Below are 144,179 nucleotides of genomic sequence, written 5' to 3'. Positions count from 1 at the left end.
ATCTTGAACACTTAATAAAATTACCTGTCTGTTGACCCTTTAGCATTATAGTTGCAAAAATCTGTTATAACACTGTTATAACACTGCAGTTTTTGCACCACTTGTATTATTGATAGATATGAAAAGCTTGAAATATACTTTCCTATATTTTGCAATGTTATTCCAGCATGCTTGCTGTAATTTTCATTTTTGAACTCCTCAGTGGAGTTTTTAACTTGTTTTCCTTTTTGAGTAATGGCTTTTGCGAATGTCTCGATGTCTTTGACTCGACCTGAAGTTTTCTTCTTTCTTTTGGCTACAGCTGTTGGAACGGAGCGAAGGGAAGCGGCGACAAATCATCGCGCCTCCAAGTAAAGTCAGATAGACTCATTAGATATCCATCAATCAATACACGAGTTTTCTTTTATGTATATTAAACATGTTTTTTTCTAATCCTCTCTGGTTTTATGAGTAGCTTTTCTGCTAATCAAATTGTTCATGGTTTGCCACAGAAAGGCATCACATCCTCTCTTCTTATCCACTCACGCACGGCTTTAGCTGTTGCCTTGAAGGGACCATCAACCTTGCCCACTTTTCCCATACTCTAGCTGATATGAAGATATAAAGACCTGCAGAAGACACAAACTAGTTATATCATCTTTTGTGATTTTGCTCGAGAAGATATTTTGAGAGCAGCACAAGCTTTTCCTTTTTCTGAGGCTTTCTAGTTCCCTGTGATTCATTTTAAAAGGACCCCTCTATCATTCCATTCAGCCCTGACTGAAGTCAGCTTTGAAAAGGGGCACTTACTGATGTTGCTGTAATTGTGCTTGTATAAAATATTTCTGCACTCTTTCCACCTTTCCACAACAGTTTGATATATGGTTGTAGCGAAAGGCCAAGATCCTCTATGACAAGCGGGAGGCATATTTCTGGAAGCAGAGAGGAAGGCTGCGGGGTGAAGAGGCTACAGCTGTCATTGCTCATCTTAATGGCACGCCGAAATACAGAAACACACATGCACAGCATGCACACACACCTGCACGTATACATGTGGGGTAAATGAGGAAGCTCTGGATGTATGGGTTGGCCCTTCTTACACTTGGATTCACGCGAAACTGTTCTCATACGCACACACTCACACCAAATATGCAGGAAATGAAGATAGGAAGCTTTTGGATGTACACATAAAGACACAAGTACTCTTGTGTGTGAATGCATACTCACCCAGACATTCAAACTGAATCTCATAGACACATTTGTTGGATATGTAGACGCTCTTGCACAACATGAATATGTATTCCTGCACATTAGGGGACAACTACACACCCATGTGCATGGATGGTACATACTGTAAATCACAGAGACACACCTTCACACAGTAAGCATCGCCTGTGACAGATGTTGGCAGCAATGTTGCCAAGAAAAGGAAGAAAAAAAAAGAAGCTCTTTCATTTCTTTTTATTCCCTCTCTATTTTGGCATGCCTATCTCCGTACACAGTGTGGCCATGTCAACGAAGCTGTTTCTTTTTCTCTTCCGGCTCCTCCATGCACATTTCTTTTCTTCCTATGTTATCATCATGAAATTGAAGTCATTTGCGCCGAGGGAGATTAGAGGAGAATCGGGCATAGCGAGGGGGACATCAGCAGAGATGTTTTTGTCAGTAATGAGCTAACTCTTTGTTATGCGTCGGGCTAAGGAGGTCTAATGATGACGTTTGTACCAAGAGGAAGAAACTGAGTCTCCAGAGCCCACACACAAGCCTGAAATCATGGGCTTTGGTGCAACTCTTTACTCTATTCAATTATGCAAATGAGCCCACTGGGCGAGTGTTGGTCGTCACTTTAATGATGACGTGAGTAAACAGACATAGCTTCCTTTTCTTTTAGAATCGCACCCCACCCCCACTGCAAAGCCATATTGCTTATTTTGCACCTGCGAGAAAGTTAATTGCCTTTGCCATTAAAGAAGTATCAACTGTCATGCCACTGACAAAGACTTAAAGGTAAAGGGAAGACTGAGCGATGTGAAGAAAAGAGAGTTGAGAGAGGTTTATTTTTGCCTTCCAGGCTGATGCCTAAGAATCTCCAAAGATGTAATCATGATGTTTTGATGCAGGATGAAGGCTGATCAGCCACTCTAGGCAGAAACTCTTGAGAGATTTTGCTCTGTTCTCCCCAGTGGCCACCGGGTGGCAGAAGAGCACAAGAAACACACCACCTCTTTGAAAAGGCTCAGCTTTAGTCACCAGAGACGGCGGGCAATGGTTTTTTAACAACAATAAAAAAAAAACAAAAAAAAAAAACAACTGGTTATAAACCAAATGAATAGAAGAGAAAATAAGAGAAAAGAAAATAACAGAAAAGAAAAAAAAAGAAAAGAAAGAAAGAAAAACTACCCCATCAGTCCTGAAAAATTAAAGTAAAAGTCAGAGTGAAGAGTGCATATATGGTTTATGATCCCATGTCTGCAGCCTTTACACATCCAAGTGCATCAATAGAGAAGCCTTTATTCATCTTAAGAGCGTCCTTTGTGGGGGGGGAAAAAAAAGTGAGTTGTTAAATTGCAATAATGAGCAAAAATGTTGTCAGAGTAAAGTAAAACTGTTGAGGAATGAGTTAATATAAACCCATAATTCCAAAAGTCCATAATTTACAACCGTAAATCAGAAACAGAAACCGAATTTAGGCACATTTCTATGATTCAGAATATGAAGTAGAAACAGAATCCGTTACAGAAGATGAGTTCAAACAGTTCATACATCTGTGTAAGATGGTTTTCAGAACCACACTCTTCCCTTAGTTTTTTTTTAATTAGAAGATATTTAAGCCATAAATGTATATGTGACGCAAGATGATTGAGTTACTCAATCTAATTATTGCCTTCATGTTTTCAACATGTTTTAAAGTTTGACCTTTTTACATGTTTCCTAAAGTATAACACATCGAAATATTTAAGTAAATATAACTATATTTCAAATGAATGTCAAATGAACTCTTTCTGACCAGAAATAAAACGATTAAATGGCATCAGCATCAGCGGAAACACATGTTCACATGAGAAATAAAACCTCAATCAGCTATTTTAAGGTTTTGCATGTGCAAGTGTTGAAGTAAATAAATAGTGGATTATTAGGTATGACTGATTTGCCTTTATGGTTCTTCATTACAGTGTAGCCAGATAGCTTATCAAAGTGGAGACATTATGCAGAAAACACATATACAAATACTTCCCATACAGTTTTTTAAGTGTTTGTTTCTCTACTGAATGCGCACAAGAGGCCCAGCTGAATGTGACTGAAGACAAATTAACTTGGGAGCCACTGTCACAGCAAAGTCTCCACCCATGCTATTCATTTAAGACTCTGGGAATTAAGACCAAAGTTGTGTCCTTAAAGTGGGAGAGAAAAAATAATTCTTGCTTTGGCATTGGATCCATATTTTTGTTTGCTCCAATTGTCTGTCCACTTGTATTTTTTCCATTTTCCCAGAGGAACAGAATACCAACAGTCGCCACAATTAACGCAGTTTACACTTTCATTTTCAAGTAGTCGAGGATGAAGGCTGCACGTTTCTCCTGCAAAGCATTCCCGTGCAAAGGTAATGCCTTGTTTTTTTCATGTATTTGCAAACGGGGGATTCTGAGTCGCCCAGTGAAACGGTCCTCTTGTTGCTTTAGTGTCAGATCATGCACACAGAACGATCATTTCTAATGTGGAAACAAGCTGAAAACTACTTCTCTCTATCTTCTCCGTGGACAGATATTGAATCTCACACTATTCTTAGCTGGCAAACATGACACCATACCTGCAACCCAAATTTACATTACACTACTAGCTACACGACAACAAAACAAGCTGCCCCTGTCGAACTTCTCCGTCAGAAAAACAACCCACTAGGGAGCAAATACTAAGTGAAAACATGTAAGTACGCCAGACAAAACCGCCCAGGAGAGTGATGGCCATTGTGAGTGTTTATTGGACGCCATCTTCCTTGTGATGTGACAGGGGGGTCCGTGCCTTGTCTCTACAGCGTGCATCTCGCCACACTCAGCAGGAGGCTCGCGCTCTCCTTCTCCCCGGTGCCACTGCCAGCCGTCTCTGCTGAGGTGCTGTGCTAATCATTTAAACAGCCCAATCAAAGGCAATATGATGTTTCACACAAGGGAGAAAAAAGGAGGGGAGGAAAGTGATTATTAGTGTTTGCGAGAGGCAGCCAGAGTGATTGAGCTGAAGGGGGCTTTGATTTTAGGGGCCTCTTGTTGTTTTTCAGAATGGCATTGAGTTTAGCCGCCAGGCTTCAGGAATCCGGTGAGCTGTCAGCTTATGATGAGCTAACTTTTTCTCTCCCTCTTTTTCTTTTTTTTTTACCCTTCTACACCTTATCTGAACAGTTTATTGTACTGAGCCCATTCCAAGTCCAAAATTTTGAAAGGGATAAATTTAGCTTTGTCTTCTAGGATTTTTGCATTCAGAAGTATTTGTTTTTGCTGTTCAGTGTTTGAAAAGAAACCCTAAAATAAATAAAAAAGAGAGAAGTAGAAATCAATTTTTTGACATATAAATAGTTAAAATTCTTAATGTTCAGATTGATTTCTTGTTTGAATATATTCAAATCCAAACCTGGATTAAGAATATTCACACTCATACACACACACACACACACACACACACACACACACACACACACACACAGAGACACAAACACACACTCGGGCAGCACTGCAGAGATGAATCACCTCGGCTTGTCAAGAGGTAGTTTAATAGACACATTTGATGTCACTCAAAGGCGGCTGGTGTTGAAAGGGTTTTGTTAGTATGTTGATATCACCTTCTGTGCATAAAGCTCCACTTAAAACAATAAATAGCAACGAGCGCATCCAAAGCTGCTGCAGTTTAAATTGTATCCCTTTGATATGGGATACCTATTCCTGTTGGTGTTATCTAATGGATTGGATTCCCAAAAGCACTGAAGCCTTCAAATGTAATATTGTATCAGCACATTAGCTGGTTTGCACAGCCTCTATCATTTGTGAGTGTATCTGCAGGGGACGGTGTAACACAGTTGGTCAAAGAACACTGACCACTCAACTCTGCTTACTGTACCTGCCACTTTCCTGAAAAGTGCACTTTACATCTTTACAAAGAAAGACATACCCTATTTTTATTCACGGTCATGTAAATATTAACTCAATACTAACACACTAAGAACTCTGTATTGTACATTTATCTTGCCATGTCTAAATGATTGTGTGGAAGTGTGGGGTAATACCTATGTAAGTAACATCTCTCCTCTGTTTGTGCTACAGAAAAGAGCAGTGAGAGTCATTCACAGGCTCGGCATCAGAGAACCATCAAACAGATTATTTATTTCGGCAGGTTTGTTGAAAATGGCGGATATAGTTGAACTTCAAACTTTAAAAATAATGTTTAAAGCAAAAAAATAGATTGTTACCAGAACAGTTACAACATTTGTTCAGATTGGAGGATGAGGACCACAGACTTAAACTTGATTTCAAACATACTTTTGCAAGGCTAAACATAAAACAAAGGTGTATTTCTGTTACAGGTGTAAAATTATGGCATGGACAAAGCAAGGAACTGAAAAGTTGCACAAGTTTGTATCAGCTTAAGAAAATGTTTAAAAAAGAAAAGATAAGTGCCTACAAAAAAGAAGAAGGAGAAAGAGAAAAAAATAGATAGAAGAGTGGTATTTTTGTTTGTTTTCTTGTTATAAATATGTGTATAGATAGATCGGTGTTCAGTAAGTCAACGTAATTGTATTTACAGAGAGGGGCAGGTATCATAAGTTTGTTTCTTCCTGCTCCTTTTCTTTCATGGTGATAATGTGTACTTCATGGAATTTTGTACAACATTATTAAGAATATATACCATGAATGGAATAAATGAAATGAAATGAAATATAATCCCACTGCAATTTCTTTAACTCACACAAGTCATTCTATATTTCAATTTTCCTTCAGGTTGCCTAAAGTGCTTTTTTTTTTTTTGTATAGTGCAAAATATAAGTAGAAAAATGTCCGTACAGAGAAGACTGAAGCAAATCAGAGTTTCTGTAGTTTCCTATATATAAATGTAAAACACTATCAAGATAATCATACAACCAAAGTGTAATAACAGACATTTTTAGCAACACACCCTGGATGACAGCGACTTTAAGAATTCACATCTGCAGCGTTCATTTCCCCAAGGCAGGTTTCAGCTACCAGAAGGCATCTGGATCAACTTAGGAGCAGCAGCAGCTTTCTTTATGGCCGGTGTTTCCTCTACTCAATCATATGTGATTTGTAAAGTGTCATATGTTGTCTACTTGTTATAGTCACATAAAGCTATATTATAGTCACATACAGAAAACAAAACTTAACTTTTCAGGAAATTTAAAAGAAGACAAATCTATTTACCAAGTGTGAAAGTAAAAAAAAAAAAAAAAAAAAAAGCACCAACAAGCTACATTTTCCACCTTTTCATTATTTATTTAATATATACTAAACCAAAATCCAGAAGTAGTACAAGACTAAGTAAACACTGAACCGTTTTCTTCAAGAAGTGGGAGGCTGACTGACACTGCCCATCAAATCTACCTGATAAAATCATCATTGGGAAGGGTGACTAACTCTGTAAAAGCACATGTTTTTGGTGGTTTGTTGGTCGGAAGCGTTTCTGTTTCTGTTAACACAATGCCGAAAAGGAAAGAAATTAGCATTGGTCTGGAGAAAAGCAACGATTGCAGCTCATGAGACTGAATACGGTAATAAAGACTCTCCAAACAACTCAGGGTCCATCCCTTCACAGTGAGAAAGACAATCTGCTTGTGGAAAATATCCAACACAACTCTCAAACTTCCCAGGAATGGCTGTCCCAGTGAGTTTACCCCGAGGTCAGACCTCAGAGGAATTGCAGAAAATATGTTAAAAGTCCACGACTGTACATGTCAGTGGTTAACAGTAGTTAAGGAACCATGGCTTTTTTTTTTATTTGCACCGTTCTGGAATAACGTCCTTTGAAAAAAGACGAAACCAAAGTGAAAATATCAGCACAACTACCTCATACTGTCAGACGAGGTTGTGGAGGGGTGCAAATGTGGGTTTGATGTGCTGCAACAGGACCCGAACACCAAACACCTACTAACATCACCAGGAACTTCTCTGTTTACCAATGTGTTTTACAGTCATATGTGAGTTCAACTGTCCCACATCTGAAGCTTGGCAGAAAACAGGATGCGGAATCTAAACACATCAGCAAACCCTCAATAAAAGAACCGAAAGAGGAAATAATCAAGGTTTTTGCAAAGGCCAAGTCACAGTACAGACATCAGTCTGAATGTAATGTAGTTGACGGCAGTAGAGCTTCAGTTAGACTTCCACTAACTGAAGTAACATTATAAGAAAAGTAAGCCAATATTCCTCCACAAACATGTGAGGGACTGATATCATACAGATTAAAAAAAATACTCCAAGATTAATCAATTTTCCAATTCTCATTTTCATAGATTTGAGTCCCTAATTATTTACTTTGTTTTTAAAATGCATGATGTGAACATGCACCATTGTATTCCTTCACATTTTTACACTGGATACTCAAGCTGATGTTCTTTGATTGCATTATATAATAATAAAGCTACTGCTTTATTTCTCTTTTAAATTGTGCTTTAACTCATAACCTCAATGTACCATGTTTAGATTTTATAAAGCAGCGTTGCACAATCACTCTTCTTCTGCATTTTACTCAAATCTGCACACGTGGTGTTTGTGTTGTGACCGTCAGTCCAGGGGTGCTTGTGTGTTTGTGCATCCAAGTCCCTGCAGTATATAGCACAGAGACACCTTTTAGATGAAAATTCCCCTTTAAAAAAGAGAAGAGTAAGAAGAGAATCAAAGTTGCTCAGGTTTTCCAAAAATAGAGCTATCGACATACTTTAAAAAGTTATGTTTCACTTGTGGTTTTGGCTCTGTCATGGACTAGAACTTTTTTTGCTCTAGTTTGACCCCCAGTGGGGTTCTTCGATTATTTTATCAGAGCTTAAAGAGGTGCATACTGTACTATCTCTGTGGTCCAAGGTAATACCGTTCAGTCGGGTGGTTCTTTCATGCCTGCAGTTTTCTGTTGTTTACATTTTGTGAGTGTTCAGTATTCGCAGAGCCACGTTTCACAAGTGCATTTACAGTGATGTCGCTTCAGAAAAAGCCTGCTACTTTTTGTATATTATACAGAAATGTGTTCTTTTTACCTAAAATGTCAGAGTAGATCCTATTTGACGTTAACGTGAACCAGCTGCATGTTGATTTAAGCATTTATAGGCACAAAAGCATATATGTATAGCATGTCACCTCCTTGACTTCTATACATCCCTGACTGTTGTACTTTTCTGAAATAGTAGAGGTAAAAAAAACAAGCCACCACAATCCAAGTTTAGCACCACTCGGGGGTTTTGGTTAGCCGTAGTACATCTTTGATTCACATTGAAAAGCACCAATTAAAGTTAAGGCAAATTGTTAGTGTGCGCAACAATTACACAGAATTTGTGCCTGGACTCGTCAGACAGAAAAAAATCCTCTCATTCAGCTCTATAGGGTGTCACAACTGAAATTATACATTGTGCGTCTGAATGTATGTGTTATGTATGTTTATCCTCATGCTAAAGCTGTCATTAGGAAGCATGCAGCGCATGTAGGGCCTTGCATGATAATAGGGTTAGATATTGAGCTCTGTGTGCATGTGCTCTGTGTGGAGCGCGTCTGCGCTCCTCTGATTGTGCTCCACAGCTGCTACAAAGCAAGCGTCATCTCCTACAAAGACCTAAACAGCTCCTGAAGGGCCAGTCAGGCTGCAACTGTTTGTTTTTTTAAGATCTAACTTGTAATTACGTCTGCGTCAGGCTGCACCACGTAGAAAAGACATTTTTGGCTCCGCTTACCAGCCAGTTGTCAAAGGGCGCTCGCTGTCCCTCCTGATTACTATGTGCGCTGTAGTCGTGCCATGGCAGTTCATCCTGTAGAGGAGAACCACCAGGATCTCATTTAAGGAGGAATTGCAAGTGAAGCAACGGCTCTCAATGCATTAGCACCGGCGGAAATTTCACATGACAGATGGAGACTTTGATTTTTCCTCCTTTAAATAGGTATATTAAGGTTGTACTAGAAAAAGTAAGTCCACAATGGTGCACATCTGTGCGAATCACATCAAGTGTAATTTGAAGGCTAGGTTGTCATTTAATGCTATGTTTCTACTTAAACCGTCCAACAATATGACATTGCTTTGCCCGGGTCATGGAGAATTTCTGCTTATGATACAAACCGTATGGAAATGTCCCCCTGCTTACAAAGATGCTCTCTGTGTTCCCTCATTTGGCATTCATAAGCAGTTGTGACGACCTCATCAGTTAGATGGAGCTGACTCCAAGACGGAGACGACAAAACCGCAGACCTCAAAATGAGAGGAGCAGGAAGATGGAGGCTCAACTTCACAGGAGGCGTGCAAACTGAACCAAATTCTCCCTCTGAGTCTACCCCGTCTCTCCTCTTTTCTTCCCTCCACTTTCTTCCCTTTGCTAGTTTAAAGTTGTCCTGGCTTTTATTTTGAGAAATATTAATTTGGTAGAAGAGTGGCGTCGTATCTGAAACAAAACACAAAGAAAGAATAAAGAGAGTGGGAGAGTGGGAAAAGGGGGAAAGAGGAGAGGGGAAAAAAGAGGCGCAATGCGTGCACATTTCTCTCGCTTGACGTTTTGCTGAAGTTTGTACGCCACTTGAGCCTGCCGTTTCCCTCACTAATGATACCAGCGGAGCCTCTCTGGGGAATGGCGTCCGTCGTGCGCCTGGCTTTCACATTTCTAGCACCAGGTATTTTGGGATACGCAAGCGGGGTCTGTGAGGCACATCATTCCAGGAGCTCATCTGGCTCTTTCTCTCTGCCTTGCTTCCTCTCTCCTCTCCTATCGGCTTCACCCCTCTCCTTTTTTTTTTGGTGTTGTTGTTGTACTTCTTGCATACGCAGACATTCTCTGTCTCACTCTATGTTTCTTTTTCTTCTCCCTCTCTTTCTCTTTCTTGCATTTTGATTCAGTAGGGATGATTTCAAGTGTGCAGGGGGGAAAAAAATGCATGCACAGGAGAGGGGAAAATCTTTTTATTAACTTATTCATTGTATGTGAAATCAAGGGGTTATTTTTTCTTTTCCTTTCTCTCCTCTGCTTCCTCTCACTCTTCCTCTTGGTTAAGGCAAATGAATGTTTAAAGAGGTAATTTACTGGGCCCTGGCAGGATCCACATTGTGTATTACACAAACAGGCGGCAACAAAAGGAAATTCTAATCTAGACAGTAACACGCCGGCACAGAGGATTCTCAGTGGGGGGTCTGGATGAATTATACAACAATCTGTGTTCTCGCTCGTCTAATTTAAAGGTCTGTTTTCAAGGCTATCGCCGGTTCTCACTTCAGAGGAGAGACTTAGCCCACTGAGGTCAAACTTATATTGACAAATATCACGAGGCAACGAAGGAGCACCAAAACCACAGATATATATATAAAAAAAAAAAAAGAAGCAAAGGCAAAGAGTTGGGCGAACATGAAGCAGGAAGGGAGAGGGAGACAAGCGTAAAATATTGCTCACCATGAAACACAACAGCCTGGACAAGGCTGGGAGAAACAAAACAGAACTAAACTGTGTGTCTGGGTGTGTCTGCGCGGCTCACGGGGGTCGCTTTCTTACAGATGCACATCAGAAAAGGTTGTCACTTCCAGTCTGCTGTGCGGAGCGGCTTGTTGGCCTTTGCCCTCTGGTTGCCGTAAGCAGCGGTGGGAATACCGTATGCAGTGGTGGACAGTAACGGAGTAAATTTACTTGAGTACTGTACTTAAGTACATATCCAGAGGATTTGTACTTTACTTGAGTATTAGATTTCTTTGGTACTTATTAATCTTACTTGAATACATTTCCAAGACAAATATTTTTACTTTTACTCGAGTAAATTTCTAGGAAGGCTGAAAAGTACTCGTTACTTTCAGGTCTGCTCTTTTTTTTTCTTCCCTAAAATCCTATTGGACACAAGCTGTTTTTGTCGAAGGAGGAGACCTATCACAGTGCACGCTCTCCACTGGGATGTACGTAAAGCGGAAATACGTCAAGCCTCCTCAAAACGATACCGCCAAAGTAGCCTGTGTTTGTCAAGACAGAGCCGCAACAAGTCAAGACAGAGCCGCAACAATGGCTACGCCTGCTTTTTTTGTAAAGCAGTGGTCTCTGAGGGGGATCCAGACTTAGTTGGATGGTGCAGGTTCATTTGGTTTCAGTTCATGATTGTTAATAAACTCATTTCATTCATTTGGTTTGTTTTTGGTGTTTCTGCAGGTTTTATATAACATTGTGGTTCTAAAAGCAGCACATCAGTGCAGCTGGTTTCAAAGAGTTAATTCTCAGAAACAAAAGTTAAAAGATCCTTAAATTAATTTAGAAAAAATATAGTAATTTACTGATGTGGAAAATAAGAACTTTACTCTTACTCTTACTTTTACTTAAAGTACATTTAAAAGCATTTACTTTTGGATACTTAAGTACCTTTAAAAGCAAGTACTTTTCTACTCTTACTCGAGTAATATTTTGACTGAGCTACTTTTACTTGTAACGGAGTAAATTTTGACCAGTAGTATTTGTACTCTTACTCAAGTACTGGGGTCGAGTACTTTGTCCACCTCTGACCGTGTGTGTGCACATTGGTTAAGATGCTGCTTCCAGAAATGGCCTGACGCGTTCTGTGAGTTTGAGTTCCTTACATAACAGCTATCTGATTGTGCCAGGTGCATCACGCTGCTTTTATTTTTAACTTTCACTGATGTAGTTTGAAATAGCTCTAACTGATGTCTGCTGAAATCTTTGAACTCAAACATTCTTGGAAGAACAGCCCCCTGCTGGACACGCGGTTCCTCTCTTTCTCTCCCCTTCAGCCATCTTTATTTTTTTTTTTTTTTTCTTTGTTCCTCTTCCAGATTTCATAAATAGTGTTAGGTGGCGACAAAATAGTCCAGCCACCCACGGTCACCTCTCGCCACCACCGATTTTCTTCATACTTCATAGGAACCACACACACACACACACTAAGCCTGTCCTTCCAGTCCATCATTCCCCTGAACAATGAGCAGGCCACGGCCCCCTCGCCCTTCCCTGTGGCTCACCGCTGGCCTCCTCCTGACAGGATGAGTTTGATCCCTGACCCCCTTCAGCAGACAGCTCAATCAGCTTTTTATGGCACCGGTCATTGTAAAGAAAAGAGAGATCATAGAGATTGTCCCTTGAGAGGGAGAAGACAACATGAGCAGCCTCTTTGGAGTTTCCTTTATCGCTGGAACCCTCTCCTCATCCATAATGTTCGACGTCAAATTAGTCACATTTACACATGTCCTCGTATATTACTCACTTCCTTCTTTTTCACCATGGATGGTCTTCAATGATCCAAAGCCCCTGTGGCTTTTTCCTTCTCTTGCTCTTACCTCCAAACTTATAACCCAAGAATGTGATCTGAAGAATCAGATCTGATTGAGGGAGGTATTTAAAACAAGAGGAACTCTGATGCAAATTCGGCCCCTCTTTCACAGCCAAAGCAGCGAGTGATGTTTGCTCCCTTAACGTCCTCCCTTACGTGCTTCACTGCTGATTTAACCTCCAGGGATGAGCAGCTTAGTGATCACAACGCTCAGAGGAAGTTAGCGGCCTCCGCTCTCCGGAGGCCGTCACTTCCTCTTGATTTCGTCTGTTCTGTCGAGAAAAGAAAAGGAAGGTAAAGATTAAAAAAAAAAAAAAAAAAAAAAGTATAAAATAACACCCCTGCTATGCTGTGTGTGTGTGTGTGTGTGTGGGCTTCAGACAATTCTAAAAGTGCGTCATCAGCACAAAGATAAAACACTCCGGCGCCTGTGTGTGTGTGTGTGTGTGTGTGTGTGTGTGTGTGTGTGTGTGTGTGTGTGTGTGTGTGTGTGTGTGTGTGTGTGTGTGTGTGTGTATGTGAGCGTGCAAGAGTGCAAGTGTGTATTTTAGGCAAGGTGCCTGCCCTGGAGCTAGATAATGTGAACAGAAGCAGATGGGGAAACTTAAATGCACACCCACTAGGGTATAGCAAAGCTGGCACAAAGTGAGAGGAGGTCTTAGAACATCTCCCAGCCCGAGTGGATGCCAGCACCCTCGCTAGCACCGAGACTGGATGACAAAGAGAGTGAGGAAGAGAGCAAGGGAAAAATAGAGAAAATAGAGACTCTGCTATGTGTGTGTGTGTGGGGGTGTGTGTGTGGTGTGTGTGTCTTATGTGTTTTGTGCAGTACCTCCACGTTTTGTTCTGTTTGCATATTTATTCTTTACGAAACTGTCGGTCCACCGTCTCTCTGTTTAGCATCTTTTTCGCGGTAACCTAACAAAAGGCACGTCTGAGTCTGAGAAGACTCTCCTTTATACCGCACATATTTTTTTATTTGTTTAAAAAGGCAAGAAATGAAACAGTAAGAAGAATTAGAAGTTTTAGAGATGTGCGTGAAGGCCAAACAGAAAAGAAATGGAGGAAAAAAAAAATAGTCAAAGCCCAGACTTAAATGTGAATTTTCAGCAGTGTATTATCCTCGCTATTGTGAATAAGCGTCTCTCTTTTTTTTCCCAAGGAGCACGAGTGTTGTCCTGTGTTTGTTTACAGCCCAATAAAATTCTCAAAGGCACATTTCAAAGCTTATATTCATTCGCTTGATTTATCAATGCCAGACTAGATTTCAAAAAGCTCATCATGCAAACACATAAATTACACCACGCACTTGCGTCATTCATGGGGTATTTAACAATCAAATTAAAAAGAAGCCTCCCAAAGAGAAATAAATGCATCATTGTGGATATGTATTTACCAGGGAAACTTGATGGCGAGTTTTAAAATAACAAAAAACACAGTCAAACTTTCTGAAACTTGATTTTTTCTGAAACTTGATGCATATTTTTTATGAAAAGGGATGTTTACTTCTGAAAATGATGCATTCCTTGCTCAATAACCTGTAAATTAGTTTCAACATCCAACATAATAAGTGTGAGTTACAGGGACACTTAGATTTGAATCCATGTGGTCCATTCTTCAGTTCATTTACAGCGTGGGCTTTCATCACACCAGATACCACAATAAGAGCTTGTTGACTCATTGATATTTAGTCAAATCATGACATTCCAAGTCTTAAAAAGGCAGAGGCCTTAAATCTCTCTGACTGCTGCTGTTCAGCAACAACGCGTGAAGCGCGAGTGCCAACCTTTAGTCATGTGCTCTATTTTGCAAAGTATCTAAATCCATTGGGGCCAATCTGTTAGAAATATAAATCAGCTCTGCAGCTCTACATCGGGGTAAAGAAGAGGCCAGAGAGTCCTCCTATATTCACATGCACGTGTTACTAGTCTAGTGTCTAGAGCTGCTGAGGTCACAGGGGGTGTGTAGCTTTATAATGAGGTGAACTTGATCTTCTCAAGGGCTAAAAATGAGCTCACTCATCCCCAGATCCAAGCAATCATAGAAAGTATCAGATGAAATATATCAGAGCTTGTGCTGATTCTACAGTCTGGGGATGCATCAAAATGTCACTTTTTCTGTCGACACGTAAGTGATTAATATATATTTTTTCATGAGTAGACACGATTATGAGCCTTATCAGACTTTTACTACCAGAGTTGGGTTTGAACTTTACAGTTTCTTACATATTTCAGTGAATAAAATTCACCTTAAATATCCAAACGTACAGAGGTAGAATTAATCACTTATTAATAGTTATTGTCTTTGCATCCCAATATAGTTTATAAAGGTTGTACTTGGCATAAAACTGATTTATTAAAGATGGTTAGGGCTCTTCAGTTACTTCATGCTTGCTCTCTGCTGTCCACGAAAGCCTTGAAACACGGCAACGGGACTTCCTTTTTCTTTTGTACAAAAGAAAAAGGAAGTCCCGTTGCCGTGTTTCAAGGTTTTGCAGGTTACCATGACCCGGATTCCTGAGAGTCTACACCAGCATGCTTTCTGTTATCTTCTGGGACTTCCGGAGGCATCTTCCTGTTACAGTAAAACCACCACGGGCCAGAGAGGAGAGCCATACGACGCAGGCTAAGATTTGGCACTGAAAACAAATAAAGAGGCATTTGCTGAAACATTTATGCGATTTAAATTAGTGTTACCCACAGATAAGCGCAAATAAGCTGCATCTTTAGTATCTGAACTTAATATATTGTTTTCTCTCCCTTGATGTGAGTATATATTGTTACCGTCTCGCCTGTAAAGCTACTTTCATTTTGTAAAAACATGGAGTAATAGGATGCCAGAATCATGGTATTTTATAAGAGCTTGATGCCAAAACAGCTTTCATGGCTTCATTAAATGACTGACTGATCTCACAATTCTTCTCCTCATGTATTCTTCTTCTGGCCTGTGATGGGCCAGAGCAGGGGTCTGCAACCCAAAATGTTGAAAGAGCCATATTGGACCAAAAACACAAAAAACGAATATGTCTGGAGCCGCAAAAAATGAAAAATATTGTATAAGCCTTAGAATGAAGGCAACACATGCTTCTTGTATCTATATTAGTTATAACTGGGGGAAGATTTTTTTTTCATTATGCACTTCGAGAAAAAAGTTGAAATGTCGAGAAAAAAGTCGAAATGTCAAGAAAAAAGTCAAAATGTCGAGAAAAAAAAGTCAAAATGTCGAGATTAATGTTGAAGTACAATTTCGAGAAAAAGTCAAAATGTCGAGAAAAAAGTCAAAATGCTGAGAAAAAAGTCGAAATGTCAAGGAAATAGTCAAAATTTCATGAAAAAAGTCGAAATGTCGAGAAAAAAGTCGAAATGTCGAGATTAAAAAGGAAAGGAAAAGGGAAGAAAAAAAGAGAAAAAAAGAAGAAAAAAGAAAAAAAGGGGAAAAAGAAGAAAAAAAGAAAAGAAAAAAAGAAGAAAAAGAGAAAAAGAGAGAAAAAAGGAAAAAAAGAAGAAAAAAGAAGAAAAAAAGGAAGAAAAAAAAAGGTCAAACATTTTTGAAAAAGCTCCAGGGAGCCAATAGGGCAGCGCTAAAGAGCTGCATGCGGCTCTAGAGCCGCGGGTTGCCGACCCCTGGGCCAGAGAGTTATCCATGGTGTACGACACCTTTCACTTCATGACAGCTTGGAAAGACCTCACCTCCCCCAACCCCTTTCCACATACATTGGAGTTATCATCAAAAATAGATGGATGGATTAAGGATTTCTAATTTTCTGCTTCTTAAAAACCAACTCCAAAACCCAATGTAGTTTGTGCAGCAAAACTGTAACTAAATTATTACTCTGCCTGAAATTATGGCAGTTTTATTTGACCCCTCAGGTAAACTTGATTTTCTCTTCTCTCTCTTTTTTTCAAAGTTTCGTTTATCTTTTCACGTTCCACTGTTGATGCAACTCTGAAGCAAGCAGAAAGTGATTTGGTATTTCAACAGTTTCACCGATTGGCAACAGCTGGGGAAAATGACTGAATGCCACTTTAAAGCGTCTAGAATATGTTTGAGTGAGCCTGTCAGAATGACTGTTCTTGAAGAAACTACTAATATGTTCGTGTCTGCGTTTCAACTAGTAATAATCTCATATTGGTTTCCTCTGGAGTTGCCAGTTTTATGACTTCTGATACTTTGAGATTGAAGCTTCCATTGGTTGTGGTTACTAACAGGATCATTTATATGCTTTTTGAGAGGCAGACAGAATGCATTTCTAAAATTAAAGGGGATAGTGCCAGTGGCAAAATAGCTGTTTATAAGAGATAACAAAATTTAAGACTGGCGGTGTTTAAGAAGTTCTTTTAGGCAATTACGGTGGGATAACATCTAGTGGTCAGTTCATTGGATTTTATTTGAGATATTGTATTTTCAGAGGGATAAGAGTACACTGAGTATAGAACAGCTCAGCAGCTGTGAATCCACTGATACAATCAACAGGAGAGAAAGAGAGCGGGTTTATAAAAAAAGACAATATTCTACCTTCTTTTGCAGGGTTTGACTGCACTTATGATGTAAGTGTTTTGTCAGTTTAGCAGTTTTTTTTTTAGGAACCTCTTAGAAATTTAAAGGAAGTGAATCTTTTTGCACATGTTACAGCCACACTATGTTAATCCAACTTAATGCCCTTTAGATTAGGTCTGCAAACTGCTGGTGCCTCTGTGTCTCTAAATGACAAACACTGAGACACACACACACGCGCACACACACACACACACACACACACACACACACACACACACACGCACACACACACACACACATGCATAAACATATTTCAGCCCCCTTGTACAAATGCTCAAATTTGATTGATGAGGAAATAGATGGCAAATTACAGTGTCCATCCTGATGGATGACATCATTTGGCCCAATGTGCTGATCACGTATGCCAAGCCAGAGGCCTGCCCACCTCCCCTTCTCCTCCTCCGCTCCTCTTTGCTTACAATTGATCAGTGGGAATTTTGCACACCCGCACCCTTTGAATTTAATGCATGAGGAAGGAGAGCAGTTGACGTGGCTCTTTACTGCCCATCCCAGTCCCTCATCACCCTCCCTCCTTTGCACCATCCCCATTTATCTTTATCTAGAGGGGGTTCAAGTGATGACAGACCTGGCGGTACTCTGTTTGTTTACCCTCGTATGCAGACAATCATTCTGTGTTAAATGGCCCGCCTGCTTTGAGATGGATTATTGTTTACATGTGTTCAATTATAGGAGGTGTCTAAATGGCAACTTATTCAGGGGGAGACGAAGAAAGATGGGCAGTGATTGTCAGCCCTTGATATCCTCCATCGATGTTTGTTCTCATCATCAAACTGTTGCAAATATTGTCAAGCTTTTCATTTCTAGCCAGTGTGTTTGCCAAAGAATTTAGCAAGAGTCTCTTCAAACAATGAGTGTCAACATTAGAGAAAAAATGCTCAAATGAATTTGTAAAGCCTTGACTTTTGCCACAGCACCTTATATTATGTAAATAAGATTGGAAACGCGTTCATACCGGGGGGTGAAAGTTGCTGTCAAAACTGTTGGCACGGGAGAGCTGCGCGTATTCCTCAATCAAAATTCCAACACGTGTAAGCAGCAATGCCAGGGCCTTGTTCTCCCTGAAGCCTATTTTCTAGAAGCCATCCAAGCGCCACCTAATATTCAAATAGACTGACATGTAAAACAAATGGGATGGGCGAGGGGTGGGAGGGCTGTGGGTGGAGATGACTTGATTGATGGGCCAATGGCACGCAGCGGCAGGCGAGTTTATGAGCCAGAGCAAATCTGAATATTGAGAACGCGGACATCGTGTCACACCGGACATATTAAGAGTTATTTGACAATGCATTATGTTGGAGATCTGTCACGCAAAAAAGATGAGCATGCCATCCCTTGTGGCTGGAAATACAGCCTGCGGTGCAGTGAGGAGTAGATCCCACTTTGTCGATTCTCTGTGGACGAGTCTGACACAACGGGGGCCCGCTGACCGGGGGCCTGCGCACTTTTTCAGAGTTAGTAACTGCCAAAATAAATGATGAAAAAACATCACTATGCATGAACTCCATTGTCAGTGTGTATGTCCAGTTTGTACTCCATTATTTTAAGCTTAACTTAGCGTGCATTTCTTTCAACCATGAAGATGACTCCGGAATTTTAGTCTACACTTGGAGCCAAAAACATAAAAAAGTACATAAGATACCACACAAGCTCACGATGCATGATGACAGAATCCATTCCAATCCAAGGAAAATAGAGGCTTAACATTTTTTTTTTTTTTTATAGACTTCAAATCTCTCTCTAATGCTCTTTGGTTTACTACCAGAGGTGGACAGAGTACTCGACCCCAGTACTTGAGTAAGAGTACAAATACTACTGGTCAAAATTTACTCCGTTACAAGTAAAAGTAGCTCAGTCAAAATATTACTCGAGTAAGAGTAGAAAAGTACTTGCTTTTAAAGGTACTTAAATATCCAAAAGTAAATGCTTTTAAATTTACGTAAGTAAAAGTAAAAGTAAGAGTAAGAGTAAATTTCTTATTTTCCACATCAGTAAATTACTATATTTTTTCTAAATTAATTTAAGGATCTTTTAACTCTTGTTTCTGAGAATTAACTCTTTGAAACCAGCTGCACTGATGTGCTGCTTTTAGAACCACAATGTTATATAAAACCTGCAGAAACACCAAAAACAAATCAAATGAATGGGATCATAAGAGGACAGCAGATGATGCAGAGTTTATTAACAATCATGAACTGAAACCAAATGAACCTGCACCATCCAACTAAGTCTGGATCCCCCTCAAAGACCACTGCTTTACAAAAAAATACATCTCTGCTTTCAATAACTCAATGTTGAAGTCACTTAACTTTACAGGAAGGACATGTACCAGTACAATATAGCAATATAGAGCATAACAAACTGTCTCCCAATGTCAGTCTCTGTGCCTGTCTCCCAATATCCCAATATTCTTCTCCTGACGCAGGCGTAGCCGTTGTTGCGGCTCTGTCTTGACTTGTTGCGGCTCTGTCTTGACAAACGCAGGCTACTTTGGCGGTATCGTTTTGAGGAGGCTTGACGTATTTCCGCTTTACGTACATCCCAGTGGAGAGCGTGCACTGTGATAGGTCTCCTCCTTTGACAAAAACAGCTTGTGTCCAATAGGATTTTAGGGAAGAAGAAAAAAGAGCAGACCTGAAAGTAACGAGTACTTTTCAGCCTTCCTAGAAATTTACTCGAGTAAAAGTAAAAATATTTGTCTTGGAAATGTATTCAAGTAAGAGTAATAAGTACCAAAGAAATCTAATACTCAAGTAAAGTACAAATCCTCTAGATATGTACTTAAGTACAGTACTCAAGTAAATTTACTCCATTACTGTCCACCACTGTTTACTATTCAGCCCAGGTTTTGTGTTTTTCATGTGTGTGAGAGAAAGAGAGAAATACGTGTAAATCTATCACACATCTCCTTGTCTGTGTGTGTGTTTGTGTGTGTGTGTGTGTGTGTGTTTCTTTTCCTTTTTAACCTCGATGTGGTGCATGGAGTCAACATGACAACATGTGCCGTAATAACTCCGAGGTATTAATCTGATATTAATTTAGATGTGAACCATGTTCCTCCAAATGGTGGAGGAAACAAATCATTGGCCCTTTAATAATAATCAATGGCTGATCCCCGACCCACCACCACCAGCCCCAACTTTCCCCGTGCATCATCTGGCGAGCTGCTCGTGTGTGTGTATGGTATACTGTGTGGTGTTTCTGAGTGTACTCTGTAAGCTTGGCTTGTTCCTCTAGGGGTATCTTCCACTGACCCCGACCCCTCTTTCTCTGAGGACAGCCAGCTAAGAACCAAACAACATATCAAAGAGTTGGGGTAGGGGAGGGGGGCACACAGTCAGGCCACTGGGTTTCTGGCAAAATCATCTCAATAAATAAATATCACAAGACACCGCTGGAGGGTAGAGCTTTGATGTGGGGAGGGGGGTTGAGCCCCATTCTCTTTTCTCTCTCGCTCTTTTGCAACCGCTTCTCCTCTGGTGTCTTCACTCACCACCAAAAACCTCACCGCTTGCTCTGACAAAATGGCTCATGCGTGCCCCTCTATACACAACTCAGCAGCAGCCAAACGTTCAGGGGCTTCGGCTTCCAGTTTTCCTCTCTGAGGAGGCGCAAGTTGGAGAACAGCTTTGTTATCAACAGATGCAGGGCACGGGATTGGTTGGGAGCACTTGGCACCGTTAGAGTTCAAGAAAAGCTTTTATTTTTTTTTTCCCTCAGTCTTGAAATTCTCAGGTGAAAAGCAAGTTTACACTTTGAAAAGATGTCTCAGGTTAGTTTTCCATGCACATCATTAGTTAGAGCTACCTTGTGTGATCCTTCTGATTGCTCATCTAAACAACGCGGTATGTCAGTACCCTAGTATGAGTATATGAAAACAATAAAACCACACAGTTCAATCTAACTTATCATTTTCTTTCGTTATGATCCGTAGCAGATGGGGTTTTTTATTACATGAACCAATTAAATTAAAATATTATCATATTTCACGCTGCTTTCATTCTTCAGTCCTTCAAAAAGATAACAATTGAAGAAATTGTCCTGATATAAGTGTCCTAAACTTGCTCCAGTCAAGTAAATTGCAGCACTTCAGGCAACGGTTGCCTCAGTCTGTCGCTAGACACAGCTACGGTACTTTTTTCCAGTGACCCTCAGGGAGGAATCAGTGTCTGCAGTGGAGAAGCACACGCTCTGGATAGTATGAGCTGTTATGCTTTTCCTTTGCAGAAATGTCCCATGCGTCCGTCTGAACTTGAGCACTGAACACCAAACTTGAGCATTGAGAATTTAAAACAGCTGACTACACAAAAATAACATCTCTGGTGCACTTTCCAGCAGAAGATGAGAAAATATGTATAACGTCAAATACAATCTCAAAGTAAATACTCAGGGTAAACAAATCATTGTCAGTTGTTGGTTTGTTTTTGTTTTTTTTTTTTAATGGGGGGGGGGGGTTCAAGGAAAATACAGTATATGAACAGGCTCTGTACACTTCAGGTCAGCATACATTTTTCCTCTCCTACGTTGTTTTTTCTACGATTGTATTTCCATCTGCAACAGTCACCGCATCATTTCTTTTTAGGAAAAATTCGACCCCCCCAAAGCTGAAACTGAACAGTACTGGACACACACATGGGAGAAAGAGGCATCAGATAACACCAATCCTCCATGGTAGTCTGTGCACAATCTCCAAGAGGAAAAGCCAGTTACCATCATAATGGCAGATGTCCAAGAAAGAGCCTCAAGTATGAGGAGTTGGACGGTACCAAGTCTGGACATGGCACATGTTACACACCCACTGGCCAAAACAACTAACTGCTCTCTATGAAGTCTTTGGGGTGCAGATGAGACCCACACAGAGTGGGTAACCTCAAAGCTGGACAGCCCTGATCCCCAGAAGAGAGGAATTACATTAATCTACCACCCAAAATCTGTCTTTGCACAACAGCTCCCGTTGGGCATCAACGTGTCCCGGTTAAGTGGGGACAGAGCAGAGCAGAGCACCAGACAGACAAACAAATCTGTTGACTTGCTGGACTGACTACAAGAAACTATATGATTTAATTGTTCCAGGAATGTATAACATTAGAAGACATTGAAAGCCTTTATCAAAAAAATGAATGGGGACAGTGAAAGACCACTCTTAAGAGGGAAACTCAAGGGCAACTGTGAAAGTCACCATCAAGCAGGACCGGATTTAGCGAGGCGCACTAAGATGGGCAGACTGAAATGTAGGGTGGGTTTTGGGGGTCAAACCCCTGAAATGCATAGAAAACTATGCTATCATCATATCAGTTCATCTATCTTCTCCACAGTATGCTAACCCAATTGCCCTTCCTGACACTACCCTCTGCATTTACCCGGGCTTGGGACCGGTGTTCTGCCAATCCTTGCTACCTGCCGAGAAATGCTACTTTGTCATTTGATGAAGACGGGACACATACTGGATTGCACTTCGTTTAAGGCTAAACATTTGCAGTGGAAAGCAATGTAAACTTAAGGCAGCATGGACTGAATGTCTTGCATGCCGGGATGGAGACGCCTCTCTCCATCCCGGTACGGCGGGTACGGCGTAGCCTACGGCGTAGGGTACGCGGCGACGCGCACCATTCTGCGTTGGTGTAACGCGGAACCATAAATCAGCCTTCAGTGTATGCTCATTTTGCTGGGACGTCGGGTCCTCCACCGAGACACAACTTATGCGGTATGCGTTCATTGTTGTGTCTAAAAATGATGCGCAGTGCCCACGCAATCAGAAACGGTACAGATATTCTGTGATATTTTTTTATATTTATAAAAAAATAAAGGATCCCCATAACTTTGATTGGGTGGGCAGGATGCACGTTTGGGTGGGCACAGCCCACCCCTGCCCCCCCCCTAAAACCGGCTTCGCCATCAAGTGTGGTATATACCAAGGAAATGGTCGATCTCCACTTCTGCTCTGCATAGGCCTGAACCGCTTCAGTCAGTTAAAATAGCAGTTAGGAAAAGTGGAGGCACCGCCTCCTCTACATGGATGACATCAAGCTCAGCATTCTAAGATGAAGTTGTGGTTGAGATATTTGCTGTTACTATTAGACATGATATAGTACCACTGAGAAAAATAATTATAAGCACATTGATGGGTAATTATAGATTCATAAAGATTTTCTAATCACGTGGGACATCTTAAGTAGGATTCACAGACACTGAAACTCTGTTTAAACATTACTATGACCTGGATGACTGAGTATCCAACCCAACACTCAACTAACATTACAGTAACATTACAGTCAGAGATGTGGGGTAGTCTTTTAAGAAACACAAATTAAAAATGTTTGGGTCAGTCTGCTAAATGACAAATTTCCACAGTTCTCATCTTATGGCGCAATAAATAAGAGACCTCGTGGCAACATAACAGCAGGATAAAAGAGGGCGGAGGAGGTGAGAATGAATTGCCTAGAGGGTGAAGCATAGATACATTAAGCTCCGAAATTGGTCAATAATGCTTTCCTTGTACTGTTGAGAGGCAACTGAGTGGAACGTGGATTTGAGTGTTTGTGTGTATGTTCCGTTACGATGAACACTGTGGGGGTTAAACCGCGCGTCTCTGGGGAGCATATTATTGACTGTTGACCAGCCCAAATTAATTTTCAACAAGCCTCTTCAGGGGAACAATAGAGATGGATTACTATTGTAAAGGGACGGCCTCGTTTGTGCTAAGTGGATGACTGACCTCTTAAAACGCCTCCACCTCATCTGAACTAACAACGTTCTGCTCCCGGTCTTGTTGTCGTGACGATTTCGGCAGTTAATATGTGAATGTGCATCCGTTTTTAGCTTGTAATATAAAGGTATGTTGACAGAAGCTCTTCTTTGCACCCAAAACCCTTTTTACGGTTGACGCTGAGCGCAGTCATTATTTCCAAAGTCTTACCTCATATAGACTTAAAGTGTGCCTGTGTAGTTGATGTGCCTCAGCTGAGGAAGTCAAGCAGCTGAGTTAAACAAGAGGCCTCATTGTTAATTTGAGCATCCTAGCTTATTAGTTTGGTTTTGATCTATCGGAGGCGGCTGGGTGTCATCCCATCTCGCGTTTTCTCTCTCCCACTTTGAATGGTACAAGTGACAAAAGGCCTCCCACACACAGTAGCTGGCGCAGTGTGATCACTGCATGCTGAGACACAGGGAGATGTCAGCACTAATCTCCTTTAAAATGGCTCTCTTGTCTTACATCCGATGCTCACAGCATCGCCTCAACACTGTAATTGTGCCTACTCCATGAGACTTGTCGTCCCACTTTCATGCCACTTTTGTTTCATACAGTTGAGCTTGTGCAACTGAAGTTACGATACATTGCACTTGACTGAATAGTTGAAATTCATTGAAATGTTTTACCTGCTTTCCTCAGCCGCATCGGCGTGCCTTGCGCTTTTTAATCTCTCAGAGCTAAATGTAGTAATATGAAGTAATATGCCGTACAAAACAAAATCTGCTCTCCGTGTCAGCCTTGGGAGAAAACCCAGCTTGTTACAGTAGGTGTAATACAAAGCAAAGTTATTGAGACTGTTGGATTTCTCTGGGGCTCAGGGATACTAATTGGTGGCAACTCCAGGATTTATATTCTGCATGCTTCAGGCAAAATTGATGCAGGATTCAAGGTTTTAGGCCCTACCCAAGTTTTTCTTTGGTAAGTAAAAAAGAAAGAGCGACTCCAGCACTTTTAATTGATTCCTGTGATCGTTAATATCCAGGTGTCCTCATGAGTCTGGAAGTACCATGCTGTTGTATTTCCAGCATTGCTTGAAAGTTTTAGATTTCTTTACCCCGTGATTGTGCAAGCATAAATATGACCTAAAAAATGTCACACTTTCACACAAGTGACCCACATGAAGGTAAACATGTGAACCATGATACTGCCACCACCATGCTTTACATATGGGATAACGTGTCTACGCTAGAAGGAAGGGTCTAGTTTCCTCCAAATTTACTGTTTGCCATTTGAACCATAGTTTAATTTTGGTCTCAACTATCCAAAAGGTATTTCGTTAGCAGAGTTCAATGTCTTGTTTAGTTTTTTCATTTTTAACCTTTTCAAAGCATCCATCCATTTTCTATACCCTGTGCAGGGTCACGGAGCCTATCCCAGCTCATTACAGGGGAGAGGCGGGGGTTCACCCTGGACAGGTATCCAGTCCATCACAGGGACAAACAACCTGACACACTCACACCTACGGGCAATTTCAAAACATCAGTTAACCTACTACGCATGTTTTGGACTGTGGGCGGAAGCCGGAGCAACCGGAGAGAACCATCGCAAGCACGGGGAGAACATGTAAACTCCATACAGAAAGACTCCTGCCGGGCCTGGGAGTCGAACCAGAAACCTTCTCACTGTGAAACAACTGTGCCAACCACCAAGCCAGCATGCTGCCCATTTTCAAAGCAGATTTAAAAAAAATATTTTTTTATATTTTTTGACCTTGTTAAAGGTATTGTGACATCATTTTTAAAATGCTTTTAACACTATTAAAAGTCTTGGCCAACATCCCTCAAATGTGTCTAAAAGGGTGTAACAAGAAAAACTTCACTCTAGTACTCCATTCCTGGCTTTTTATGACAGTGTTTTTTTGCGCCGTGAAAAACGCTTCCTTTCCCCCTTTCCTGTCAATCATTGCTCCGCTCGTCCTCCAAACCTCCTCCAACCAACCGCTACAAACTTCTGCCGGCGTCTCCACACACACGCGCGCACACCGACCACAAACACCCACACACAGCCCAGACAGGGCGACTACAGCCCGGGGATGAAGTCCGTGCGCACACCGAACCGGACTTCTAACAGCGGCGTCGGAGAGTTAAGCCGGGAGCGACAGGCGAAGCATGCACAGAAAAGCAGTCCACCGCAAACAATCATAAAAATAAAGGCATGCAAGCAGCAGTGTCCTCTTATCTTAAGTCCAGTCAGTGGCGGCGGGTCTTCTTAGCAGTTTTCCTCCGGTGATGAGAAGAGAAGAGGCTCTAAACAGCTCCGTGTTAAGCATGATTTATGGTTCCATGTTAAATCGACGCAGAGCCTACGCCGTAGGGTTCAGCGTACGGTGCGCGTCGCCGCGTAACCCTACGCCGTAGGCTCTGCGTCGGTGTAACGCGGAACCATAAATCAGTCTTTATGGTGCGCTGGAGAGGAGAGGAGGCAGGGAGCTGGGTGGAGGGGGCGGTGATTTAGCGGATCGTTACGTAACGATCCGCCAGCAAACCACATGCGCCGTTTTTGCACAGTTATGCGGAAAATCCCAGAAAGCACACAATACACTGAATGTTAAAAGTTCGTTGTTTTTTGAGTGTAATTGATGTCAAGACACCCAACAAAACACAAAAAATCAAGAAAAATGTGTTTTTCATGTCACAATCCCTTTAAGAATATTCCTAGTTCAGGCTATGATACACTTCCAGAAACATTTGTTCTGGAGAACAGACATTGATCATTTCCCTTTTCTTTGTTTATTTTCAGTCAAATATCACTTCTAATCCTAGATGTTCACATACAATTAATTTCAAGTTTATTTGAAATACATCATTGTATAACAATATGAATTATGATGTTTTTTACACTTTTTTTACACAATGCTAAAACATGTATTTATTTATTTTATACTTTTGCCTGTTATTATATATATATATATATTTTTTTTTTTTTTTTTTTTGTCTTGACTTTTCTTTATCTACTCCTTGTAGTTGATTAAAAAATGTGATGATATTTCTGGCAATATTTATATTTACGCAGCAGGACAATAGCCTCAATTGTTCACAAACGTTATCTCAATTTAATTCATATATAGATACAAATGAAAAACATTGTATTGCACGTGTGTCTGCCTTCTCAGAGCCAGCTTTTTACAAACAGTTTTTTTGATTGTTTCTGTAATTCAGCCCAGTGGACAAAGACGGAAAAAAACCTCTAAGTTGATATGGGCTTTAGTGTTTTTTTCATAATACAGTTCATGGTCGGTGCAATCACGTTGCCTCTCATGAATGAAGAAGAAACTGTGAAAAAGAATAGAAAAAGGAGCCACTCCATTAATTCAATATTACTATAGGAGAAAGATGCAGCCACATGGCATTTGTTCCTCAGGAATTTTCTGCTCCTAATCCCCAAGTACGGAGCTTGGGTGTTGTGTTCTCCGAGTGTGAGAGAAGATCCACAGCTGAGGTAGTTTTCCCAAGGTCACTGCTTGTTATGATGAGGAGCAGAGAAGCCTTGATACATCTGGACTTCATTAACTGAGATTGGAAAACGCTCCCTATCGTTCTTGCTATCTGCTGAGGGAGATGTTAGACAGCCACAGAACGCAACTTAGCAGGAGTTGTCTTCCATCTTTCCCCATGTTTTGGGTTTGCCTTCTATCCTCCTCTCTTTTTCCCTTTTGTTATTCCAAGAACTTCATCTTTAGCTCTTCATCTTGCCTCTGAAGTGCTGCATGTTTATGTAAAATCGATGTTTGGTATACTTGTCAAGACTGAAGTGAAGACTGAAGCGCTCATCTGTACTTTCACTTCAAGTGTGCCTTACTCGGATGATTCCCCCCGTTTCCCCTTTCCACTTTTTTTTGAGAAAGTTTTCTTCTTCCTTCCCCGTGCCTCGTTGTTGCCCCGGAAAAGTCAGAACTCTCCCTGTCTTGCCCCCAGGACAGAGAGCACCTATCCACATGCCTCGTAGGCTCGCCAGGAGCTCACCTCCTCTGAACTGACTGATTGCCACTCAAAAAAAAAGAAGAAAACTTCCACACTGTTGCGATTTGCTGCCACACATGCAAACACTAAGGCCATCAGAGACGCGTATCATTCTCCACATCCCCATCAAGTCATGCTTCTCATACCCTGAATGCCTCAGTTTGTGTCTCTAGTTGTTAACTGTAAATTTGCAAAATAAATTAAACAGAATATATTAAATCAGAAGCGGTGCACTGGATCTTATGAGTATGAGGAGAAAAAGCAATTCAAGTTCAAGATTAATGTGTAGGTTTTAATTGACTATAATCCATCCATCCCTCCATCCATCCATCCATTTTCTATACCCATTTTCTCATGTGCAGGGTCACGGGGTCTGCTGGAGCCTATCCCAGCTCATTACAGGCTAGAGGCAGGCGTACAGTTTATATTTAATTACACCAAATGAGTCTATTTTTCCCTTTCAAGTTGTTGACTGTGAGCAAAAGAATCACTTGGCCACAAGGATGTTGACGCTGTCTTTTGGTAACATTGTCTGAAAGGGGAAGGCTTGGCATTCGTGCCTTTTCGTGTCTTTTATTTACCATATATGACCGTGCAAGACAAAATATATTTTAATAGCAGCCACCGCCCTCCGCCTGGGTCATTAGTGTTAACGCAATTTACAGATTTAGATTAGAGATGATTGAAAAATATGAACGCTTTCTTACATACAGAAGCTTCTTGTCACTTTGCATCTGTAATTTATTAAACTAGGAAACGTAGCTCTTTTCATACGAGAGACGCAACAAACCGCATTCCTGTCTTCATTTGATTTGTCATTGCTGGACCTTGTACTGTATCAAGAAACAGCAGTGATCCATCATTGATATCTGGCAGCTAAAGTTGCATCACCTTGAGAGTTCCAAAGGTGAGAACAGTCTAGCACAACCGGGTGTTTGTTTTCTTTTTTTTTTTTATTATCTTTTCTTTATTTATTTCTGTTTCCCTCTAGTGAGATGTCACTTCAAAAACAACCCGACCAACAAATGTTATTATGCTGAGGGAATGTCAGCCAGTTACAATAGGGTACTTAATGAGGTAGTGTGGCAAACTTTCAGGCAGGCCATAATATGAATTATTTGTCATTGGCTCCGTGTGTATGTGTATGTGTGTGCGTCTTTGGAGAGGGCCCAGTGCAAAGCAGGATGAAGGCAGGCCTTGATGGAGAGATGTGGCACTAGCCTGGGGGCTCGCTCCACTGTGAGGATAGTTACCTTACTGCACACCACCATCATTAGGGACTAGGGCACTGCTGGGAAGGTGAAACACAAGCCTACATACAGACGGTCACAAACACACGTAACACCTGCAAATATGCTTCTACCTCTTTGTCTACTGCTCCGCCTGTGAGGCACCGTTTAGCAGAAATGTACATTTTAACAACACAGACAAATAATAATTAGTTTTTCAGTAAACTTCAGCGAAGATAATTCAGAGTATCTCACAAAATAACTAAGTAAGAGTCACGGCTGAGAGTTTTTGAGCGAGAGATTGAGTTTTCCAAACTTTTCCACTTTAGTATTCAGACATGTTTTCCCATGTTTTCCGTGTAAAGAGAGGGACATTGGATGTGAATTTCTAGGCCGACTTCTCACTATTAGTTCTCTGACTTGATCACAATATCGTATTTTCTGCTTGTCCTCTCACTTTTTTGCAGCTTGATCTAAGGAGTTTCCTGGCTACAGATTTAAAACTGCAAAGCTACAATTTCTAAAGTCTGAATTACGATTCTGCTTCAAACCAATACAGAGCACACGCCGTCACCGTGACACTGTCGTGAACCTTCGGACTTCTCCGTCACTCCATTTCTCCGCGGTGCAGTACCCCCCGTGACAGCTAATTCGCGATCTTTTCCTGAATGGTTTATCCGACTTTTTCCGGTCACAGTGAATTCAAAGAGATAAGGACAACTATTGTGCAAAAAAACAAAACAAAAAAAAATCACACATACACGAAGAAAAGAGCGCTGAACGTTCACGACTGCTTCAAACCGGAAACCGGAAATGCGTTGCTACCAAACAAACCAATCACAGCCCTCTCCGTCTGCGTTTGGTCTGCGTCGCCTCGACGCGTAGTTACAATTTTCGGGAGGTGCACGTCAGTGACGGGTCAGTGTGGTCTGTGTCGACGCGTACCACACGCAGTAGGCACGGCGTCGTTTTGACGCAGAACTATAACTCAAGCTTTAGACACTTTGCCTGATGTCATTGTGTGCCATCATGCTAGAAAATTTATTCTAGCATGATGGCACATAATAGTCTTATTTCTGCACATCATGAAGTTATTTCCTCCAATGAAATTCCAGTTGTCCATTTTCTATACCCACTTTTATCCTTTGCAGGGTCACGGGGGTCTGCTGGAGCCTATCCAAGCTAATCACAGGTGAAGAAGAAGAAGAAACTTAAACATGTCACACTTTCAGCCATATATTTTCTATTGTCTATCTCTAATCCGACATGCCAACCCAGCAAAGGTCTAGGACAGGGGTCGGCAACCCAAAATGTTGAAAGAGCCATATTGGACCAAATACACAAAAAACAAATATGTCTGGAGCCGTAAAAAATGAAAAGTCATGTATAAGCCTTAGAATGAAGGCAACACATGCTGCATGTATCTATATTAGTTATAACTGGGGAAGATTTTTAGTTTCATTATGCACTTCTGGAAAAAAGTCGAAATGTCGAGAAAAAAGTCGAAATGTCAAAATTACTGTTGAAGTACAATCTTTTTTTAAAAGGTTTTTTTGGGCTCTAGTGGCCTATTGGAGATGCAGACTGGAAAGGGGTAGAGAGAGAACGGGGAAGACACGCAGCAAAGGTGCGCGGGCTGGAATCGAACCTGCCACCGCTGCAGGAGGAGGACTGTAGCCTCAGTATATGGCCCGCTGCTTAACCCACTGCACCACCGAGCGGCCAGTTGAAGTACAATCTTGAGACAAAAGGCGAAATGTCGAGAAAAAATTTGAAATGTCGAGAAAATAGTTCAAATGTTGAGAAAAAATTTGAAATGTCGAGAAAATAGTTCAAATGTTGAGAAAAAAGTCGAAATGTCGAGAAAAAAGTCGAGATGTCGAAATATCGAGATTAAAAAGGAAAGGAAAAAGGAAGAAAAAAGGAGAGAAAAAAGGAAAAAAGAAAAAAGGAGAAAAGAAGAAAAAAAGAGAAGGAAAAAAAGAGAAAAAAGGAAAAAAAGAAAAAAAGAAAAAAGAAGAAAAAAGGAAAAAAGAGGAGGAAAAAAGGAAAAAAGGAAAAAAAGGTCAAACATTTTTGGAAAAGCTCCAGGAGCCACTAGGGCGGCGCTAAAGAGCCGCATGCGGCTCTAGAGCCGCGGGTTGCCGACCCCTGATCTAGGACAACCAAAACCCAGAGAAAAACAGAAGGAGATTCATCAATCTTAAACATCCGTTCCTCTTCACCGTCCTCACCTAATCAGTCTAGTCATAAAAACAGGAGGTGGTTCTGCACTGAGAGCAACCATCAGAGTACAATCTTATAGAAAAAACACCTCATACTTTTAACAATTTCATAAAATCCTAACAGACTCATATGAACTGCTATTAAAGTAATTAGCAAATGCATAAATGCACACTTCCTTCACAGGAACACAACAGTTAGTGTGTTATCCAGTTAAGCACGCTTTGTTTGTCTATTATTATGACTTGTATGAAAGTAAGATCATTTTTTTTACGCTTCTGTACTTTTTTTTTTTTTTTTAAAGGGGTTTCATATACTTTTTTGTTGCCACTGTAGTCTTGTTAGAAAAGCATTGTGTTCCAGATTGTATAACCTTTTCTTTTTTGTGGTAGCACCTATTTATTTCAGGGATAAATGAGACTCTTTCAGGAACAGAAAAGAAAAAAAAAGGAAAAGAAATTCTCACAGAATGTCTCGCTTTCATCTGTTTTTCTTCTTCAGGGTCATAACAGACGTGTGGTATGATTTCTTCAAAAACAGCTTTGGAGAAAAAAAAAACTTTACAAAGTAGGATGTGTGTTAAAATGTGTAAAAACATGGAGCTTTGTCCACGTTTTTTCTGTTGGATGGTTTCTCACCATGTCATTGAGACAACTTCTTGCACTGTAACTCTGATTTTTACCTTTTTCTTTTTCAAACTGTTGTTTGAGGATGTTATTTAAGGATTTTTTTCTGAAACATGAAGAGTTTTCCATTCTGTGACTGTTTTGTCTTATTGTAACCCCCTAGCCTTTCTTTCTCTCTTCCTTGTAGAGTGCTAACTTGAAAAAGGTGACCTTAGAATCATGTAGCCTACGTTTTATATTTTTCTCTACAATGCCACTAAAAATCTATGGGGTTCATTCTTTACAAATGATTTGAATCATTCCTTGGGATATAGTCAACGACAGTGCAAAGAGGGCACTGACGCGGTACTGAAATTCCCAATCAATAACTCAAGTGCCGTTTGAACTTGTGAATTTTCATAGCTGTGTTCAATACAGGCTCCTTGAGAGAACGGCATACCGAAGTGCAGGACGGATGAATGAAGGTTTGCTCCTCCCTGATGAGGGTCGCAGAAGCACTGCAATGCTTTGGAATTGGTTTCAATATATTCTTTTGAACTAACCATGCAATTCAGGCATTTTAATTTCTATCCTTCAGGAGCATTACAAGAATTCTTTTCACAAACTAAAAAAAAAAAAAGCATCTTTGAGGAAAAAACAAGTCAAAACAGTAAAACTGAACGATGGCCCTCGACTACCTTTTCTTTTAATGTCACAAAGAAAGCTAATTGAGACGGATACATGACCAATATAAAGGACAACCTTTACATCCGTATATGGGAAACTGTATGACTCTGTGTGACATTTTCCTCCTCAGGGGAAGAGATTGTAAGATTTGCTGCAGCCATGTCTCCAACTTCTCAATTTTGTCCTATCCACCATGATCTGGCTCAGGGGCATGCAACCTTTTTTTTTTTTTTTTTTAAATAACATCCAAAACAAGATCTTTTATATCTTGTTTTTTTTGGGTAAGTCAGGGGACATATTTAAAGTTTGCTGTGTTTTTCTGATTTGTATGCTTGCCTACAGTGATGGCCTTCAACATTGTTTCACTATGCTACACTGACATCAGAACAGGCCATTTCATTTCTCTGAACACAAAGCCACTTCTCCTTCTCTGAATCATTTCAACATTGTACTGTATGTTGTTTATAGTTTATAGTTCAAGGATATATCCAACACAATTATATTAAGTGTGCCTCCTTTTTGCAATCCAAAGGGAACAAAGAACTGCCCTTGTCTGTGCGCACAAATAGCACGTGTGCTGTAATTTAACTACACTTCAATACTTTTGCATACTTTGTTTAGTTGTTTTGTCGACCTTAGCAAACTTCAGGGGATTGTGAAAACAGTCCTGCTCTCCGTTGCGGTGAGCCGCCTGTATGCGAAGGTGCATGTCCGTGCATGACGGGCGCCGGGCTGCTCCGTGGCAGCAGGTGAGCACAATTTGCTAATCAGCAGCATGGGCAGTGAAATAACAAACTTTCAGTTCACTGCAGGTGCAACTGAGCTGAAGACAGCAATGGAGAAAGAAAGAAAGAAAACTGAAATGCATGGGAAAAGCATAGCTTTCACGTGTGAAAGCCATGCAGTTTTGAATACACTTGACACTCTCCTTGGTGCGAGAAGAGAAGCCATTCACTGTTGTACTTAGTTGCGAGTATGTACACAGAACCCAACCCCCTTTGAAAAGATGGCCCACCTCTAAAATGTTCGATTTTAATGTCGGTGGCTATTGCCTTAGCCTTCAGCCTGATCTGCACGGGGGAAACACCGCGGCCTCCTGCTCTCTGTGTGTTCACCCAGTCTTCAAGAGAGTTTTCACGTTTTGGCCATCTGCTGTGATTACCTCTGAACGCTTTTGTCGTCTTTTTGCATCGAGTCAGTTCTTCATGCTGGCGTCTCCACCTCCTCACCATCGATTCATTTATGCCAAAACTGGCGTGCGGCAGCTCGATTTCCTTCTGCAATCGCCAGACGGATTGCCTTTAATTTAAAAGCAGCATCGTATGCTTTTCTTCGCGTGTCTTCTATGTTGATGAGATTGAATAGTAATGGCGGATTTACAAGACGGTAATTTACTGTGAAAGTAAACTATGGAGGTAGATTTGCGTCTTAATTATTCAATCAAAAAAAAGATTGCTTCAATCCAAAAATATATTTTCAATTAAAAAAAATGGCACTTGAATCAAAAAAAATATTTTCAATCAAAAAAAAAAAGTTGCTTGAATGCAAACAAATATTTGAGACACCTTATAACACTGTTTTTCTTTGATTGGAAATGTTTTTTGATAGAAGTGAAGTTTTTTTTGTTTGAAGCAACTTTTTTGATTGAAGTAGTGTTTTTTTGTGTTTGGGCCATATTATGGGTAGGACATTTGTGTCTTTATCATTTAATCAAAAAAGAAGTTGCTTCAAAAAGAAAAAAATATTTTCAATAAAAGAAAATCACTTCAATAAAAACAAACTTTTTCAATCAAAGAAAAACAGTGTTTGAATGCAAAAAAATATTTGAGACCCAAAAAATTGCATTTGAACACTTTTTTTTTTATTTAAAATATTTTTTTCGATGTGAAGCGATTTATTTTTTTTTTGATTGAAGTGAAAAAAGTTTTGAAGTCTTTTTTTTTTTTACCTTGTCTGCACACATATTAATGATTGATACCATGACCATGACGGTAGAAACCAAAGGCATATATATGTGCATTATTACTATATTTAATATATATACATATATATATGCATACATATGCATACACATACATAAATATACACATAAAAACCCAGTGATTTTTTTTTATTGAACCATTTTGACACACACATCCTGCAGTGGGCGAATGCTTCCCCATTGGTCAGACCAGTAGGGTCTTTATGGTAACTTCGCTTTTGTTTTTGTCGCACTACTACGACACCACGCTAGGCATTTGGTATACACCCCCCTCACGCCACAGAAACTCACCTAAATTGACCGTTCAGTGGAAACAGGACTTATGGTACTTTTCGACTAGTACCTACTCAGCGCGCCCCGACTCTTGGCGGCTCGTCACGCCTCGTACCGCCTCCACCCGCTTTGTCCTCGTTTGTTTTTTTTGACACACAGGTGAGAAGTAGGCGGGTTGGAGCGAAGCTGCTGTGACGTATTTGATTGTGTGATCTAAACGGAGAAGACAACAACACTAAAGATGTAGAACCTGGAGGAGATGATAGATGTGCTGCTGGGACTTGTGTTCGATATCAAGTTAAAAAATGAGAGTGAAAGAAGCTTCAAGCGGCAACGATTTTTTTTTTATTTTGTTCGTCGGCGCTGATGAGAAATAAAGCCTGAATTATGGTTCCGCGTTAAATCGACGCCGTAGCCTACGGCGTACGGTGCGCATCGCCGCGTACCCTGAGAAGTGACCGAGCTCCTGGTGGATCTGGTCGTTCCTTAGCGCCCGTCTAGATCCCTTTTTAATTATCTCCTCAGCCACCAGGTTTATGAACATCTGCACCTCAGAGTTGGATCAGAAACAGACTTTTGCGCTGCCATTGCCTGGTGGATAAAATGAGGAAGCCGCGGGCTGCTCTCGCACTGACTCCCCGCTTCCTGATTCAAACGTCTGACGGCCCCCCGACCAATCAGTGGCGTGTATTGTGATGGCGTCAGATACAGGGCCGACTCAGCACGCTCAGAACCTCGGCAAAATAGGTACAGAAAAATTATCTGCTTGGCCAGCCTTTACCCGTCTCGGCCCGTAGTGGAAAAGCACGAGACGGGGGCGTGGCGAGTAGAAGCGCGCAGAGTAGGTACTAGTGGAAAAGGGCCATTAGTGTAGGAGGAACATGCACAGAACTGGAACAATGTCTCCAGTCATCAAGTCCTGCTGCAATCGGGCGTCTCAAACAGCTACACATGTCAGTGCCGTGATGATCTCTGGGTAACGTAGTCTGAGTTGGTGGTCATCTCGAGTGGCAGCTGATTATCATACACATCCAATACAAGACACTTAATCATCAAAGAAAGGGCTCGCCCACATACAGCATGATTCATCTCCAGTCTGTGATTCTGCTGCTCTGAGCTCATCCTGACTTCCATGTAGAGGGTAGGAAGGAATAGAGAAATTCCCTATGGAGATTTGATAAGCGTAATCATTAATTTAGCATAGGAGGTCTTACTTTCCCGAGACCCAGGTAAGACTGAATGTATTCAGACAATATAGACAACTTTGTCAGGTGTCAGTGAGAGCTGAGAGCACATTAGCTCTCAGCTCTCTGATTAGTTCCCAGTGTGGCTCTGTACTCTTCTCTCACACTCATACTGTTCTTTAATCTCTCTGTACTGAGAAATGTACACACACAGGGTTTTCTTCAACTTCTCCTTGACACCTGACTCTGAGGTGGAAAGGTGCAGCAGAAAGAGTTCATCATCAGAACTGTATATGTACTGTGTTGGGTCTTGCCTCAGATGTTATGCACACATATATTTTATATATCAGCTCATATTTCAATAGTTTTAGTCGGGGCCTCTTGAAGCGGAGTGATTCTAAATGTGTTTTTTTTTCCAAATGTGTGAGTTTTTTATCTTCAAGACCCAAAAGAGAACGAAAATGTTTATTGTTACTCTGATATTGCTGATGCTTGAAAGAGACTGTAGGTTAAAAGATATTGTCAAGTGTACCCTTTATGCAGGAAAAAAGGAAAATAACGTAGTTTTTGTTCAGAGGTGGCATAAATTACTTAATTCACATTTTTTCTTTACTTTGAATTTTAACTTTTGGCATAATAATTGACTTTCAGGTTGTGAATATAATATGTGTCAAAAATGTAACAAAAGAAGTCGTATCCACTTCAGATTTGCCTTTACTATTTCAACTTATCATTTAGCAGGGGCAGTTAAACTGATCTCAGTGATCAACTAAATCAACACATTTACACCCAGGAATTGAATGTACACTGAAATCTGTGGACACATTTATTCACAGGCCCATTTCAAAAGCCCGTGATTTTATTTGGGATCAGAAGTTGTTCTGCACCGATCACTGCTTCCCGAATGAAAACTGAGTTCTGGGGAAAATGTCAGTCTTGATTTGAACTGTATCACAGCACATATTCTTCTTTTTTTACAGACTGGACTCTGCATGACCTGTACGTTGTGGAAGAATATCAGTCACTCCATCTGCTGAAGTCATAATTGATAAGCAAAAGCTTGATCTACTAGCCTGAGCAGCAGAGTCCCGCAGGGAACCCTTCTTGGCTCTGTTCTTTATGGAGTATGGTCTAACATGCTTTCTCCATGACTTTTCTTGTGAAAGAACAAGAAAAAGAAAAAAAAATCAAGTTAAGCGCAAACCCTTTGCAATTTGCTTTTGATGCTCAGTTTTACTCGCCATTTAAGTTCTGCTGTACAAACTCAGGTAGATGGTCATGTTGTGTAGGAGTGCTACAAAGATGCAAAACGGTGACAGGTTGGTTGGTTAGCTCGAGCTGCATTCGATTATCTTTATCTTTGAAAGATCTACAGGTCACTTTATCTCTTTACGAAGGGCTTTGTCCTCCATATTTGTTCTGATCCTGGCTCAGACTGTCCCAGTTCTTGAAGATCACATTAAAACAGCTGGAAACTGTAGGTTATGTTCACAGTGCCAGGCCAGATTTGCTATCTGACCAGAATCTGATCTTTTTGGCCGTTTACATTTTATAATGCAAATCATTAGATCCGACCAGAATGTCCTGTCTGACATTCGGTAATCCACATGGTTGCTATGGTAACCTGTAAACAAATCAGCATAGAGGATGGTGAATTGGATTCGCAACTGTAACAAACAGTTTTCTGGAGTCAGAATGCACATTGGGTTCACCATTTTCTTTGGGACGATGAAGTCTTAGCCTCAATTTTATTTGCTAAATATTTTTTTATATATATTATTAATTATACTTGAAACGTTGGAACTGATTAGCTCTTCAAATTAGATCTGTTTTGCTGCATGAAAATCCCTGGTGTTACTTCAATCAGGCAAGTGAGGATACTTACCAATTGTTTATTGCAACTAGATTTATTGGTTCATATATATATATATATATATATATATATATATATATATATATATTCTGTTTTTGGTTGTTCAACCTCTTGTTTTGCCTCCACACTCCTCCATCACAAACCTTAGCTCCTTTTTCTTCTTCCTGTCTGTTGATCCTGTTAGTTTCCTTTCTCTGCCATTGTCAGAAAAAGTAGCACTGTGACTTGAACCGCCTGAGACGGATTGTGAGATCCAGCTCTAAGGTATTTTAGAAAACTGATTGATCATTGATGGATTTGATGTTTCACGTTTGCTTTCATTAGTGGGAAATGAAATCTCACAGCAATTCACCGCTTCAGGAACAACTCCAAAAGCATTACAGAAATAGAATATTTGACAGATATCGGTAATTGTTTGAATCCTTTGCATCCAATGACTCATGCAATGAAGCAATGCCTAAATGTTGTGTGCAATTAGACTGTCAACACAGTAAGAAACTGCTGTAGTTAGAAAAATGCTCACAAATGTGAATAAGAGATTCTGTGAATCCCACAAAATTTCTTCTTCAATCCCAACTCCCACATGTCTGCAAGTGAGCAGATATGTGAAGCTTTAACAGGTGAATAACATACTTTAATGTCTGAGACAGGCAGAAAAATTAAAATGCTGTCTAGAAATTGTCAATTGTTTTAAAAAGTGCTTTCTAAATAAAAGGTAGTTTATTATTTCACGTGGAACATGGTTATTAAGTTCTTAAAGCTCAGTTTTGCTCTACCTAGAGATCTACCTTCTCCCTAAAAACATAAATACTGTGAATCTGAACATCCCAGCAGAGTTCTTGCTTTCTATTCACAGAGGTGTCAAGTAACAAAGTACAAATACTTTGTTACCTTACTTAAGTACAAACTTTGGTTATCTATACTTCACTGGAGTAATTATTTTTCAGACGACTTTTTACTTTTACTCCTTACATTTTCACGCAATTATCTGTACTTTTTACTCCTTACATTTTAAAAACAGCCTCGTTACTCTATTTCATTCCGGCCTTTAAAAAAAACTATCCAGTTAAATTGCTCCATCCGGATAGAGTGAATTTGGTTGTGGTCGTTTCAGATGTTCTTGTCCAGTTTTGTTCTTACATCCGTTCCCTCAGATTCCTGCAACTAAACTTGGATGTACATTCCAATAAAGGTTAGGATAAATGATAACATGCCTCTGAAGTTTGACTTTTTGCACCATTACAATACTTATAGGCAACTAGTCATCATATCTCCTGCTCTCTGAAACACATGTCAATGCTCAATAGTACACATATATGGTTCTTTAATATATTTGCATTATACTAAGATGCTTCATTTTCAATGGCTTTTTCCCCCTTACATTACTTTTACTTTTATACTTTAAGTAGTTTTGAAACCAGTACTTTTATACTTTTACTTGAGTAAAAAACTTGAGTTGATACTTCAACTTCTACAGGAGTATTTTTAAACTCTAGTGTCTATACTTCTACCTGAGTAATGAATGTGAATACTTTTGACACCTGTCTATTCATTAGATATAACAATTTTCATAAACATGGGGTAAATATTTCCCAGAAAGAGCTGCAATAACATTTTGTAATTCATATTTTCATACGTGTATGTTTTTTCTAAATAAAAATATTATCCCAATGAAACCCCATCATTTTAGGACTGCCTTCAAAAAGTGCGACTGAATGTAAATAAGAGATGCGGGTCATCCCATTGGCTGACAGTTACACCTGCGCGTGACTTTCAAAATAAAAGGCCAACAACTATGCGCACATACTAAGTTGCTTTTATTAATACAGAACTGCATGCTACAGAGACTGTACAGCATAAACATTTATTCATTACAAAAACATGGTTTTAGAACCATTTAAAATAACAGGGAAAAAAACGAACAAACAAAAAGATAAGAGCATAAAATAGAACAGGAACATCACAGCCGTTAAGGAAACATTCAAACTATTTATCATTAGCATCTTAATAAACCAGAGAAGAAATCGACAGATTACAGTCGTGTCATGTCAACTACAATGGCACCGAGTGGATGATTCTCTTGTAGCTTTTTTTTTTGTTCTTTTTCTTTTTTTTAACAGCCTCTTGCAACATCAACATGCCTATTTTTTTTTCTATCTACCTATATGTAGTAGTGTACTTAAAAGTGGCAGTTTGTGTATTTTTTTGTATTTAATAGTTTTTTTATGAACCTCCTAATATACATAATTTTGGCCCTCATGGGTTTATACAGTATGATGTCCGTCTTTTTATTAAGTTTAATTTTTATTTGACAATTTGCTACCAAACACATTTGTTATAGCAACATTTATACTACATACATAGCAATCTATGTAACGTCACAGCAAAGAATGGTATCAAAATAAAATAAAAACAAACAACAAAACAAACAAACGAACAAACAAAAAAAGATCCCTACAGCATGGTTGGTTTTTAATTTTTTTTGATTTTGTTTTTTTTTTTTTTTTCCAATGGGGGGGTAGGGGGAGGGCAAGAGAAAATTAGCACAAAATTTGGCACGGAAGATCTGTACACGAATCTACAGTCTGAGACATGTGACTGTGCAATAAAAAAGAAGGGCTTTCCACACTTTTCCAACCGCTGAACACACGGTAAGTTTCCGTTTCCCCTTTTTCGTAAAATGGCTTATGTGACGTATCTAGTGAAGATGTGCATTCTTCCGTTTGTGAGATCTACACAACATACCGAGTGGAATCCAGGTTGTCAGTGATGGGGAAAAATAAAAATAAAAATGACACTGACTAAAAAAATAATTAAAAAAAATGGCCTTTTCAAACCTCCTTGTAAAAATGGATCATTCATATAGTTGCTTACCTTAAGAAAAAATATTTGTACAATATATCAAGGGGAAAAAAAAAAAAGGGTCAAAAAGAGACACATACAAGATACAACAAGCAATCTCTAAAGCAATAAATACTACTGGTCCTAGCGTTGTGACATTTTTGAATTTAATAACCCGTCAACCCTCCCACCCAAAACCCCCGCCCGCCCCCGATCAAGTCCACCCAAACTTGCCTGACTCCGCCCCGTAAGGTAAACGACAAAGAAAAGAAGAGACAACGCAGTGGAAGAATGCATATTTAACACAGTAATCCCCCACCCACCCCCTCCCGATATCTGTACATTTAAACAAGAACAAGTAACATCACAATTAAAGTTGTTCCTCAGAGAGGTGTCACTGCTAGCCTCATGCCCTCCAAGAGTTTGAACAGATGTCGAATGATTGGTTCGCAAGCTCGTATTTAATACAAATAAAGAAGGAGAACCAACTCTTTCAAGAAAAGGGCTCGCTGAATAATCTAGCCTACCTTTTTATATCCGTCTTTTACACATTTTGAAGTTGAACTAGATAATTTTTCAGTTTGCACTGTTGAACACTACAAAAAAAAAAAAAAAAAGACAAAAACAAAAAAAATTCATAAAAATTTTGGCAGATTCACAAAGCTATACTACAGCTCATTGTATCATTTCTTTATAATAATTAGAATTCTTTTTGATAATGAGGGGTCAAATATTGACCAATGAACTTTAGTAAAAGAAAAACTAAAATTTCAAAGCCTTGTGGCACGGAAACATAAAGAGAAAAACATCCAACGGCAAGTGAAATATAGCAGAGGAAGGACCTAGAGAGGTGTCTGTGCAAGTATGTGTGTGAGTGTGTGTGCGTGCATGTGCGTGCATGTGTGTGTGTGCAGAGATAAAAGAGAGGAGAAAAATAGGATAGACTATTCTATAGACTTGGTCACTAGCGACAGAGGCTGAGGGGCCGTGGAGGGGAGGAGCGAGTGGGAATGACACAGCGATGCCGAGGACCGGGCCATGGAGGACGCCACCGAGGAGCCCGGCTGCCGCGAGGACGAGACGTCGCCGTGCTCCACGGCTCCGTTGTGGGAGGAGGCGCCAGGCGTTTTTCTAGCTGCAGCAGAGTTTTCCAGTTGAACCAAAGATGGCGGCGGAGGCCCAGCCAGGAGGTGCGGGTGGTGGAGTGGCTGGTGGGCCGGTTTCATAGTCAGTGAGAGAGGTTGCATTTGTTCAGTCTGAGGATTGGACTCTTTTGAAGAGAGGGGGGAGTGAACCACGGAGGAGGGGGAGGAGGGGGGGGAGTCTAGTAAGCTTCCGTCCGTAGAGGGAGGACTGGCACAGCTGCCTTCACCTTGGATGTAGCGAATGCACTTTTTTTTTCTCCTGGAGGACAAAGGTGAGAGAAAGAGAATCTTTTAGCATCAAATCGGGAAACTTGGAGTTTCGCAGCACTTTTTTTTTTGCTCGACTTAAATGCACCTTTCGCCGTTCCTTGAAACAGGACGGATCGGATCGGCAGGTGCATTTAAGTACCTTTGCATATCTTATGTGCTCAGGAGAAAAGGTAGCAAGGAAAACTAAACCATCACACAGAAAAAGGTCACAAGTGAAGCACCTGGACAGGAAGCAGGAAGGAAATGAGAAGCACACACACAGATGATGACGGAGGGACGAAAGGAAACAGAGTAAATGCTCTCTGAATTCAAACTCTCCGTTCTTTTTTGAGGAACAATTGCAGCTACAATATGAGCCTGTCCTCTCCAGCAACTGGCGCTAACTGGACCTATCTCCCTCCCGTGCTTCCGTGGAGCTCTGCCCTCTCCTCTCCTGAGGGGACGGAGTTTGGATACGAGGCAAAAAATAATAATAAAAAGCCAACAAGATCCACACTACCCTGCATCTGCCCCACAGTTACAAGTGTTGAGTGTGCGTGAGGGGTCAAGGCATCATGTTTACATTCCCGCCTGAGGTTGGGACCCTCCCCCTGCATGTTGAGTCTGGAGGCCAGACCCGCCGAGCTCGACGGAACCCGCTGAACAAAAACAGTGGAGCGAGGGGGAGTCGGGGGGGGGAGAGCACCGCTGCATTTATCTGCGGCGACTCTGCTGCGAAGGCTGCGCTCACATTTGGTTAAGGGGGAATCTCTGCCCATCTCATCTTTACACTGACCCTGGCAGTGACCCCTCTCTTGCAACCTCCAATTCTATCACAAGGAAGCCTGAAGCCGAGGGGGGGCTGGGGGGGAGACGGGGGGGGTTTCAGCAGATGTGAAGTAGGTAACAATCACACTGATGTGTCTACAAATACCAATTAAAGCTTTGGGGACAGAATTTTCTTAATTACCGTATTTTCTGGACTATAAGCCGCTACTTTTTTCATAGGTTTTCAACCGTGCAGCTTATACAAAGGTGCGGCTATTCTGTGGATTTTTCTTCCACCGCTCGGGGCGCTCTAACCGGAATTAGAATCAAAACTAAGACAAAATAAATGCAAAGAAGAATACGCCACTTCTTCTTTAGCAGATAGAAGCAGATTTCAAACAGATAAATAAATACCGGTTATTTTCTCTTGGGTCTGTCCCGTTTTAATCAGCAAAGTTGCTGCCATGTTAAAAGACACTGTTAGGAAAGGATCTATTTAGGTACAAACATGTACATCATTTACAGCTCAAAATCCTTCTGTACATGTAGTAAATATCTAATCTAACAACATAAATATCTGCGGCTTGCATATCTTTTTTTTTTTTAAATAGAGCAGGTGCGGCTTGTATGTCTTTTTTTAATTATTTTTTTAAAAATAGAGCGGGTGCGGCTTATATACAGGTGCAGCTTATAGTCCAGAAAATACGGTAAGTTACTCTAGTCTATTCAAACCTTTTTTTTTCTTCTTTAATTCTAACGGGAATTTTTGTTTTTTCTTTAAAAACGTCAAACAGAGAGCAGATTACTGGGAGTGAAAAGAAAGAAGGACAACAGACAACAACCGATTGCATACACAGTCCTATGAAACCTTAATCACATGCTAGGTGAAAGACAGGCATGCATTTCTGATGAACTCAACAGTGTAAGCAGACAACATCAGACATCACAGAACACCAGAAGAAAAGGGTGAAGATGAGGCTTTTAAGTGCAGTCTGAACTGATACTGCAGCTCTGGACGGTGCAGAGCATCGACCGGGACTAAAAAGGTATCGTTTTGCTCCACGTACACATCACGGCCTCTGTAACTGTCCGTCAAACTCCAACAAATGAGCTAATATCCATTTTTTTAACAGACATATTGATTTATAGTATGTGCCCGTGTATGTTATTGATTCCCTGCCTCGGGGGAAATTATACCAGATGCATCTTTGAGGAAATGGAGCCCAGAGAGAACTTTTAACCTCTCTGACTGAATTACAGCACTTCTGCAGTCTCTTAACATCATTACGCGCTATTATTCTTTATGGAATAATGCCGTATTTTGTGATAACGTGGCTGTCAGCTGCTAGAGTGAGCATGTTCAAAACAATTACTAATGAAAAACGTCACGACGATATTTAAAAAAAAAAAAAATGCATAGCAGTGATTGGTGCAGAGAAGTTGAGTCAACAGAAAGAAGAAAAAAAAAAAGAAAGCCAGACACAAAGAAGGGTATTACTTAGCAGAAACAAATACCTACCATGAAAACATTCCCAATTCAAAGACTGCTTGTGTCAGAACAGAAAGACAACAGGTAGGGACTAAGTAAGGGTTATTGAAGAGGAGTTTGGAGGAAGGAGAGTTGGAGAAGAAGGAGGAGAGGGCACAGAAAAGAGTGTCACTAAACAGGCCCTCGGAGAAAGCAGGGCTAAATTTGTAAGCATGACATCATTAATCAAAAGGGGCGCCAATTAGAACAAACATGACAGTGAAAGGGAGAAAAGGAATTATCCACTGCTTGGACAGAAAATAGATTTCAGTCAGACCAGTTCAGACGGAAGAAAATGTCCTTCCAAATACTATCACCGACGCCGATCTTCCTTTATTTGATCCCTTTTTTTTGAGGATTTAATAGTGTGAAGTCTCGCTTTGAAATCTATTTTCTGTCACTGGGCTTGAACTGAGCTCAACGAGGAGAAATAGCTGTGCAGGAATTTAGAGGAGCAGGAAACTTCTCAGTGAGAAAAGAGGACTTTTTTCCATCCATTACCACACTGATGGAAATATGTTTTAGGAAGACATCTGAGCCAATAATCAGGGAGAGGAGGCTCAGTGGGGCCGTCTGCCTCCCCACTGGTACTACAGCAGTTAATACCTGCATGGTTTGCACCATAAACTCAGCTGGTCAAGCCCGAACAAGGCACGACACTTCTTTGGGGTATTTGCATCTGTTAGCCAAAGAGGTAGACACAAACACACACAGACAGACACAAAAAAAAAAAAAAAACAAAAAAAAAAAAAAAGGAAAAAGAAAAGGAAAAGAAAAAGAAAAATGGGACACGTCATTGCACAGACAATAAATATGTAGCCAGGGCTTAGATGTTGGCTGGCAACACTAGGATGTCCTCCATATTGACCAGGCCATCAGACTCCAGATCCTCCAAGCCCCCAACCTGCCAGTTTAAGGACTCCTGACCAATCAGAGCCAAGCTCACTGTACCTGCAGCGAAACTCCCATCTTTAACCACACATACACACTGACGACATTCACACAAACACTCTGATATATGCTGTTAAAAACCCTTAATTTCCCATAAAATAATTTTTAAATTAAAATAAAAAAAAGATAAAATAAAAAAAAGGGTTAAAATCAAATAGCAAGAACCCAGAGATAGACCGGCAGGGCACGGCTGGAGGAAGCTGAGAGGTCACAATAGCCTGGTGGGACAGACAGGGAGGAAGGCGGAGAGGAAGGAGAGCAGCACAGAGCGGAGGAGGAAGTCCCAGCGTGGAGTTACTCAGCCTTCACCTGGCCCTGGCCAGTGCAAGCACACACCATACACACCTGCACGGGCCACACCAGTTATTCTGTTGATCGAGCCCAAAGCGCGCTCGACACTTCTTAGGAGCGCTCAGGTCTGATGCCGCAACAAGGAAGGGAAGCCAGCAAGAGAGGAGGAAAGAAATAAAACCAATAAAATAAGGGAATAAAATAGAGGAGAGAAATAAGGAGAAAAATAAAAACAAAAACAGGTAACGCTGAATCTATGAAGCTTAGCAGTTAAGTTGACTGAGCAAGAAACCCCCATTCCAAAAACCCACAAAGCCATTATCAAGCGATGCATTTAAAAAAGACAGCAATGAACACGATTACTGCGTTCAAGACAAAATTAGTACAAAATAAATAAATAAAAAACACATGCATGTTATCCATTAACAGTAATACTGAAACAATCACTTTCAAATCACAAAAAAAAGCTAAAATCCCAAGGACGTTAAAGATAAGGTAGCGTTTGTTGATCGAGAGGATATTAAACGGAGCGGAGGCAGCTTGGATTAATTAGCTGTTAGATGCTATCAGTGCGCTACTGTTTCAAAAAGACGGGGTCAAGCTGGTAGGGCTAGGCGGAGGCAGCAGATTGCTAAAACAGGCATGACTTAGCCTTAGCCAGGGGAAGGATTACAAGAAAGGAAAATGAAATAAAAAGGTCTGGAACCTGAAGAGGGAATCTACTCTTTAGAGCAGGCATCAAACGATTGATTGGTTTCCATCAGCAGCATCGGCTGTCTGCAGCAGACCAGCTGCCAGTCACTCGCTTGCCCTACTGAGCAATCGTGTCATTAGCAGAAGTAGAGCGGAGTGACCGAAGAAAAAACCGCCGCGGTGCGTTTAAGTCCAGGGCTCATCCGAGTAGATACTTTTTTTTTGTAAAGTGGGGAGGGAGGCCAAAGTCATGCTGGCCTGTAGGAAAAGGCGCAAGCGCAGCTACTGAGGCGTACAGATTAAGGAGGTTTACCCATGACGGTCGTAATCTAACGTTTTAATCATCAGATCCTCAAGCACAGTAACTTTACCAAAATAAAAGAAGCGTTCTAACCAAAAAAAAAAAAAAACGGCAAGAGGTAATTAAGTAAAACAAAGTCTAGCTTGAACTCAAACAAACAGCAACATTTTAAGAAAAGAAAGCAGCAAACAAAGCCAAAAGGAGCATAATTCAGAGAGGAAAATTTAAACCTGCTTCATACTGCACATTCATGGGTAATTAAATATACATCCATTTAAAAAGGAAAGATAAATAAATAATAAAACAGTTAGTAATTTAATACTTAAAAATGACATTAGCACCTGTAATCGGAGGGAGTGAAAGGCAAGGGTTTGGAAAATATTCTCTGTGTTCTGAAAAAAAAAAGAACAGATAGAGAGGCCTTCAAGAAGAAATCCGTCACCAAACGAGCGCAAAATGCATGATAACAAGTCGGCATAGCTCCTCACAATATGATCAGAAGAATGTATGAATCATAAAGTAAAAATGGATTAAAAAAAAAAAGAAAAAAGAAATGAATAAATCACAGAATTAGCAAACCTCCTTAATTTTCAGATGTAAGTGATTTCTCTTAGTGGAAGCATGCATGGGAACAAGCGAGGGGGCAGCCCAACAAACTCACACATGCACAGTTACACACACACACACGGGCGCACGCACACACACGCACACGCACACACACGCGCACACAGTACAGTAGTGCAGTCGATCTGCGGGGCACAGGCAGTATAAAACAAGGTCACACACGCGCAACACTGGCAAAGTTAATGGCTCTCACGATGCTTCAACTTCTCAAAAACACATATCAAAATATCAGATTGCTACGAGCCAAAGGGACATATTGGGGGCGGGTGGGGGGGAGGGGGTGTGACAATAAGGATGACTGTGGGGGGTCATGCATATTCAGTTGTTATTAGCTGGGGAGAACTAGGGAAAATGGGGAAAAGGGGTGGGAGTGGGGGGTTACAAGCAAGTCTACCATTTAAATATTGCATTAGGTAGCATAACTACACGCACACACACACACACACACACAAAAAAAAAAAAGCCAAGCACAATAAGACACATAAAAAAAAAAAAAAAACACGTACAAAAAAACTAGCTTGACTTTTATCTTGCAAGATGTCACATCTGCCTGACACATGATGGGGCTCTTCTAATATGAGAGATAATTGCAGCTCACTTACCATTGCTCTCTGCTTGCTGCTTTTCCCTTTTTCTCTTCTTCCTTTTCCCCTGTTGGTTAGCCGCCAAAAAAATAGAAAGAAAAAAAAAAAAAAAATAGACACAGACAGGAACCTTAGTTATTATATTGCAGAATGCCCAAAACATGAAACGGAGAATAGGACTCATCTCTGTGTTTACTTATTTATTCATTCATTCTTTCTCTGCCTTTTTTCTGCCTCTGCCCTCCGGTTTGTTTCAGCCACTGCAGGCCAGACCACAATTCTCCCTCCTCTCTCTCTGCTTTCTGCCTCTTTCTGCCCTTTTCTTCTTCTTCTGAAATCTTTTGTTGTTATTTCCCTCTGTTCTGTTAACATCTAGACGGTTTTGACACACTTCTGCTCGGGAAAAGATGGATTTCTCCGCAGCTGCTCGTGGAAGACTCCCCTTGGCCAAAGCTTCATCCCCAAACCCGGACAAAACTGAACTTCTGGCATTTTCTGTGTCAGAACAAAAGGTTCCAGGATGCAAAAACTTGCTCGCTGAGGACCGACATAAAAGGTTCCTCTACAAATAAGCATTTAGACAGCCGAAATGTTGCTTGTCCATGTGGTTGCACCAATCGAGATGCTGTAATTTTAAAATAATGGACAGAACATTAAAGTCTCAGCTTTAATCTAAATAGGCTTACTTCAGCACAGACAGAATTGTGGGGGAGATAGTGCCATTTGAAACCACTGAGCCCAAAATGTAAGGGTTCAGAAATAACCAGCTGGTAAATGTTTCTTTGGCAGCAACAACACCATTTCGACACGACCTCATTGTCGGAAGAGCTTCGTGGGGCTCAGAAATGCCGTTTAGATTGAGCTGGAGTTCTGCGCCAGTGAAGAAAACGGTAATAATGAGATATTAAAGGCAGGTGGTTTCCAAAAGTTAGCAGATGCGTGGATTTTAACCAAACAGGTGCACAAAAAACAACAACCAAAAAGCCGAAAAAGCCCATTAAAAGTGTTGTCCATGACCAAAAATACTATTTTCGTCTTGAAGAAAGTTAAAAATGATCACCGAAATGTAAATGACCCCATGTTGGCAATCAAGAAAAAGCTTTATGACCCCAACCACACGATGCTTTAAAAGCAGAGAGTTTATAAACACAAGCATGAATAAGCCTGTTGAGAAATCGACCTCTATCTAAATTACGGGTAGAGGAAAGTGGCCTGTTGCGGTCTGCTTTGGGCATGACACTTCCTGTTAGCGGGAATGGCTCACTAGTGTCTAGAGAGAAGAACAAGCATCCTATGATTCATGGAAAAATGCATCATAAAACACAGTAAAAACAACATTTCACCACTCATCTGAACACCAAACCCGAACACGCAGCTACACGAGCGCAGATGGTTTCAGGAGTTTAAAAGGTGGGAATATCCTTGACTGGTTTGAGGAGGTCTCTTAATCACAACTGAGCAGTAATTAGGGAGAGAAATCAAAACAAAGCAGAGCTGCAGGAGTCTGCGGTGAAGGCCAGACGGAGCACCGCCAGGGAAGATCTGATGATGTCACGGGATGAAGACGGCTAAGACTTCACACAAAAAATATTGACTTTCTGTGCTCCGCTACAGTGTGGGTATATGTGCTGGAGTCAAAGCTGAAACTGTTATGCAGTCTTTATTATTTGATAAAGGCTGAGGTAGAGCAGGGACTTCAAGTGTTTGGACAAGATTGTCAAGGTGAGCTCAGATAAAAAGAAGTTTGCTCCCATTTTTCAGATGGAAATCAAGTTGAGAAGGATTTCGACTGGTACAACTCACGCTTCATCCCGCGTGTGTCTACACCTGATGAAGGGGGGGAAAGAGCGGGGCCGTTACGACTTGTAAACTTAAAAACTTACATAGTTGTCTCGTGCTGACCAGCCCGGGTACAGCTGCATGTGGAGCTGTCGTTCTTTCCTGGCCAGCTCGTAGTACTTGGCCTGCTCCTCCCGCGATAGGGCGTGCCACTGCAACATGAGACGACAACCGTTTTCCCCGTGAACCAGAAAAACACAGGCTTTTTAGGCAGTCTTGCCTTTTGAACCCTGATTGGATATAGTTGAACTTCAAACTTTAAGAATAATGTTTAAAGCAAAAAATAGATAGGTACCAGAACAGTTACAAAAATTGTTCAGATTGGAGGATGGAGGACAACAGACTTAAACTTGATTTCAAACATACTTTTGCAAGGCTAAACATAAAACAAATGTGTATTTCTGTTACAGGTGTAAAATTATGGCATGGACAAAGCAAGGAACTGAAAAGTTGCACAAGTTTGTATCAGCTTAAGAAAATGTTTAAAAAAGAAAAGATAAGTGCCTACAAAAAAGAAGAAGGAGAAAGAGAAAAAAATAGATAGAAGAGTGGTATTTTTGTTTGTTTTCTTGTTATAAATATGTGTATAGATCAGGGGTCGGCAACCCGCGGCTCTAGAGCCGCATGCGGCTCTTTAGAACCACCCTAGTGGCTCCTGGAGCTTTTTTAAAAATGTTTGACCTTTTTTTTCTTCTTTTTTCTCTTTTTTTTCTTTTTTTCTCATTTTTTTATTCTTTCTTTCTTTCTTTCTTTTTTCTTTTTTTCTTCTTTTTTTCCTTTTTTCTTTCCCTTTTAATCTCGCCATTTCGGCTTTTTTCTCGAAGTTTTGACTTTTTTCTCGACATTTCCACTTTTTTCTCGAAATTTCCACTTTTTTCTCGACATTTCCACTTTTTTTCGACATTTCCACTTTTTTCTCAAAGTGCATAATGAAAAAAAATCTTGTTGTAACTAATATAGATACATGCAGCATGTGTTTCCTTCATTCTAAGGCTTTTCATTTTTTGCGGCTCCAGACATATTTGTTTTTTTGTTTTTGGACCAATATGGCTCTTTCAACATTTTGGGTTGCCGACCCCTGGTATAGATAGATTGGTGTTCAGTAAGTCAACGTAATTGTATTAACAGAGAGGGGCAGGTATCATAAGTTTTCTTCCTGCTCCTTTTCTTTCATGGTGATAATGTGTACTTCATGGAATTTTGTACAACATTATTAAGAATATATACCATGAATGGAATAAATGAAATGAAATGTGGTCATAAGATGTCCAGTTTGACATGGAACTTACCCTCCTCCCCAGAATCTGGTTGATGGCGGCGCTTTCTTTCAGCGTGCACTCGGCCACCACCTTCGCCCGCATCTCCTTCATGTAGAGCATGAAGGCATTCAGAGGCTTCTTTATGTGGACCTGCTTCTTTTTCTCCTCTTCCTTTTTAGCGTCTGACTGTTTCCTGTGGACGAGGAAGAAGGCAGCGAGATGAGCAGGGCGAGTAAGAGCGTTAAAACAACTGGTTAATGGCAGGAGGAGGGAGTTCACTCACGAGCTGTTGAGCGAGCTGATGTCACTGTGGGACGATTCCTGCTTGACGTTGGGTGTGACGATGGCGGGGTGAGGGATGCCCGTGGTGTGCAAACTGTGGTGAGGGGGCACCATGTGTGGGGGGAACCTGGAGGACAGAAGACTGTGTAAATCGTCAGAATGGACACGAGTGAAATGGGAGGATGGAGCACACAACAAGAACACACGACAGCTGCGGCTCAGGTTCCATTCCCGCCTTTCTGCGACATGCCAAAGCGCCGTCGTCTTCCGCAGGAATGGAACCGGTCGCGCAGAAACGTGACAAATGTCCACGGCTGATTCCTGCGTTAGTTACAACCGGGTTGGGATAGATTTGTTTCTGCCCAATTAAATGTCATAAAATTTTACTTTTACACAGAAATCAGCCTGGATGGTTATACACATCACACAGTTTATTACAGCTAAGCAACTTCCTGGAGCATTTGTCATTTACAGTAAGTACAGTAGGCAGATGGTTTCTTATCAACACTTTGGTGATAATGTTTTTTTTTAAATTTTTTTTAACATGCACTGTTTCAGAGGTGAAAGATCATCTTTTCAAGATTACCTCTTACCAAAGAATAGTGCATACTATGAAACACATCTTAGTTTTGGGTCTACATTTGCTTCCACCCACTCTTTTCTGCAAATGCATCACTGTCAGGATCACTAGCATTTCTATTTGCATCTTTCTACATTCCCATCATTTAATCATTTGCATTTCCAACATATGAAGGGCACACAAAAAAAACAAAAAAAAACATATTTAAGGAATCTTTTCACTGGTTAGCAGAGCTACTGGACGCTGCCCTGCTCGGCACAGAGCTGTGTGACACTAATTATTTGAACATGTATATCTGTGCATGCATGCTTAAAGGTTGTGATTTCACGTGACCACAAGACAAGAGAAAAGGATGAAGGCAAAGGGGAAGAAAGGAAGAATATATATATATATAAATATAAATATATATATATATGTCTTTTTTTTTTTTTTTTTAAAGCAGCTCATTATCTGGCAGTGTCTGGCTGCATGGCTCCGAGCCAGAATATAATGATGAGGATAAACTCGCCAGGAACAACTAGTTTCTGTTGGAGGCCATCTCAGGGGAGTTCAAGCCCCCCCCCCCCCACCCCCAAACTCTTTCCCTCTTTTTCTCCTTTCCCCTCTTCTCCCTTCATCACTGACACATCGGTGTTTGTGCCATGTCATCCGTTGATGGGGATCTCAGCAGCAGTGGCTGCATATCACCCATCATTAAGGCTGCATTTTCTTCACTCGCTCCATTTCCTCTCTCCCTGTTCGTCCTCCCTCCTTCTCTCTCTGTGCACTTGTTAAAATTTCCTCTGTTCCAAGATCCATTTCTTTTTTTTCTCCCCTCTTCTCTAGTCCTTCTCGTCCCCTCACCACCTCTACGCTCCTCCGTTTCCTCCTCCTTCGCCATCCCTCCCCTCGTCACGCACACCGCCGCCGCCGCACGGCCCAGGTTATGGTTTAAACATGACGGCCAGCCCTTTGAAGCTTGGGGGGATCATCATCATCACCATCAACATCATCGGGCTCATCAGCAGCAGGGGCTGCGGCTCCGACCAATTTAAGCAACGTGGAGCGGGGAGAGGTTTAGTTTAGACCCCCACCCGTCCGCCCACCCCGGGGCTCCTACGTCTCAATCTGAAAGGTAAGAATGGCTGGCGGGGGCGAGGTGGGGGCGAGGTGGGGGTGAGGTGGGGGCGGGTCACCGCAGCGAGCCAGCCCGGTGTCAGCCAGCACCATTTAATTGCCAGAGCGAAGCAGGTGCCCCCGTGCCTGTTTAATGTATAATGACATGGCCGTTGTTCTGCTGCCATTCCCGAGGAAGCGAGAGGGAGCGGGATGATAGGGGAACATATCAAAGGCCAGACTCGAGCATAAGGGGCAAAAGAGGCCTTCACATCCACCCGCCTGTCCTACACAGGCGCACACACAGAATAGAAGGGACTTACACTGGTTCCTGCTACATTATCAAAATAATGTCTTTCATTTTGTTCCTTTCTACCAGAATGTATTTTTAACAGGACCTTGATGGTAAGGTGCTCGCTGCACGACCGTGAGGTAGATTCATCCTCCGCATCCTAATTCGGCTTTTTGGCGCAGGGGGAATGGTGCAAAAGCGAAAAAGGCTCTGCTGCAAAGACCCAACTCGCGACAAGAGTAAAAGGCCACCGTGTCAAAAATGTGCTATTTTGATGAGATTAAACAAATCGTTACAAGGTGATTATTACGGTTTTAGCCATTCGAATGCTGCTCTCTGGTCTGGTTAGGGAGTTATCTGAGGGTGGGGCGATGTGTTAAACCTCCTCTGTTCTCTGGAGATCTCCCAGAGCTCTCCATCTATTCAGTTATACTAATTCAATTAGGGGCCTCATCACAGGGCATTAGCTTTTCCTCATGGCCAGTCCCCCCACACCCCAGCAGGTAGATCCAGTTAGCTGCACTGGAAATGAGATGATTACCATGTAGAGGCCGTCATTAAGGGAACAAATTAGAAGTCACTTAAAGCCCATGTTGGTTGGGTACCGCTGCCAGATGCCAATGTCTGCAAAAGACCCACCACCCGACCACTTCCTGATTCATGTTGGGGAAGACCTGTGAGGGGGGGGAATACTGGACGTTGATCGGGACACGACTAAAATTAGTTTTCTCATTCTCCGCACTGTGCATAACCCCACCCCCCCTCGCTGTAATTGGTGTGATACCTAAAGTTTCATCCCCTACTACGGTGGCAGAGACCCGCCATTGCTGCAAATAAAAGTAATGCTGCAAACAGAAACAAACGTCGCTGCAAATAAAAGAAACGCTGCAAATATAAAGAAACCCCGCTGCAAATAAAATAAAAAAAAGACGCAAATAAAAAAGCCACAACGGAAGTGAAAGACCGGGGACTGTTTTTGCCGATGCACCGGTGGTTTTATGTGAGAGGACACGGGTGTTGTTGTTTTTATCATTAATAATAATGCCAAGAATAATCTAAAGCGTGGGTAACAATAGTTATTTGGATGAATGTGAAGTTGAAGCTGTGTGTGGTGGTCAGGGACTCCTCCTCTCACGTACTGTAAAAAAACACCGGTGCATCAGCAAAAAAGGTCCCCGGTATTTCACTTCCGTTGTGGCTTTTTTATTTGCGTCGTTTTTTTTAATTTGCAGCGGTGTTTCTTTATATTTGCAGCGTTTCTTTTATTTGCAGCGGCGTTTATTTTATTTGCAGCGGCGTTTATTTTATTTGCAGCGTTTAATTTGCAGCGGCGTTTGTTCCTGTTTGCAGCGTTACTTTTATTTTCAGCAATGGCGGGTCTCGGCCACCGTACCCTACGCTTTAAACCAGCTCTGCCTGGAGTCACCCTGCTGCAGGAGCAAGTATGGGAAGGAGCAGGGAGGAGAAGTGGGAGTGGACAGAGTGGGAGGATGGTTGTTTTGTCTGCATGCTCTTTTGGCACACCCACGCCAACAAATCATGGGCTGATAGGCATCCAAAATTAATTACAGCCCCTTCCCTGCGCAATATAGAGACGTATGTTCCTCAGGGGAACCATAAGTGGTAAAGCACAGACGGATACAAGATGGCAACAAGTACACATAACCCCTCCTCCCCTCCTCCCCTCCTCCCCTCCTCCCAGCCGTGCACTAACGTCCAGAGGACAGCACTTGAGCTGGACCAAAGCGCATGTTTGGGCCCCGGCTTGTATCATCCAGTCGCCTTCAAAGTGCCGCGGTTTGTTTATGTGCCTTGCTGCTCAAACTCGCAGCAAGGACATGCCCCGGCTCATTTCATATCTGCCTGACATGCAGTGGGGGTAAACGTTCTTCGGGGGCCTCATTAGAAAATGATAAATATAATTAATATTTGAGCACGCTAGCTGGATCCCCACACTGGAGACTTGGCCTTTTGAACACCGAGATGGGGAGCGCGAGCTCTCCTTAAGGGAGATGCTTCGGTGCAGCTTACACAAACACACATGGAGCATGTATATATGTGTGTGTGTGTGTGTGTGTGTGTGTGTGTGTAACTCTCAGGGCTCAACTCACCTTGACATGGATGCGTTGACAGTAAGCGCAGTTGGGTAAGGGTGTCTGAAACCCCCTGTTGTGATTGGATAAACAGGTTGACCTTGCCTAGGAAGGGAGGGAGAAAAGAAGAAAGCGGAAAAGGTAAAGGAACAGGTTGACGGAAGAAGGGAAGCCAAAGCCCCTCTGTCTCTCGCTTCTCCCCACCGTGGGCCTCTTTATTCTCATTTGATCAGGACAAAAATCTGGGGGATTGCAAGAGAGCAGATGAAAGGGGAGGAAAACTCTGAACAATTTGAATGCCACAAATCTTGATAGCGGTGGCTAATTAAATTTCATAACCCTTCGCTCTGTGTCGACAGAGTGGGGCCCTGTTCCTCCCCAAGCTGGAACTAGGTGTTTTGTTGTGATAATTAAAGACGAAGCGTGGGTCCCTTTAATGGAGCCATCACACTAATTGAGGTCTACACATCCAAAGACAAACAATAATGAATGTAAATTTATACCAAAATAAAGTGCAGCGAATCAAAGGGCGCCATGACTGCGCTCAGGGCCTCTCTCGGTATTTAGATCGCGGTGAGAAAACATTAAATTAACAGAGCTTAATTTGTAGCCTTTTGTCATATTAACAAGTGTTGACAAGAGTTACCAGGGGAGAACCCCTATGAGGAATTGTGGGTAAAATACAGGCAATCACAGTTCATTACTCTAATTGAACTAAACATAGACATGCAAAATTGTGTTTGCCACAAAATGCCAAGTTGAGGTTGACGAGGGCTTTTGAGGAAGAACCCAGTCAACTAGACCTGCGTTAGGAATCGAGGGGAGCAAATTTAAGTCCCAGGGAGGAAAAAATCAAGCCTGCACAACTGCTGCCGCTGCAGCGCTAACACATCAAAGGTAATATCCACTTGTATTGTTTACTGTTTTTCTCTTCATTATTTATCTTGCCATACATCTTATGCTTATTAATCATTGAGCGCTTGAATGCGTTTCAGCCTTTCATGCGACTCACAGGAGAATGCAGAAGAAAGAGGAAGTAAAAAAAGGAGGTTGCTTACTGTGGTACTAACCATCCTAGCGGATGGGGGATCTGGCCGACGGCGCCAGGCGACAGTGGGTAATAAGGAGATATATCCGGAGGATGCGGAGGCCTCGGGATTCCTGCGGCAGAATGAGGACGACAGCAGCAGCCGTAGAAGAGGTGGACAGCAACGGGCGATGACAGAGAAGAGAACAAAAATCTTTGTCAGGGTTTGAATTAATTCTTTGTGGAGTTTCACATGTGAATGAGGACGACATCACAGGAGTGCAGATGGGAGGAAGAGGGCTTGTTGCTCGCGTGTACACGCCGGTAAATCACACTTCCTGATCAAAGGCCTTTGAGGCAAAGCTGTGGCACAATGTGTTGGAGGAGGCAGAGGGGAGAGAAATGAGGAAAGGGGGGGGGGAGAAAAGCAGCATGATTCTTGTCACATTTGTCTGACAAATCAGGAGGTTAATCATATAAAATGGTTTGGAAGTTAACAAAGCTGAGAAATGTAATTAAAAGCTGCCTGTCACCAGAGAAACCGCAGATATGAGGAGAAAACAGTGACTTCTGGAATTAGCAGTCTATACAAGAATAATAAAATAAAAGGATGTTGAGTTTGGTTCCACTTATGGCTGGGCGATATGGACCAAAAGTCATATCTCGATATTTTCTAGCTGAATGGCGATACTCGATATATATCGATATTTTTTCTGTGCCATAATTGGGGTTTCCCCCAAAGCATTATAGCATAGCATCTCTGTTAGCTTCATTTTTTCTGAGGCAAACCCTTAAAAAAATAGTCAGTTTTAATACAAAGCCTTGTGCCAAATGTCACACAGGTTCCTTTATTAACAGAGGTCTGCACAATATCAAAATGTATAAAACAAATGAAATAAAAATAAACTGCCTGCATATATAGAATAAAAATGCTTCTTGAATAAAATAAAACAAATATCTCTTTCCTGCATAACAATTACATTAAAATACACTGTGCAATTAATACAATGTAGACAGTAACAGGCAGACTTTTCCACTGAGGTTGACAGTTGTGCAAATAACAAAACATTTGTGCAAATCTCAAATAAAACATTCAAGTCAATTTGTCACAAAATAAGCTGTATCAAAATCATAAAAAAAAAAAAAAAATGTAAATCGATATAAACGATATTGTCTCGTACCATATCGCGTTAGAAAATATATCGATATATATTAAATATCTCGATATATCGCCCAGCCCTAATTCCACTGATCTTTGGTTTTCACTAAAAAAAAAAAGAAAAAAGAAAAAAAAAATGTGCTTGTCGTCTCCTACTGGCAATCGTAGCATCCGTAGTGTTGCCTTTTCTTGAAGTGGCAGCTGACAGGTGAAGGAGCTGCCCTGAACGACTGCCTTGAACAGGCCCCGGGCCCAGGCGGGTTTAAAAATAACTTGCTCTTTCATGACAAACGTGAAACAAGGAGCAGCAGAACTGCGTGAAGGCGCAGCGGGGAGGGACCTGAAATCCAGGGACCTGCTCGACTATCCAGCGTTTCCTCCACTGGTGCAGCAGACGTGTTGGCCAACGCCGCCACATGAGGATTTTCCTCGATCAGGAGTTGGCTGGCATTTGGTTTGCACTAAGAATGGGCGATATTTTACCGTTCACGATATACCGTCAAAAAAATTCCTCACGATAAGAATTTGTCATCTCGCGGTAAAAATGATAAATTCCCGTTGATGATGTTTTTGTGTAAAGCTGATTTTTGGAAGGAAGGAAGGAAGGAAGGAAGGAAGGGAGGGAGAAAACAAGGAAAGAAAGAAGGAAGGGAGAAAAGAGGACGGGAAGAAGGAAGGAGAGAGCAGGAGGAAAGAAGGAAGGAAGGGGAAAAAAGAAGGAAGGAAGGAAAGAAAGGGGAGAAGGAAAGGAGGAAGGAAGGGAGAAAAGAAGGAAGGAAGAAAGAAAGAAAGAAGGATAAATTCCCGTTGATGACGTTTTTGTGTAACAAACATGGCGGATCTGAGAGTGAGATAGATTTGTAGTTGAAAAGATGGAGTTGAATTGGTATTTTTTTTATCGTCATTTTTATTGTTATCGGGATAAATGCAGAAATTATCGTGATACATTTTTTAGTTCATACCGCCCATCCCTAGTTTGCACCCAACGCTGCAGCTGATCTGACACTTCAGAGGGACTTTGTTAATGTTGCGAGACGCCATGCGTTTTAGCGCGTGGGCGGAAATCTAAACTTTCTTAGAACATCATAACAAAAAAAAAAAAGGAAAACCAGAGGAACATTATCCCATAGCCATACAGCACTCAAGACTTAATATAAGTCATTAATTAATTAATTAAACACTGTGCCCAATTAGGCAGCCCCATTAAGCACTACATTAAACAGCAGCTGGCACATTATTGCCCCTTTGTAAAGGCCATCATAATAAGGGGACATTATTACCTAAAACACTGATTGAATCCACCGGAGACCATGAAAAGCACAAAATTATTCACCATGCTGAAAATGCATTAACCTGAAAGAATGGGTTGAATGACAGTTGACAAAATTAAGTGCTAGGTCAAGATGTTCACGAAAATGAATACAATTACCTAAAAACATTACTGTTTACTGAAGCGTACTCTTAAATTAAATACTTACCTGCTGGACTCTACTGCCCTTATTTTTAACAACTTGTGCTTTTTATTATTTTACCCATTTTCCTATCATTTTATTTGTTATTTAAGCGTACTCTTAAACGTACTTTTTGAAAACGGCGCAAAGTTATGGATAAGCCCTGAATGCAGGCTTTGTGACGTAGAATTGTCAAATTGGTCTGAGTCACCGCACGAATCGGCACAGATTACTTTCTTCTTTCATACTGTATTTAACCCGGTCTTTGTACGTTTTGATCGTTTAGAAACGTAATTCTCGTCGGTTGTGAAATAAGACCTGGAAACAGGCATTGTGGCATAGAATTGGTTTAATTCACTGTTCGAATTGTTACAGATTACTTTTGTAATACTGTATTTGACCCGGTCTTTGTACGTTTTGACCGTATAGAAATGTAATTCTTGCCATTTTAAGAATGAAATGTACCTGCTGTACTCTACTGCCCTTACTTTTTAACAACTTGTGCTTTCTATTATTTTACCTCTTTTTTTTACCTCTTATCATTTTATTTGTTATTTATGTTTTAAGTGTGTCTTGAATGTTGATTGTGCTACATAAATAAACTTGCCTTGCCTAAAAATGTGCACTAGATTTGTGGGAGATGCATGTTGGGGAACATTCTAGCAGCTAAACCTCAGCATCGAGTCTGCAGGATCTACAGGTTATCCTGAAGGGGAAATTAACTAGATCCAACAGACAGAGCCGGTCACTGAAAACTCGTATAAAGCGTCCCATCTTCCAATTTGAGGCTATTGCGGATAAAGCGTACGAAGTCCTTTTAAATCAAAACCCACTTTGGGAGCCTGCGCGTCTTCTGCTCTCTGGTTTACAAACGGGAAGAGCTCCAAGCGCAGAGGCGGTCTTGTGTTCTGCATTGCCAATTGGATTTGTGGTCATGATGAGTTCAAGGTCGTTTGCTGAATTCCAAAATGTACGAGGGCTTACGAGCCACGGCTCAGGTTCTCGTTGGCGAATAAGAAGCCACTTTCCACTAAAAACCAAACCATAAAAATGACAGCTGCATCGGTCAGACAGATGAAGAAGTCCCGGAGTGAATTTTGTCCTACTTTAACCATCTCAGACCCGTGAAGAGAGAGGGTCATGTTTGTGACACAATCGAGTAAGTAAATATCAGCAAAAAGCACTGAATGTTACTTAAAGGGGACCTATTATGAAAAACAGGTTTTCTCTTGCTTTAACATATATAAAGTGGTCTCCCCTCAGCCTGCCAACTCAGAGAAGGAGGAAAGCAAACAAATTCTGCAGTGTCTGTACAGCCGCCCGGATGATCCATCCAGTGTGATGTGGATCTACGAGCCGTTCAGATTCGGTTACGTAACCAAAATGCGATTTACATCGGTTGGCCGCCGATGCGTGAAACCACACCCACAACTAACTCTGCCGGCCGGAGCTTCCACCATTTTTTTCGTAGCGGTGTATCACGTCATTCAGGCAGCCAATCAGCACAGAGCCTCATTATCAAAGCCCCGCCCACTCAATCCCACATAGATAATGAGGTTAGAGAATGGGAAGATAAAGACATGGTTTAGAGGCTGAATTTCTAATTTATTTAGCAAAAACAATAAAAAGCTTGTCTTTAAGACATTCAAGGCCTGTTTAAAACAGTATTACATGCCATAATAGTTCCCCTTTAAAATATGAAGCTCAACGTGGCTGTGTTAACAGATGTGCAATATCTTTCACTCACTGCAACGTGCAATTATGTAAATATCTGTCAGTTATCTTTTTTATATACTAGTATTTCTTATTATTTATCTTTCTTCTTATTATTATTATTATTGTATACCAGTTACTGTTTATAGTGTGTTATTATTATTACTGTGTTATTACTTTTACTTTTCTATTGATGCCTCTTGTTTTTGCACTATCCCCTTTGCTGCTGTAAACTGCAAATCTCCCCTCTGTGGGACTATTAAAGGTTTATCTTATCTTATCTTAGATACTGCATATAAGTGTCCTGCATATCATAAGAAAAACATTTACACACCTATCTTGGAAAAACAATCTCTAAAACACGATATGCCCCATTTAAGGACAGCTGTTTCTGTGTTTTACTCCCCTCCCGAGACTCCTTTGGTTGTAAACATATTACAGTTTCCAGCAGTTCCATCCCAACGCTCCTCAAACACATTGTGCCGAGATGGAATGATGTTTCAGTGTCAGGGTGTCGGGGCAGCGTGCTGCTGCCCCAGCTTCTGCTCCTCCGGTCAAACATGCAGGGAGCGGGAGTGGGAACAAACCGTCCGGGCCTTACCTGTTTTGGGATCCACGTCTGTCTGTAGGTGAGGTGGAGGGTTCCCCGGTGTGAAGTGCTCATTGCTGTAGGTGATCAGAGGCGTGAGAGGGTGCACATGGTGGGGGTGCTGTACCACTGGAACCTTATTAGACTGAGGGGAGAGCAAGGAGGATGCATAGAAAGATGGATGGATAGTAATAAAGAAAGAGGGAAGGAGGAGGGGGGGAAACAGAGAAAAAAGAAAAAGAAGCAATGGTATTAATATTTGGGTTTGAGATCGCAGGCGCCTGCCGAAGAGTTACGGCTCGGTCTGAACGTTCTCCAACGAAGAGCGATCACATTTCTGGGTACACACGAGGCGCCAAACCGCCAAACCACAGTGAAAATAGCGTGGTTTGTAATTAAAAACACTTCTGAGAAGACACCCTGGAATTCAGTAACACAATCTGAGAGATTTGTGGGCTTGCCAGTTCACATTTGGGTTTGATGTGTGATGAGACACTTTTGAAACCACCGATGCAGCGAAGTAATCGATCATCTGGAAACCACAAAATCAAGGCAGCGCGTGTAAATCCACAGCTATTAGCAGCTCCGCTCAGCTCAGCTCAGCTCTCAAGCCTCCCCCCCTGTATCCCCGCGCCCCCTTTCACCCCCCGCCCCGGGCCCAGTTCATGGAGGGTATGAGCGTATTGTAATAAAAGGGTTAGGGAGAGAAGAGGTGGGGCTGAAAATCCATTTCTGCATTTATGCCAAATTAGTTTTAGCTATGTAATCTTCTCTTTGTGCTGGTAAGTGGTGCAGAGCCCCCTTTTTTCAATTACCCAAAGATTACAGTGGAGCTCTAGGGGTGTGCTGCCGTGGGCCCCCCGTGTTAACCAGCGCTCAAGCCCCTCTCTCATCAGGGCCAGGCTGGGACAGAGACTAATACACGCGGTCCCCGAACACGAGATAACCAGATTAGAGCTCTGCTGTAGATTAGGGCTGGTGGCAAAGGCTGCTCTCGCCTCTTTAGCCACACATCCCAGTTTCCTGCCCTCAGCAGTCAAAAAGCAGCACTAATCAGGCTTATGATAACATGGATGATATGTTTGGGGCGAGAGGAGTGAGACGCCGAGCTGCCTGTGTGTGTGGATGTGTTGAGAGTGCGCTCTCGTAAAGGCCACACACCCTCATTAGCCGCTTTAACCCGTGGAAGAAAAGAAAAAGAAACGAAAGCTCCTTTGTGGCGCATTTCCAAAAGTCTTTGAAAAACATTAATGGGGCTGGATGATTTGGGGGGGGGGGGGGGGTGCTTAAGGTGTGCAGTTGCCCAGTGCTCATCGGCAATACAAAAATGCAAAGCTGTGGGCCCACGGCAATGTGTGCATAGTAGGAATGGGTGATATTTTTTTTTTTTAAATTCCCCACGGTAAGAATTTGTCATCTCGCGATAAAAACGATAAATTCCCGTTGATGACGTTTTTGTGTAAAGCTGATTTTTGGATGGATGGATGGAAGGAAATGAGCCAGAAAGAAAGAAAGAAAAATATGAGCAAGAAAGAAAGAAAAATATGAGCAAGAAAGAAAGAAAGATATGAGCAAGAAAGAAAGAAAGATATGAGCAAGAAAGAAAGAAAGATATGAGCAAGAAAGAAAGAAAGAAAGAAAGATATGAGCAAGAAAGCAAGAAAGAAAGAAAGCAAGAAAGCAAGAAAGATATGAGCAAAAAAGCAAGAAAGAAAGAAAGCAAGAAAGAAAGCAAGAAAGAAAGAAAGCAAGAAAGAAAGATATGAGCAAAAAAGCAAGAAAGCAAGAAAGAAAGAAAGAAAGAAAGCAAGAAAGAAAGCAAGAAAGCAAGAAAGAAAGAAAGCAAGAAAGCAAGAAAGCAAGAAAGAAAGATATGAGCAAAAAAGCAAGAAAGAAAGAAAGCAAGAAAGCAAGAAAGAAAGCAAGAAAGCAAGAAAGAAAGAAAGAAAGAAAGAAAGAAAGAACAAACATGGTGGATCTGAGAGTGAGATAGATTTATAGTTAAAAAGATGGAGTTGAATTGGTATTTTTTTTATCGTCATTTTTATCGTTATGGGGATAAATGCCAGAAATTATCGTGATACATTTTTTTGTCCATCCTTAGTGCATAGCTTAAAGCTGCAACGTAACATCCACCCAGGCTGTCAGAAACTTCATCTCAGGTCTGAGAGAGTCCAGTACACCACCAGATATTCACCAGCAGCTAATGGTGTCTGTCTGTGTGGCTGGAACAAGCGTGGCCATCTAGATGTCTGCTCTACAGCGGCTGGTTGGGAGTGTGTGTGTGTGTGTGTGTGTGTGTGTGAGGGAGGGCATTCCCCATTGCCGTGGTCCCAATGAAAGATTAATGAACCCCAGCAGAACTCCAGGGAGGCGAGGGGGGACTCCTGGGACTCTTTCACAGCCCTGAGCTGAAAAGGCTAAGAGGGGAGAGGGAGAGGAGAGGTTTCAGGACGGGAGGGGAGGGGACGCCTGTACGCGTTTGTGTGTCAGGGGCTGAGAAGGCGGTGGGATTCATTAAGAAGAAACACAAACCAGGACACTTGTTTGAGATCCCGATCTCACTCGCACAAACAGAGGAGGATTGAGGGGAGAAAAAAAAGAAAGGGGGAGAAAAAGGGACTAGATGGAGGCTGGAAGTCAGCAGCTCAACGCCAGAGGATGGCTTAAGTCTCTTGTTCTTGTGGCCTCCTCTCTAGTCCCTCACCTCCTAACCTCCTCCTTCACCGCTCCCCATCCTCCCCTGGGTAATGAAAGAATGTTACCAATTCATCTCTTCTGTGCTGAAAAGCTTTAGTGGCCATTTAAATAACTTTTTCCCCCTCTCAACCAGGGGCCTTGGCCAGCGAGGAGACAGTTCAAAATACTCAGTGACTTGTGGGGTAAGTGTGGGCCTTTTTTTTCTTTTTTTTTCTTCCTCGCTTTCTTTTTTTACTCCTGAAAGGCCTAGGGTGATGCAAAAAAGCAAACACGCTGCACAGATTTCATCCTTCAGTCTGCAGAGTCTCTTAGAGAGAGAGTAGCTGGATGTGAAGGCGAGACTGGAACACAAACGCGAGCTTCCTTAATAAGAAGGTTGCTAGGTTTTACCGCTTTGAAAAAAATTGATAAATGACATTCTTGCAGAGGTCTTTATGAGGAAATCCAGTGTGCCGAGAGTGAAACTCACATCCATATCAGTCAGCTATTATGTACCGTCTGCAGTCTGATGTCTGCTCGCATGCCGTGCATGCATGTTGTGTGTTCTTCACACTAACACTAACATCCACTGTGGCTCCTGCTGACGTGCAGGCAGCACCCGGTGGTCCCTGCAGAACAGAGGCCCGAGTGGCCAGTAGTACGGGACAATACCAGCCCAGGACTCTTCATCTGGCGAGCTGCTGGCTGCACGGGAGCTCACAGAAACAAAACCAGACTATGTGGGAGGCTTTACTCTCCCCGCTGCATAAAAGCCAGGGGAAAAGAAAGAACACTTCCTGGCCCCTGCACCCCTCCCCACTGACTTGCATCCTTCCCACCGTACCGGTCCCTGTGACAAATAAAGACGGACACGCCGCTCTGCAGACACGCTGACCGGATTTTCAACCCTGAGAAGAAGATGTTGCATTCAAAAGCCCCCTGAAGAAATATTTAAGGGCACCCTCTAGTATGAACATCAATGAGCACATTTACTCTTTCCACATCCAGGACTCGTATGGCGCCTGTTGCTGACGAAGGCCAGTGCTGTGAAATCCATGCTGCACACTTTAGCTGCAGCAGTTATTGCCTCTGGTCATGTTATTGATATTGCCTTGGCTCTATTTATTCTGCTCTATTCTTCGTCTTCTAGCTCCAAGGCTCAAATGCTCACAGGAAAAGAAAGTCTGCACGCATCACTATAATCATTTATGTACTCATTGTGATTGCACTGGACTCACAATGGTACTTTTCCTCTATGTTTTTATCTAACTGTATTACCCACTGATAAGTTATGACTGAATTTGGTGGCCGTCTACGACAAAAGTGGAAAATGTTGACTAGGGCTGTTCGATTAATCGATTTGAAATCGTAATCGCGATTATGTAATTAGAACGATGTTAAAACGTGAAAATCGTAAAATCGATTTTTCACTTTTTAGGAGGGGGCGTTGTAACATGCCACCGGGCATCCCTCAAGCCAGATGCCGTAGACCAGCTCGTGTTCCTTGCAAAAAACTTGCAAATGTGAATAACAAATGTAATGACTGACATTACACACCTCTACCTCCTTCATGGGTTGCATTATTATTTAACATGCAAAGACCCAGTTTAGTTTAATTAGAAAATGTCTTGTTTTATTTAATTGGAAATATAACTTACTGTATGTTTGCAAGTGCTCATTTGCTGATTTTTTTTTAGAGATAAAACTTTATATTTTATTATATTTTTTTAAACTTTTTTTCAACTTATTTTACAGAGTTTTGCACTTTATTCATTCATTTTTGGTTTAATAAGAGCAAAGTTTGCACTTAAAGCCCAATGGGGCAAATGTTCAATAAAAAAACAGCATATTTGAAATAATTTCTTTGCCTTTTGTCAATTCACAAAATAATCGTAATCGAAAATCGGATTTTGAGAGAAAAAAAATCGAGATTTTATTTTTGGGCAAAATCGAACAGCCCTAATGTTGACTAATGCCGTTTCCCCATCATGAGAAAAAAGAGCTTTTCAGGATGTGGAAGGAGCTGAATGAGCTGCTTCATGTCAGGCCTCTGGGGAGTGGGAGGGGGGGGGGGGGGGGGGGGATACAGCAGAAGGCAGACAAGGGAGAAGAAGTGACAGCAGGACGGAGTAAGACAAAGGGAGGGAGACACGGAGGTGGAGGCCGAACAGGAAAAAGCTGTTGGCCTTGCATTTCCGCCTGGTGGCTCCTCGCAGGGCCAATTTGAGCCCTAAATGGGAAGGTGGCGACCTCGTGGGCCCAGTATGTGGCTGGACGGGCGGGGTGGCTTGAGACGGAGGGGTGGGGGGGACTGGAGCCCCTGTCCTGTCCCTCTGCTTTATGTCATGATATGATGAGTTGTCACAACAGCTTGCGGGGCGCTAATGAGCTGTAGTGAGACCGGGGCAGGGAAGGGAGGCCAAGACAAGAGGAGAGGAGAGGGATGACAGTACCCTGATGGATTTGGGGGGGGGGGGGGGGGGGGGGTCACCTCCAAATTCCAAAGCAAGCAGAAAAGGCTGTCAGGACTCTTGTCTTTCCCAAAATGTGCCAGTGGCTCACACACATCAGTCAAATCCATCCTCAGATTAAAGCGGACAATCTGAAAGAATACTTGGACTAGGGCTGTGCGATTAATCGATTTTAAATCTAAATCGGATTTATTAATCAAAATCGATGTTAAAAAAGGAAAATCGGAAAATCGATTTTCCTTTTTTGCAGCTGGCTGCATTACAGACAGAGCTTGTCTAGTCATCTTTGTTTGGTCAAGAAAATTGTAAATGTTGTCACTTTACTAAACTCAAGGAAGATTTACAGTATCTTTCAATTGCACTTCATTCCCAATAGGGAAATATGTTTGCTATTTTTCTTTAAAAATAAAAATAAAATACTTTAAACAATGTATTCCATTGTCTTTTGTAGTTTTACCAAAAAAATTGAAATCGAAAATCGGGTTTTCAGAGAAAAAAAAAAATCGGGATTTTATTTTTGTCCAAAATCGCCCAGCCCTAACTTGGACTTGAAAAAGCAAGAGAATATAAATGGCTCAGATTAAATTAAAGCTTTATCAGAGTTGTAGCCTTCCATCGTGCTAATTAAACCCTCTCTTACTTGAGAAATGTCTGTGTGCAGAGTTAATCACGAGAAGAGAAAAACAAAAAAACAAAAAAAACTCCACAAAAACCTGGGAATTGTAGGGAGGGGTGTTTAAAAGTAGACATGGAAGTGTTGATCAGCTTCCTCTTGCAGGGAAAAAAAAGCATCTCGGAGGGGCAAGGGGCTCTCGAGACCACAGTATATTTAAAAGTTAATCAATTCACTTTGCTGCAGTGACTTGGCGGCTGCTTGATCAGAGCGCTGAACAAAAATATTATGTGGGCCAGAGCCTTTGCTCCCTTTTCCTCCTGCTCTCTTTTGCTGGCACTCAAGTCGTTCGTCACCATTTATTTTCACTTCCCATCTTTGATAGTTGGCACATCAAATAGAATTACAGAAAGGACATTTTCTGATATGTCACTGATAAATAAAACTGCGCACAAATAGCTTAAATATGAAGTGGTTTTTGGCAGAACTCTTGTATTCTGTGAAGACAAATCGCCTCTTAGACATGCATGTGTGTTAAAGCGCCCCCCCCCCACCCCCCCACCCCCCTCGCTGGGTAAACAGGCTCTTGAACTCCCATACCTGAGTTGAAGGGGCTTTGCTGAGAGGTGATATTGCATCAGTGTTAAGAGCCAGACTGAATTCTGCCTTTTGAAATGCAATCAGCCCCTCAGAATTTCAGTTGAAAGCTAAGCAATTAAGAATTTGAATTGGGTGGCACCATTAACAAAGGAATATGTTAATCTGGGAGGTTATTGAACTCCAAGTCTACATTTCATGGTTAAGACATGAGCGTAATCAAATAATGTTTAATGAAGTCAATAATATTCCTCCTGAAAGGATCGTATCTCAGTTAAGTCTCCTTTTTTAATTACTTTAAATAAATTGTTAAGAACATTTATTATCTGGGGTTCATTAATGTTTATGTGGTTAGTAAAGTAAAAAAAAAAAGTGTTAAAAACTGGATCTGAGCAAAAGAAAGTCGGATGACCTCCTCTCTTTTAACCCAGACAGCCTTCTATCAAGCTGCACCACTACGAGAACCTTGCAAAATGTTGCTAAAAGTACCCGTGGTGAGAGAGAGCAGGGAGCGGTGCAGCGGTGCAGCGGTGCAGCGGTGCAGCGGTGCAGCGGTGCAGCGGTGCAGCGGTGCAGCGGTGCAGCGGTGCAGCGGTGCAGCCCCCCCCCCCCCCCCCCCGAAGGCCCAGCAGCCCACCTGCTGAAGGAGATCCAGCCCCGGGCCCACGACTCCTGCCTCGGCTCCCGTCTCCTCCAGCCCGACTGGAACTTCCTCCCGAGGGTACGTGACCCCCTCTGTCCCTCCTCCCCTTCTCCCCCTCTCCTCCTCCCACCTGACCCCCCCACCTCCTCTCTCCCCCCCGCCCGCCTCCCTCCCCGTCTAGGCCAGGGAGAAGCCCTCGCGTTTCTCTTGGCAGCCTCTTTCCTAATCTTCTCTTCCTTTCTTTGTGTGCCTCTGTTTTTACTTTTCCCTCCATCGTGTGGTGCACGTGTGTTGCCTGGCATGTGGGGTGCTTTTACCCCCACCCCCCCTCACCCGCACCCCCCCACTCCTCCATCTCTGCTGTCGTAGTCAGCTGACCATCATTCACCCCCGGTTTTGACATCATAGTCTGATTAAAGCAGGCTCCGAGTCGGAGGCCTAAGTTTCCCTCAAACGCTCTAAGAAAACCCCCCCGTCTTGGTTCCGCTGACAAAAAGGACAACAAGTGAGCGCCAGAAAGGAGAGGAGAGGGGCGAGCTTTTTTAGGGTTGCAGCAGTCTTTTCACAATAAATGCACCAAAGGAAAAAATAACAAAAAAAATTAAATAAATCAGTTATTAACCAAATCCCTGCTGTACGTTTGGTCTAAGTGTGCGTCTCTTCGATATGTGTGTGTGTGCGCATGTGTGTGTGTGTGCATGTGTGTGGGCTTTGTGGTGCCTCCAGGATGCCCAGAGACGAACTGGCAGCTTGAAAAGCTTTGGCTACAAGGTAAAGCGAGCAAAGCGAGAGATGGAGACAAAGAGCAGGATGCAGGAGAGCGAGAGAGATAGAAAGAAAAAAAAAAAACCCGAACAAGACACAACAACATCCACAAAGGGAGGGCAGGCGCAACAAAGTGTGGCCAACAGTCAGCGCCTGTGTGATGCTGACAGTCCCCCCATCCGTGCCCACTTTCCGTGATGAGAGAGGGGGGGGGGGGGGCACGACTCAGGGAAAGTTTTCACTCTGACGCGGACATGGCACTTTTTTCTTTTTTTTTTCCTCCCCAAAGCAATACCTTAGAGTTGTGGAATAATTCTTCTTTAAACGCCACCCCCCTCCGTTCTCAACTCCACCCCCCCCCCGCGCTCAACTCCATTCAAGGTTCATGTGAACAAGGCCTCGCGCCTCTCCTCTCTCCTATTATCCTTTCTATTTCACCTTCAAAACCCATTATTCTGCTGAACAGTCAAATCAAATGACAAGCTTCATGTGGTCAAGATGTATCCTTCAACGGACGCCAAGAAATAAGAAGCGTACGCAAATGTATTAAAAAGGAAATTCCTTCAAACAAACTCCTTTAGTTTGCTGGGTTGAAAAACCTAACATGCTTTGAAAATGTGGGCGAATTACAGAGAGAAAACAGATAAAACATGTTATTTTTGTATTGTTTTTTTTTTAACTGCAGAAGTGATTGAGGGGTAAAATATTTGCCACCACATTTACATTTTTAAGAAATGTCAAGATGCTTCAGAATCAACAAAATATAATAAGAGAAAAAAAGCCACATGAAGACGACAAATTATATTTCATATTTACCAGTAAATATCACCAAAAAACCTACATAAACTGTAGCAAATGTAAAAGCAATTTACATTTTTTAATTCTATAATAAACTGGACTTGTCGTTCTTTAATTACAACCACTAACTTCCTGAATCAGACTAATGACCATGACAAATTAAATATTAATTGAATAAATTACTTCCTTCTAACCACATTCACATTAACTATATTTTTAATATAAGCCATTTTTAATATAAAATAATAATGGACATAGTAACGGGCATTCAAATTCCAGGAAATAAATAAAAAAAACTGAAGCAATTAAGAAATGCATCTAAAATTAACTAAAGTGTTTTAAAAGTTGGCAACAGAAACAGCAAGAAACTTTTCTTCTATCCCACTGCTCGCTTTCTTTTTCTCCTGCACTCGTTCAGCCTCTCCATCGCTCTGCCTGCAGCAGGCAGTCCTGAGGCCCTCCAGACCAAAACAAAGCATTGAGAATGTTCTTTACACAACTTGGACAATAGCGGCGGGGCTCCGGCTTGACAAGTAAAAGAGCTCCGACAAGGCGGCGGCTAATTGCCTGCCCTCCCTCCATTCAGCCGCCCTGCCACGCTCCTGCCATCTCCTTTTGTCCCACTTGCACTTTCTAAACTAAACTGCCAGTTCGCCAGCGAGTGATGGACAGCTCACAATCACTCATCCACAATGGCATCAACACCACAACACAAGAGAAAAGGGGGATATAAAAAAAAGAAAAGAAAAGAAAAAAAAAACACTCAACTGTCCGAGACATTTTGCACGAGACCCAAAAGTGTTCAGGAACAGAGAGAAAAGTTAGGTGAAAAAGTTTCACAAATGTGGAAAAGTGACCTCCATACGACTTTTAACAAATCAGATATATATCTATAATAAACCTGAACAATTAGACATGAAACACTGAAGCGAAGATTCTTATCATAAAAGTCTAACTTCAAAGTCCTCTTTCTTTTGCTCCAACACTTAAAATAAAAAAATTCAATACAATAATGATATAGACAAAAATTCATTTAAATTAAAATATTTGAACCTTTTTATCATTAAATGCAAAAAAAGTAATATATACATTGAATATGAACCCTGACTTAATAATAACAGAAGCAGAGACTCAGCAGATGTGACAGCCAAAATTACTTAAATTAAAATGTTAATATAATATACATTTTAAATAAATTTAGCTAAGTAAAGGCATTAAATATTACATCTGGTTTAGTTTTATTTTTCCCTGCACAATAATAAAAAGAAAACAACAAACAAACAGATTTAGTTTGATGTCTTAGAATAATACACTGCTGTCAGGCTGTCAGGACAAAGCAATCAAACGGTGCCTTTCATTACCCAAATTGTCAATCTGTCACTTAGCAACATAAGTGTTATAAATTGCTAAACAAGAGCCGGAGAAAAATATCCACGAATACAATTCAATCAAAACATACAATTTCAAGTCAAGCAAGCAGCAGAAAGTAAAAAACAACTATGATTATAATGTTGAAAAGTCTTACCATTTAAAAGAGCTGTATTTGGGATGCTGCTCGGTTCCTGGTTAAAACAAGCATGCTGGCACTCGTGGTAGTGCACAGACTCCAAGCAGACTCCCACCGCCATGTCAGCCACTAATCCACTGGGGGGCAGCACCTCATTTATGGCAGCCCCTCGCTTAAAAAACCCGATGGGTTAAGCCGATAAGACGGCGTCCGGAGAACCGGGCGAGAGCCCAGGTACGCCGGAGCATCTCATCGTCCGATCCCAGCACCGTGAGGACCAGGAGCCGGCGGCCGGAGCTCGCCCATCACCCTCAGCCCCCTCATGCATTCAGTCACGCACTCAGCCTGCACCGCTCTCCTCCGCATCTGACCACAACTCCCTCTTTTCCCCCTCGCCCATCTTCATATCCCCCTGAATAAGCTCTTTTGTGTCCATCTCTCTTTTCTTTGATAAGCTGAAAGAACAACAAAAAGCGGCGAGAGAAAGACAGGCTTTCACTCAGCGGCTTGGCAGACATAAAGGTAGTGGAGTGCCGTCTATAGGAGTTGCCCCTAACTTGGCTAAACTCAAGCAGCGGGGTGTCTCTCGTCATGTCATTAATCCCCAAAACTAGCCACGCTCCATTCACCGCCAGTCACACTAAATTAAATACAAAATCAAAAACACAAACACCGCGCAGAAGTGTGAAGAGAGAAAAAAAAAGGGCTGGAAAAGAAATCTCCCGATCCAGGGTAGGTGTGCGGCGAATGATGAAGCCACGCCGCCCCTCCAAGTGCCGTCCGCCGGTATCCGCAATTGTTTTAATGCATAAAAACTCGGAAAAAACAGCCACGCAAAAGACAAAAAAAAAATTGGACATTTATCAGCCCAAAGAGCCCGTCACCGTAGTGCAGCTTTTGCACCTCCAACTCTCCTGCCTGAACTCTCCCAAGACTACTGAGAGGGAAAAAGAGCCCCAACTCAAGTCAAACCTGGCAGACAAACATGGCAACAACGGCAGTTAAAACAATACCAAAAAACACAAATAAATGGACAGGAGCTGCAGGATGACTTCCGAAGAGCTGGCAATAGAAAATTTCAACCCGGCCAACTGATGGCTTGAAGAGAGGAAGCCCACTCTTAAAGCCGTGATCCGACCATCCACCAAACCACCGCTGTGAGCCTTTCAACCACAGCAGAAAAAAAATTACTATTGATCTTCAAATGGCGATAATTGAAAAGATCAAAAAGATTAAACAAAAAAAAAATATTGAGAATGTGCTGACTTACCATGTTAGGCTCCTTTTTTGATGCAGGTTTTTGTTAAAATAAAAAAAAATATATATATTTGCTCAAAGATGCAGCATTGCGGGTGTCAAATCTTTTTGTAGCCGTCTCTTGATCGTATTACTTCCACAGTCCTGGTTTCCAATGCGTCTGAACTTTTTCCCTTTCTCTTTTATTTTGTTTGTGGTACCTAGCCTTTTTTTTCCCCTGCTTAAGACTTTAAAAGCCTTCAGCGCAGCAAAGCAGCACAAATTATCTTTCCACCTTGCTCAGCTCTGATGCTTTGGCCGCTAACTTTGGAAGGCCCTTTACTACTGCATCAAAATTAGCATTGTCAAAGCAGTTAATGAATATTAATATTGTATTTGTCATTGGAGCTGGCCCATTGCTGAACTCCAAGTCATCCATCAGGGACAAGATTAAGCACACAATTATTTCTGACTGACAGGGACCAAATCTGGAAGTTTTTTTTTTTTCCCCCCTCCAACAATTTAAAGAAAAAGACACAACATCATCTTAAGGTACCTCCCCTGAGACGAGACAAAATTAATACACTTTTAATGAAGCAAGATTTCATGGTACATGAACAGCAGGAACCTCAAGAAAAAAAAAAAGGAGAGAGATATAGAAATTTTCCGATTCAGTTTTAACTATTTTTAGGGACTGGAATTAGAAATGATTTGCAATTTTGATGGCGGGGATAAAGAACGGCATCCGTTTTGATTTTATCTTTTTATCTTTTTTTTTTTTTTTTACAAATAACAGATTGTTTTTTGGGGCTTCTTTTCCCCCGGAAAGATCTGACTTTGCTTTTTTCACCTTTGTTGGAGCAGAGAGATGAATAAAAGAATAAGACACAGAAGCGCTGCACTGTGAACATCACCGGCGCTAAATTTAACATGAAACATTCATTAAAATCCTGGACCTCCAGCGCTCCCGGCAGAGCCCGGCGGAGCCCCGGCCGCTGAGGACCACACAGGCAGCATCAGCACCACCCGCTCACAGACATTCAGCTCCATCCAGGAGCTTTTCTCTACGCCGCCGCGGAAACGGCTTCACATTAGGACGCACGGTTCTGTCAAACGTGACTCTCTGCACAATTTTCCAAAGACTCACTGAATATTTCACCAGGTACAAGTACTTTTCTAGACATCAAGAAGCCGACAAAAGACAAATAAAATATATATTCACGGAATACATATTCACCACCATGTCAGTGTATTTTATTTTTTTTTAAATGAAAATTATTTCTAAAAAATTGTTTCACAAATCTAAAATGCAGACACAGAAAGCGCTCCTACCTGCACCTGTCTTGAAAGATTAAGCAGATAATCTCCTTCACTCCTCTTATCCTCAGCACGACTTCAACAAGAACTTTTAGATTTTCTTACATATTTAAAAATCAGAGAAAGCCGGAGTGGAGCTTCCCCGGCAACATCGACCCCAGAACTGAAGTTTTCTGAACACTTTTCTCTCCTCGCCGGTTTCAGCCAGAGAAACAGCCGAGATCGTATTTGGTTTCGATGCCACAAATTATTTTTTGTCAGAGTGGCTTTAAAGAATAATTAAATAAATAAATAAATGAAGAGAAAAAGCACTGATTTGCTCAGAAAATGGCAGATGTGGGGCAATAATACCATGAGCTCAGTGAATTTGTGTGAGTTTGGGGGTCAAGCTGCGGGCTCACCTTGCAGCGCCGGCCCCTGCCGACCACCCTGCCGGCTCCCTAATACCATTAGCAACCCTTAGATGAACATACTAAATTGGGCTTTTGTTCTCGTGGTGCCGATCCAGCCGCACCAGATCACTGGTATCACAGCACCAAATACAGATGGTGCGACTTTTTTTTCCTGAAATGAATAGCGCGCTTAAGAAAAGCGCTTCTTTCTCCCGATTCTTCCGCTCGCCGAAAAAAAAGCCGCCGGCTTTTCTTTTTCTGCTTGCCGTTCGCTTAAAACTTTACCCTATTTAACAGCTATTTAAAAATGTTAGTACGCTTGTGAAAACATGAGCAAAAATTGTCTTCTTATACGCCGTTAATATTTACCACAGATCATTTATTAAAATGATTTAAAAAAAAAGACAAGAACCAACATCAAAGAGCTCTAAAAGAAATAAAAAGGTCAAAAAAATATAAAAACTAAATGTGGATGAATGAAAAAATAATTTTCTGCCTTTTAATAATTATTAAGAATGATAAGATAATCACAATATGTGTGTGAATAAACACTGCTTTTACAAAATAAAATACAGATGTTCAAATTAAAATGAGTGTGACAGAATGCAAATTATATTTAATTAAACAAATTATCCTTTAATTGCCGTGACACAAGCTAAGGCTGATTAAGTGTTCTCGGGAAGCCGTCTATAAAAAATAGGCAGCAAACTTGATTCAAGTCAAGAGCCTAAAACAGCTCCAATCGAGGTGAGGAGGAGAAAAAGGGAAGAGGGAGAAGAGAGCGAGCAGCTCTGCGGCCCAGCGTGATCACATCAGCGCTAGTATCAAATTAACTCTCCGACTTTGAAATTTATTGATCTGCTATTAAGACACTAGTGAACTTGATGAAGTGAGTGCTGTAGGTGACTCTGGGACTTCAAAGTCTTGCACCAGCCACATAAAACAAGCTACTTTGATCCCCGCTCCGCCGCTCGGATCTGGAGAGGGAGCATCAGAGGAAACCCCCCGATTCTACTCTGCTCTTTTCTCCCACTCACCCTGGGCCCAGACTCCAGCTCTCCCCTCGCTCCTCTGCCACGTCTGCTGATGCCCCGAGAACCGGCAAAAGCACCCGTGCCACACAATGTTCAATTGCAGCACATTTTTACTGAATGCGTAGCGAGCCGATAGCACAGTAGTGTTCAGACATGCAGGCAGATCTCGTCTCTGATTCACCGGGAAATAATAAACCAACACACACAAACACACACACACGCACACACGCACGCACAGAAAATGCAGTATGATGTCAAAACAAGTGTTAGAATGAGGCGGCCATCGAAGCATATTGGCATTAAAATTCAGAGCCGATAAGAAGGGGTTTCGTCGTGCCAAATACGGCATGTAATAAGGTCTGCGATGAGAGAGACAATGCAGAGTGGGAGATAGCAGCACTATTGTGTGATGAATACATCCCCCTCTTCGCTTAAGGCAAGTCTTCCCACTACATTAAATAGTGTGTGCTGCCAATCACACCTGCCTTTTTTTTTTTTCCTTTTGTGCCACTGGGTGGAGGTAGTAGTTAATGTTTTCAACACGCACTGGATCACTACAATACATGGATGCAGATATAAACCACAACCGGCTCACAGAATACTTATCTTCTTCACCAACTAAAAACATTAAGTGGGGGTTAAAAAAAAAAAAAAGAAAAGAGAAAAGAAATAGTAAGAGAAGCTAAAAGAAATATCTTACATCTTGCAACAAAGCAACCAACAGAGGTGAGAAATGGAAACTCAGGTTCACCCTCCACTGAGCTGCTAACTTAGCAAGACTGAGCAAAATAAATATTAACGGCTAAATTAATCATCGGCAGGACGGTGTTTGCGCTCAGGCTCCAGCGCTCAAAGGCACTGGGTGTGTGCGAGTGTGTTTGCGTGCGAGCGTGTCTGCACTCAGACTGCCGGGGCTAAGCTGCGTCTGTTTAATTAAGAGGAGTAAAACAGATGACAAATTTAAGACAGTTAAACATTTAATGTGTGCTTATCTCCCCCCCCCCCCTCATTTATTTAGGTGGGAGTGATTCAGAGTGGGTGGCGCTCAACAGAAATGTGCCGGCGGAATCCTGCTGGAATTATAACGCAGCCCCACGTGCCGCGAGAAATCAGCAAGCAACACACAGGTGAATCTTTTTTACAATTTGCAACTTCTATCTATTTGATGAGAAAGAAAGAGACCAGGTGATGAGTCAAATGAGGAGAAAAAAAGAATGCATATCTGCTTGTGCAAAAGAAAATAAATGAGTAACTCAATAATGGATATCGTCTCCATATGTTTAAATCACCCAAATCTTATGTCTTATTATGTTTTGATTTGCATTTTTTTTTCTTTTTGAACCCTTTGTGATTTACATTGATGCATATTGCCTAGAGTCAATGTCAAATCCAGCTCCATGAGCCCCACAAAAGATACCGCATGAAGAGAGTGCCCCTGGCACACATTTCCCTTGTTAACATATCTAATCCAAACTTACTGCTTCTAATGTGACAATGTTAAAACACACAACTTTATATCCTCTATAAGTAATATAATATATACACACACACACACATTATATATATATATATATATATATATATATATATATATATATATATATATATATATATATACATACATATATACATGCATAAATATATGAACAGGGTGAAAAGCTGAAATGCCAAAAGAGAGGGCGGGGAAAAAAGTAAAAGGGGGTGGAGGGAAAAAAAACCTGTGCCAAAAGCATGTATAAGAAAAACCTTCACCAATTAGTGGGGAGAAACAGGAGAGGGAGCTGCCGCGGCATCGCCACTCAAAGAGCCAGGCCTTGCGGCGAAGCTGTCATGTCGGCAGGATTGATCAACAGGCCTGCTATTTCTAATGGCATGTTGTCATGAAGCTGCAGCCATGGGGAGCCACCTGCCTCTGTGTGTGTGTGTGTGTGTGTGTATGAAAGATGGGGTTGGGGTTATTGCAGCAGCCATACCTATTCTGTGCCCATATATCTTTTACTAACAATTTGAAAACAGCCTGGAATCCTCCTCCCACTCTCCAGGAGTCTACCTTGCCTTCTGAAGGTGGTAGCAACGTGCCACCTTGAGTTCTTCCTTATTCTCACAGTCCAGCTGCAGTAAATTCAAACACAATCATTTGATAATTCATTCTTATTATTATTATTGTCATTATTATCATCATCATCATCATCATCATCCTCCTCATCATATATTATTATTATTATTATTATTATTGAATAATAATAATTTTCCTTTTTAACTTTCATCTTGGGAATTACATGGGGGCGGACTGTGACTCACCAGACTACATCAAAAAATATTCCAATTCCTGAAAGGTATGGTTGATCAATCAAAGCTGTGTTTGATTAAAGCCAGTTTATTTTCCACAAAAACAAGCTGTCAAATAATCGTCTGCAAAACACGACTGCAGAAAAAAAAAAAAAAAAAAAAAAAAAAATCACGACCAAAAACAAAGAGAGTCGTTTTAAAAAGCGCAACGTTATCCTCAATTTCCAGCAATACAACAACAATAAAACTGCTTCGGCGGCCAAATAAGCCCAGACTCGCTAACAATAAAAAAGTCAAATAAAAGTTACACAACTTGCAAGTTCAAGGTAGCGCGGGCTACTTGGAGTGCGTGTCACGTACAGTTAACCTTTTTATCGGGCATGCCTGTGGTCTCATCAGTCGATGAAATTCTTTGCCCGCGGCGGTGGCTTAGCCGAGGGACACGGACCAATAGAAAAATATTTCATTGTGTTAGCATTTCAAATGGCGAGTGGAGGATGGATAGGAGGGCATCTGGAGGGGAGGTGGGGGAAGAAGCTCCAACTGATCGTTGCCAATGGAATTAATTGCCTATTCTGAGAATAATGTCCCTTAACCGCGATCCTCGGAGGGCCGAATGCTAGCAGAGGGCACTTTTTCTTTTCTTTTCTTTTTTTTTTTGTCTCTCAGTGTCTTCAAAAAGAAAAGTGCTCAGGGTACTGGACGTATTAAGGGTTTAGCTCGGCCCCCTTTATGCCAAGGAAAAATAATCAGAAGCGCTGAACCAAACTCGACTAATCCGTTCCCCAATTTAAAAAAAAAATAAAACAACGTAAAAAAAAAAAAAAAGAAAAACAAACCAAAAAAAAAAAAAAAAAAACAGTCGAAACATTGGACACAACATTTCTGAAAATCAACATACATATTATAAAATATTCTGAAAAGTAACGGACACTCAAGTTAAAAGAAACAAGACGAAATTAAGTCTCGACGTCTGTTTTTAAGCCGGCGCTCGATAAATGGCTCAAGATGGCGCGACCCCGGTGGTGCTTCTATCCTTTTATTTCAGGGGATTTGAGTTCAGGCTTTGCTACACATTGGCCAAGCATATGCAATGACCCTAACTGATATCGGTGCATCTTTTAGCCACGTCTTAATCTAACCTCCATAAAGCTCTAATGCTTTTCAAACTCAAAACGGCATTAAGAACGAGCATTGTTCGGAGCCGAGGACGACGCAGCCCTGGGAGACGACTCCACAGAAGAGCTGGTCCTGGCCCCGGGCCCCGAAGCCCTCTGGAAAAACGGCTGCTTATCCACTTCAAAATCAGCAGTAAAACAAAAACAAAAACCCAACAACTAAAGAGGACGGAAGAAGAAAAAAAAAAAACTTTTCCCCCATTTATTTACTTATTTTTATAATGGACGGGGCATCCCGAACGCTCCATCCATCCATTTCAACGTACACGGGCCCATTCGCGATTGGTGTCGATTTCATCCTCCAGCAGATGGACGTGCGAATTCGCAGCAGTCCCCATTACACGCCTCTCCTTCGCTCATTGTGAATTCAGCCAACGAAGTCAATCTTATTAACTTCCGCGCCGGTTCACACATGACATTTTCTTCAATTTTCTCGCCGACATCAAAAACATCAATTAGCAGCTCGAAAATGGGAAGGAGCGAATGACAGAGTCAGATAACGCAGACTTATTTGAAGCCGAGGGTAAATCTATTCTCCAGTTTTGAATGTGTTCATTACAATTGCATTTTCAAAGAGGACCTCCAAATAGCAAAGAAATTAAATTTATCTCCTAGAAATGTCCAGAAATTGTTTTTCCCCCCCTTTCTTTCTTTTTTTCTTCTTTTTTTTAATCCTGTGTCTATCTCTCTGCCTCAGTGGGTGACACAAAGCATTGTGGTGCAGCATTTTCTTTTTCTCATTAGAACAGATCACAACTCCCACAGAAGTTGACACCCTATACTGTAACCTCTAGTGTAACCCAGAAAATTACTTTAAAAGGAGCCTAACATTTCTTTAGGAAGAAAAGACGTAGATAAAGTAGCCTAGGCAAGACTTACAACAAAAATACTAGAGACGACGATAAATGCAGTATCTCTTTTTTACCCTACGAGGGTAGCTAATATCAGATAAAAGAGACAAAAAGCTTTAAAGGAAGCATTTTTAACCTTTTTTTGTATTTATACGTTTTAAAATGTCCTCTTTCTTTACATGATGAGCATTTATAATTCAATTTAGACAGGCACTGTACGATGTGAAACGTGTTCAATTTTGTGGATTAATTATAGTCACTGACATCGGAAAATAATTTGTAAAATATTTTGCAAAGGTTAACACTTTGAATTTGAACAAAAATTCAGTTAAAATTCTTAAAAAAAAGACTAATAACTGATGGTTACTATCATGAAAAAAATTGAAACAAGTAAATTTAAGAGTGCATCTTTGAAAGAAATCCTATAAGGCTGAAAGCCACAATGATGTTTTCTCTCCCCAACCTGTATTAAAAATAGCTTTACATACAGATCACGTCATTTTAAACAAAACTAAATTTAAAAAAAGAACAAAACAGAATCTTTTTCCCCCCCCCAGCCTCATTGATCACTTCCTGCTACCGTCCGTGACAGTTGCATCAAAACGTGAAACACAAACCTACACATTAATGGCGCTCAACTCCTCCGCCTCCCATCGCGGATGACAATGTAACTCAATAAACCTCGGCCAGTAATCTTTAAGTAAAAGGCTATTTTTTTGCCGATATCCAAACATTGGTTAGACAGCTTCCTCGTGCTTGAGTTACATCTCCGAGGGGGGTGGACAAAAGCGACTTTAGTGCCTGTGGAAAAGACTCCCGTAATGCAAAGGGAGCGGTGAAGTGGAGACGGGAGCGGGCCGGTCACACACGCAGCCCTAGCGGATCACGTTCCTCCGGCCCATTGATTTCTGATCTTTTGACGTTATTTAGCTGCTTTTTATTTTCTTGCACGTCTTTTACTCCATGTCACAAAAGACAGGAATGTCCAAACAAGTGATGTCGGGGATATCTACTATCTGTCAAAAGGGCAGACTTTTCCCGGCATTAAAGCGACCAAATGCTTTGACGCAGTGCCGAGAATCGGCGGGATGAAAATATCACTCTTTATAATGGAGGCTAATCAGATTTCGGATTTGCCTTCTAGCTAAAAAGGAGATGGAAACGAGTGGAGTGGTGGGGATGAAACCAATACACTTCTAGTTCATCGCCAGCGTGACCTCGACACAAAAGGCCCACGCTATGTTTTCTCAAATCTGAACTGGTGCGTTGCCGCCAAGAAAAATGGGTCACAGTCAAAACGTTAAACCAAATATATTTATGCGTTTTTCTTCTCATTTATCTTCCAAATAGACATTGTTGAAGAGACAAAGCGGGCATGCTGAATGCAGTGCAAGACGAGACGATGCATCTGTAACACGGCTGTCGGCTGAAAGCTGAACACACAGTAGTGATCAGTTCCATTAAGCGGGGATTTGATCATCTCCCCCGTGCGCTCTCACAGCCCGGTTTCAGATTAGATCACTGTGAAAATGGTCAAATGGTGTGTTTATCTCTCTGTAATTATTTTGATGCAGATGACAGAGATTGGTTGTTTGCATGTGTGCACAGTGTGAGGCAAGAGAGGCAAAACACACACTCACGCACACAAAAAACAAAAACCCACAGACACACGCTGGCGCGGAAAGAGCTGAATGGATTCCCTCAATGCTATTAATCTATTAGAAAGATTAAAAAAAATAAATAAATAAAAAAAGGCCTGAAAAAGAATGTTTTATCTGCATATAAAAAAAAGTGTATGGACATGAAATAACTGTGGCATAATTCTTATAACTACCATTAATGCACATGACAGAAATGGACTTTCAATGAGACTGGATGTGAAAACGCCAGGCAACAATGGAGTGTGATGAGATAAACTAACATATGCAACTGCTGCAGGAAAACACTGGCCTATACGTCTTCAGCTGCAAAACACTCTTTATTCAAAATCCAAAGAATTTCCAAAGAAAAAACTTGGATTTATCTTTTTTAGCTGAAAATAGTAATTTGAGAATAAACCCCATTCATTAAAGTTGTTTTTCTTTTTTCATCAGTTATTATGTTAAAGATATTAACGCCGCTTCTACATGGAACAACTCTTGGCACAAACTGAGGCCCTTTCAATACCAATTCCCACACTCTGAAGGAGAAATGTATGTGCTTCCAGCTTTTGTTGCACTCAGGACGCCTGTCATTCACGCAGCGACCTTGCACGGAACTTTCTAAATCCTGAGGGCTCATTTTAATATCCACTGGACACTGCCAGAGGTGATCACATACATAAGATCATCTGCGTTATCTACTCCGCTCATGCTACTGCTACTCTATAATCTCCTATATTTTCACTTCACTTAATTTAGGCTGTGTCGCCGGATTACTGGCCCTTCATATCTACCTTTCCAATTACTTTTAAGAGTTTTGGATGGACAAATTTTTGCTTTCATGTCCCGTGTTAGCAGATGAGTTGCTGCTTCTGGCCATGAAAGGAGAGTTTTTAATGAGCTGAGGTGAGGTTAATTGCTTCAGTAGGATCCTCCAAGTCATGTGCCTCTATATGAAATTAAGCCCATTTCCTGGAGTTTTCTTGGACATGTTTAATAACAAAACACTTCAGCCCAATTTCCAGTTCCCACACTGAAAGGGGGGGGTAGTTTCTCCTGCATTTCACAACATCAAATTTGGAGTTGCAGTCATCACAACCTAATAAAAAAACTAATTAGGATGCTTTTAATAATAAAATGAATAATTTGCTCCACTACACACAAATTTTATATATATTTTTATAATTTTATATATATATATATATATACATATATATATATATATATATATACATATATATATATATATATATATATATATATATATATATATATATATATATATATATATATATATATATATATATATATATATATATATATATATATATATGTACAGTATATGTATGTGTGTGTAGTGGAGCTAACTAGTCTAGCACCTACAGGTGCAGCAATTGTCATCTAGTATTGTTAATTTTCTGGGAAGTTCACTCAATCATCTATTTCCTCTACATCTGAGGAGGAGAGGAAGAAGAAGAAGAAGAAGAAGAAAAAACAAACACGGATGTGAATGACCCTCCTTCACTGACTGTGTTCTGGTTCAGGGAAAAAATACAATAAAAAACTCCCTCGCCTTTGTCAACTTACATCAAAGTTAGCACAACCAGAAAAACACATGGCATTGGCAGTCCAGGTGCTTTCAGTTTAATTTAACAAAAAATAAATAAAAACACTTGCACTGCCAGTTTTTCCTCAATAATATGCAGGTCAGATCCAAACCAGAGTATTCCTAGATGTCTGTTTGTAACAGGACAATAAGACTGCACAAAATGTTTGCTGTCGATATCACTTTTCTTACAAGAGAAAGAGGAAATTTGCTGCAGTTTCTCAATTACCTCAGCGAACTGCTCCACACACACACACACACACACACACGGACACACACACAGAGACACACACACACTAATCTTCCACAAATGACTGGGCCTTTCATTGGCTATTAGGAACTACATGATGTGAATCTGGCCAGACTTAAAGACCTTGTAATCAACACTGGTGTAAATGTGTTAAGTTCAGTGTCTCGTACAGGGGGGTTCAATGGTCCTGACAGTGTAATTACGGGCTGCCACCACAACGCAGCAGCCGGCACGCTCGCCACTAATTCAATCCATCTTCATTTCCACGAGCAACGCCCCTTCCATTGATGGATAGTTATCATTAGAGAGTGACAAAGCACTTAAACAACCGAGGCGTGAGCAGCAAAGTGTGTACGCGCGGGTGCATTTGGGCGTACACCGGGTGTAAAGTCGAGGAAGCGGGAGGAGATGTGTGTGTCCTCGCAGGAACGCGCTGGTGCCCTGCACAGCGGGATTATATATTACAACGGTGGGTGAATGCAGAGAGATGGGGATAGGGAAGACGTCTGGGTCAGGGAGCAGGTCGGCATCCTTCATGCAAAGACGCACACACACACGCAGAGACAAATAAATACCGGAGATGCCCGCGCGGAGTCAGCGTACGTGTTCACATGCACGCACAGACAGTTTGGCTCGCCGTGACCCCGACACACAGAGAGGCTATGGCTCAACTCACCAGCCTTTTATAGCATGCTGCTCACACTGCTGACAGACACACATGCAGACTCACACAAGTCTGGGCACTGTCTGCAGCAAAACACTAAACCACAGGCTGTGATTGAGGGTGCCTGGCCTCCTGCTCTATATTTTCAGTCTATATATTCAGTCCACCCTTAGCCTGTATATCTTAATTATGTGCTCTGCCTCTTTTCCTGAAAGAACGAGTGACAGTGTATGCGAGTATAGGCCGCTGAAACGAGGCCCTTCCAGCATTTATGGGGCCTCACTGCATCATTACTTGACTTTTAAGCTCCACATAAAAGCACAGTAGATGCCTCTCTCTCCCCGGCTCTTGTCTTGCATTGTGGCATTTTTTTTTTTTCCTGAATCGAGCTGCAAGTCTTCAAAACAAACTTAAAGTCCTAAAACTTTTAGAGATGACTAACTAGGCTGTGAAAGGCAACAATCAGTAAATAGGTTTACTAAAAGCCGGAGGGATTTTAGTGCTGCGCCGCGCTCGTTGTGATTAGCTTTTCCTTTTTCCTGGTGGGCTGCAGCTTTTGGGGTCACTGCCACCGCGCATACAGAGACGCCGGGGTCAGGCTTTGCCATTTTGATGACTCGATCGCATTTCCATCGATTGTGGTCGGTGACCCCTCGGGGGCCCCATGCGGCGAGCACCTGCTCCACCTCCAGCGGCACAGTCGCCCCCGTCTGTCCACCAGGAGGTGGTGCTACTGGGATGAAGTGCGCTGTTTTTAGGGGGGCGGGGGGGCTATATTGCTGAAAAAAAAAAAAAAGGCAGACAGGGATTTGTTTGGTAGAGGTTTTTCCATGATCGTGGGGATTTAAAAAGGCTTTCCTGACACCCAGAGTTGCAGACATCCTCAAAAGACGTACTCTGCTTTTCCGTGGGTGTCGATTTAGCAGCAGAGGCCGCTGCAAAGGTTCACCGTCAGGAGATGCTGCTTCCTTGAATGCATAAGATTCTCAGACTTGTGAGCTCTTGTTCTGTTGGCTCATCGAGAGGAATGAATGGGTCCCTCCACTCCTCCAAACTCGGTGCACGAACACCCACGCAATTAAAAAAAAAAAACTGATGCTTACTCGTCCACATTCCTAATGCGCCATTATGCACTCGCATGCTGCGCATTTTTACCACGGCTGGAGCGATTTATGGACATGCATGGATGCATGAGCTTGGCGGCCAACGCCGCTGCAGAAGAACTGCCTGGCCTGCTCGCAGACCCTGCAGTTTGTTTAGCAACACTCCTTTTGACGACGCCCGAAGGGTGCAATTAAGCCCAATTAGAGCCTGTCGGTTTTATTAAGAGGCACAGACTGGCCAGGCTTGGGGGCAGTGAGGGGTGGGAGAGAGAGAGAGAGAGAGAAAGGGGGGGAGGGGGGGTATATGTAACACCAATCTACTGCTTCTCTTGAGAAACTAGGCAAGCATCGCTGTGAGGAAAAGTGGTGTAATTAAACTGTATGCCAACTAAACAGACACTAAACAGAGATCGCAGCTGTGGCAGCTTTTACTAACCCGTTACATGAAGTTGGAGTAAAGAAGCTAAAGTCTTTACCAACTGGCCGGGTTAAGCTGGTAACCTCCGATGCTCTCTGTTTAAATGCACCGATATTATATCATAAAAAAAACGCATGCACACAATTTGGTGATCAGAGATCCATTTGGGACCCAAATATGACAAAAGCAAGTCATCTATTAATACTCACTGGCTCCAGTGAAAGCAGACATGTGTGGATGCAGATGTCACAAAGCATTTTCGGAAGGGGGTTAAGGGGCGGGTGGTGACTGTGTAGTTCTGTGATTCTGCCCTGATACATTTGTGTGAAAAGAGCAATACAGCTGGCTTGGAACAAAAAACTGCAGCACGTCTTTCATCACTGAATCAAAAAAAAAATAAATAAATAAAAGAAAGCAAATGAATGTATCATTCCCCCCCCGCCCCCCCCTCACAATTCCCGCTCCGTCGACCCCTCGACAGCGATGTTTACAGATAGCTATCGTTCGCTCTCTTTTTCACATTTGCGCTTGGACACGTTTCAAAAGACGGGGGCCTTTTCATCTCCCCACTCGCTGTGAGGAAATTTGCTCCTTAATGGCTTTCAAAACAGGAAGCACAGACAATAAAAAAAAAGGAGAAGTGAGAAGAACGCTTTTACTCCCAAGTCCTCCCCTCCCTCCCCTCCCACCAGCTTCACTTGTCGCATCCTCTGCGGAGCCGAGTGCCGCGGCACACCGCTGCCGTGCCAAGGTGCCAACTGTGCCAGTTACACTGACCTCCATCTGCAGGCAACTCGATACCATCTCCTCAACCGCCACGCACTCGCGCTGAATGGGCCCCGCTCAGTCACAGTGAAGCCTGAATGCCATTCAAAGCTCAGGCTCGGAATTGTGTTTCAAGTTTGTGTGCTATTGTATTCTTTGTTCACAGCTGTCGTGTTTCAAAAAAAAAAAAAAAAAAAAAAAAAAAAATGAAGCGAATGCTTAAACGCTTGTACTGGAGGAATGCACTGAGGAATACATTACCGCCAACGTGCAAAATCATCTCACTATCAGGCATATTAGAGCGGATTTTTCACGAGACTTTTATCAATGACCCTCAGAAGGTTGAGCTGCTACGGACCGGCTCAAATTACAACCGAGATGCGCTCTTGCCAAGTACTAGGCTTTACTATTTTAACAGTGTATGTAGGTGTCTGTTTACTCATGTTGTATTCATAATTCCGCCTCCTGCAGGGCATCCGTGTCCACCGAGTGCCCTTGAACATGCCATGAGTAGTCTTTCTGCGCCTCAACTAAAAAGAGAGCTGAAAGACAGCTACACACGCTTCCGCACAGTTGGATAAAACAAACCTTAACCACACAACTCAACCTCACCAAAGAGCTAGCTTTTTTTTTTCAAAAAGATGTTCAGAGGAGCGCTTTTTTTTTTTTCTCCCCTCTCCCTGGGTAAAACAAATGCATCATTTTTCAGTTTAAAAACAAAACAAAACAACAAAAAAATAAAAAATCTTTACTCCCTCTCCCACCCATTGTGCCATTTCCGTGCAGGGAAGTGCTCCCTCCCATTGATTTTCTCCTCGCCAAAGCCCTACCCTACATGAGCTGCTTCCTCGCCGGTGTCATCTCCTTGTGCCTCTCTCCTTTTAACTGTGTTTTACTCTTGTGGTATAATGTACAACTAGCAAACCGGCGGTGGGGAGGGGGGAGCGCAACTGGAGGAAAAACTGATACATAAGGCTCAAAAGTTTTGGCTATTGATTCCCTTTTGATGCACATAAAGAGAGAAAAAAAAAAAAAGAAAAAACTCTTCAAAGCTGCAGAAAAAGCCTTTTTCATCACGGCTACAATTGAACTGGTTGGTAATATTGGTTTTAAGGCATTGTGCATTTTTGCCGGTGCAATTCCTGGGTTTTGTTGTGCTCTGCGTCCAGATTCTGCTCAAGATACTGCAGAGTCTTAAAGGTTGACTAACCCGAAACATTAATTGATGTGCATTGAGTTCATTTCAGTGGAGAATATTCTTGGCGTGTTCGTAGCATAAAGGTAGCTGAACTGAGAAGCACGTTGCAATAAATGTAAGTGTGTGTGAGTGGGGTGGGTATGATGAGAATATTCATGACATCCATTTACTCATGACAGGATGCTGAAATCAAAGGAAGCAGAGTCTTGAGCAAAGACCCAGATATGGAGGGGAAGGCTAGCAGGAATATTTTCCAGCCTGTACATCTACTTACTTCAGCCTCAGCTCTCTGGCCCTCCCACACCCCGCTCCGTCAGCCCTCTGTGATGTGTGCCTGTGTCCACTGGGGGCTACAATTAGCCCATCAAACTCATTCCAGTCGGGAATCCACAGCGCCTCTCCAATCCCCTTTTCTGACTCTCCAAAGCCCGGGCTCCTCCAAAGAGACAGGCAACTTGTAAGACAGGGGGAGGTAGCCTTTGAAGTGCCAAGTTTTGCAGAGGCCTCCCTTTTTGCTCATATCAAGGCTGAGGATATATAACAATTAAAATGGCGGGAGAGGCAGGCTGACATAACAGTTCGCACTCGCAGGGGGGGGAAGCTGCTTGCCTCTGCACCTAGGACACTGGTCCTCACGGGTGAGGGTGGAGTGGGGGGTATTAATCCTCGTTTCCCCCCTCTTGGGGCTTTTACTGACTCACGAGTGGCTGGACACATCTCCATCTGTCATCTGCAGGTTTTTCCTGCAGCAGCATTTACGGCCTGTGGTCCTGCATTAACCTCAAGTCTCTCATCTGTATCAGTCAAACTTTGAATAAACACGTCACCTAACAACCAGCGCAATAATCTGTTGCTTTTATTTAATAATGACGGCCTTGTTTTTTTTTTTGCCATGGGAACTTTGTTTCGGGACATCAAATCATGCTGACTTTAAGTGTGGTACGTTTCCATTTCAATAAAAGGCATTGTTTAGAAATCTTCCCCGACCTCGCCTGCATGACGAGACATACCACGTTGTCCCCAGACGCCGGCGAGCTGACCAAACTCCGAGCCAGCGGTTCAGATGGCCCGCTGCATTGCGTTGTGTAAGACACAGCTCCACTTCTGTTTCTGCTCCAGCGGGGCTCGGTGGCAGACAGCCAGGTAATTACACAGCACCGACTAGCAGCCTGAAGAGAAAGGCCCGCTGCTGCACATATGCACACACACACACACACACACACACAAACACTCACACACACACATACAAACACTTATTTGCATTCAGCCAGAATGCAGCTCGCACAACTCCACCTGCACGCACACAAGCGCACATATGCACATATGCACACAGCTAAACACAAAGACGACGTTATGTCAAGGAGGATTACAATGACTCCAACCTGACCCGGCTCGCAGCCGCTCTGCCTCTGGCGCAAGTGTGTCTGAATTTACTGTCGAGGTGAAAGACTGGCCACAGCTTAAACAGGTGTGTACTTATGCAGATGCACAGCTCCAAACATGTGGTTTACATTAGTCTCTGACTGTAGCAGGGCTGCTCTGCAGCGAGCCTTCCCTGGAGCACGACTCCGGCCCAACACGTCATACGGGGGTTAGTGATTTATTCCCCTTCATAACCCTGAATTCAGGAAGTGGGTACAAAAGAATGCATAAACTGGTCACTGGTAGCAGCATATGCTGACCTAACCTCAAGTAACATTTAGAAACTGCAAGTAAACTACTTTCATTTATTTGAATTATGGTAGAAAAAGTCTGGCACAGGAAAAAAAATAATAATCCTCTGGTCTGAACGTGAAGGAGACATCCCTTCTTGGTGAAACTCTTGTAAAAGCTTAATACGTCCACATTTAACGGCGGATAAAAGTCAGGATGAACTCTCCATCATAGTCTGGGGAATGAATTTCACTTCTACATAGCTGATTTGATCAGTTTTTGTCATTTCACTTTATTTCAATAACCACTTAAAGTTAGAATTCTAAAGGAGGAATAATAAAAAAAAAACTACTAAAAACTAAAACAACTAAATACCTAAAAATAATTGTGTTGAACAAATCCTTGGTGAGTAGTGTTGTTCTGACAAGAGCAGAAAACAACCAAAGAAGTGAAAGGGCAAAAAGGCAAGTAAATTGCACCACAAAAAAAGGGGAGGTGTGTGTGGGGGGTCATGCTTCAAGGAAGTAGGAGGTATTCTTTATCTCCCTCTCCCTTGTTGGTTATTCCCCACTTTTTCCAGGGAGAGAATCTAGCATTAAAAAAAATACCATGGATTCCAGCGAATGCCAGTGAGAATCAAGCAAGCTATTCATGCTGCCAGTTGATTTAGGCATGCCTCGCTACACACCAATCAGCCCCGGCCCGGCCCTGCCAGCCACTCACTCGTCTGCCATTCCAACACAAGATGGAGACAGTGACAAAAGTTCCAATTAAAATATCCATTTGTGATGTCTGTGCGGAAAAAAAAGAACACGTTAAAACAAACAAAAAAAAAAAAAAAGGACCAGGCTTTTTCGATAGCGGAGGAAAATATCCAACAAAAGCTGCCAAAATTCTGCAGACAAGACACATACTTAAAGAGTTTTCCTGTGTACAAAAACTAAATAAGCCAGGAGAGGGTACATGGGCTGGGTGGCTGGGTGGCTGCGCGCGTGGAGACGGACTGAGCGTGTGCGTGCATTGGGAGTAGCAGCGTCTTGTTATGGAGGAACAGAGCATGTTGAAGATAAGAGGGCGACGGTGTTCAAAGGAAAAAGGCAGGCCAGTAAAGTGCGTGCCGATCCGACATCATCGCCTCGCTGTCCCTTAATGAGCCTGGAGAGGAAGCCTGGTGTCCGCAGAATCCGCTCCCGTCTTACTCCCATCACACTGCTGGGCTTTTTATTCAAATCTCACACACACCTGTCACACAGCCAGTCTGGCCGCGCTGCTTATTTCACTCCACAAGGATGTTAACAAGACAAATGAATGCATAAATACACAAATAATGCGTTTAGGTAATGTTAATAATGTATGAAATGGAAGCTGCTTTTTGACAGTAGCGCCGCGTTCAGGATTCTTCCCAACTTTTAGCGTCAGGCTCATTTATTCTTTTCCCAGAATGCATTTCTCTGCATCTTTCCAAGGCAATGTTTGGCCAACATTGGGTTTCTATAGCACATCTTACTGAGGAGAAAAGCAGTCTGGCGCATTTAGACTTTCCTCCTATGAACCCCCCCCCCCATATATAGTCAATACTGAACCACCTCTCCCTACATCCAAAAATTCCAGTGAGGTGATCCTCTTTAATCTCTCAGAACGCAGGCCTCCGTCTCACATCATCACTCTTCCCTCCAGCTATGACATGACTTACCATTAGAGTATTTTCCTGAGAGGATGGATAAATAAATACTAATGCATGTGCACACCTGCATCGGTATGCCGGAGCATGTATCACAACGTCACTCAGGTTAGAGACTAGATCCCAAACTTCCAGGGTGATTCCAAAAAGCAAAAAACAAAACAGAAGCAAGGTGAAAATTGCTCAAAGAAGCTGACTATGTAGAAAAATAAGCATCAAATCGAATTCCTTCCATGGGGTGAGACTAAAGCTGGGCGTGGCACTCTGGAGACCAGGCATACCTGATAAAGTGCCTGTCATATATAACAGCATGGACATCAAAACCACAGCCAAACAAATCCAAGAAAAGTTCAGATAGGCCCTCATTGAAAACGAAGCGGAGTGGAGCAAAATAAAATAAATTGGGGTGTTAGAACTGTTCAAGATGCCCCAACAAAACCAGAACACACCGTTTAGAATACAGAGGGAGGTGACAGAGGACGATGCTTAATGGTTCAGAGAGCAGATACCCAGTGTTTACCCCTGCAAACACCAAAGAAAAACCCCTCTCCTGTTATAGCACGGGTGGGGACGGAAAACCGAATTCAAGGCAGCTTAAGTGCTCTCTGGAATCACTCAGCATTCCACCGGAATTGAAATTTGACTGTGACAGTGTATTCATCCATAACAGTAAATTGTTCTTAGGGGATTTGGCGGGGCTTCGCGCTCTCCCTCCCATCTTTCCCCCACTATAGTCCCAATCTACTCCCTGTTTCCAAAAAGCTGTCTCCTTCACTTTCAATCACAAGCTGCCTGCTCACATGCAAACGCCCCCCCCCCCACCAAAAAAAACAGACAGTTGCCAAAGCAATTGTGGGATTGCTCCACGCTAAATCATTATAAAACCAGAGATATTCATGAGGCCGCATAGTGATCTGGAGCTTATAAAGAGGGATAAAGCAATAACTTGTTTGGTGCGTCTCTGAATCACTTTTGGAATCATTTTTCTGAGTATGGTCGCCTTTCTCAAATCTTTGAAGGACTTGTGGTGACTACTTTAAGTTGAACTCTTGAATGCTGATACTTGGTTCATTAATCTTGGCTTAGAACTGCCTGATCAATCATAATTAGACTTTTCAGCGCTGGTAATAAAAGGAAGTTAAACGCTTGGCAACAAGATGTGGTGGTTTTGTTCCGGTAGTTCATTGAATAAGAAGCTTAAACGCCACAAGGCTACAGGTAGAAAGGATCTAAAATACCTGTGGAAGTTGAGTGTTTTCAAAAAAGTCGCTTTGCAACAGAGACTATTCATGTCCAGGTTATAAAACCGATTCAGGAAATATCTGACAAAAAAAAAAAAAAAAAAAAAAAAGGTACCCGTGAACTTTGTTACTTTCCACAGTCATCGTCGTGAACAGACAACTTCCAAAGAAAGCACATGACTTGTTATGACGAATCTGCGCAAAAACAGGGCATTCTTCTTCAAGTGGCAGACTGTAAAAATTAATTTCTAGCACAATAAAAAACATCCTGTTGCAAGAAAATGAGTCTTACTTTTGGTTTAAAGGCTAGACTATTTTGCTAGTTTTAAGAATTCAAGTCGAGAAAATGTCTCTTACTCCATCAGTATAGTTATTTTTTTATTTTCTGTGATATAAAGGCAATCTGACTGGATTTAGGAATATTAGGCTTATTTCAACGGGAGCTGTTTTAGCAGTGCACATTTTCCTCAACTTCCAGACTCAACAGTACAGGCGAATATGTATTTCAAAGTCCCTTTTTTTTTACTAAAAAGCTGGAGAACTCATGTTTCTACAAAGAGAACATGCTATACATCTATACATACTGAATATATAGCCAAATAAATAGTAACATTTTCAGGCCAGCTGTAGGATATTCACAAAATCAGTTACTGTAACCCTGTTGTCAAAAATGCATTCGCAAACTTCCTTGAAGTAGAAACCAATGTTTCTGGGGTATATTAGAGGGGACTGGCAACATTAATAGCTGAACAATTTCAAACAATTCAATTCAATTTTATTTGTATAGCGTCTAATACAACAAAAGTTGTCTCCAGACACTTTCCAGAGATCCAGAACATGAACATAAACCCTCCAAATCTACATTTAGATACTCTAGGAACTACGAGTAAACCTGCACTCTGAGAGCGGAGAGCTCTGCCAGGAACATAAGGCACTATCAGGTCTTGTAAATACTGCAGAGCTAAGCCGTTTTGGGCTTTATATGCAAGTAATACAATTTTAAATTGGATTCTGAATTTTACAGGTAGCCAATGGAGCGACGCGGTTCTGGAGGGTAAAACAAACAAGTCTCCCTAATACTAGACTGAGAGTAATCAATCGGGGGGTGGGTTGGAGTAAATACACATTTGCACTCCAGCTGAGGGACGTGTGTTTGTCTCTAAGAAGAAGGCCACAACCAACCAAAATGTGAAGGTCAGCTGAGTAAAAAGATAACTTTCAGCTATAAAGTTGCTGTGTGACTGCTATCCAGGCAGCCCCCCCCGCTTCGTCTCTTTCTAAATAGTTCCCCTCCTTTTTGTGGCCCGGCTCAAACCTCAGCCGCTTTCCATGCTGTTGCTGGGAAAAAAAAAATGAGGTCAAGGATCGCCTTACTCCAGCCTGCCTCCTTATGGTCACACCCCCCCCCAACCCAGCCCCCTCACTCAAAACCATATTCTGTCACTGTGGCCAAATCCGCCTCCCCCAGCTTCATTTCTCCCCAACACCCCCCCCCTCCTCCGCCCTTCTTGCGCCCTCAGCCTAGTGCTAATTGGTAAATCTGTTGAACCATGCCATCTCCAACAATGAGACACCTGGAGTTCTGTCAAAACAAGTTTCCCTGTGAAACGGCCTCCAGTGTTAATACAGTAGCGTGCAGCTCTGCCGAGTCGCTTGTCGCTCACGCGGCCGGGCCGCAGAATGCAGATCACCCCATCTGGAGGAATTTATCAAAGATGAGCGCACTCAACTGCCAGCCTCTCATTACGACTCAAGATTACTCATCGATATTTCTTCAGATTCTCTGTCCCTAGTCCTTTGTAAGAAAAGCCAACTAGTAAATCACTGATTGCAACATCTTTCAAGGCTCGTAGATATAGTTATTTGTTTGTTTTTCTACTCCAATTGGGCGTATAATTCACGGGGTTAAATGGGTTCAAACAGATAAATAAACGTAATAATATCGTCTGACCTAGCTCTGACTACCTGTCATCTAAAACTCAAGCCACACCTTGGACGCGCATGTACAGCAGTGTAGACAAAGGTGTGTTTGAAAGACACACACACTCATGCAGAAAGACAGACCGGCACACCCAGCAGTGATCCTGCCAGACCTTGTCAAACAAGTTCTAGCAGAGGCACTTGTATAAGAGAGACTGATATGGGGAAGCGAACACCGACTCGCAAATTAATGTAGGACCTCACTGTTAAGCAGGATTTATCTCCTTTATGGCCTGCTTCTTTTTATAAGATTTGCTCCGTCTACTCGCAACAAAAGCCCCTAGAAAATGGTCAGCAATCAACAAGTGATTGATTTGTCAAACGATTGGCGTCTGCAATCCAGAGAGCCGTGGTCACCTCGGAGGAGATTAAGATTTCGCCTCTGGGTTTCGTAATGCCAACCTATTTCTGGCTTCACAGTGCCTGACGGAGGCAAATCAAAACAAGGCTTATTCATGTCCTCAGAAAGTCAGCTCTGCAGTAAAAACAACAGGAACTTTACCTTTGGGCTCCGCTTTCTTTCATTTACAGCTTATATTCTGGGGAGTTGCGTTGCAGGATCACGCCAGCAAATCGAATTAAGAGGGTTTCATCTCTTTCAAACGGATTTATCTTTACTCAAAATATTCAGCCGACAAACCTAAACAGTGTGTTGTTATGCTTCATCCCTGCATTTAAAACCCTGTTATCCAAATTCTATTAGGAGAGGGGACTCGATTCAAAACAGCTGCAGGAAAGTGCAAAAAACAAAAATAAAAACAGCCCTCTTCTCATGCTGGTGGATCGTTTCTGCTAATTCAAACCAAATACATACAAGACCCTTAGAAAGAACGTTATGACCAGAGTGATGTATAACCTGTGAGGCATAATAGAAATAAAGAAAGCAAACAAAGTCTTTAAAAAGAGGCACAGCAATGACTTCGAAGAAGCTGAACATAATTAGAAAACACGCCCTGTTAAAGGAAATAAAATACATGTGACGTGCATCATCCCAATCTTTGTACTTACACAAAAATCACCAGGATTTCACACAAGAAGCTATTTTAAACATTCAAAAAGCACATCAGCAGCAAAGCAACGTGACTGAATTAGCACAAAGCACAGCAAAGTATGATTATAATCATCAGCATCATCACCAGGATTTAAGGTTTTCATTCACAGTGTTTATTTTACAAAAAAATTGTTGTTTTTAAAATCAATCATCAGTTGTTAATTTGTGTGTGTGGAATCAACCAAAAGAAGAAGAAAAAAATCCAACAAGATATTTTTGGAATTCAAAGGTCTCTCACCAAATGAAATTGGTGAAGGCTCAGATCTGACTGTCCGGGGAATTCCCAGCAGAAGGGCCCCTGAAAGGCAAAGATGGACGTTCCCAAGTCACACAATTATATCAGCTCTCCATCTCTCCTTTATTCACTCACACTCTCTCTCTCTCTCTCTCTCACACACAGACACACACACACACAGATCTGCACGCAATCCCCATCCAAAAAGGTTTTATGCAAAAGCAACATGTTCTCCGTGGAAATAATGCATCCACTGGCTTGTGAGTTATTTAAAGTACTACCTCATCTCTGCAGGCGCAGGCTCCTCCTGGGTGCACGTGCGGCCCCTTTATTACTAATGTTACACGGAGAGAACGGGAGAACACTGGCTCTGCCCTGGTTACGCAGCTGCTGCTACAGGCTGGTAGGATGTTGAAGCAATGTTTCACTTTGGCGAGACATTTCAACTCCGTGGCATGCATGGGAGTTCAGCAGCGGTCAGCACATGTGGGGATCTAACCGTCACCGCCGAATCAGTGTCGGAGTCACTGATTCTAGAGCTCCTAGAGCTCTTACAAATTCTAGTAAAATCTAAACTTTGAAAATAAAATCAGTAATAATTTGTATTTTTTCCAAATTATAAAGTCAAGTTGTGACTCGTCTTACAAGTTCTTCACTGGTACACAAACAGTTTCTTCAAAGCAAGAGATCAGATCATAAACAGATATCACAAAGATGACAGAAGACAGGAATAAAAGAAAAGTAGGGAAGAGAGAGAGGGGGATCGATTTCCCTTGGAAGAAAGGACAGGGTAGTAAAAAGCCAAAGAACATGCGAGAAAAAGGCAAAAAAAAAAAAAAAGCAGCAGGGACTTAAGTTTACTGAAGAACTCCAGGACCAAAACGCTACTGTTCACTCACTGGGCCGTATTTGTACTCGTGCTTGACCCTCGGGCCAGCCAGATAAGTTCCCATAAAAGCAAGAGAGCAAACACTGTGGTTATTGGCGAAACACATGCACATACAGATACAAATGTCTATTATCATTTTAAATGTGTGTCCAACATGGAGTCACACGTTGCCTGGGGTACTTTAAGTTCACGGGGGTTATTTGACAGTCAAGCGCCACAACAAGAGGAAACAACAGCCTTCCCTACGTCTGCTGGTCACATTCCCTACATGCAGCTTTGATGGAGAGGATCCGTAACGATGCAACGCTTTTCAAAAAAGCAGTTGATCACAACCTTTTGCTTTAGACTCTCCTTCCAAGCAGGACTAGTCTCCGGTCGCCCGTTGTGGGCTCGTTGCTGACTAAAGCCAGCCCCGAGTGGCTCGTCTGTGGGAAACGAGCCGCCGCTCTGACTATGGGACGGACTCAATGACTGAGGTGCACTCATTCTCATTGTCAGAGCTCCCGGGCCTGACGCCATGTCTCGACAGCCTCGGAGTGTGGCCCGGCCCGATGATGTAAGCGTGACCCGTTCAACGGCTGCCTTGTCTGGAAGAGACAGCGAGGGGACGGCGGACGGACGGACAGACGGGGCGCTAACGGCCTCTCTGTCCGAGGGGGCTGGATCACTTGGCACAGAAGAACTAGGGACTAGGGAGGATTAAATCTTCAAGCGTATCTGCATTTTGATATGTACACTCATGATGCATTCATTCATTCATGCTGGAAAATCAATTAAGAAATCATTTGCACATAAAACAAAACACAGTCCATCCACATCACCCAGTCCTACATGGCAAGACGCTCTTTGATCTAAAAGTGACCATCACGGTAAATAAATACATGTTTGGGTACTCGGTTTGCAGCAAAGATGGGTATGAAAGGCGGCATGCACAGAAAGAAGACCGAAATAAAAGGTAAAAGGTTATTTGGATAGAGGCCTAAAATGCAGCAATGAAAAAGCAGGTTAAGGTCAGCCTGAGTCGGGGTAGAGAAAGCCTCCAAGGTGCAGCCTGCAGACGGTGTGTGGGTGGCGCCTCCTGACCGCGGGGTCACTCATTAACAAGAGGGACAGCTCAGCCTCCCAGAGTGCTAGACAATGTTCTGGACAGCCCAGGTGCACGGCCCATTCAGACCACAGGAAGCGCCTTTTTTTCTCCCTACTCCTCAGAGATGGACAGAGAAGCAGACCCGGACTGGGAAACGTGATCCCATCTCGTCTTTATCGCGGGCCCTACAGCAGCAGTTGCACGTCTATCCTGTCCTTTGGGCCGCTACAGGAGATCCACAGAGTCATTGTGCTGCGTCTTTTTCAAATGCAAAAGCCAAGAAAACGCTCTTGTTTTTTTTTTTTTTTTCCTTTTATAATATCAGAAGCGTGTCAGTCCTTTTCACCCTTCTCTCAGCCCCCCTTTCCAGTACAAGTTCTCCAGAGAAACAGGTTGGACTGAAAGGGACTAACATAAGCATGTTCTGGACTTGTAAAGGCTCAGGTGGGAGGTCTCGCACACACCGTAAAAATGACCAGATTCCATCACTTCCTCCACACTAATTACCATACACTTGGAGCAAGTGCCCTCCTTCTCTTCATCCCGTCAAGCCCATGCTTCACTACCTTTGACACACACGCATGCACACACAATAACACGCCGTGAGGTGCAGTTGGGAAATGGTTAACACTCCAGCCATCCCCTGCTGCTAGTGAAAGCCTGCAAAACAATGGAGTCATTGTTGGGCCCGAGCTCAACTCTAGACTCTAAGGCTGCATGTGTGTGTGTGTCAATGCGTATGCATGTCAGAAAATTGTGTGTGTTTCGAGTGGTCGTGTTTATTTTACGTTATAAATCCTCAAAACAGCAAATGACCTGTGTTTAATATGTTGTCAGTCCTTCACAAATCTAGTCACATAACTGAAAGAAGATTATAATCACAGCTCCTTCTGAGTTTTCTTATGCATTTTTCTTGATGTGCTATGATTGTATCAGCTATCTGATGCACTTCCTCGCTCAAATTACAACGAAAAGTGATTGGGGGAGCGCTTTAAGTCTGCGCGTGTCATTGTCAAAACATCACAGTGAAGGCTAAGTTGACAAAACACAGATTGTTTATGATCCTTCCCACAGGAGCTGCATGAGGCGTAAAATGTTTCTGCGGAGTCTCACCCTCAAAAAGTACACATCAATAGGCTGATAAATATTGAACAACTTTCAGCCAATGGCATAAAAGTTCAGCAGCGGCAGGTTTGGAGGCTGCCTGTGGGGCGGTCAGGCACTTCAAAAGGTCCGGCGCGGCCTCCTCTGGGGGCGCGGTGAGCCGGGGTCGTACGGCGTGGCCTCAGAGAGACCAACCTGTGTGAAGTCACTTCCTCTTCTCTCAGCTGATCCTCCAAGCATCCCAGCTCCACTGAGCTATTCCAGCCTGAAACTATTGCTGTGCATCTCTGTCCCTCCTCCGCCGGTTCGTGGGGCTTCATCTACCTCTGCGCGGATCTTTCCCTTCACATCTGCGGCCGTCCTATTGTTGCTTCAACCGTCTTCGGGTCACTCAGGCTTCAGATCTCTGTTATCTTGCAGCCCATTCCCCCGGCTTCTTATCACGGCCAACGCGACCCGACAGCACTCCAGGCTGGCAAAGAGGTCAAGGTGCTTGAACGTTTCTTTTTTGCATTTGCAAACAAAATGAAACTACTGTTTACAGCTAGATTCATTGATAAGAGGATCTACGCACCACAGCAACTAGGCCTACGTCTCAGAGATAGAGGGAACCTGAGTCTGCACGGAGTTACCGTTGGAATTCAGTGTCATACAATGCAAAATAACTTTCTTTTTCATGTATATATATGGCCAGTATATGCAAAACCATTGAAAACACACTTGCTTCCGAGTCAGGGGTGGGTGCTGGAGCAGGATAGAAGGCATGCCAACAATACAAGCTGTATTTCACATTCAATTTCATCACTGCTACCAAGAGCCTATGCAACACCGCAGCAGAGCCTCTGATCTTACCAGCCTGCGTATCAAACGGCACACATTGGGTTGAGCAATATGACCACAAATATTACAATGGTTTCTCTCATATTGATCAGTGTCAGCACTAATCACAATATCAGTTTAATGGCGCTCAGCCGACTGCAATCCGTGTTTGATTTGTTGTTTTTGTTCTTAGAAGAAAAGCTCTTTTTCTAAGGACAAAAAAAAAAGGGCAGAAGCAAAATGAAAGCTCATCCAGACTTCAGATCCTGATGGATCAATCATCAAATCCAACAGCAAACTGCAGAAACACCTTTACACAAATCTGAACAACTGTATCATTAACCCTTTTTTTTTTTTCCTCCAAGGATCAAAACGTATCCAATCATTAAGATCAATCCAATTATGAGTAATTAACCACACTTTTAACAGAACCTGTAAGTGAAGATATTTAGATTTGCTCTACACTTATTGGTAATATCAACAAACCCCAGTTCAAATCGTTTTAAAAACCTCACTATGCTTCGTCTCATCACCCACACAGAGTGTGTTTGTATTTTTCTTATGTTTCTTATGTCTTTGTGTATCTCAAGAAGTAAAACTGACGCATTTTGCTCTGGTGATAGTTGTAAGTTTTTCTTTTTTTTTTATCTCCGACTGGTTTACATTCTTTGTTGTTTTAAGCTTATTTTTGCCCCAAAGCCAATTTTGTGTTTTATGATGAATAGCCGGTGTTGCCCGTTAGTGCTGCATGCTTGAACAACTGCCAGGAGTTGAAATACAACTTTGCAGGGGATAAAAAAAGCTATAATTTAAATCACTAATATGTTTTTTAATTATAATCATACACCATTTTTTCGTCAACCAGCAGGCTAAACTTCAAAATATTACACAAATCTAAAGTGTTGATGCCGTTCTGTTTTTCTAAAACGCCTTTTAGCAAACACAAATGAAAGTGTACAGGAGGAGTTTATGCGTATGTGAAGTATTTACAGGCCTGTGACTCATGGCAGGATAAAAACCTTAAATATTTACCTGCGGCATTTGCTGCCCACGACCGGTTTAATGATTCCTTACGAGTTTGAACTCTTTTTCTCTGCGTCTCCTGAAATAACAAGAGTAAGAGCTGGATCCTGGACTCTTTAGGTGTAAAAATAACATCGCAGGGAAAAGATAAAGAGGGTCTTGGCTGGGCTTGTTTTGTTCAGACTAATGCCGTCATCGCTGGCTGTTCTTGTCTTAACGCAACTTTTGACAAGGTTTCCGTTTGAAATGAGCAGCCTCGTCAACTCCTGCTATTTTAGGACTGCGCTCGACGGGCAGCAGAGCTCCATAGAGACCTTGTTTTGTAAACTTTTTGAGTACGGTGTTTGGGATGGGATTTATTGCGGGCTGTAAAAGTGACTGAGCTGATCAAATGTCCAGAGTGACTCAGCGGGACACCATGTCTTCACAGTGTAATCTCCAAGATGATAAAACAAAAAAAAAAAGCTAAATCATCACTGCTTTCTATGAGCGCTGCAGAGCCATGACGACAGCTGTGTTGTTCCCGAGTTCACCAACGCTGAAGCTTTATCACAAGTGTTCCTGGACTCCTCCACAAATATCTTATCCTATTCAAATTTTCATTTTCATAACAATATGTTGACACTAGTGATGCACCGATTGTTCGGTAACCGAAATTGTTCGGCCGAAAATGGCAAAAAAACACTTTCGGTGTTCGGTGGAATAAGTGGGAAAAAAACCCAACAATTAATAACGGCGTTGTAATATAAGAAAATAGACTGGCCACTCCCGTAACGGTTGCGCACCACAAACATAAATCGTTGGCCAACCAAAAAGTAACCACATAAGAATTTTACCTAACATTCACCAGGAGGTGGAACCAAAACAATTTAATGCTGGGAAATTAAAAAAAAAGGTTTTTATGTTCAATAAATATTTTCTACCTTGTAATTTTGTAAAAGATTTTTTTCTTTGAAAAGCATGCCTAAATCAAATTTATTTGATTTATGCAATGGTGAAAAAATTGGCAAAATAAATGAAAAACTGCGAAGAAGCATGTTCGGTATTGTTCGTTATTCGGCCAAGTGTTTATAATTATTTTCGGTTTCGGTCACGAATTTTCATTTCGGTGCATCACTAGTTGACACAGAACTCCAAAAACACCAACAACAACAACAACAACTCTGTGGCCTGGGGCTTTAAAGGTGACCTCAGAAATACTTCTCAATCCCCATTCTCATTGATTTTCTTGGCTCGCCAACTCTGCGACCACATATGTATACCTCTCCATGTTCAACCTTCCACTGACCTTCTGTACACTTTAAGCTGTTACAAACTACTGAGTTCACATTCAGCTGCTGATTTTAGAGCTTGTCTCCTCTCAGATATTGACATGCCTGAGGTGGAAGCTCTGTTATTGGTATGTACTGCGTATGCACCCCCGTGGCTGTCCAGCCAACTCTCTTGCCAAAGTTCTCCTCCAGCTCCATGGACAGTGTAATCAATGTTCAAGGAACGCCCACACTTCCCCCGCGTTTGCAAGTCCTACATCAGTTTATTCTCATGGAAAAGTTGTCAGCGCGGGGTCAGTTGTCCATAATCATCTTGCCTGGCGTGAGTCTAACCTGGGATTCATCATTTTTTCTCAGCTTTAAAAAGGGAACCACTGGTGCACCTGCTGCAGCGGCCGCCCAACTAGAGCCATTCGCCTCCTCGTCACCCTGTCCAACATCCACAACAATATCCGCTACTGCAATCTCAGGGAGGCAACAATAACTGTCCAAATGTCAAATTGGATGAGAGAAAAGCAGCAGGTTTTTTTTTTTTTTTTTTTTTTTTTTTGTTGTTCTGTCCCGAAAAAGGGGTTAAGGAGCTAGTGAAAGAGGAAGAGTACCGAGTGGAGTATTACTTACAACGATGTGTGCCGGTGACGGGGACCTGGCATCTTTAAGTGCTTGTCTACTTGGAAGACCTCCTGGTTGAACATCTAGCAGGGGCCATTTCATCTGTAGGTACTGGAATGGCAGAAAGGAAACAGAATGGAAAGAAAGAAACAAAACATGTTAACAATGCAGAAAGCAAAAACCAAAAAGGAACAAACAAAACGAAAATACGACAGAAACGGGGGAGGGAGGGACATTTCTTGACATGTGCATGGATGTGGAAACTCAAAAACATGGAGATGCACGTAAAACTCGGATGAAAATGACCGTAAGCATGCAGCTGAGTGTACAACAGGAGTGCAAGCAGTGGCTGCGTAAACTGAGAAACATAATTCAAAGAAATACTGAAAAAAACAAAAAAAACATTTCCTTAGAAGCCAGGCAGTCTAAGACTATGTGTCTTGTGCTAAACAGCAGATAGGTGATTTAAAAAATCCCCCAGACCCTTCTCTGGAACTGGACACAGTCCATGGTTTTACGGTGAGTTAATGTCATCAATGTGACTGTTGTTAAGACTTTTTTTCTTTATTGGAACCCATAAAAAAGGGTAATGCGTGGTGTCTCACCATGCTCCAGAACGGCTAAACCTCCTGACTGCTCCCATAAATGATTGACTTGGCCTCTATCAGAAGCCAGTCTGTCTGTCTGTCGTTCCCCCACCCTCTCTCTCTCTCTCACACCCCCACACAGGCACAGCAAAACAGATAAGCAGAAACAAGGGTCATGGGAAGCATCTGTCTGTGTAATAAACTGGGCAGAGTTTAATTTGATGACCATAACTGTGATGGCCTGAAATGGACTGTACCTGTTCATAAAATGACCGGGGACGTTCCGTGGCCTACAGATTTTAAGCTGTAATAAGCATGTCACGTGGTAAAATCCTCCGCAATTAAAATATATGCTCCCCGGCCGCTCTACCAGTTATACCTGGTGTACTTGAGTGGCCGGTTGGTTGACGAGTGTCCATCTGCTCATCGTTGTCACAGACGCCTCGTTTGGGGTAAAGAGGTTACAGATGCTGTACAATGTGTGAGAAACATCCTTTTCCCAAGACGCAGTGTCGCCTGCACTTGTATTCTTGTGTACTTGTGAAACGTTATTAGTCGCAGCCAAACTACTGATCCAGATCAAATTGTGCCTTTAATCGAGGGTGCATCTAGTGGAGGCTTAAGTCAGTTTGAGACAGGAACGTGTCAAACGTGACGAAGGAGGCAGGAGTACTTAACCTCATTTTTGTGTAACAGAATGTAGCTTTAAGATATTTGCATACTCACTTCAAAAATTGTGGTTATGAAGACAGAGACTATTTGAAAATGCACTTTTTACAGAGGTATTTGTTTCTCCCATTCTTGCCGGGAAGGTTCATGGGCCATTTCTAGTTTTATTAAAGAGTTTTTATTGTATGTTCAATCCAACGGTAGACTATTTTGAATACACGTTAAGGCTGAATTATGGTTCTGCGTCAAACCACCACCGTGCCAACGCCGTCACCGTGACGCCGTCGTGAACCTTCAGACTTCTCCGTCACTCCATTTCTCCGCGGTGCAGTACCCCCCGTGACCGCTAATTCGCAATCTTTTCCTGAATGGTTTATCCGACTTTTACCGGTCACAGTGAATCAAAGAGATAAGGACAACTATTGTTCAAAAAACCAAAACAAAAAAAAAACACACATACACGAAGAAAAGAGCGCTGGAAGTTCACAACTGCTTCAAACCGGAAACCGGAAATGCGTTGCTACCAAGCGAACCAATCACAGCCCTCTCCGTCTGCGTGTGGTCTGCGTCGCCTCGACGCGTAGTTACAATTTTTGAGAGGTGCACGTCAGTGACGGCGTGTGGTCTGAGCCGTGCTGCCTTCAGGCACACAAGTATACCTCTTTTCTAATTGCAAAACCCCTCGACTGCATCCTCCCGTCCTCTCAAGTATGTTCCCCAAGTTGTAGTCGGGAAGTCTGAACTACCAAGAACACGGAGAACACAAGCCCACAGTTTGGTTTTTCCTCAACGTTGGAAGAGGAGCAATCACTGCCGTTGGATAATTAATGCAAAGAAAGTTGCAGCCTTGGTGTCGCAGACACTCATTATAAATTGTCAAGATATTGAAAGCTGCTTTATTTCACCTAAAGAGCTCTAACAAGGGAATCTGAACTTGGAGCTGAATCTATAATGCCATTTGGAGGCAAACCTTTGACATGATCAAAGAAAAAAAAAAAAAAAAAAAAAAAAAAAAGAGTGTGGAAGGTCTCTCTTCTCTTCCCATCGTCTTAAATAGCATTGCACAAGTGACTGAAATCATCCTTGCAATAATGACCTGAGCAGCTTCTGTGACATTTCATTATCACCTTGCCATAATTATTGAACCCGAGATCACATGGTTACAAAAAGTTTGCCGTCTAAATTACCGTCTATTCTTCACACGGTCCAGAGCGGAGCGAACCGAGCTTAATTATCTGGCGTTGGCATGGTGACACAGGTGAGGAAAACACCGGATTTAATTTGTTTGTGTTGCTAACTTGCAAAAAAGGCATCCGTTAGTTTGTATGCAGGTCTGACACCGCGGCTACACGCGAGTGTGTCAGTGCTGGTCCGAGAGCGAGTGTGTCTCGACCCTTCCTGAGACTGTGTCTAAATCAGGCGTAATTAGCGGAGAGTTCACTGTGGGGTGCCTGCCGGTGGTAGATGCTGGAGGGAGTTATTGACTCCATGTCCTCAGTTACAGACCCGTGCAGAGCGAGGAGAAAGAATTAATAGAAAACACACACACACACACACGCACAGAATGCCTGCCGCCTGTTCCTTTTCCACCGCAAACTCATTTACGACCCAAAGACAACTTTTACAGCTAAAACGCTGGGTTTGTTTACGCTTGTTTGTATGTCCTCGGAGCGGAAAAAAGAAAGAGAAAGGTTGTAAAAGCTCCAGAGTTGAGGTCCTGTGGGTTTTTAATGGACCCCCCCCGCCCCCTGCCCATACTGGATATTAACTGCCATGAGAGAAGGGTGGCGCTGCAACAGTAAAGCAGGCGGACGAAGAGGGGGAGTGATGGGGCTACTGTCGTCTATGAGGTAATTCGAGACAAGCGTCCATTGGTGCCAAAGCAGTTCGAAGACAGGGCAGCGAAGGAGGAAGAGGAATTGTGGATCCAGTCATGGGAAAGTTCTGCCATCACATGTGGACACATGCAAATGTTCAAAAACAGCTGCAGCTGAGAGTTATGGGGGGGGGGGGGTCATGCTGAGGAGGTGAAGAGAGAGATTGAAGGTGACGCCCTGCCAGTGTTGCAATGGAGCAGCGAGACACCAAACCACCAAAGGAGGGGTTGGGGGTGGGGGGGGGGTGTTGGAGTGCATGCCCTGACAAGTGGCACCACTTCAGCCCCGATATTGCAAATGTTCTCACACACTAATCTCTCCCGCAGATTTTATGAGCATGCCGAGGAAGATGGAGTCTTGGCAAGCGCTGCGATTTAGTACCACCCCCTTCTTGGCCTCCTGCCTCACTCCACTTTTTTTTTTTTTTTTTTTTCCTTCCACCCGCCCGTCTGCCCTGCTAACGGACACGCTGCCTGGGCTTGAGTGGGACATGACCTCTGACCCCTATGCGCCGCTCCGAGCCCCTCCTCGTCCCCCCACTATGCGACCTGAAAACTCTCCTGCTATGAGGGGGCCCCCTGTGTAACTCAAGAGCCATTCCAATGTGACAAATTGCTCCGGAGTTCCAGGATAACTCTCTCTCTCCTCCTCCATCTCTCCTGCCGCCCTCCCTCCCTCCCTCCTTCCCTCCCTCCCTCCCTCCCACACACAAACACTAACCAGCCCCCTGCCCGCTTGACAGACCCCCACCCAGCGAGAACCACCCAGTGGTTGTGCAGCTTCTCCCCTTTCCTTTTCAGCCTTCCCTCTCAAAGTTGTTCTTGTCCCCTACCCTGCACCCCGCCTCGCCCGGTCAGCCCCACAATGGGAGCTGAATGACTCAATTGTCTCTAATGAACTGAAATACAAGGGAGTCCCATAAATCCTCACAGAGGGGTGAACTTGCCCTCCCTGTCCTGATTTCCCCCGTCATATACTGCTTCCCCAAGTGCGTGGATGGGACTGCTAATAGGGAGGGTGTTTATAGGGGAATGATCTATAACGATTTTAGTATTGATAATTTTACCCAGAGTTATTGCATCTTAACATTTATTCTCAGGAAATAAACAAGTGTGCTCGCTAATGGTGCTCAGAGGCAAAGCTGAACCCTTCCAAGTGTATTTTTCTGAGTCCAAAACCCAAATACATCCCAACCTCGAAAGGAGCTAGAACCAAACTGAGACTGATGTGTTGCTTTTTCTGTTGTGTCTTTGAGCAGGTGATTTCCCCGTGCATGCTGAATCCCTCCCTCGTTTGCAGACGAGCGCTGATATACCACACAGTTTGGCATGTTATGAGCTACAGACTGTGAACCCAGATCCACGCCGACTGTCATCACAGTGAAAACAAGCCGGGGCCCCGGTCCCAGTGTCACAGCAGAGGGGAGACAAATGGAGGGGTGTCATCCTGGCGTATCACACGCCAGCTTACATCACTGATGTTATTATCTCAACACCAGCACAGGAGCAACCTGGAAAACAGCCCCATTCCCATCCAGTGTTAGGCTCCAAAAATAAGCTTTTTTTTTTTTTTTTCATACATTCCATCAAACCAAGTAGTGCTGCTCACAAAGGGGTGAAGTATTCCTCAATTTTACATGTGAATGACACAAATAGTACAGGATTGTTTTGCGTGCTCCTTGCCAACAACCCGCTTCTTTTCCATCAAGCCCCAATCTGATGTGTTTATCGCATGCTGCCTGGCAGTCGGCGCGGCAGCCACCGCGCCGCTTGTTCGTTTTGTTTTGGATTAAGAGCAGAGGGCTCGAGACCAATCAAACAAACTGAGCTCCTTATGTGCCAATGTGGCTCGCGAAACGCTGGCCGTCGTTCCAGCCGGCGACCGCGGGACAAATGATGAGGACTGCTGGGGCTCCATCAAGCATTTCAGACATGCGGGCAATGCGAGAGCGAGAGGGGAGGCAGACACAGAACAGCGGATAACAGCTTTGGTTTACCATCAACATATGGATGCTGGGCGTTGCTGCAGACAGGCCAGCGGATCTCCGGGCCATCTGTGGCCGCCTTCATAACGCAGATATGACATAGCTCTCCACAGGCATGCATCCAGATAGCGCATGCACAGTCATACTGACCGCCTGTGTCTCCACCCGGACATACTGTACATGCTTGCTCCTTAGTTTACACCTGAACGCCAGTGCTTACACACACACACTTGAACGCTTCCACGGGCGGACTGGTCCAGCACCTCCTTAGGGAGAGCGCTCAGAGATGGGATTGACAGCTTGCAGATTACGCAAATCAAACCACTACTATAAAGAGCTTTATTTAAGTCTGGAAATGATCAAGGCTAGTAAGAGGACTCCATTCAAAGCGCGGCATGTAAACTGCACAAGGCTTAAGAGATTAGTCCGTCCAGTTTGACTACAAAATTATCCTTTTAAAAATGAGTAGAGCATATTGTCTTGATCTCTTGTGGATCATGCTGGCAGCCTTTGTCGTCACGCACAGGTGCAAGGAGAGAGGCAGCAGCATGCTCATGCAAATACGTAACTTATCGAGGAGGAGAAAATGAGCCTCTGTAATTGAGAGGGGGAGATGCTCAACACAGATGTTTTGAAATCCTTTAGGTTGAGGGAAAATTACACCATCAGCCCACTCAGCTATAGTTTCTGCATACGGCACATGTCTTCGGAGGAGTGGGTGTAGTGTAAAAGGAGAAGGAAAGAAGCAGGGCTTGATAAAAGTGAGAGAAAGTTAAACACTAGAGGCCCCATCATGGCTGCTTTGGTTCTACTGATGCACATTTTATGAGTTAATATTAAAAAAATAAAAAAAATAGCACCCCACCTGCACAGATAGCCCGAGGCATTTTGCAACCAGGAAAATAAAAGTGAAATGTAGGAAAGCCTGGGGTTTGGTGTGCCCCGGGCGGGAAGGGGTCCACCGGGCTTCTATTTATTCCAAAGCCAGAACCACTGGGGGGGATCCGCTGGACCAACACCACTGGGGGCTGCTGACCCGAGCCAAAGCCCCCCCCCTTCTCACCTTTTACCACCTTTTGCAACAATCTACATCTCAACCTCCAACTCTTTTCCTTGTAGAGAAAAAAAACCCAAACCCCAGCTGCTTTCATATAAGCCCTTTTTCCAGGGAGGGGGAATATGAGCGTGACCCCTCCTTCCTCTCCACCAGACTCAGACTTTGCTCGCCCCTTAAAATGAGGTTGTACACACAGGCTTGTGCAACTCCTATTGTTCGAAATATCTCAGAAGGTCGTGCGGGCCTGGACAGAAAGGCGGATAAGTGCTTGGTTTTTTTCCCACTTATACGTTTGCCTTTTTCTTTTTTATTTAGAAGTACTTCCATGTTCACATGACTTCCATCAAGCCTGTTGTGGAGCGATTGAAATGAGCGAGTTTTGGCTCCTTTAAAACATTGGTTCAATGTGATAAGCAAAGCTCCACTCTGACAGTGTTGATTTAGCAGGTGTGGGCAAATGTGCTGTTCAAACACCAGCTGATTGACCCAAAAGGTTTCAAAGCATTTCACAACATGCAGGTGACACATTTTTTTCTTCAGAAAAAAGAAAAGCTAGGTCATTGCTTCAATTTTTATTTATTGAAATCGAACAGGCAAAATAAGGCCACGTTTATACGTAGCCGGGTATTTACAAAAAAGGATATTTTCCCCTCTACGTTTTCAAAAATATCCTCGTTTACACGGACCCGCATGAAAACGCTGTTAACGTCATGCCAGCCAATCAGAATCCTGGAAAAAACATCAACAAATGACACGTGTAACTTCCAGTTAAGGCTGATTTATGGTTCCGCGTTACACCAACGCAGAGCCTACGGCGTAGGGTACGCGGCGACGCACACCGTACGGCGCGCATCGCCGCGTACCCTACGCCGTAGGCTCTGCGTCGATTTAACGCGGGACCATAATTCAGGCTTTACTTCCAAGACGGACCGAGAGTCTTTCGTTTGGAGTGACAGAGAAGTGGAGTTACTTTTAAGTGTGACTTTAGAATATAAAACAGGTAAAATACAAGAAAATATTGACGGTGGCCAAACTAATGTAAACAGGTCGCACACATGACGCTGGTGAGTTTCTGGTGCATATGTGACGTTCTGAAGCTTAAATCTCCGTTTTCCTCTGTTTTTGAAAATTTCCACTTTGGCCGGAGTTTTCAGAAATGATCGTTTTTGGGGGCTTTGAGCTGCGTGTTTGTGTAAACGAACGGCCAAAACGCATGAAAACGCCTCCGTTTTTGCTCCGTGTAAACGGGGCCTAAAAGTGGGTCCTGAAAGGTGTTGGCGGGGGGGGGGTTGGGTCTTCTACAGCCTTAAAAGCCTCAGTTGAAAAGGTGCTGCAGAACTCCATGCAGACTGTTAGCACAGGCTTTCAGGACCCTGGTGTCGGGACCATCTGCGCCTCAAGCATTGCTTCAGTTCATTGACTTTTTATCTTTTTTGTATCCGATACAATACACCTGGCACACCTGTTACACCTGGTACACCTGGTTGTATCCATAAACCCCTGAAAGAAACTGAGGTTAGCGTGGCTGCATTCCAAAATGGTCTCAGAAAGTAAACAACGTTCCGCATCTGACTTTTGCACCCGCTCCCTCTTTACCACTGCCTTGTGTCATTACAAGTTTTTCTTGGCCACTCTATAAATAGTGGCGGGGAGCGGAGGAAGGGGGGGGGGGGGGGGGGGGGGGGCTTGACAGCCAGCGGGAGATGGCTGGTCTTCCGTTGGCCCCGCTAATGAACAGACAGTCTGGCAGCTTTAGCATCAGGAGCAGCAGAAAGTCTCCTCTTTCAGGTGATCCTCCCGCTTCACAGAGCCACACTCGCTGCTCCTCTGAGTGACTTGAGTGACTGGGTGTAGTTGTTTTAGCGCTGTGGTGAAATCCATTTGTTTTCTTGTACTGTATGTTGTTTCAGCTCTTCTGACTCCTTTTTGTCTGGGATGCTCCATGTGAACTTGTGGAAGGGGGAAGTTGAGGAAGTTGAAACAAGTTCAGCTTCCTTCAACAAGTCCTAATGTTGACTCCATTTATTCCTGTACTTATTAGTGTTTATTTTAGTTTGGGCACTGACACATTGCTAAGTCTGGATTTTCACAGTAATTGGGATTTGTGTGTTTATTGAATCACTCAATGCTCCGCTCATAAAACACTGACCTACTCTGAGAACATGTGGCTCCAAATAGGTGTGTCTACAGGCCAAGGTGTGTCTAAGCCCCTTATGTAAGACCGTATCAGGCTAGTGGGAGGGGAGGAAGTTGGTCCACCCTTCCACTCGCTCTGTGCTTACCTTTGTTTGCAGGAAACAGCTTAGTAAGGTAGAGAGGAGAAGTAAAAAGCTGAACAGCAGCTGAGCAGCGTTGATGAAGGCGCGTAAGCTGACTGCAGCGCCCACGTTCGGCTGAAGAAGGCTGTATTTGATATTGTGCTTGAGGAGAGTTGAACGCTGCCCTTGATGTTGGGCGTCTGGTTTTGTTCTGTGAGAGTTCACTATGAATTAGTTAAACGGTAGACTGGATATACAGAAGCTGTGAAACATGCCTCAGAGGGAGAGAATGTGTACACTCTCAGGCTTCACAAAGACTTCCAATATTCTCAAAACACTCCGCTATCACACAATTCCACCTACACAAATTCATCAGTCTGAAAGCGTCATGTCAAAGGCATAACACACATACCAATAGGCAATTAATCTGCACAAAGGAATCATACGAAACAAACAAACATTTGCTTGGTTTTCTGTCTCTTTCACGTTTGCGCGTACACCTTGAAGCGGTTCGTCCTCCATATTCATGAGGCCTACTCCCTCAGCATACCCCAAGCCCAATATTTCAACTCAAACCTTAAACATGGTTTCAGGTTATGAGTTTCCAACCCAAACAACTAGGGTAATTCAGCCGCTTTAAGCTATTTCTTTTGGTTTTGATTAGCTTTAACCTACCTTAGAGTTGTTGTCAAAGAGGGTCTTTACTATGATAATGTACGAGAGCGAGAGAAAAAGAAAAAGAAATCCCACATGAGCAAACACATGCACACTCATGAGTAGTGATGCACCGAAATGAACATTTGTGGCCGAAACCGAAAATAATAATAATAAACACTTGGCCAAATACCGAATAATACCGAACAATGGTTCTTCGCAGTTTTTCACCATTGCATAAATCAAATAAATGTGCAGTGAAATACCTGCCAGTCACAATTTGTCTTACTGTACTTATTGTATTGTTTCTCATCATTCCTTTTTCATTTTCTTCTGTAAAAATCAAATTAATCGGGTCGCGACGGGGCTGATCTCCGCAATTTGAAGCCTTGTATAATAATTGTAAAAATCTGGGTTATTTTCTTGGAGGATCTCGTCAAACATATCAGACAGTGAGGGTTCTCCACCGCATCGGTAGTACGGGCCATTTCTCTGCGCTGTGCGTCCCGCGACCATCTCCATCACCAAGCAGGTTTCCCAAATCCAACTCTAAATGTGGCTAAATGTGAAATGTGTGTAATGTATTCACTATTGCAATATATGTAAATGTCTAAGATCGTGTTAGTAAGATTGATGTGTCAGGTTGTTCTCCTGTTCCTTCTATCTTAAATAGAAGCAAAATAACAAGAACAGAAACTTTTTGCACGCTATATTTGTATTTGTTCTAACTTGTTGTTTAACTTGTCTTTCTTTTATATTTTTAGCCGGGGGACTGCCAATGGAAACTAGCTCTGTAGCTAAAATTGGGTGCATTTGCATTTTTAATTCTAAATGTATATGAATGTACACTGTCCCTTCCCAAATAAACTGAATTGAACTCAGCCTGGATCATTTCTCGTGTCCTCTACTTTTTCCCCACATCCCAGTAATGATCTGACATGCTGACATGTTTGCTGCCATTTAACAGCGCACGCCCCTCACTCCACGCTGTTTGATTGCGTCATCACACGCCATTATTCGTTTATTCGTTCGTTTATTTTCCCACTTATTCCACCGAACACCGAGAGTGTTTTTTTGCTATTTTCGGCCGAACAATTCCGGTTACCGAACATTCGGTGCATCACTACTCATGAGGTTCTGCTGCTTTTCCACAGTGGCTTAATGAATAAATAAGTAATAAGGGCTTGGTTATCGGAGCTCATTAAAATGGGTGAAGACAATATAAGCCCTGAAGAGGGTCAGGTCCTCCCCCAGTCTGTGGATGACCTGACCACAGAGCCCCAGCTTTCACCTCCAAATCAACCCAGTCAGTGTTGAAACCCCAACCTTACCCTCCACATCTCTACCTTCCCCAATACATCTGTAACTGCTAGAAAAAGGAGGGGGAAAAAAAGGCTCCCTCTCTTTCATACACACCTCTCTCATGGTTAATTACCACTTAGCTCAATCACGTGGTGACACGGCCATAAGAGCCCCTCCACACCTCCCAACACAAACAGCAGCACACATGCCAATTATTGATGAATCTTTAATATGGCATTTTGCAACGTCTCCATCTCATTTCCTGCCACTGAGCTGATGATTGCACTATCAGGAGAGTCTTTAGAATCTCATTTATATGAACAAAATTGATAATAAATTGGCTTAAAGTAACATCTCATTTCATGTCTGAAATAGAGTGGTCTCTGCCATTCGGAGAAGAGGGTTAACTTCTTTTTATACCCCCACCCCGTCTATCCTGTCTCGCATCTTTCTGGCGATGTCTGTATAAAAATCCCTGGACGAAAATCCCACGCCGCGATAACATGTCAATAATGAGCCGAGGCCATCTATTGATCAGCTTAATTTTGCATCTATTAGCTGGGGAATGGCTTGCTCCGGGGGCGAGGGAAGCCAGGCGCTAACACGCACCGACAGGCTGGATGGAGATCATTACAACTGATGTTCACACACACGCTGTGATTGACATGGAGATAAGGCAGAAGAGAGCCCAGGCTCGCACGCCTCCCCGCACACTAAGCTAATGATACACCAAAAATGTGCATGAGCGTACATCAGTGTGTGAGTGCGTACGCACGCAGGAACATGATAGAGAGAGCATCTGTCTAGAAAAAGAGTTGTAGCAGGAGAAAAAGAATGAAAGAGGAGAAGAAAAGCAGGCCACACGCCTTTGCTAATTGGCACAGTCAGGCAGGAAAGCTCGTGAAGGATAAAAAAGCATTTAGCAGAGCACCTTAGCTTTCTAGATCACATTATCAAGTCTGTGTCATTTAAATACAGTTGAAAACACCCTCAGAAAAACGTGACTTTGGCCTGGAACGTATAGCTTCATCCGACACTTCCGTAACTTAGAGACTCTGCATAAGAAGGTACGCCGGGGTGATCATTATGAAAACGGTTTGTTTTCCTGTGATTGCAAGCTTCATGTGCTGCATGGTAACACACCAACCACAGCAGACGGAAAACACTTGGAGGAGGCCTCTTCTCTCCAGATATATATTTACTTTCTTTATTGCAGTCATGATTGCGAACACAGAACAAGTTTCTTTTGACATCCGTCCACGCTGACGACCAAAACTGTCGAGTCCAGCCGCAAAGAGCCACTGGAAGTAGGACTATATTGTTTTGCCGTTTTCAATTGTCAGTTACTTTTTTGGCTTCCCAACACGTGCTCATGCTCCTCCCCTTAAAGTCTACGCTCAGTATTTGTTAAACAAGACAAGCTCAGAAAGGAAGTAGAAATAATTGCATGAGGATAAGTTCGAGACTCTTTAACGCTCATCATCTCCAGACCCGACCGCTTTCAGGTTGCCAGTTGCCACGTGAGACTGAATTGGAGGTCAAAACCAGCCTTTTTGTCTTGGCCTCAATCGATATTAGATAATCCTTCCTCCCAAACTACCTCAATGTATTTTTTTTTAACAAATGCATTAAAAAAAAAAAAAAAAAAAGAAGAAGTAATCATCCTGTATTGGTCCTACGGGAACGGGTATTTCCAACACTGCCTGACATGTAATTCACATGACCAGACATCCAGGTTCAGGCCGGATCCATGCATAGTGAAGAAGAAGAAAATGATGTGGCGTGACGCCCTCTTCTTCATGCAAAGTTATCCACCTCTGCTGCAAGCGGCCTGGCTCCACTTTGACGCAACAAGCTGCAACACAGAGCGCTGCACGTTATCCACACAGACCGGCAACGGCTGGGCGCTGGGATCTGCACGTTTTACCTCACAGTCAAAAGATGCAACGTCTGAGTGTACAGTGTAGACCGGCACTGCACCTGAGTTTCTTTTTTTTTTGGGCGGGGGGGGGGGTTGGGATCTTGTTTTATGTCAGTTAGCTTCTATCGAAGTGAGGTCAGAGAGACAGAAACAAAAACCCTTGGCTACAAACTGTGTGTTTTTGTCAGCTGAGGGATGCAGCGAAGGCATCGAGGGAGCCACGGGAGGAGGGAGGTGAGGGGTGGGGGAGGAGAAGAGAGAGAGAGAGAGAGAGACAGAAAAAAAAAAAAAAAAAAAAAGCCCTCAGCCAAGCCATCAAGTTGAACATTGAACTTCACAGTAGTAGCTGCCTTTCTATGCCTCTCCTTTTGATGTTACCTCCAAAGCAAAGGATCAAAGGCTTGGAGTGTGGCGTGGGGAAGTCCCAAGCTCTTAGCCTGCCAGCCCGTTATATATGCAAAAGTCTACGCCAAAAGAGAGAGAGTCGGGCAGAGCGAAAGCACGAGATAAGGGGGTTGAAAAAAAAAAAAAAAAAAAAGAACGAAGAGGAAGCACGCATGGAACGTGGTTAAATAGCAATGTTTTGTGTCTAATGAATGACGAGAGGATGATGCAGCCAGCCAGCTAGTTACAGTGGGATGCAGAGAGGGAGATGCTGCACACGCACACATGCAAACACACACACACGCACACACACACACACACTTTAGGGAGCAGCCAGAGGGCTGGGCATAGAGGTAAAGGAGGTACAATAGGAATGGGATTGGACGAGGAGGAAAAAAGTGCAACAAACACAGTGTTTGTTGCCCATAACAACTTCCCCTCAAACACACACACACACACACACACACTCTTCCTCGTCACACCAACGCCAGCTCCTCTCCAACATCAAGGGGGTGAGAGACTGTCTTGACATAAATATACAGTGCACCGTTAAAGAGAAGACTACAGTAAACACAGCACACATGAAACCCTGGTAGTGTCTGACTGTAGGAGAGACACTAACACGTGCGCACACACATCACACACACACACACAACACACACACACACACACACACACACACACTGGGCTCAGCTGGGCCAAAGAGAGGAGCAGAAGTGTGCTAAAATTGACAAATCTCTACGAAACAAACGCAACACACACACACACACACACACACACACACACACACACACACACACACACACACACACACACGCACACACACCCTTTCCCCAAGGCTGTAGGATTAAGAGGTCCAGCTGGCTGACAGCAAGCCCTTCCTTCCCACGTATCCCGTCGATCTCAGCCCCTCTCTCTCGCTCACACACACAAACACGCCCAGCCCTCCTCCCTCCAGAGCCCTCTCCACACCTCCATCCCCTGGCCTGGCAACCACAACCGTTAGCCTAGTGTGCCAGGAGGACACACCTGACTATGACACTATCGCCAACACAGATCTGAGGACACAGGGACTCTTCAATAGTCGGGGACAGAATAATCCTCAAGATAAGGAAGTGTAATGTCACTATCTGACACCATTAAAGAAGTTTAATCAATCAATCAATCAATCAATCAATCAATAAGCCGCCTTCCCGTCACTGATATTGGTTGCATTCCTCTAGTTATGGTATTGAGAGATGGAGGAAGAGCAGGAGAAAAGGAGGAGTGGATGGTGACGAGAGAAAGGATGAGGAAAAGGCACTGGAGCACATGATTAGCATTAAACATGTCTGGAAGAAAACGTGTTCTGGTTTTTTCTGGGTTTTTTTTGTGGAGGGCGTTCCTCGACTGTTTCACTATGTATTACAGTTTGAAAAGTCAGAAATGTGTTACTGAATTCACATTAGTGTTTGTCTCAGTCAACACAAGGAGAGAATAGACGAGAGAAGTGAAGGCAGAGCTCTCCCTGAACAAAGAGGAGGAATCTCAAATTCCCCAAAAATAAATGGTCATATTTACTCTGGTCATTTAAATAATTTAAGCCCAAAGATTGTGTTCCCCAAGAAGGACTTGGAAGACCAAGACTAATAGATCTACAAGCTAGAAGTCTCCTTCTCTGAGACCTGTAGTGCCAGACATCAGTGACCGACTTGATGTGGGTTTATTTAAAAGGATATTAAAAGGACATAAACAGTAGTGGGTCTCGTTTTGGTTGTGATCAAATCAGAGAATGCTGATGATGGGCTGGTTTAGGGCTGGGCAATATATCGAGATTTTAATATATATCGATATATTTTCAAACACGATATGGTACGAGACAATATCGTTTATATTGAATTTTAAAAAAAAAAAGATTTTAATATAGCTTATTTTGTGACAAATTGACTTGAATGTTTTATTTGAGATTTGCACAAATGTTTTGTTATTTGCACAACTGTCAACCTCAGTGGAAAAGTCTGCCTGTTACTGTCTACATTATATTAATTGCACAGTGTATTTTAATTTAATTGTTATGCAGGAAAGGGATATTTGTTTTATTTTATTCAAGAAGCATTTTTATTCTATATATGCAGGCAGTTTATTTTTATTTCATTTGTTTTATACATGTTGATATTGTGCAGACCTCTGTTAATAAAGGAACCTGTGTGACATTTGGCACGAGGCTTTGTATTAAAACTGACTGTTTTTTTAAGGGTTTGCCTCAGAAAAAATGAAGCTAACAGAGATGCTAACAGGGATGCTAACAGAGATGCTATGCTATAATGCTTTGGGGGAAACCCCAATTAAGGCACAGAAAAAATATCGAGATATATATCGAGTATCGCCATTCAGCTAGAAAATATCGAGATATGACTTTTGGTCCATATCGCCCAGCCCTAGGCTGGTTGGATTGCTCCAATGAAGAGCAGTAGAGTAGAGCATGGGAGGTGAAAAGAAAAAAAATTATATATAAAAACAGACACGGCAGCATCGCCAGGACAGAATAAGAATTAGGGACTAAGAAATGCAGCAGGGAGAGAGGGAGCGAGAGAGAAAAGGCAGAAAAAAAAAATTCCCAATGATGACACGTAAGTGCAAAGAGCGATTAAGGATTTACTTTCAAAAGGACTCCCATTGATCTTTTTTGATAGACCTGCAATAAATCAAACCGGATTGACTCGCATGAGAACCAAGCCTAATCCTTTAGTCAGATCCAGGAGAACTCCAACCAAACCAGCTGTTAATTTAGGCTTTACAAGATAAAGCGGGAAAAATCCAACCTGATGTACCCTAGGGCAGGGGCTTACATCATCTCTGTAAAGCAATCAACTTATTGCCAGTTTGGAGAGGTAATCAGAGCACATACTGAGAGGGAGGGTCCAGGGAGGTGGAAAAAAAAAAAAAAAAAGACAGAAAGACAAGGAATGGCTGAAGAAGGAAGATGGAAAACAGAAGTATAGTAAAGTAAAAAAAGAAACATGTTTCCCTGGATACTCGGGCTGTACATAGGTCATTTAACAATGAAACTTATTTTGGAGAAAAAGAAGAAAAAAAATACATGTTTACATAGAATACTACTCCAATTATCCCCTGAGCTTGAAGATGAAACAGAGGCTTGCTAGCTGCGAACAGTAGCTCTCTGGGGTGACAGCAGGGATTGGAGGACGGATTCTGCCCCCCCTTTCTCTCCATCTCTGCAACCCTGTAATTTCCCTGGAGGCCGGCCCAGACCTCGTCCCCATCCCCAGCGGCCAGTGCCACCTCAGCCGGGTCCTGCCAGCCATACTGTGGCTGCACCAAAGTACAACCATAGTAATTAAAATTGTTATTTTTGTTTGGGGGGAACAAGAGGGATTTTTTTTTCCAGGCTCTGGGAGGAAGTATTGCAAGACACCAAGGAGGCCACATGAGTAAACCACACTGATGTCTCTCTTTCAGTTACACACTGTGTGTGTGTGTGTGTGTGTGTGTGTGTGTGTGTGTGTGTGTGTGTGTGTGTGTGTGTGTGTGTGTGTGTGTGTGTGTGTGTTAGGAATGGGTGATATTTTACCGTTCACGATATACCGTCAAAAGAATTCCTCACGATAAGAATTTGTCATCTCGTGGTAAAAACGATAAATTCCCGTTGATGAAGTTTTTGTGTAAAACTGATTTATGGTTCTGCGTTAAATCCACGCACAACGTACATGAAGGAAGGAAGGAAGGAAGGAAGGAAGGAAGGAAGGAAGGAAGGAAGGAAGGAAGGAAAGGAGAAAACAAGGAAAGGAGGAAGGAAGGGAGGGAAAAAGGAAGGAAGGAAGGAAGGAAGGAAGGGAGAAAAGAGGAAGGGAAGAAGGAAGGAAGGAGAGAGCAGGAGGGAGGAAAGAAAGAAAGAAAGAAAGAAAGAAAGAAAGAAAGAAAGAAAGAAAGAAAGAAAGAAAGAAAGAAAGAAAGAAAGAAAGAAAGAAAGAAAGAAAGAAAGAAAGAAAGAAAGAAAGAAAGAAAGAAAGAAAGAAAGAAAGAAAGAAAGAAAGAAAGAAAGAAAGAAAGAAAGAAAGATGTAACAAACATGGTGGATCTGAGAGCGAGATAGATTTATAGTTGAAAAAGATGGAGTTGAATTGGTATTTTTTTTTATCGTCATTTTTATCGTTATCGGGATAAATGCCAGAAATGATCGTGATACATTTTTTAGTCCATACCGCCCATCCCTAGTGTGTGTGTGTGTGTGTGTGTGTGTGTGTGTGTGTGTGTGTGTGTGTGTGTGTGTGTGTGTGTGTGTGTGTGTGTGGACTGAGTGGCATCAGAGTACTACATGGGTTTTAGTTCCTCTTCTTAGGCGTGTGTGTTACACCACACTGGATGAAGAGGATAAAGCCCTAAAAACAACCCAAACGCCCCGCCGGTGCACACTGACACAAAGACTCATTAGCTCCCCCATCTTCCCTCGCCTTTAATGTCCTGTTTACGACGCAAAACAACCAGATCAGGACTGAAATCCAATCAGAGCGCTTCGCAGGGCCCTTCATGTCAGCCTCACATGAGAGCTGAGAAGAAGCAGGCCCTGTAGTCTCTGGACACTATCCAAGGGAAAACCAAACCTCGGGAGTCCAAACAAAACCACACATAAAACCAGAGCTAAAACAGCAGTCTCTCCCCTGCCTATCGCGACCCCACCAGCACAAACACACTCGTCCTGACCTACGCTAGTCTGTCCTCTCCTGGTTACACTGGATGCACACAGGGATCATGCTGACTTCAGCAGGGCTCCCCAACAATTGCCAAATTGAGCGAAGCTCGGCGATGTGGGCTTTGACACGGCCTCTACGGTGTGTGTGTGTACGAACAGCCATCCATGTAAAGACTGCCCCTTAAGCCGCGCTATCTTTAGCAGCTCAGCTAAATGTTTAAAACCCAAGACCCAACTCTACCACCTCCTGATTTCAAACAAGATGGTCTGGCTCTTTGGCAGTGGCTTCCCACTAGCACCTCCCTACATGGCCACAAGGTCACACGTTTAATTACACAGAAAGTAGTAATCTCACCGGACAGATGGCAAGCCTCTCAATCACTTTATGTCCAATTGAATCATTACTGACGTTATTTACTCAAATGTGGGATGCTGAAAAAAACAACAACAACGTATTTCCGACAGAAGTGGGGTGGGGGAGGGGGAGACGGCCGAGGCAGCGTTGGGACGTAGAGGCAGATGCTGAGCTTGCTGAGCAACCACGACTCGGATCAAAAAGGAGAGAACACAAGCTCGACTGTGAGCTTTAGGGGAAAACTGGAGGTTTAACACCGCAGTGATCAGTACTAGAATAAACACATCTTCTTTTCTTCTTCTCTCAAAACCCAAACTGGTACGGAGCTCCAGCCGCTGTGGAAACAGTCAGCTCCCAGCAGCTCAGTTGAGGAAACCGCATGACAAGGCTAATTTAAAAAAACTTGAGGAAAGTCTCCATCTTCTTAAAAAGGAGGGCCAAGAAAAAGAAAAAAAAGAGGGTTCTGGTTTATGGAGTTTTCTTTTCCTCTTAAGGGCAACCAGTTTGACATTGGGGGAGAAATCCCAGCGGGCTTGACTCCTTTCCTGAAAATCCTGGAATGGCAAGCGAGTCGCCTCATCTCAGCATCCATATCCCCGCTCCGTGTCGATGCCTTACTCTGTGTTTCTTAGCTCCTCTTGCCAACGACTTCTGTGAAAAATTTGAGGTCGATTTTCCCAGTGTTTCAGACCGCAGCATCTCGATCTCCGGCCAAGCGAGCTCCAGTGACTGAGCTGGCTTGCCAAGAGACAAGATTCTCACCGACTTCAGTTCTGAGATTCGCTCCGACTCATTTATGATTTAGCACCACCACAATGCTAAAAAGCAGAAAATGAATCATGCCAAATTGACTCATTTATGTAAAACATCAAAAAAGGACATCACCAAGATCATCTTTGCACAAGAAAGTGCTGAAATTACTTTCAAGTTTTCCAAAATATTTTGGGAAACTCCTGAGAAAACCGGTTTGACAGGTGTCAAAATAATCCCCAAATAGAAGTGACCTAGCAGGAGACGGGCATCACGTACAGGTGAGGAAACTACGTCACTGCAAACTTATCAAAGGTGAAGAGCAGGAGCATAAACTTGTTGGTTCAACTTTGTACTGGTGACTAAGATAAGAATGGAGCCTTTCCGCTTACTGGGAACATTTGAGAGGCACGTCTACTCATGTAAAATGATCTCTGGGAGCAGATAGAAAACTTTCACGTTGTGTTTTTTTTCCTTTCTGAGTCAGGGCGATGAATTCCTCTGGCCTATAGATGGTAGAAAGCAGTTGTTCTCCCAGGGGGTGGAAAAGGGTGGGGGCAAGCATTTGGGGGAAGAAGCAGTCAGGCGGATGGGGAGAAAAAACGATGACTAGATCTGCATATCTGCAGTGCATGATTTTCAGTTTTCAGGACTCAAAGTGATCCCAAAGGTGAGTGTTAAACATCGAGGAGAACGGGTCCACTAAAGTTCCCCCCTGAAAAGCTCAGAGGACTCGCGGTAATGGCTTCCAGGCACATCTACAACTCCACCACCGTGGGAAGACAGGAGGAGAGCTTCCTGTTCGACTTTCCAGTTGCGCTGTTCATCTGCTTAGGAGCGAAACAGCTCCACTTTTTAATACCTCGAGTAATTCATAAGTCTGCGACTGTAAAACTGCCTCAAATTGGAGGTTGAAGGGGATTTTTTTTACACGGCGATCGCACATTCCTAGATCTAGGTTGTAAATAAATAACTTTTAAACCAAAGCGATGAAGAATGCATTTGAATTACAGCATCAAACTATCACTGAACCAAATCTTCCAAAAGCTTGTCACTCCCTTTGTTTTGTAATAAGGGAACAGACGTTACACAGTTGAATACATTTAACACTGTAAGCCATGACATGTATCTTGTAGCTGTTAGTGCTAACAAGCACTTGACAGGTCTCACATCACCATCTATGTGATGGCAGCATGCGTGCAGATCTGCTGCAGCCATCAACATTTTGAATAATGCACCAGATGCCCCATTGCATGTTTTGTTGTGCTTGATTCTTGATGAGTGCAATGCAACAAGGATGTCAGACATTTACAGCATCGAAAAATGTTCAACTGTTTAATTTAATCAGAGATCAAATTCGGTTTTAGCTCCACCCTCTCATACAATTCAATATAACAATGACAGTACACCCGGTGGCGGCGAGAAGCGCGGACACAGACACAAACAGCGACTTTTAGACAGGACTGCATGGTGGGCTGCTCATTTCACACCCCGCATGTCAAAGAATTCTAGCTGATGTCGTCTGCCAGTGGCCCACGCTTGACCGTGGGCCTTGCACTATTTCCCCAGCTGCTGTGCGGCAGGCATGGGTGGCAGTGCTGGCACCTGTCTCTGACAAGCCTCGGCATTCACGCCGACTCTGGTTTCCAGGGGCCGCCAGCCTGGTAGTCAGGTGACATATGCTAACGCATGCTTTCTCTGACACAGACAGCCATCCAAATCTACTAAACCAAGAGGCACTTAAGCGTGATCCCCGCCACTTTAAAAGCATCGGCATCATAGTGAGAGAGGTCTTAGCCTCTCACTTCTTTCCGTCTGATAGCAAGCCCTGCCCTGATTCAGGCTGCGGCTTGAAGCTGTAAACCAAAGCTTCCCTCAACGCCTTGCACCCGCCCGGCTATGCTCTAACCACTGTTTTTGCATACCACTCAGCTTGTGTAACCGTTGAGTGGTTTTGCTCCACCAAGACAAAAGGCGGTGTAACAGAGCAAGCAGAGTAAAGCCATCTACTGTCAGTGCACTTCTGCAAGTTCATGAACGGATAAAAGAAACGCCGGCGAAAAACGACTAGAAGAGTCGGCAAACTTAAAAGCCTTGAATAAAATATAATAAAAAGGAACATAATTGAGGTTTATCATGTGAGCATGTTCATCCCCATCAACAATGAATCACCTTTTAACTAGAAACCACAGCATAACTGTAACCCTTTTGGCAACACTCTGAGCTTTTTACTTTACCATCGTCTTCTACTTGCTTCTAGTTTCACAATACTACTGGATAAATTGACACTAGATCCATAAATTGAGCGGTCACAGGGCGACTGCACCTGCTGTGTACAGAAAAAGCAGTCATTTAAGTTGTGGACCAGGGAGGAGGGGGGGGGGGGGGCGCTGACAGGAGCTGATTGAGCTCCTGGTGTGGCAAAGCATTCTGGTACTCACTCTACTGCCCAGCAGACCAGAGCCACGTTTCCGCACCTCATTTGCAAAGCAATCCCGTTTCCCTCCCACTCACTGCACTCAGTGCATCTTTTTGTCATTTCTACGACCGGGCTCCATTGGTTTTTTTGTCCGCTGAGACGCCAAGTGCTGTGGAGTGGAGGAAAGTGTGGAACCCAGTCTGAAGGAGACTGCACCCAAAGAGCACCTTCATGTGAAGATGCCCTCTCCCTCCCTTCCATTAAAACAAAAAAAACACACCCTCCCCAATCTACTGAGCCAACACACACATACCTATTCCCCTTGCCTGACTAATGTGCCCTGACACTCGTACATCACCCGTAAATTGGCCAAATGAATTAACCACGGCCCCTGCTTAGCTTTGCGGGCTTTAAATGGATTTTCTCCTTTCCAGGTCTGTCCAATAATTGCATTTATCCATCTTGTTGAAGCCAGGTTTACACACTCATGAAGATCATGCCAATCCCCGGATACATTTTCCGCTCTGGTGGCAAGAGTGTGAGAGATTTGTCATTGGATCATAACAGGTAATTCAAACAACAATTAGCTTGACAACTCTGCCGTATGTCAATGTCTGTCTGCTTGTTGGACACCGCTCCTGGTAAGAGCAATGAGGTCCACTTCTACTCCACATCCGTCTGCATGCTGCCCTTCTCTTTTCTCTCGGTGTGATAAACAGAGCCGCGTAATACTTTGTATCTATCATCCAAGTCTCCAGGTTAAAGCAGCAAACACCCACAGCAGGGAAGAAAGCAGCGGCTACAAGTCTTCATTGTTCATAAACACATTCGGACGGAAGAGAAGCAGAGCTGTGAACACCAGCATCAGTGGGGGTCATCTGCACACTTGTGAATGTTTGAACAGAAGTGCATTAGACACTGGGGGGGGTGGGGGGGACCCAACGGACAATTCAACTATGTAAACATGCTGCAACTTCCTTCCCTCTAGTCCTCCAGGCCTAAACTGAGACAAGCCACTATTTAAACAGCACACACAGCATTCCTGTGCCTGGGCCCCGGCCAGCTGCTGCATCCTCGCTGCAGGCCGGCCTGACCGCCCGAGCAGAGGCAGATATACAAGCCCTACAAGAGCCAGGGCCATCCACGAGGCACAAAGAGCTTTTATACGCATGCAAAACTGGATCCTAGTCTGAGGAGAAAAAAAAAAAAAAAAAAAAAAAGCATGTCCAGAGCCCCGCGCCGGCGCTGGCTGCTTATTTACTGGCTGACCTCCCAAGGAAGTGAGATTAGCGAAAATCATCACATCCCAACAGGAGCCTTCCTTAAACCTTAACCTGATTTCATCTGTCATGACAAAGCTGGAAATGTATCTTTACTGATATCTGAAATATGCAAAACGTGGCAGGCAATAAAGATAAAGGTGGCAGTAAAGTGTAGATAAAAAAGCCTCCTGGTTCTAAAGTGCACACTGACGTGCTTCACATGACACAAAGGCCACGACTGTTCAGCGACGCCTCTAAACTTAACTTTCATTATTACTAAACTGCAGGTTTCAGGTTTACAGTAAAGTAAGTACATTTAACCTTTGATCGCCATGCCAAGGGGTGGGGAGCTACCTCTGATCTGAGAACCCAGTCTGAATGGTCACTGGCTGTTTTACTCTCCAAATACTGTGCACAGCCCTGACATTTCTGTGCTCTTAGTAAACAATAATATTGAGTTTCGAGATTACACCAGAGGCTTAATACTGTATATACAGTTTAGGCCCACGGCCAGCCTCTCCTACATGGTACACCAACCAATGGCAACCTTTAGAATTTGATTTTATTTATTTATTTCATTTTGGACTTCAAGACAGTAAGGTTGTCAAAACAGTTGTTAAAACAGTTTCCAAACCAAAATCAAAAATGTTGAAAAAGGGACTTCCACTTGGGAACCTGCTGGATTCAGACTTGCATCCCAGTCCGGGCCAAAGTGCGTTATTAAGAAAACCAGGATGTGGAATAATCATCCCAGACCATCCCAATGCCAAAGTATGTAAATTTACGGGGACATGTGCTGCTTTCATTGACGTTTAATATTTAACACAGAGATCCACTAAATCAGCTGTCACTCAGGCTTGGTTTTATCACAGGAAGACTCCACTCCTCGCGTCTTTCCGGTGACAATGCGTCAGCGCTGGACACGGTCCGAGCTGCCGTCAGCGGGGAACCGCAGGTCATTACTGCAATCAACCAGCAATTTCAGGGTGACAAGATTGCATTGTTTTCTGCCTCAATAGCGCTACATTCCTCCCCCTCTTCCCTCTGTTTGTTTGCCAGTTCATTCGGTCGTCCCCCCCATCTATCTGTCCATCTGTCCGTCCCTTCGGCGCTGAACGGAGAAAGCCACTCATCTCACCTCGGGACAGTTGTCCAAACAAGACACTCCATTCAGTCCGACCCCACTGGGGAGCGAGACAATTGACAATTCACTTCCACGAGTCAATTTGTTCACTTTTTGGGATTGACCCCGAACGCCGCCGTCACACAGGCCCTCTGTCTGCAGAGGGACGAATACCTACCGAGGGCAGGGGGGAACCAGTGGAAACAGACGACTTTTTTTTTTTCTTTTAACAATCTGATGGCAAATTATTTTGTCATCTAATTCAATTTATATAAATCATTTTCCTTGCAATTCCCAGACACAATAAAAACTCCACATACAGCACGTCATCAGTGGCACAATGCTTGCCAATTCAGGGCTCGTGTGCTTTGGGTAGGGGGCCACGTGTGGATGTGACAAGCTGTTCACATGAAATGTTATTTAGTGCCGTACACAAGTTGACAGCTGTCTCTTTGTAAGAGGCATATTATTATTGTGTGTAAATAGGTTCCTAACAGCTGGTTAAAGAGCTCACATGGGAATTTACTCTTAATCTGTTTTCCACTGGAATTGGTTCATCAACTAGGAAAAAGAGGGAGAAAAAAAAATCTATAGCGCTGCTCCACGGAGCAGGGTAAAAAAGGGTTACATTTTTATTAGCCTTGTGCATTTTAAAGTAATCTTGCCAACATTTTTTTTTTAATCCTACTGTAATCCAAAGATTAGTAGATTAATTTACTTCTGCTCGCCCTCTAAAGCCTCCCTCACCTATTGCAGGCAGCTATGAATCCACAACCTTTAAAAAGTAACAAATAAACGACAAACAAGCAGACGATCGCCGCGTTAGCAGACTCCCTTCCCTCCCGAAACCCCCACACACCATCACACGTACACTCCTTGGAGCTTATCCTGCCACAATTAAAAGTTTAATTAGTAGATTAAAAATACATTGACTGGAGTTTTATCACCTTAAACTCCCCCCCATTATGCGTTTAGCACACGCAACTGCCTCTTTCCCATCTGAGGCATTTTGAACAGATTATCTGCATACTGAAATTCCCTCGGCTCCATTAAGACTGGAGATACAAAACTGGATGCAAAAACAAGACTGCTGCTAAACACCATCTGCATAATGCATTGTCCAGCGGGTAGCTGAGCAAATTAGGTGGGACTTATCTTTCCTTTTTACCTTGCTTTTGAGAAGGAAAATATTCCAGAACAACATGATACGTAAGAGGACCTTGTTTATGTTCAAAATTATTTCCACCTAGGGGGGTTTTCTATTACTAAAATGTATTTAACATGAGAAAAAACCAACAACATATAAGCATGAATGAGATTCTTCAGCTACGGCACATTCCAGTGCATTTTACCACATCCATAAAAGGCTGGTGTACCACAGGTGTTCACTGCACACTGGCACAGCTAGTCATTATCTAGCCCGACGTGATCATTAAAAGCTGTGATGGCAGCGTGGCTCCTATCCCTGTGCACAGAAACACACACAAACCCAAGGTGGGGGGGGAAAGAAAAACCCAAGGGAGACTGAAGCACTCCTTATCTGTTGACACTGTCTAAATACATTTTTTTTTTTTATGCCGGGCTTCTTTCTTGCCATCGATGCACTTTGACCCTTCCCAAACACTCGCCGCTATCCAAACAGAAGGTCGGCAATCGGAGGAATTCCTCCAGCATCGCAGCAAAACCTCGCACCCGGAACTTTTGAGACCGAGTTTGGCAGTGACGACGAGGGTGGGAAGAGAGAAACGTGGACGCGAGGAGGGGTGGGGGAAGCCTGTGGGGCTTATTCAGAAACACAAACCACACACGTGAACACATGCTCGGCCATCGAGCGCGGCTGAAAGCTGAAACTCTCCTGTTCCGAGCCGAGCTCCCCTCAGTCCACTCTTCCTTTTTCTTCTCTTCCCCCCTATTACACTGGAAGATAAATGTGAAGCCCAGGGGCACCATTGTTTGGACATCTAACCAGGAACTGTCGCTGCTCTCATTGCCCTGGCATTAACAGCAATTATGCGCTCTATTCAGACGGCTTTTGTGCCTCCGACCCCAAAGCCCCACCACCACCGCTGCCCCCTCCACTCACACGCAGAGGCCTGACACACATTTCCCGCTTTTCTCTGCTCCCTCCCACTCTGCTACCAACTCATTTGGCTACCGGAGCACTCTGGTCCCATTCTGAATGAACTTACAGCAACATTTACTTTCAGGCAAGTACAGGGACACACATACCGAATGTATTCCTGGATTGACATCTGAGCTCAAAAGAAATCTTTCTTCTCATGAATTAACATGTAGTGTTAAAAATGTTAACTATAGTTTATAGAGTTGATGATGCTTTTGCCAAAAAAAACCCAACAACTGTTGTGTAAACAAGGCACTTTCTGGAAATTCCTGATTTTGCATAGCGATCTTCTGAAACTAGTCCCGCCCAGACCGTTTATATCTAAAAGATGCGGTCAATAGCCATTAACTTTATCTTTTCAGCTCACGCAGTGCGGTTGCGCTGCCAATAAAATCTCAAATCTTCAGCAAACACTTCAATTCATCTAATGATTTTCAACAAGTCTGCAGAGGTCGACCGATACGGGTTTCGTTAATGGCCAAGGCCGGTTGCTTAGAGAGCGGAGAGATTGATGGCCAGTATGGAGTTACAGTTTTTGTAGCATTTATCAAGTACTATTTATGTATGTATCAGCTCAATAAATGTCTGAAGGTAATGAAAAACACTGCTCCACAGCAGCTGCACTGACAGGGCTGCTTGCTGGGCAGATGGTTTATGCACTCGTGTTTTGTCTACCAGTCTTTCTGAAAGAGATGACGCCAGTTATCTCAAAATGTAAAATAATCTGACCAATCAACTGGACGGAGATCTAAACGCTTGTTTCCATCCAAGTTCTTCCTCTCAGCTGAAGAATATTAAAGGGGACATATTAAGGCATCTAATACCTATTTTAAACAGGCCTTGAATGTCTTAAAAACAAGCTTTTGATTGTTTTTGCTAAGTAAATTAGAAATTCAGCCTCTGAGCCATGTCTTTATCTTCCCATTCTCTAACCTCATTATCTATGCAGGATTCTGAGTGGGCGGGGCTATGATAATGAGGCACTGTGCTGATTGGCTGCCTGAATGACGCAATACACCGCTACGAAAAAATGGAGGAAGCTCCGGCCGGCGGAGTTAGTTGTGGGCGTGGATTCACGCATCAGAGGCCAATCGATGTAAATCGCGCCCGTCGTTACGTAACCACGGGAGCAGAATCTTATTAGCTCGTAGATCCACATGACACTGGATGGATCATCCGGGCGGCTGTACAGACACTGCAGAATTCGGTGGCTTTCCTCCTTCTCTGAGTTGGCAGGTTGAGGGGAGACCACTTTATATATGTTAAAGCAAGAGAAAACCTGTTTTTCATAATAGGTCCCCTTTAACATCTCCCACTAAGAATAAAATCTCTGATGCTGCTAGCTCGGATGATTCAAACCAGTTAATACGTTAATCTGTAACGCGTCTCTCTTATTTATTCTGTGACAACTAAAAAGATTGCTTTCCATTAATTGTCCAATCATTTAGAAAACGTGGCTAAAAAGAAATGGCTTTACGTCTCTGTAAAGCACAACAAGATGACTTTTGTTCTGATTTGTGCAGATTATATCTACACAACAAACCTAACTGACTGAATAAACTGACTAAACCTGCATTTGTATGAGGGCCTCCTGACAGCAACGTGATGTCCTTCACTGATTTAAAATTCACAAAGTATAAATGGAGCTTTGTGTACACCAATGTTGGAATATAACAAAAATGTAAAAGAAAAAAAAAAAAAAAAGTCCTTCAGAACAAGAACTAGGGAAAGAAAATGGGGAAGAAAAAAAAAAAATAATAATCGCTACATTCAGAGTATATTCATTCACCGATTTTGGAAATATAATGAACCTGGCCAACAATACTAGAAAACCCAAGATGGCTGGCCAAGAAAAAACAGTAAATGAAGGCTATATGGTATTTATATACGTTTAACTGTTGTCTACATGTTCACAGGCATGCAAATATGCACACACGCTTAAGGAGAATAATTTAATTTCCATGTTTCCGAGAGGCCCAAGCCATGTGGGCCAGAAACCAAGCTGGCCTATATTTAACAAATGACAAGTTGCATTCCAGATGTACAGCACTATCTTTGTGCTCAGCTCTATAGAAATGCACTGGACGAGGAGGAGGGAGGGGGGGTTAAGTGGAAGAGGAATGGGGTTACTCTCACTCTGGGGGGGCTGGGGGTGAGAGGGACCCCAGAACACAGCTGCTTAACTAATGTCTTTTTGTTTTTTCTTCCTCTTCTTCTCCCTCTTTGCTCAGGCAGACAAAAACAAGAGTGTGGTTGCTCCCTGGCAGAAACAGGAAAGGATGCTGGGGGTGATAATGGATTAATTGGTTTAGAGAACAATATGTTTTACCAAAAAGAGAAAAAAAAAAATACCATGGCTGTGCTATGACTTAATGGGTAACAGACATAATCTGTCACACTGAAGTCAAAATTAGGTCTCAGATTAGTCGCTATTACATTAGAAACCCTGAAGTCAATGATTTTATTAAAGAACAACAAAAAAAAAGGGGGTTCAGCCCCAAAGCAGACTTGAGTGCAGCTGCTTCACCCTAACCCAGCTCACACTGCCACCAGGGAGCCACTACTCCTCAAACTAGTTTACAATCTGATTAAAAACACACCCCACCAACTGATTTTTTTCCCCCTCCTCCTTCTTCTTCTTCTTCTTCTTCTTCTTCCTCTGTGGTGTTTCAAGCAGAGTGACAGATCGACGAGCGCGTAAGCTCTCACATGGTTCGGCCTGCCAACATCCTCAGCATTGAGATAATTAAGCCCAGCAAGCTGGAGGCAAGAAATGTATACCTTTATATAAATAAATATATATATTACATGTCAGCTTGGTAAATATTTACTGCACAAATCTTTTCTATCCGTTTAGCAGGCGTTAACAAAACCTTACTGTACTCCTTCTGTCTCTCCTCCTGAGTCTTCGCCGCCACCACCACCACCACCCCACCACCCCTACATCTGCGATTCATTGACTTTACAATTTACCACATGTCGAGATGGGAGAGGTCGAGCCTCCATCTGAATCACAGCACAAATATGCGAGTGATTTATTGTTTTTAAAACCCTGGGCCGATTTAGTGCAACTCCACTTTTCCTGAGCATTACTCCTATTGGCAGACCATGAACAATTACAGTTCGGACTAATTAAGCTTCGAGAATGTGCTGCGCACCACTAATGTCTAGCAGACCCCAATTTCAGTTTAATGGTGCCAAACTTTGTTTCCCAGCTGCCCCGCCCCCCCCCCCCCCAAACACCCCCCTCCTCCCTTGAACTTAACTCCTCAAATCCAAAGCAGATTGTACTTTTTATGGCTGTTTATTGAGTCGCAGAAAGAAAAAAAAAAAAAAAAAAAAAAAAAAAAGGGAAAGAAAAAATGAGGACCTTTTTCCTCTTTCCTCGCATATGATGAGAGGAGCAGCAGAGAGGGAGGAAGAGAGAGAGGGACTGGTGGGAGGGAGACGGAGAGCGGGAGCCGCTTCCGCCATACTTTGTAAACAAAAGTGATTTGCAAGACAAAAGGAGCACGACCTTCAAACTAAATCCAGAGTGCATCTTGCAGCTAGAGGGGGAAAGCGCGGTCACGTCGTGCCACGGAACCCCCCACGGACTCCAATTAGGACCGATTAACATGTAAAGCCAATTTGATAAGGTGTGGGCCCTATCCCTTAAATCCGCATTTAACTATCTTTCCTCTTGTCACAGCCAAAAACCCATTTACAGCAGGCAAACACCCATAATCCATATGATATACCATTGTTATGCTTATGTGGCCGACATGTTTAGGAAAGATACTGTCTGTGTCGTTTATAATAGATAAGGCCTCAACAGTGGGAGCATGTGAGCACAAAGGAGGTGGTGTTACACTCACTCATGAATGTTCATCACAATAATCTGACCAGAAAATCCCTCATTTTCTGTTTCTAAAAGAAAATTAAACATTTAAGTAATAAGTCGACGTGCATCAAAGTGGGCTTGTTTTTTTAGCAAGGTGCAGCCGGCACAACAAGACGTGAAAAAAAAAAAAAGGGGGGGGGGGGGGGGGGGGGGGAAGCTATTGTTTCAACCACACAAAGCCATTTCACCATCTTGTAGTTGAATCACTGCGGCTTCTGGGAGCATCTTTTTTTTTTCTTCCCTCTCTTTCAATCTGAAAGCACTGGTGGATGCTCAGTGTGTGCATTTGCAGCACCCATTTGCTCCACCTCCACTTTCTTGTTCTTTTATAAGCTACTCGTAATTATGAGACGAAACTCAAAACCTCCGCCAAAAGTCTCCGGGCCTGGAGAATTATGGGGCCAAGGGTGGCGTCAAATATCTTAACATTCATAAGTCCGAGAGGCAGTAAATAAAGCCAGCGGATTTACGGCCCTGCAGCCCCGATGCAGGAGAGCTGGCTGCCTAGATCCCACTCTCCCTCCCTCGGCCTCTGCTCTGCGTCTGCAGACCTGTTGAGGTGTGATGTTAGCCCAAGCCATAGGAGTTAACCCACTGCCTCTACCCCCCCCCCCCCTACACACAAACCCCGAGTTAGCATCGACAGGAGACAAAAGGTACGCACAGAGGAGGAAGGGAGATGGAGGGAGCGAAGGGAACAAGGGGGAATGTGAAAAGGATGGAAAAACCAGGGTGAACTAGCCAGGCCATTTCCCCAATTCAAATTGCACCCAGTGATTCAGCAGGCCTTTGTGTGAGGGTTCAGAGAGGAGGGAGAGGGAGAGACGGCAGGGAGAGGAGAGGAGGAGACGAGGGCAGGAGGGCTCCCAGGCCCAGGCACAGCATCATGTCAAATTGCTAAATGATACTAAATTGTGAACCTCCTTGGATTCAGGTGGTAGGAAAACAAATTCTCACTGGTTATGAGTCCCAAAGGTCAGACAAACTAGGGTTAAAAGGCCTCATGCAGGAATTTTTTCCCCCTCTCAAGCCATGAAGCTCAAAAATAACACAAACAATTTAAGGTGTCCAGATGGATTAATGAAAGTGCCATCTGAACAAAAAAAAAAAAAGAAATCATAGAATTTAACCTTACCTAAAAAAAAAACAACAGCTAATAATAAAAATAAAGATTTTCTAAAGGCCTAAAATAATATTCAACAGTAGTACAAAACCAAAAGGAAAAGATGAAGAAAACTGAGGGCAGAAAGCGGCGAGAATCAAAGGCTTTCATGACAAATCAGACAAAGTCTCATTCTCATAACACTAGCAGTCATATTCAGAGCCTAACGTGACATGTTAGAGAGCAAGACAGCTAATCAATGTCCAGGTGAATTATTTATACCAGCTTTAAGTCTAATAGATTTATATTACAGCCACCGCCGACTTCAAAGCTCTAATGGCTGGACACACAGGGCGCTGCAGACAGAGGGGGCCGAGGCGGTACAGTAGGAAGACCACCGCCAGCCCAAAAAGCGCGCTCTCACACGGTTACTGTTCAGATACGCCATTTAATCAAGCTGCATGATATGTTTTCTCATACCTTGCTAATAAGCACCTCCTCAGCAGCCAGCAGGTGATTTATTTATTTTTTTTCCTTTTAGATTTTGCAAACGATTGCGTCTCAACTATGAGGAAATGGAGCAGAGAGGATATAACAAGTGAAAGAATCGGGAAACATGATTTAAACAATAAAAATCTGATCCGGCAATTCAAGAGAAGCGTTAACAGAGCAAAGGTCGACGCCGACTGGACGCAGCATCCTCCAGACATACCACACGATTTAGTGCTTTTTTCTAAATGCTGCACAAGCACAATGAGACCAATACTCCTCAGCAATGTCGTAGTCACAAAGAAAATTAAAAAAAAAACTACAGCACTACCACTGAAAAAAGGAGGTACTTCACTTGGAATCGTGAGCATTGTTGAGAGAATGTGTGTTTTTTTTTTCTGCGATGATGAGAATAAAGTGTGACTAATTCTACATACCAGCCAGCAGTGTTAATAGGGCTGGATCACCAAGAGAGGAAGAATGGCAAAATGTTCTATCGTGCAGAAGACAAACAAACACACACAGAGACACCGGTGCGGGCAGCAAAAATTATTTCATGTGAGCCCACGGATGATTGAGCCAGAAGCAGAAAATGTGTCAAACACAAAAGAAGGCATTGGGTGTCAGATGTGTCTTAATTTTTCAAGGTGTGCACATCCAGAGCACAAAAATAAAAATAAAAAAAAAAAAGGTAACAAATATCCGTTTCGCCAGGCAGAGCTGACTTAGTGAGGAGAGGGGGGTGGAGGGTCATATTTCCTAATTCCTGGTCTTAGCCTTAACCTTGGAAAATGAGATGACAGGTCTTAAAGCGCTGACTTGTAATTGCAACCATTTAAAATAGGCAAAGGAAAAAAAAAAAAGGAAAGAAAGAAAAACAAACATCCCATGGTTGAGAAAATTATGCCGCTTAAGGACTGCCATTCTCCCAGAGGGACCAGCGAGGTGCTGAGCAAATGAGTAAGTGTGCATAATCATAGCATGGCTCATTGTGTCTAAATAAATAACATGAATTTATTTATAAATATTGTTTTAAAAGGTTTTGATTGAAGCCAACAGATTTCTCCAGGAAGCAAAGGTGGTACATATGCAAAACATAGCATCGTGTGGCACAACCATTTCCACTGAATAAATCACACCTGAACAAAATATATATTTTACATAAATGTATTGTACAATTCGTGTATGTGTAGGGATATCAAAGGAAGAATAAATATTGTTTAATGTTGTAAAGGAATTTAAAAAAAATAAGCTTACATGCTTACACCTTTTACATAATCGCTTTCCACATTTTGACACATGCAAATCACTTTGAAAAGCTAATTTGCATATTGATTTTATTTGTGTGGTTTTACTCACACTGCTTACAGTGTGTCAGAGAGCCAGTGTAAAGGTCTGCGAGCAGCTTGTGTTAGAAAAAAGGGCATTTTTGATGAGGCTGTGCAAAACACAAGGCAATTGCATTATTCAGTAGGTTAAAACATGCACTTGTAGCCTGGATTAATACTATTATTGCAGACTCTAATGAGTAGATGGGGGACGGGGGAAATTTTGATTTTCTTTTTTTTTTTTAAATATACACATGTATATGTATCTATATAAATATATATACACATATACACACACATGGCTCTTAATTTAAAATGTGTTAAAGCAGAAATAAAAAAAATAATAAAATGTTGAACTTCACCTGCCATAAATCATAATGTCCCTTTCCACTGCTTAGCAGTGCTAGCTCGTTAGCGGCGCGCGCATGCCGCCGCACTGTACACTTCAGGTGGAGTTGGAAAACTTGGCTCCGCGCTTTTCTCGGCAGCGTTTCTGAGTGACAACACTCCGCGACCGGCCGCCTGCTCGCAGCCCGTGTGTGTGAGAGTGTGTGTGAGAGGGTGAGGAAGAGTGTATGTTGCACAAATCCAGCTGTAAATAAATGAAAACTTACTGTGCGTGCTGTTGGAGAAAGTGATCCATTGGGAAGGTAGGGGCTTGTGAGATCGGGGATCATTATAAACGGATAGCCCGGGTACGGTGGGCTCTTGAACAGCCCTCCATCTTGCCTTTTTGCAGCTAACATGGCGGGGGGGGGGGGGGAGAGAGAGGAAAACTTTTTGATAAAGTGGCCTTGGAAACTTCTGTCTTTTTCTGAAAATTGCATTTTTGAGGAATGAAGCGGAGGAAATTCCCCCCGTGAGGCAAATGTAATGTCATCATGACTAAAACAAAAACAAGAGGACAATAAAGCAGAAACTCACCCTCCTCTAAACTTTCTCTTGTTTTGTCTCTGAAAGTTTCAGATCTAGGCGGAGGCCGTCTTTCCGCCTTGAAATGCAATGAAACACAAGGATTGCGTTCAAGTTAGCACAACGGCCGACGAGAGAAGAGGGGGGACACTTTTAACTTTTCTTTTTCAAGTCTGCAAAAGCGCTACACAGTCGAGACGCGCAGGCCCCGCAACCTAATACACAGAGCCCCGCTTTTCTCAGACCCGCAACTCACCTCCGAGTCCGACGAGCTGTTCTGATTCGTCTCCGACTCGTTCACCAGAGAAGATTTGACATCTGCTAAATCCCTTTCTGCCGAGGAGTTCTCCGAAATTTTCTCTTCCTGCTCCCCTTCGTCTTTGAAGGCAATCATTTCATCGTTTGCGCCCAGATCGTCCCCTCCACCGCCGTTGAGCTGCGGCATTTTCCCCCGTGCAGAAATCTTTCCTTCAAGGAGGAGGGGGGTTAACAACACTAAAAAAAAAAAAAAAAAAAAAAGTTTTTAAAACCCCCTTGATCCCGAAAGTCCGAGTTTAAGTTTTTTTTACGGGGGGTATTGTATTGGCGTTTTCCAAAAAAGCTCTGGCGGTCGTGAAGAAAAAGTAAAAAAGAAGGGGAATCTTGGCAGAAAGGGTTTGCCGGAGAAGGAGCTGCGCCGCTCGGATTGAGGGAGTTGAAGTTGGTCGGAGTGGTTTTCAGTTCAAAGGCGGCGCTGATTGACAGATAGAGAGGGATGGAAATAGAGAGAGTCTGGATTCAGGATTATTGACAGGGAGAAACACACAAGAAACTAATGAGATTCAAACAGGGAGGGACTTGAAGTGACGTTTTCATAAATAGGAGGAAGGAAAAAAAAAAGCACGGGGTGGCGGGGAGGGAGAGAAAGAGAGAGAGAGAGGGAGAGAGAGAGAGAGAGGAAGCCGCGGACGACTGCAGTGAAAACGCATGCGAGGAGGAAAAAGGCAGTTAGGGAGCAGGACAGTGATGGTAAAAGAGCAGGAAGATAGGAGTTGCTTGCAAATGTGGATTAAACGCACATATGGGCGGTTTCCCAGTGGGGAGGAGGAGGGAATGAAAAGAGGGCACTTCCTCCGGCTGTTTGCAACCAGTTTGACTCCTCTGTTCCCGACCAGTCTGTCACACACACTCACACCACATAAAGTTCATAATGTGAACACACACATCATTTATTTTATAAAAAAAAAACCTCTCTCTTTGCACGTACATCTTTTATAACCTACTTTTGTTTCTGTCTTTTCCCCCCCCTTTTTTTTGCTTACTAAATATTTGAGGCCTATCAAAGCAGAATTACTCTGAGCTTGTTTTCCTATTTTATCTGCTTTGTCAGCTCCTTAGATCTATTTTTCATTATATTGGCTAATGCTTCCTCAGATCTATTTTTTGGGATGGAGGGTGTTATTGCATCTTGCTTTCTTGACAGGTGTGATGTCCTCTGGGACTAACCTGAATTCCTCACTGGCAGCACAGACTGAGCTGGGTTTTTTTTTTTTATATATTATTTTTTATTCTTCTCTCTCAGCAGCCAGACTGGACACAAATAACTGATGCACATTTGGATGCTCTATTTCTGTTTCTTATTTTAGTGCAGGAAATATTAAGAGATCATGAACTATTGCTTTGCAGTATTTAGCTTGAGAAATAATCTTCAGAATACAATATCAGACCGAATTAGAAGAATATGTATATAAATAAGAATATATATATATATATATATATATATATATATATATATATATATATATATATATATATATATATATATATATATATATATATATATATATATACATATACATATATATAAGCATGATATAAAAATGTCTAAATCTGAAACATATGGAAATGGAAAGAGGGGAGCCCCTGAAGCGTGGCCCCCCCAGTGCAGTGTGTGCATGTGTGAGTGAAACTCAGCACCTTCCAGTAACCTTATCTCATCAGCAGGAACATGACGTTTCCGACATAAACAACACTTGATACAGCAATCACAAGACTATCAATTAATTCAAACGTAGCTGCAAGAAATAGAGCAGAGACGTGCATTATTGAAAATAGTGTATAATCTAGAAAAATAACAGCACTGAATTGATTATTTCAAAAGAAATCCTGTTTCATGTCTTCATGTTGGAGACATGAAAATAAATATGGTGACACTGAATCATCTGTATTTGTTCTTTTCAGTGTTTTCAAGCAGCAATGATGGGCAATTACAGTATGTGCACAGCGTAGCACCAAAGTGCTGTGTGAGTGTGCCCACCAAAGCGTCCAGACCAGGCACCACCATGAAAGCAGACGAACGCTCTCAGTGATCACTGATGTGCTTTATCTGGATGAGGTGAAAGCAGCGTCTGTGTGAGCTGGCTGCAGCCCAGCCGCTAGTGTTAGGGGAGCGTTTGGAGGAAGGGAGAAGGGGATTGCCATCGCTGGTCCTCATCCGGTGTGCCTGTGTTTCAGCAGCCGGTGGAAGAAAGGCACCCTGCTGCTGGAGGGTGGAGGGTGGGGGGGGTGAGGGGCTCCAAAGCTGAGCCCAGACCAAAGTAGAGGAGCTCCAAGCCGGCCTCTCGCAGGATTGCCTCAGCATGCACCTGAGAGTTTACTGGGGGCTGGCAGCGTATTATCACGCGTGCCGTGGGGACGCCTCCCTCTGATGCTGTCCTGGTGGTTGTGATCTGCAGGACCCTTTAATAACATGATGATAGGCTGCGGCTGCTGCTGCTGCTGCTGGATGATGGAGGGGGAACGTGCCCCAGTGTTTGTTGGTGTTATTTACTTTTGTTATGGGTTTTACATGTTCACCTGTTCGCCTTGTGGTTATAGTTTGGTAACAGCCGGGGATTGTTTTCTATCCTTGCACTTCCCCCTGGCTCAGAGAGAGGAGGAGGTCAGGAGCATCGCCAGCAGGGGCGTCAATTAGGTATGGCAAGGTATGGCAGCCACCACACCTTGGCTTCAAGGGTTAAATGTAAATGTTTGTTTTTTTAAATACATTTATGGAATTACTCTGTGTCTCTTTGTATTGATTATTCTATTACTTAATACATAGAATAACTACAAATGCAAATCAGAACAACATGATCGATTTCACTAGTTATTATACACTGCAAAAACTCAAAATCTTAACAAGAATATTTTTCTTCTTTCTAGTTAAAATGTCTAATTTTTAGTAAAAAAAAAATCTCATTACATTTAAGACAAGAAACAACGATTTTCACCTGTTTCAAGTAGATTTTCACTTAAAATACGTGGAAAAATCTGCCAGTGGAACAAGATTTTTTTGCTTGTAATAAGAAGATAAATCTTGTCCCACTGGCAGATTTTTCTACTTATTTCAAGTGAAAATTTATTTTTCTGGTAATGACTTTTGTTTTAAGTGTAATGAGATTTTTTGACTAAAAATTAGACATTTTAACTAGAAATAAGACAAATATTCCTGGTAAGTTTTTGAGTTTTTGCAGTGAGCGAGACTGCATTTGAAAAAGTTCCAATTTTCTTGACCACACAGATAAGCTACATAGACTTCTGTGATGAGTATTTGCTGGACGTGTTGATTGATACTCGAGTTAAGTTCTGTGACTCGTAACCTTGCCATACCTTAGCTTCCACTGAATTGACGCCACTGATCGCCAGTGTTGGATCCCACCATCTCATCTGAGCAATGTGAACCCCAACCACAAATCCACTGATACCAGCTTCAACAAGTTTGAAGTCACTTCAGCATTTTATGGCAAACACAGGTTTAAAAGGCTCCTGCTTATATCCATGCCGTCTTGCACACGTGTGCTTTTAAATCAGGCAGAAACAAAGCGTTAATACTCAAAAATTACTAAAGAAATTAATTTTTTATTTTTCTTCGAGTACACAAGAGTCTTTACTTGGTAACACATTTCAGCATTAATCATGTTGTTTCTTAAGATAATTCTAGGTTGTTGGTTCTTACTAATGCTGAGTAATTAGATATTCAATATACAGTCAAAACACTGATTGTGTGTGCAGTAAAATAGAGCTTTTATTCAGATGAGTCGTGTTGAATGTCAGGAATGACCTCATAATTAATCTGAATCTCCTGCACATGCTATACATTTGGTATTTGTGTGGGGGGGGAAACTGCAACATTAAATTAGCATATATTTACTGTGCATTTTCCGTCCAGTTATTCACCTAGTTGGAAAGAACATATGAAAGAGCATTTAATGGGTTTTTTCCACAACAGCTTCTTTACCTCGACCTTAGAGACAAGCAGTTTATAGATACATTTATATATATTCTACTCATTTTCATATTACAGTGTTGCTGTTGTTGTGCCGACATGCATCTGAAAGAATGAAGCACGTTCACAAAAAGGATTGCAAGACCACATATGTGAAACAAATCCTGCAGGAGCCACAAAAACCTACTTATAAATAAATATCTACATGAGCACCGTTCATCCCGAGCATCAGCAGCACATTGCGCACATGCTTTATGCTCCTAAACAGCTAATTACCCATCATGCGTTCATTGTGCCAACAGTAGCCTCTAAAAGGTCCCTCATTGCTTGATTAACATATTACTGCTGGACATTTTTCTCCCTTTTTCCACACTAAAATTGTGCTTGTTTTTATGGTTGTTCATTTATTCCTGCAGTGATATTTGTTCCCTGAATGAAACTTGACATTTAACTTCAGTTGCAAATTTCTTCTATTGTTGGCAGTCATGTTGTTTAACATTTGTGGCATTTATTGTCAGCACAGCTCATATAAATACTAACAGCAGGTTAATACTGTTAGTTGTAATTACATCTGTCCTAATGGTCCTTGTCATTATTTTGGTATGGAGGATGAAAAAAAAAAAACAGAATTACCTGATTATAAAAAAGCATGTTTCTGTTTTTAATTAATTAAAGCATAAACAAATGTGTGTGCTTTCACTTGTGTATAAATGTCCGTCTTCTTGAATTGTGTTCCAAATGTCATCCTGGTTAAATTCAGCATCTTTTGCTCTATGAATGGCTCACTAGCTCCAGAGAGGTTTAAATCCCATACATCAAAATGTGAAAAATGTCCAGGAAAAAGGTGCCTTCCTGAAAAATGAAGTCATTACGTGCGTACAATGCATATAGATCTATTCATTCATTATTGTTCCTCTAAAACAGCAGCTTCTCTGCTCCTTTGCACCCCGACATTTAGATCATTTGACACAATAGGACAATATATTTGAAAAACAGAAGTTTTGAATGCATGATACTTGCAAGTCCTAGAGAAAATGATTTAAACAGCAGAACACTGAGTTTTATGGCCAAAGCTTTCATGGTTGTGTATTTTCTTTTAGAAAGAAGATACAGCAAAGTACATTTAAGGAGACATGTTTTGATGATTTATATTTTGTGTTTGTTTACGATTCCCACCGGGGGAGTGGCTGTGGCCTGTGATTCTCACTCAATCTGACATGAATATTCAAGTGAAGTTGTCCAGCAAACAGCTCAAGAAGCACTTAATTAACTTAAAGGTTTGCAAGTCAGTCATCAAAAGGGTTAAAATCTGAAAATGCCAAGTTCAATTCCTTTTTTTTTTCCAGAGAAAATGTCCAGCAGCAGGGTCAGGAGTTTTCTTGAGAGCAGCCATGCCAGGTGTGATTAATGCGGGCCCACTGCTTTTCATATCACTGCAAGCTCCAGAAGTCATCCGCACACGGCATCGTGGGAACCGTATCAGGCCGGCTACGTGAGCCGTCTCCCGTCGCCTCCAAAACAAACAGCCGAGCAGTTTTCAGAAATGGACGCGATAGCCATTAATCAAAGGCCCAGGCAGGTCCTGAACTCTCTAAACATGGAATCCACCTGAGAGACAAGGTAACTTATGTACTCTGCTGCTGCAGATCCGCAGGCCGGCGCACACACGGCTCACCTGTCCGTCACGGCAGCATCTCGCAGGGAAAGGCGAGCCAAGCCACTGTTGGCTGCTAAATGTTACTTAAAGGTCAGTGGTATATAAGCCAACAAGCCAGGGTTGGTGGTTCGAGGAATGTTTTCACACTGACTTTACAGTGAAGGCGTCAGGTGGCCAAAGGGAGATTTTTATACGCTGAATCACGTCTTGATGGGGAGAGAACATGGTGTGTTTCTGCCCCTGGAGCTCACTCTCATTGCAGTCATTCTTCTGTATTCCTACACAACTGAGCTGCTGGTTGAGTTTCTCTGAAAATGCATCCATTTTTTTTTAATTTATTTATTTATTTCAGATCCCCATTAGTTGCTGCCTCAGCAGAACTTCTTCCTGGGGTCCAACAGTACAAATATAAATTTCTAAAAAACTTTTACAGTACAATATAAAATGTTAGTTAAACAGAATAAACAAAGTAGATAACAAGTACAAAGAAAAAAACAACTAAAAAGAAAAACAAGACAAAAAACAAAAACTAATAAAAACTAAAGATAATAAGAGGCAGAAAACAATGAAAAAAAAGAAAATGAATTTTCCTAAATGAAAAAACGAAAATGAAAAAAAACAAATAACCAAAAACAGATAGATTAAAGATAAATCCAAGTACAACTAAAGATAAATAAGTGCATACTAAATGAGGCAAATACAAAAACAAAAAAAACGTCTAAAACCATTAGACACGATCTAAAACAACCAGTTTCTTTTGAACTTCCTTTCTTAGTTTCCTCTTGAAGCCAACTCTGCCACTAGTTGAAATAAGATTTTCTGGAAGTCTATTCCAGTAAGTAACTGCCCTGTACATTACTGTTCTTTTTAGTGCATTGGTTTTAGGTTTGGGCAGGGTGAAATGACCTCTCGTGGCATGTCTAGTATGATAGCTGTGGCTATCACTAGCATCAATAAACAAGAAAATAATCCAGTGTTCTTTCAAAGAGCAGTTCTCAATGTAAGCTTTTATCTCAGCCTTTGATTCATGACCAGAAGTTCCCGATCAATTTAAGATTTCCAGTTGTTGCGCTACTGAAAAAACAAGAACAAATTTAATCTCTGACCTTTTTTTCTTATTTGCTACCAAAACCAAATCTGAAAGCAGATGAGTTGGGCAAATACAAAGAAAGTCACATCCTGCTGCCCCAGCCTTGTGTCCGTGGAGAAAATAGGAAGCTTCCCTTCCTTTCTCTAAAGGTCTTGTGAGCAGGACCCTCCACATCTCTGGCCTTTTGACAGGAGGAACTCTTTTGGACTTTTGGTGAAAAGACTGGAACCATCTCATAGAAGGTGCTTCCTCAAACGGGAAGCAGAAGGTCTTTTTGTGAGAGAAGAAAAAGAAGAAGCAACTGTGTCTTCTTCACGTTCCTGACAATGGAACTTTAATTAAAATCACAGCGAGTACAAGTTGACCTGTTTGGGGTCTGAATGGAGAGTCATTATGTGCATGATGGAGGCAGGCGGTCTTTGTCCGACTATTGGTACATTTGAGAAGTTTTGTGAATAGGCTGTTGGTTGTTTGTTCAAGATATACAATGGCCAAGTTTTGGACTCCAAAAGCTCTGCTCACATTGTCTCCTCATCTTTACAGAAATTGTAATCAACGTAAACTCATTTAATCTTGACATAACTGCCCATCTGTGAAGTGATAAAGTATTTTTCTTTCAGTTGTTTAAGTTCCTGGAAAAGCTTTAGAGCTGAGAACCAATCGCATCTTTAACTTATTAAACAAGCGACACAACTGTGGCACGACCTTGAGTCCCCTCTCTGTGTAACTCAGAGCGACGTCATGTTCATTCGTCATGTTTTCTTTAGCGGCTTGGAAGATGAGACCATTACTGAGACATCAGTCTTCACTTTTTCTACATTACAAGTCAAACATCATCCCAGGTTAAAATGAGTGCAGGTTAGTGTTGGCGCAGTCTCACATTGCTGTGATTATCTTTTAACAAAGCGAGCAGGAAAAACAGCATCTTAACTTAAACCTGCTCATCAGAGTGTCAAATACCGGAGCATGTGTCAAAAACTCATATTTGTATTTCTGTGAAAGACGGAGGTTGTTTTGGCAGACTGCTATCATAAATTTAAGTCTCTAAACTGTTAATGGGTTACAAAAAATAAATAGAAAGTGGGGAGTGTGAATTCATAACTCCTGTGTTCCAAACATTATGAGTTTTTATAGCCTCTATACTGGAAACTCTAATACAAACCTTTGGTATCGCTATGACAACAATCCCAGCTAATTCTTTAGCCCAATTACATGTAGCTGGGTTCAAAAGGCCTTTTTTTTAAATGTATCAGCAAGTGCATTTATTTACATCACATAAAGTCATGGGCTGTAATGATTACTTTCCTAAGATCATGCTGATGTCTTTCCTCCTTGGCATTGTGTTTACACATAATGGATGCTCCAAATGAGCAAATGTCCAAAAACCTCTGCTTTTATTGCCGTGGTCAGATACATTTGAAGTACATTTGATTAGCAGAACCTTTTCTTAATTTCTGTAACCCCTAACCCGAACAGAAATGCAATTATTATGGGCATGCCAAGTAGTGGCATGACCATATTGCAATCGTCCAGAATGGCCCAAAGGGCAATGCTGCTAGCATTTTGCTATCAAGCTAAAGTCGCAAAAGTCCCACTGCGCACCAGCGGGTGTATGACCCCGCTCTGAGGTGGAAAAAAAAAATCCCCAAAAAATAAAACACGGCCGGAAAAACCTGAAAAATGAAGGCGATATATTAGTATACAGAAAAGGTTTCCCTTTTCTTCCTTATTATTATTCCGCACTCTTTTTTCGTCCGTTAATACGGCCCGAACCGCAACGTGCACCCATGCATGGCATACATCGTTGGATGCGTCTCCATCGTGCCTCGACGGGCATTACTTTTCTCAGTAAAAAGTGTTACCGTGGCAACGTTAGATGCCAAAAAGCAAAAAAAAAGGCGAAAATTCGGACGCTTATTGCTCGGCCAAACTTTTGTCATAGAGACATCGTTCAAACTTTCAAACACTCGGCCCGATTGGCACTAACGGACCGTACAACGTAATTATGCCAATTACAGTTTTTGCGATATTTAACTTTCAATTTAAAAAAAAAATCCATTTTAATTTGAACGCTTGTTATAGGCAACGGTTTATCGTACAGACATCATTATAACATTGACAAATCCGGGACGCGTTGTACTACATCATATTTTAGTCTCATCATGCTAGCTATTACGATTTTTGAGATATTCAACTATGCTAATTTTGATGCTAACAGAATTTTGGAC

The 144,179-nt window shown here is 42.5% G+C and overlaps 1 protein-coding gene across 35 annotated transcripts; it reads right to left on the bottom strand.

Moving 5' to 3' along the window:
* Positions 1-40,873: 40,873 nt before the first annotated feature.
* On the bottom strand, positions 40,874-135,849 carry tcf7l2 (transcription factor 7 like 2). Of its 35 annotated transcripts, none has more exons than XM_061707878.1 (16): positions 135,215-135,843; positions 134,971-135,037; positions 134,661-134,785; positions 101,840-101,941; positions 95,029-95,088; positions 61,183-61,315; positions 56,290-56,392; positions 55,250-55,336; positions 51,173-51,313; positions 50,920-51,082; positions 49,675-49,782; positions 47,810-47,873; positions 46,925-46,975; positions 45,644-45,716; positions 44,339-44,399; positions 41,926-42,061 (listed from the first exon to the last, which is right to left on the bottom strand). In XM_061707878.1, the coding sequence occupies exons 1-15, from the start codon at positions 135,401-135,403 to the stop codon at positions 44,357-44,359; spliced, it is 1,509 nt and encodes a 502-aa protein (XP_061563862.1). In that variant the 5' UTR covers positions 135,404-135,843; the 3' UTR covers positions 41,926-42,061; positions 44,339-44,356. The 35 variants fall into 35 exon arrangements, with proteins under 35 accessions (XP_061563861.1, XP_061563847.1, XP_061563848.1 ...); XM_061707879.1 differs by lacking the exon at positions 44,339-44,399 and adding an exon at positions 44,954-45,026 and having other exon boundaries at positions 41,933-42,061; positions 135,215-135,842; XM_061707883.1 differs by having other exon boundaries at positions 41,933-42,061; positions 44,339-44,363; positions 135,215-135,840.
* Between the last annotated feature and the right edge of the window lie 8,330 nt (positions 135,850-144,179).

This window comes from Cololabis saira, chromosome 19 (assembly GCF_033807715.1).
Source record: "Cololabis saira isolate AMF1-May2022 chromosome 19, fColSai1.1, whole genome shotgun sequence".
Taxonomy (NCBI): Eukaryota; Metazoa; Chordata; class Actinopteri; order Beloniformes; family Belonidae; genus Cololabis; species Cololabis saira.
The sequence above is the reverse complement of the archived record's forward strand: the minus strand, read 5'-3'. Positions and strand labels throughout refer to the sequence as shown.

Excerpts from the sequence above, each read along its gene's own strand:
- tcf7l2 (XM_061707860.1), bottom strand. The coding sequence starts at position 135,403 with ATGCCGCAGCTCAACGGCGGTGGAGGGGACGATCTGGGCGCAAACGAT. Across the intron at positions 134,786-134,970 it reads AAGAGAAAGTTTAGAGGAGG|CTGCAAAAAGGCAAGATGGA; the intron begins GTGAGTTTCTGC and ends CCGCCATGTTAG. Across the intron at positions 101,942-134,660 it reads TTTCTCCAACAGCACGCACA|TACCTACAGATGAAATGGCC; the intron begins GTAAGTTTTCAT and ends CTGCCATTCCAG.